The 144,179-nt window shown below is 33.8% G+C and overlaps 2 protein-coding genes and 1 long non-coding RNA gene across 4 annotated transcripts; all 3 read right to left on the bottom strand.

The window, feature by feature from the left end:
* Window positions 1-57,729: 57,729 nt before the first annotated feature.
* Window positions 57,730-104,025, bottom strand: LOC139900846 (uncharacterized). The gene is made up of 5 exons (XM_071883597.1): window positions 103,972-104,025; window positions 101,763-102,333; window positions 101,156-101,646; window positions 100,122-101,058; window positions 57,730-57,986 (listed from the first exon to the last, which is right to left on the bottom strand). The coding sequence occupies exons 1-5, from the start codon at window positions 104,023-104,025 to the stop codon at window positions 57,730-57,732; spliced, it is 2,310 nt and encodes a 769-aa protein (XP_071739698.1).
* Window positions 104,026-107,150: 3,125 nt separating this feature from the next.
* LOC139900845 (uncharacterized) lies at window positions 107,151-107,966 on the bottom strand. Its single transcript, XM_071883596.1, has one exon. It carries the CDS (start codon window positions 107,964-107,966, stop codon window positions 107,151-107,153), a length of 816 nt encoding a protein of 271 aa, XP_071739697.1.
* A 6,579-nt stretch (window positions 107,967-114,545) lies between these two features.
* LOC139897251 (uncharacterized) lies at window positions 114,546-116,355 on the bottom strand. 2 transcript variants are annotated; one of them, XR_011776490.1, is made up of 6 exons: window positions 116,276-116,355; window positions 115,618-115,801; window positions 115,129-115,493; window positions 114,996-115,046; window positions 114,756-114,859; window positions 114,546-114,676 (listed from the first exon to the last, which is right to left on the bottom strand). It is a non-coding gene; the product is annotated as an uncharacterized lncRNA (long non-coding RNA). The 2 variants fall into 2 exon arrangements; XR_011776489.1 differs by having other exon boundaries at window positions 114,548-114,859.
* Window positions 116,356-144,179: the final 27,824 nt, after the last annotated feature.

Below are 144,179 nucleotides of genomic sequence, written 5' to 3'. Positions count from 1 at the left end.
GAGAGTCAAATCTTATTAAGAAGATTTTCTTCAAATCCCTTGAAATCTGGGAATCAATCATATCTACGTCAAATGATAAGATGAATCTACACTTACTCATTTCACTCTTCTATGTTAGCTTCATTCGTACTCTTCATATAAATGGATTGTTTATCCAAATTATTCGCTGATGATAAAACTCTAATTTTCAGCCCGTATGCATCATGAAAACATACTTATTATCATTCACGACCTTTCCACTCAAATTTTGGGATGAAATTTATTTAACGGGTAGGTACTGTGACAACCCGGAAATTTCCAACCAAATTTAAACTTTAATCTTTATATGTTTCCGACACGATAAGCAATATTTTTTAAGTTAAATTTCAAGAATTTTAAACTATGTTCATACATTCATTCAACCTCGATCAAGTTCCAACGATTCACGAACCATTAAACGAATATGATTATATATGTATATGTATATATATATTATAACTTGAAACGTAAACAAAATATTAGATTAAATACTTTATATGATTGTATCTGTTTCAAAATGTTTATCAATGGAATTAGAAGATAAGATCAAATGATTGAATTATCAGATATATTGAATTATGATTACAAGTCTCTGTTGAAAGGCCCACGTTGATTTGAGAAATCTTTCCATTTTAACAATATTCGAAAAATGGTAAAGTGATTTATAAATAAGAACAAATTGTCAATCATTGAGAACTAGACAAATGATAGTGGAAGATTGAATCTCATAAAGACTCGATTGATCTATTTAGTTTCAAACGTACAAAAACATTTTCAATTTAAAAAGAACTTTATTATTAAAACGTATATAACTTTTATAAATATCTAGAACCACTTTCGACAACTCATTACTTAACTAGTATGATAAAGATAACGATATTTATATTTTATTTTATTAAATATATATAACGATTTAAATTAATATTATATATATTTATACGCGTATTATACGTACATAGTTTTATACTTTTACTATACTTAAACTTTACCTTTACTTTATTTTTTCTTTACTTTAACTTTAATAATTCACTTTAATAATTCATACTTTAATAATTCACTTTAATAATTCATACTTTAATAATTCATACTTTAATAATTCACTTTAATAATTCATACTTTAATAATTCACTTTAATAATTCATACTTTAATAATTCACTTTAATAATTCAAAAATCTATTATAAATAGAATTCAATAGGTTTTATTATTTCATAGAAACTTGAAAATATTTTTCTCTAAACTCTTTCAATCGATTTACATATATATATTTACTCCGTATTATTTCAAGATATTATTAGTATACATAAAATATTACGACGGAGTGCTGTCCGAGTGATTTCGAAATTGTTTTTCGAGTAGGATAGGATTAAGGAAATTATGGGTTATAGCTATGGAGGTGATTGAGTATGGTTCATGGGTATGCTCGTGAGGTCAATATAGTGTTTATCATTTCCGTTGCGTCTACGTACCTTTTCTGCAATATTGAATCTCAATATTGATACGTGAGTACTCATAATTTAACTTTTACATACTAATAGTGTATCCCTGACTAGTGCTCGAGTATTTAGGATTATGCATGCTTGTACTTTTGATATTGCCCTTAGACAGGTTAGGTTGAATCTTGAATTAGTTACACTTGCGGTTGAGATAAGGTATAAGATATGCATGTCCTTGGAAAGCTAGCGAAAAATTAAGAACTTTTCCTTTAGATATCGAATGGTTTCGATGAACGGATTAGAAGTTATAATCAATTGAATTTTCAATATTTTTATTAAAAATGATTATTATTATCGTCATTTTTATCGTCGTTCTAGTTTTATCTTATTATTATCATTATTATTATCTTTATCAATAAAAGGGGATTTATCATTAAAAAATGTTATTTTTTTTATTTATTACTATCGTTATTATCGTTAAAGTTATAATTAGTATTATTATTATTATCCAATTATTATTATTATTATTATTATTATTATTATTATTATTATTATTATTATTATTATTATTATTGGTATTATTATTATTATTATTATTATCATTATTAATATATATATCATTATTTAAAAATGGTTATTGTTATTGTTATTATTATTATTATTACTATATTATCATTAAGATAATTATTAGTATTATCGTTAATAATGTTATAGTAACTATCATTATTAATATTAGTGTAATTAAAACAAATATTTGTAACACCTAATTATTTTGATTACTATTATTATCATTATTATGAACACGATATAAAAGACGATTAAAAGCTATTAAACGAAACGATTCGGAAATAATGGGTAAGATTATCATGATGAAATTAAAATATTATAAGATATTGATTTAGATAAAATTATCGTTCTTATTATTTTTCACATTACTATTATTATTAAAAGTATCGTTAGTATTAAAACTATCATTTCAACAAAAATTATCATTTTAATAGAAATGTCATTGTTACTATAAAATATTATTATTATTATTATTTTAAATAGAATTATTATTTTAAAGATAATATTAAAAATTATTGTAAATATTAAGGTTATCATAATTAGAATTATCGTTTTATCATAATGTCATCTTAGTAATTATAAATATTGATATTTTTATAATAATAATTATTATTACAAAATAATACAAATTTTACTTACTAACATTATAGATATTATTTTATCAAATAAATATGTGATACAAACATATTTTACTACGTGTAATAACTTACTTTAATAATACCTATCATATTATCTTTATGATATTAAATGAACCCTATAAATTTTATTACTTAATATATATAAAAGTATATTTTATTATATAAATTTAATATAAAATTTTATTTATTAATAAATAAATTACATTATTTACTCTAATAAATCTTTTAAAAATATTTAAAAATATAAAACGATGATATTTAAACTATATATTAATCATGTATAGATTTTTGGAAATTATTTTGAGTCAAATTTACTTTTGTTGACTTTTGCATATTAGTCTCGAGCATTAGGATTGTGGTACACTATAACTTGACCTAATTTGTTAGACAAATATTGACCAACACATAAATATATATAATTAATTTAGGTTCGTGAATCCGAGGCCAACCTTGCACTTGTTCAATGACGTTATATGTATTTTTACTACGAAATACAATATGGTGAGTTTCATTTGTCCCTTTTACTCTTTATGTTTTTGGGCTGAGAATACATGCAAATGCTTTATTAACTGTTTTACAATATTTGTATGTGTGAGTTTCATTTGCTCCCTTTTTAAATGCTTTTGCAATATATATTTTTGGGACTGAGAATACATGCGCTGCTTTATAAATGTTTGACGATATAGACACAAGTAATTGAAACTACATTCTATGGTTGAATTATCGAAATCGAATATGCCCCTTTTTATTAAAGTCTGGTAATCTAAGAATTAGGGAACAGACACCCTAATTGACGCGAATCCTAAAGATAGATCTATTGGGCCTAACAAACCCCATCCAAAGTACCGGATGCTTTAGTACTTCGAAATTTATATCATGTCCGAAGGAGGATCCCGGAATGATAGGGGATATTCTTATATGTATCTAGTTAATGTCGGTTACCAGGTGTTCACCATATGAATGATTATTTTTGTCTCTATGCATGGGACTTATATTTATGAGAACTGAAAATGAAATTCTTGTGGTCTATTAAAATGATGGAAATAAATGATTATGATAAACTAATGAACTCACCAACCTTTTGGTTGACACTTTAAAGCATGTTTATTCTCAGGTGTTAAAGAAATCTTTCGCTGTGCATTTACTCATTTTAAAGATATTACTTGGAGTCTTTCATAGCATATTTCGAAGAACGTTGCATTCGAGTCATTGAGTTCATCAAAGATTATTATTAAATCAATTTATAGTTGGATAGTGGATATTATGAAATGGTATGCATGCCTGTTAATTTTCGATGTAAAGAAAGATTGTCTTTTAAAAACGAATGCAATGTTTGTAAAATGTATCATATAGAGGTCAAATACCTCGCAATGTAATCAACTATTGTGAATCATTTATAATGTATATGAATGGGTCCTTTCAAGAAGTATCTCATCTATGCCTGTTTTCTTCAGTTGATTATTAATGATGCTGCACCAAGTCTACCCAAAATTGAATCTGATATCATTCTGCTACGTCCAATGAATGTTGTGACTTTCCAAAGAATGGAGCAAACTAGAAATGATGATCTCAAACCTGAAATTGGAAGGGTACTTGTTTGTCACTTGATTAGAGAAGACTGTAGATGTCCATCTGGGAATGTGTGGAGAAATGAGGATTCTGATTCAAATTATGAGGTAACTGATGATGAAGAGGGAGAAGGTGATAATCAAAGAGCTGTTGGTGAAACACAAGAAGGTAACCAAGGTGATGATGACAACGATGATGATGATGATGATGATGAAGCTACCGAGGAAGATACTAACTTAGTTCGAAGGAAGAAAAAGGGGAAGGAACCGATGTCCTCTGAGCCACCCCAAAAGAAAGAAAGAAGAACCAAGCACCATAATGACTCACCTCAAAGATCATCTAGCGGAGGTTCTAGGCAACTAGCTCAATGCTAACCCTCCGGATTCATGAAAGATGCGAGAGCTGCCGCTACGCCATCTCAAATCATACCTTCTGAGTTTAAGACTTAACAAAATCTCTTGATGTCCTTGGTAACTAAGTTAAATAACCTCGAGAACCAAGCTATTGAAGAAAAGAAAGCAAGTGTTGCTAAGATTGAGCTGCTATAGAAAGACAATAAGAAATTGTGGAAGCGTGTGAATCGTCATAGGGAGAAGATGGAGTCTTTAAACAAACAGCTTGTGGCAGTTAAAAGCAAGCATGAGGTTAAATTGAAAACTGTGAATGATAAGCTGAAACAAATCACGTCTGGGAGAAACTTATTCCTCTGATTTGGGTGGTGACGATGAAAAAGATGATGAAGATGCTAGCGCTGGAACTAAATGACCCTCTTTTGAATATCTGTTAGTGATACCTATTCGAAGTTTCTATGGATATAGTGAGGTGTTTACTGCTAAAATTATATGAATTATTCAAATGTTTTTAATGGTGCAGAAAAGGGGGACGTTCCGCCAAGTGATTTTCCAATGGAACAGCTTGCTGCACTGGCATACGATAGTGACTACGATGCAGAGGATGTAGTTGCAGCTGAAGCTGAAAACAAGGCTCCACAAGAAGATCCAGTTGATGAAGTCTCTCCTAAATCAATCCAAAATATTGATTTAAGTGATTTTGAGAATTTATTTGAAGATGAAAAGAGTCAAAGTTCTGTTGGTGAAGGAAATGTGAAATAAGATGTGATAGTTGAGTCTGAGGATGAACTGGAAATAGAATCAGAGAATGACGAAGAAGAAGTTGAGATTGTTATACCTTCGCTCGAGCCATACTCGAATCCGTCACTCAATTCCTTAAGTGACTTCTTCAATTTGAGTAGTGAGGTGAAAACGAAGAATTTGATTGAATTATAAAAGGCGAGGAAGGTATACAAGAAGCAAATTAAGGAAGTTGATAGTTTGATGGAAAAGAACAAGAGAATCCGACATCCGAAACTGCTCGATGAGAAAGAAAAGAATGAGATTGAAAAGAAGAAGAAGAAAATCCGAGCCAAACAAGCTAAGGCAGAGGGATGGAATGAGATTAATAAATGGTTTGAATGTGATAAGGTTAAGGTGAGTAGGAACGTTGAAGCAGACGAGATTCGTCAAAGTTGGTGGAAACAGAACGTTGTGAACCCTGACCAGATCAGTAAGCCAGAACTCGAGCCAAAGTTTGTTAGTTTCTATGAGAAAGGAAAGAGAACCAAGAAGTATGCCAAGGGTAAGATTTCGAGCTGGGGTAACTTCAAGGAGATCGATTGTTTTGCTATCAAAAGGGAAGGAGGAGTAGATTTTATGGCCAGACCTAGTCACTTCAAAACTCTACCTTACTTTGAGATAATGCAACTTGTAAAGCTGAGGATGTTGAACTCTGAAGAGAGTGATCTATCAAAGTGGTTTCAGAGGAAGCTAAGGATAGAATATAAGACAGGTAAATGGGATATCTTCAAATCAACTGCAGCCAGGTTCTCCATGCGTCCAACAAAGAAAAATTTAAAGGGTGGACCGATGCGTGTTGTCAAGTTTAGCCCAGCAAAGTATATGAAACAGTCTCTCTTAATGCCCTTACCCAAGGATATCTGCAAAAACTTTAGGTGGTGGTTCTATGATGAATTGTCGGAAGAAGCAGTGATTCTTACTGCGATTGAGAAAGAAGATGGGAAGATTCAGTTAGACAATGTGAGGATTTTTGATCCGATGTGGCTGATAAACTTGTCAAGATTTGATGTGAATGTTCTTCACTGACATCACATAACCTTCAGAGAGGAGAAACGGGAGGAAGCAATGAGATATCAGTATGTCATTGATGTCTACCATGCCTACCTTACCAAAGAAAGTGATGCTCAAAGCTCGAATCAAGTTTAAGCCAACATTTGTCTAATACTGAATGTTTGTTTGTTTTGAGTTTGTATGTTGTCTATGTGAGAGAGAAAGAATTTGGGACTGTAATCTTGTTTAAGCTATTGGTACTTATGAACTTTTATGCTTTTATGGACGTTTACTTATTGTAATTGATGTTCTAGGTCCTAGGGGGAGTTGTTGATGCATTTTGTATAAGTCCCTAGACATCTACCCCACGTCCATGGCAGGTACTTCAGTTTGAGGGTTACCATGATCGCTCGTTGTTATCCTATCTATGTTTACATGCGTTTACAGGTACTGCAGGAACACGATATGGAAGTTTGACTATCGTGGACTCAGTCAGGCGTACGAGTGAAGCTTCACTCGTACAGCTGATAAAGTTCATACGCACGAGTGTGCAGAGCTGAGTCACAAACCTAATTTGTGTACACATACACGAGTGAGTGATCAACCGTACGGTTGAGTCTGTCCACTCGTACGAGTGAGACATGACTCATGCGGTTGACTCATTAGCAGGGGTATATATTGTGTTTATGTTCTTCATTTTAGGTTAAGCCTCTCGTTAGACACAATCACTCAGATCTGGTAACCTGTCCGATTCTCTCTGTTCTTCAAGACCAAATCCTTGCAAAAGGTGAATAATAGCTCTAGGTGTTAATCTAATCACACAATCATTGTTGTGGTTTGACTAAATTAATCCCGAAAGGCTTTTTCATATTCACTAGAGGGTTTAATTCACTATTCCACCATTGTGTGAGTTAAATCTCTTGATTTCGAAGTTCCTAGTCATGTTTCATTACTTTTAAAGAGATTTTTACATTATAACCATATCTCATGTGGTGGATAGATGACTAGGATATCCAAACATATGATATTATGCATAAAATTTCTTTATATCCATTGTTTTCCATACTCTAGGAAATTCCTCTCCGGTGGGCGCTGCAAGTTTGTAAGAATTGTTGTCATTTACATTTGCAATTCTTTAAGGTCATTCCTATATTGGTCATAATTTTCCTATCTTTTCTTGCCGACTTACTTCATTACTCCTCCAAACTAATTCACCTTTGTTGAATGTGAAGTGTCTTACACGCTTGTTATATTATTTTTCCATCCTTTGTTTGTTATCCGTTTACCAAATAGCGTCCATGTTAGGACCCCGAAGTTGTATAGTGTTAATGTGAATTAAGCTTAAATGAAGGTTCCTTAGAAGAGGGCTATATATGGAACCTATGTAGTCCTAATTAGATAGCCATTGTATTGTAACTGAGTTGTAGAAGCTGTGGAATTTAATTTGTACCGATTCTCTCTAGTACCGAGTCTCCTTCTTACATACCGAATCTCATTCTATCTTATCATTTCTCTCAATCTCAACTTGATCTGACCTATCATTTGGTATCAGAGCTACCAGGAAGTGATTCTACATCACTATATCGATCCAGAGATTATAGTTTACAGAATCTGAACACTCTCGGTATATTGAATCAGATTCGGTATTATCGAATTTGATAATCTGACGTTCAAATTCTTGTGATAAGTTCAGCGAAGGTGTATTAGGTCTATTAGAAATAGTTTCGATCATCATTACAGCTTTTTAATATCAATTATGGAGAATCAAGTTGATTTTTAGAGTTTGTGGCTAAAACTCTCGGTATTGCTTAATTCAAGCTTGATTCTGGTGTTTTGTGAAGATTTAAAGATTCAGTTGTATTCGTGAGGTGTTAAATCACATTTCTATCAGTTCAATTTCTTCAATTCTTCAAGTTTTGAAGATTTGATCAACATTCGGTATCGTAACTGTCATACCGAATCTGCTTCATTACTGGAAATTCATCCTAAGTGTTGCAGATTGCGGTGTGTTTGTGATTCTATCACATTCGGTTTGATCATACGTAGCTAATTGGTGTGGTTTGAGAAAGGATTCTATTATATTTCTAAGTTTTAGACTTAGACTCGGTATTGTCAACTGCTACAGTTGACATTCGGTATTCTATACATTCGGTATCTTTGATATTTTGTGTGATACTAACTAGTTTCCTTGTGCAGCAAGGTTACAGAATCTAATTCAAAGGGATTGAATTGAGTTTGAACTTCAAATTCATACAGAATCTGACTATCGAGTCAGATACAGAATCTGATTTTCTGTATCACTTAATCCATTGGTTTTAAGTATTCAAAGGCTTCAAGTTGTGTGGTTACCGAATCCATACCGAATTTGGGTGTGTTACTTGTGATTCTTATCAGTTTCTGATACAGAATCTGGTATACTGAATTGTTACCGAATCTGCTATAGTACCGAACCACTTACCGAATCTGCTACTGTACCGAATTTTTACCGAATCTGACATTCTTGTTAGATTTTATACAGAACCCTGATCATAGATTATGTGTAATACCGAATCTACCTCAATTTAAGATGTCTACTGATAATGCTAAAAATGAACATATATTTCATAGCATTATTCCTCAAGAAAGACAAGCTTTTAGTTGCAATTGTTCTATTTAAAAAGGATATTCGTTTAAATAATAAAAGATGAAGACAAAAGACAGATTCGACGAATTGAAGACGCAAAAGACCAAAAAGCTCAAAAGTACAAAAGACAATCAAAGAGGTTCCAATTATTGATAAGAAACGTCTCGAAATTACAAGAGTACAAGATTCAAAACGCAAAGTACAAGATATTAAATTGTACGCAAGGACGTTCGAAAATCCGGAACCGGGACCAGAGTCAACTCTCAACGCTCGACGCAACAGACTAAAAATTACAAGTTAACTATGTATATAAATATAATATAATATATAATTAATTATATTAATTATATATATATTATATTTATAAATAAATCGTCGGCAAGAAAGACTCCAAAAGCTGGTGAGCTGTTTTTACAAACTTCGCGACTCGCGGAGTTTGAAGGCCAAAAATGCCGCGAGTCGCGGAGCCCCAAACTCTGAAAATCCCTATAAAAGCAAACGAATTCTGATCGCAAAAATCATCTTTTTTCCTTCTTCTCTCAATATATACGTAATATATATTTATAATTTATATTTTAATTTTACTTTTAATTTTAAATCCTAATAATAAGGGTATGTTAGCGAATGTTGTAAGGGTGTAAGTCGAAATTCTGTCCGTGTAACGCTACGCTATTTTTAATCATTGTAAGTTATGTTCAACCTTTTTACATTAATGTCTCGTAGCTAAGTTATTATTATGCTTATTTAATCTGAAGTAATCATGATGTTGGGCTAATTACTAAAATTGGGTAATTGGGCTTTGCACCATAATTGGGGTTTGGATAAAAGAACGACACTTGTGGAAATTAGACTATGGGCTATTAATGGGTTTTATATTAACTAAACAATACCTTGTTAATTTAATATACAAACTTATAATTCGACGTATTTATATATAACCACATACGCTTGACTAGGTACGGTGGGCGGGATATCTATAAATATCAATAATTATTCATTTTACCGGATACGGAACTGGATTAATAGTTAATAGACTTGTTGAAACAGGGGTGAATTACATTCAAGGGTAATTGGTGTAATTGTTAACAAAGTAGTAAAACCTTGGTTTACACGCAGTCGATAACCTGGTGTATTCATTAAACAAAGTATTAAAACCTTGTTACAATTCGAATCCCCAATTAGTTGGAATATTTGACTTCGGGAATAAGAATAATTTGACGAAGGCTTTCGCTCTTTATATTTATGACTGATGGACTATTATGGACAAATCCGTATGGACATATTAAATAATCCAGGACAAAGGACAATTAACTCATGGGCTTAAAATCAACACGTCAAACATCATGATTACGGAAGTTTAAATAAGCATAATTCTTTTATTTCATATTTAATTTCCTTTATTTTATATTTAATTGCACTTCTAATTATCGCATTTTTATTGTTATTGTATTTAATTGCACTTTTAATTATCGTACTTTTTAATTATCGCAAGTTTATTTTATCGCATTTTTATTATTCGCAATTTCATTATCGTTATTTACTTTACGCTTTAATTTAAGTCTTGTATTTATTTTTAATATTTTACATTTGGTTTTAATTGCGACTAAAGTTTTAAAATCGACAAACCGGTCATTAAACGGTAAAAACCCCCCTTTATAATAATAATATTACTTATATATATTTGTATTTTTATAAAAGTAAACTAATATAGCGTTAAGCTTTGTTTAAAAAGATTCCCTGTGGAACGAACCGGACTTACTAAAAACTACACTACTGTACGATTAGGTACACTGCCTATAAGTGTTGTAGCAAGGTTTAGGTATATCCCATTTGTAAATAAATAATTAAAACTTGTGTAATTTATATCACTTTTCGTAGTAAAATATAGTACTATCACGTACCCCCACGCTACCACATCAGTTATTTTTGGCGTCGCTGCCGGGGAAACTCTTAAACGCCGGAAGCGCAACGCTAATAGAAAAAAAAAGATTTTTAGTTTACTTTTATTAAATTTCGTTTTTATAAAAATACGTTTTAAATATTCGAAAATATAAAAAGAAAAACAAAAATTTATATATTTTTAAGAGTTTGTTAAAAGTTTTATAAGTTTCTTTATTTTTATTTTATTTTATAAAAATATAAGTTTTATTTAAATATCTTTTATTTATATAAAAACAGAAAATTATAAAAAAAAACGTCAAATTTAAACTGTTCCAGAGTTGAAAACTGGAACCCCGCGACTCGCGGGGTTTGCAGCTTCGATTACCGCGACTCGCGGAGCCGTCTGACACGGGCACACAGCAACCCTAATTTGGCATTTATTACGGAATTTTAATTATTATTATTAATTAATTATTATTTAGGGTTAATTAATTTATTATTTAGTTTAAAGATTTAATTAATTTGTAATAATTATTTTTAATTAGTTTAATTAAAATATAAAATTAATAGTTTTAATAAATAAATAATATAAAAATAATATTTTTATAAAAATTGTACTTTTTACAACTTTTTGTATATTTTTATATTTTATTCCTTTTTAATCGTTTTAGCGTAATATTTGTATTTTTCGCTCATATTTAGTTTTAAACTTAGTCTTTGCCATAGTTATTTTTACTTCTAGATTTTTAGGCTTTGCCGTAGAATTCCTTAAGTGCTTTTTCTTTAGACTAAGATTTAGATGCTTTAGAATTTTGCGACGCCTTTTTAATTTTTAGTTCTTTTTAAGTTATTTCCATTTGGGATATAGTTTTTCCTGTAAGCTTTAATATTTTTAGACGACTTTTACCTATGTATCAATTATCATTCCAATTAGTAATCTCAATTTGCGATTATAATTTTAAGTTAGTTGTAGTAATAAGGTTAGGTTAGTCAAGTATTTTTAAGTTTTATAAGTTTCTTTTATTTTTTCGTCACCTTTTATTTTTCAACCATTTTTCTTTTTCGATCTTTTTCCGACAAACTCTTTTTCTTTCTTATTTCTCGCTATTCTAGTTTTAGGACATAGATTTTTATTCTACTTCTTATCTAAATTTCTTAAAATTACGAAAATTTATTTTAAGTGGTTAAATTGATAGACATCAAAATTTTCTGGTTCGTAGTAATAGTTGGATTTGTACGTGGACCGGGTTATTGGAGCCAAACAGTCCTCAATTATATTGAGACCAAACGAATCCTGCCCCTCTGCTGCATCTTTTGGCTATTCGAAACGTGGGCAAAATCAGAAAAGTCTATTGATTGGATAACTTATTATAATTTTTCTTTCCTTTTAAAAACTAATAGGATATTCAGTGAATGCACCGAGCAAGACGTTCACCACCTTTTGTACGTTCACCACCTGTAACTAGATCAAGACATTTAGAAAATATTACTGCCGTTGATTTTTCTTTAGAATCGTCATCCAGTCGACCAAGTACTTCAGTTCAAATTTCCGATAATCCATTTTTTGAACCCGACCTCACAATTGAGAATCCGGAGAATATTCAGGAACGATTCGTAGATCCTGAACCACTAAATTTTCCTCTGGAACCACCAATCATTCAAACAGAGATTGTTGAGGAATGAACCATTAAATCAGAATCCTCTAGTGATTTCGATTCAAAAATTCAATTATGGAGAATCTGGAACCTTTAAGTATGGAAGACCGAATGAGAGCTAAACGCACTGGCCAAGGTCACGCAATTACTCATCCAGACATTAATGCGCCAGATTATGAAATCAAAGGAAAAATTCTACACACGGTGACTAATCAATGCCAATTTAGTGGTGCGCCGAAGGAAGATCCAAATGAACATCTACGTACCTTTAATAGGATCTGCACACTATTTAAAATCCGAGAAGTGGAGGATGAACAGATATATCTCATGTTATTTCCCTGGACTTTAAAGGGAGAAGCCAAAGATTGGTTGGAATCGTTACCTGAAGGGGCGATTGAGACATGGGATGTTTTAGTTGAAAAATTTCTTAAACAATTCTTCCCTGCATCTAAAGCTGTAAGACTTCAAGCAGAAATTGTTACGTTTACACAGAAGCCAAATGAAACTCTATATGAGGCGTGGACAAGATATGGAAAGTTGTTAAGAGGATGTCCGCAATACCAAGGATGCGACATCACTACAAGGAAAGACATAGATATAGCAGCTGGTGGTTCTATTATGAAGAAAACCGAAACTGATGCTTACAAAATTATTGATAACACTGCTTCCCACTCACACGAGTGGCACCAAGAAAAAGATATCGTTAGATCATCTAAAGCAGCTAGAGCCGATTCTAGCCATGACTTAGATTCCATTTCCGCAAAGATAGATGCTGTGGAGAGATGAATGGAAAAGATGACTAAAGATATTCACTCAATACGAATTAGTTGTGAGCAGTGTTGAGGACCACATTTGAAAAAAGATTGTCTCAGTATTGAATTAACAATGGAACAAAGAGAGAATATTTCATACATAAACCAAAGGCCTGGAAATAATTATCAGAATAATTATCAACCGCCAAGACCGATTTACAATCAAAACCAGAATTATAACCGAAATATTCCATACAACAACCAACAAGGTCCTAGCAATCAACAAGTATCCAATAATACTTACAATCAGCAAAGACCTAATTTTCAAAAGAAACCACCACAACAAACCGGAGATAAAAAGCCGAATTTAGAAGATATGATGACGAAGCTAGTTGAAACTCAAACGCAGTTTTTCACATCTCAAAAACAAACCAATGAACAAAATGCTCAAGCATTTAGAAATCAACAAGCTTCTATTCAAAATCTGGAACAAGAAGTAAGTAACCTAGCAAGGTTAATAGGTGAAAGAAAACCGGGAAGTCTACCTAGTGATACAAATGCTAACCCCCGGAATGAAACAGCTAAAGCCATAACCACAAGAAGTGGTACAACACTTAAACAACCTGAAATACCTGTAACTTCTGATGAAGCTATTCCTACTCCACAAGAACCACAACCTGATCAAGATAAGGAAAAAGAACCGGTAGTTAAAAAGGTTAATGAAGATAACACAGTTAAGGCTAAACCTTATGTTAAACCATACCAACCACCACTTCCTTACCCGAGTAAAAAGAAGAAAGAGAAACTTGAAGCCGAGCAATCCAAATTCTTGGATATGTTTAAACAGATAAATGTAAATCTTCCTTTCATTGATGTGATTTCAGGAATGCCTAGATATGCTAAATTCTTGAAAGATCTAATCTCAAATAGAAAGAAAATGGAAGAACTCTCGGCTGTTACCATGAATGCTAATTGTTCAGCAGTGCTGTTGAATAAGATACCAGAAAAACTATCTGATCCAGGAAGTTTCACAATTCCATGTTTTCTGGGTAGTCTTAGTTCAATAGAAGCATTGGCAGATTTAGGTGCTAGTATAAATTTAATGCCGTATTCACTATACGCTAAACTAGACCTTGGAGAATTGAAACCAACCAGAATAAGCATACAACTAGCCGATAGATCAATAAAATATCCTAGAGGGATAATGGAGAACATGCTAGTTAAAGTTGGTACTTTAGTATTTCCAGTAGATTTTGTTGTTCTGGACATGGAAGAAGATTCTCAAGTTCCTCTCATATTAGGAAGACCATTCTTAAACACGGCTAAAGCAATGATAGATGTGTTCGGTAAGAAATTGACCCTAAGTATAGAGAATGAGAGTGTTACCTTTTCAGTTGATAGAGCAATGCAACAACCACAATCTGCAGATGATACATGTTATTATATTCAAACTATAGATGCACATGCAGAATTATTAGAAGAATTTCCAGAATTACAAGGAACAGGAGAATGTTCTTTAGGAGAAGGTAATGAACCAATTGATGAAGCTGAAATGTTAGCTACACTTATAGCTAATGGATATGAACCAACAACAGAAGAAATTCAAATGCTAAAAGAAGAAGACAGATATCGATACAAATCATCGATAGAAGAACCTCCGAAATTAGAGTTAAAGCCACTTCCAAACCATTTGGAATACGCTTATTTACATGGTGAATCTGAATTACCTGTAATAATATCGTCTTCTCTTACTGAAAATGAGAAATCACAACTCATTTCTGTGTTGAAAGCTCATAAACCAGCCATTGCATGGAAGATTCATGATATTAAAGGAATAAGTCCTTCGTATTGCACACATAAAATCCTTATGGAAGAAGGTCATAAAACGTATGTGCAACGCCAACGAAGACTAAATCCAAATATGCAAGATGTAGTTAAGAAAGAGATTATTAAACTGCTAGATGCAGGTTTGATATATCCAATTTCTGATAGTCCATGGGTAAGCCCAGTTCAATGCGTGCCTAAGAAGGGTGGCATGACTGTCATTACAAATGAGAAAAATGAGCTTATTCCTACTAGGACTGTAACAGGATGGCGTGTATGTATTGATTATAGAAAATTAAATGACGCCACCAGAAAAGATCACTTTCCCTTACCTTTCATTGATCAAATGTTGGAAAGATTAGCCGGAAATAGTTACTATTGTTTTCTAGATGGATTTTTCGGATATTTTCAAATTCCAATAGCACCCGAGGACCAAGAGAAAACCACATTCACGTGCCCTTATGGTACTTTTGCTTACAAACGCATGCCATTTGGACTTTGCAATGCCCCTGCAACCTTTCAAAGGTGTATGATGGCGATTTTTCACAACATGATAGAAGAATGCATGGAAGTTTTCATGGATGACTTTTCAGTCTTCGGTGATACATTTGAATCATGTCTAGTTAATCTTGAACGAATGCTTATTAGATGCGAACAATCAAATCTAGTACTTAATTGGGAGAAATGCCATTTCATGGTTAAAGAAGGCATCGTTCTTGGACATAAAATTTCAAAAGAAGGAATTGAAGTAGATAGAGCTAAAGTAGATGTAATTGCTAAACTTCCACATCCCACCAATGTTAGAGGAGTTAGGAGTTTTCTAGGGCATGCCGGTTTTTACCGACGTTTCATAAAAGATTTTTCTAAAATTGCCACTCCTATGAATAAACTCCTAGAAAAGGATGCTCCATTCATCTTTTCAGATGAATGTATCAAATCTTTTAATATTCTTAAAGAGAAACTCACTAATGCGCCGATCATGATAACACCAAATTGGAATCTACCATTTGAACTAATGTGCGATGCAAGTGATTTTGCAATGGGAGCTGTTTTAGGACAAAGGATTGAAAAACGATTTCAACCTATATATTATGCTAGTAAGACGTTACAAGGAGCACAAACGAACTATACAACTACTGAAAAAGAACTCCTTGCTATTGTCTTTGCTTTTGACAAATTTCGATCATATCTCGTTCTAGCAAAAACGGTGGTCTATACCGACCATTCTGCTCTTAGATACCTATTTTCAAAACAAGATGCTAAACCAAGATTAATCCGTTGGATCTTACTCTTACAAGAGTTTGATATTGAAATCCGAGATAAAAGAGGAGCAGAAAATCTCGCCGCTGATCATCTTTCTCGTCTTGAAAATCCCGAATTAGAAGTTCTAAATGAATCGGCCATACAAGACAACTTTCCTGATGAATATCTATTGAAGATAGATTATAATGAAATTCCATGGTTTGCAGACTATGCAAACTACTTAGTTTGTGGATTCCTTGAAAAAGGATTATCGTATCAAAGACGAAAGAAATTCTTCAGTGATATAAAACACTATTTTTGGGAAGATCCACATCTGTTTAAAAGTTGTCCCGATGGAATAATACGCCGATGTGTATTTGGAGATGAAGCTAGTAAAATATTAAACCATTGTCACACAGGACCAACAGGAGGGCATTATGGGCCTCAACTAACAGCAAGAAAAGTTTATGATGCTGGATTCTATTGGCCTACAATTTACAAAGACGCACACCTTCTTTGCAAATCCTGTGATGCTTGTCAAAGGGCCGGAAAAATAAGTCAACGTGATGAAATGCCACAAAATGTCATCCAAGTATGTGAAGTATTTGACATTTGGGGTATTGACTTTATGGGTCCATTTCCAAAATCTCATAATAATCTATATATACTCGTAGCCATTGATTATGTATCTAAATGGGCGAAAGCACAAGCTCTCCCAACTAACGATGCACGAGTTGTAGTCAATTTTTTAAAACGTCTTTTTGCAAGGTTTGGAACACCGAAAGCTTTAATAAGTGATCGGGGTACTCATTTCTGTAATAATCAACTTGAGAAAGTTCTTAAAAGATATGGAGTAACTCATAAAATCTCCACCGCATATCATCCACAAACAAGTGGACAAGTTGAAAATACCAACCGAGCTTTAAAACGTATTCTAGAGAAAACCGTAGGATCAAATCCGAAGGAATGGTCCATTAAATTGGAGGATGCACTCTGGGCTTTTAGAACAGCCTACAAAACTCCAATTGGAACCACACCTTTTAGACTTGTTTATGGAAAAGCATGTCATCTTCCAGTAGAAATTGAACACAAAGCATTTTGGGCTTTGAAAACATGTAATCTTGATTTACATGAAGCCGGACGTCTACGATTAAGTCAACTAAATGAATTAGAAGAATTAAGACATGAAGCATACGAAAATTCGTTAATCTATAAGGAAAGAACGAAGAAATGGCATGATAAAAGAATCAGAAGTTCAAAAGAATTTAAAGAAGGAGACAGAGTTCTTCTTTTCAATTCACGATTCAAGCTATTTCCTGGAAAATTGAAATCAAGATGGTCTGGACCATTCATAGTCAAAAGAGTTTTCCCATACGGAACGATAGAATTAATAAATTCAAATGGGATTGAATTTAAAGTTAATGGTCACAGAGTTAAACACTACATACATAGTCCGATGGAAGTCGACAACGAAGTTAATCACAATTTCGACACCACAGCTAACTAAGTGTGGGGAGAATCAAGTCTTTAAAGGATAATATGTATTTTTGTTAGAGTTAGATTGTCTGTTTTTGTGTAGTTCTCGAAAATGGAACCCGAATGGTCTTTCCCTAGCAGACCCTAAAGAACTAGTCTTCTCCCCCCATTCTGAATTTTTATTTTTTTTAGGAAATGAAGACTGCCTGTGAACTAAACCATGGTCTAATGCTACACGCTTTGATCACTAAACGTAATAATGACATACTACCGAGTGAAATAGTATCAGTAATCAGAGAAAGAATGGACGGAGTTAGAAAAGAATCCAGATGCGAAGATAATAAGTTACAATTTGGTAAAGGAAAATCTAAATCCACAGCGAAAAGAAGAGCACGACACCTAGAAAGATGTCACAAATGCGGAAAATGGCCACATGGAGGTAAATGTTCAAATAATCAAACCTATTCAAACACCGAATTTGTTACTTTATGCAGAGACGGGCCGTTCATATGTTTAGAAGAAAAGACACTGAATGCTCGAGGTTACGCCTATGTAGCCATGGAAAACCAATTAAACCGACTATCTTATAAATGGGATAGATCATATAACTAAGAAATCTATTTCACAGGTAAGTCTGTACAGTTTTTATTTTTATTTTTATTTTTAACCTTTTGATAATAAACGCTAATTTGTTCGCTATAAAGTATTAAATTGGTATTGAATAAAATTAGGTTTGGCGACCAAAATTATTGATATCATTCAAAAATTTATTACATCACTGCGAAATTTAACGTTTATTCTTAAGGTATAAATATCTTTAATCAATCAACCCAAAATATTTCAAAAATTCGTCATGAGTTAAATTAGGTCTTGGAACCGAAATTACTTTACCGAAAAGAGGGACGCATATTTTTGATAATATTTGATTGATTAAAGTGGGATAAAAAGCCAAAAAGATTTTTAATTTTATTTTTACCATGTTTTTAAAATTAATAAATCTTAAATTAATATTGTAAACTTTGTAAAATCAATATATTTAAAATTGTAAATATTAGAAAAATTAATATAAGTTTGGTGTGAATTTATAATATGAATTTTTAAATTAAGTTTGGTGTGAATTTTTAATTATTAAAATATGAATTTTTAATTTTATGCATTTTAAATTTTAAGTTTGGTGTGAATTTTTAATATTAATTTTGAATTTCATATTTAAGTTGTGTGAATTTAAAAACAAAAATTTACTTTATCTCATTAAGTTAAAAATATGATTTTTAAAATTCGTCGTAAGTTGAAGACTAGGTCTTTGAACCGAAATTGCTTTACCCGAGGGAGGGACGAGAACTTTTATTATCATTATTTTTAATCTTATTGAATTAAAGTATGCCAAAAACAATTAAAAAAACCAAAAATCTTAGCTTTTAAAACAATCGCTACAAAAAGACAAATTTTAAAATTTTGTCGAATGACGGAATAGGACATCGATCCGAAACGACCTCGTCCTAAATAACAAGGGAAACAAAATTTTAAAATTAATTACTTAATTGTTTTAATTAGTATAAGTTATATAAAAAAAAAATACCAAACTCCGCGCCTCGCGGAGTCTGAAGGGTAATTCAACGCGAGTCGCGGGAGGACCAAAATACAGAAAAAAAAATAAAAACGCAGAACAGCTCAGTTCACAACCCACAATACAAAACACAGCGAAAAAACTGCCGAAAAAACCCACAAAAACACCCACAAAATCACAATTTTTAACCGTTAATCATCAAATCTTTTACTAAAATCATGTTGAGAAGGATGCTATCTACGAATTACTCAAGAAAAACGGTAAATTTCTACACCTAAACACCATTTAATCCGAAATTAGTGTTCTTGAGCAATTTTTTTCCCCAATTTGATTTTGATGCTTTTTAGTGTAATTAGGCTTAAATTGTTTATGTATTATGTTCTTGTATAACCTAGATTGATGCTATTTAACATGATTAGAAGCCTTAAACTTCAAATTTTGAGTAATCTAGGGTTTGTGTTCTTGAGCAAATTTGGGGCTTTTTGATATAAACAGGTTATGGCTGATTTTTGTCATGAATTGTTGCTAAATTAAGTAGTGTAACATGTTTAGGTAGTTAAATGATCCAAATTTTGAGCCTAAACATGATTTTGAGAATTAAAGTGGACTTTTTCAAGTCTAAAATTCATGAACTTGATTTTTGAGAGATAATGCCATTTGAAACTTGTTTAATTGCAAGTAATGATTATTTTGACATGTTATTTGAGTTGAATGCTTATGAACTTGGCGAACATTTTCGTATATGCTTATTTGAAAAAGTGTAGATTTGATGAAAATATGAAAATGAGCTTAAGTTTGATATAAATTGATCATGTCATTGTAATTATTTTGATTGATGATTTTGCTGACACTAATGCATATTTGGATGCACAAAAAATTGTGTTTGATGTGTTTTGCAGACTGAAAGGGGTGAATCTTCATCCCAAGCTCGCAATGCTCCTGCTGAGAATGCGGAACAACAGGAGGTGGATAACTACTACAAGCAAGATATACCTCATCCAGTCATGACCTTTTCTGATATGCACTTGGAAGATTTGCACCCGAACCTGAGATTTGACAGACTTTGGATAGATTATCCAAAATACCAATGGGGTTTGCATACTCTTCATTCTAAGGTTGGTGAGGTACCTAGGGTCATAGAATGGGGACCATTAGAAGCTGTAGAATTGGCCGGGCCAATTAGGGAATTACTTGTACAGAGGTATGGTAATTCTACTTTTAATGACTGGGTACGTTTATTCACCATGCGTAGACCTGTATATAAAGTATGGTGTGAAGAATTGATGTGTAGTATAGAGTTGAATGATCGGGTAGCTAGTTTAACCGATCGATCTTTTATTAGATTTTTGTTAGGCGGTTCGATGCGCCACATGTCTTTACTAGACATGGCTCGGGCTTTACGTATATATACGCCTGAGGAGTTAGCATCTGCCGATTGTAGAGGGTTGATACTAATTGGTAGAAAGATAGATGAAAATTTTGATACACACGGTGTATGGAGTCAAATGACAAGCCATCACCGATTCAAAGGGAGAAATTACTCTTATTTGGATATAGATAGAGCTGAATTAAGAGTAATTCATAGGTTTTTAGCTAATTCGATTACACAAAGAGGTAAGAACAAGGAAAAGGTAAATGAACAGGATTTGTTTTACCATATGTGTATTCGAGACCCACAAAGCGCTGTAAGTATACCTTATTGTGTGGGTTATTATTTATCAGCTATGGTTAGGGGGATGAGACCGCATAGCATAATAGGAGGTGGTATTTTTATTACTTTGATTGCTGAATATCTCGGTGTGGATATAAGTCGGGGGGGATTATTAGTCGAAGAACCAGAACCCCGCGATACTATAGGTTTAAATGTATACCATGGTGCGAAAGTTTTGAAGAGGCGAAATAACGCCGCAGTACAATACCATGGTAGACATCCACAGGTTGAGAGAAACCAACAGCAAGGTAATGTAGGAGGGGGAAATGAAATGCAAGAAATGCAAAGGTTTATAGCTTCACAGGAGTACGAAAATGCTAGACAGAGAGCATTTGAAGATTGGCAAGTTCATCAAAACCAAATCATAGCTCATTTCCAACATATAGGTAGAAACTATATTCCTACACCAAAACCCATATTCCCTCCCTGGTCTATAGAGATGCAACCACCATATCCTACGTATAATCCTGCCGAAGCATTCTATAGCACCTATGGTTATGCTTGGAACCCTTATTGGTACCAGTATCATCCCTAGTCTACTTAGTTTTATTTATTTTGTAATTTGTAATGTTGATACGTTTAATACTCATGTTAATATTGTAATAGTTTTTATAATTTTCTAACTTTTATTCTTAGATTTTAATAATTTTTGAATGTGGGGTAATATACCAAACTTCAAAAATATGTATATATGTTTGCAGTTTATCTTATGTACACAACAGGGTAAAACAACGCATTTTCAAAGACTGGCATTAAGTTCAGCAAAAGCAACTAATTTTGACGACAAGATGCAAAATATATGTGAAATAACAACAAGACGGAATGAACAAATGATGTGCACCATTTATCATTCAGCAAACAAACGCCAATATGTTTGGAAACTTTGGTAAAATTTAATCATTTTCACACAAATCACCCTCAATAATTTAAATTGTTACTGATTTCTTGCAAATGAGGGCATTGCAAGATCTTAAGTGTGGGAAGGGGTTAAATTCTTTCGGATTTTAAAATTTTTACTTTATACACTTGGTTACCATTAAAAATACTAGTAAAGCAGTAGTTGTATTAGAATCTAGTGCTCTATGATAATAAAGAACAGCCCTAGTCTTATATACTGACTACCCAATTCTAGTAAAATTTTTCAAAATTTTCAATTAAATGAACTCAAAATCATGTTTATACATATTTATGAACGATAAAACTAGGTTTTAACACCGAAATTATTGTAACCTCGGAAAGGACATAAATTGAGAAACAAACCAAAATGTTAAAATTCATTTAATATGGAATAGAGGACGATAAAAAGGAAAATAAAAGCCAAGTGTGGGAAAATTTACCAAGTTATTCAAAACATATGTCACATATTTTTGTACAAATAACTGAAAATACTTTTGCTTTGGACTAAACTAAACTGCTTTACCCGATGAAAGAAAAGAAGAGATGGATCTACACGATGAATCAATTCCATCATTAAAAGGAAGTAAAGTCTTCCGAAAAAGAAACGCGCTTCTTGATTTAGGTCATGAAGTTGTCGTCCAGACCAGCTGTAGGTTGACGAAAAATCTAGAAAAGTCATCACTAAAATCAGCAGGAAATCCACGGACCTCTGCATTAAACAGGGTCGCCAAGTGGTTAGATTTATCCTAACCATGAGAAGGATTTATCTCGTAAAATGGGGGGGCACCATGCAAATTAGCTGGATAAGACTAATGAATCAGATCCCCAGAAAGGATAATCTCCTTAAAGATTAAAAATCAGCTTCTAAGACTGATATTACTCAATCCTTGAGATTGACCTTAAAGATTGAGAATTACAAACTCATGGAATTCGATGATATCTAAACTCGAGCTTAAACGAGAAAATATTTTGATCAAAATTACAAACCGATTTGTTTTCTGAAAACCCTATTTTCAATGCGTTCATTACAATTGAACGTAAAATCCTAGGAATTCACCTGGAATTCATTAGGTCACCTGAACTAAATCGGGTGTCAACCGTAAGAACGGTGGTTGCATAGCATGGTCAAACACAGGACCTTGTGCCAGACCGAAAAATTATAAGGGTGAGCTTTACTATTGCTCCTACCAAGGATAGTAATTGCGTCCGACACGTTATAGACCATAATTAAAAGCATGTCAGGGGACATTGCCTTAACAGTTACTTGTTCAACGCTTTCCTTTACAACCGGACGGTAGTTTACCGAAAGGTAATATACGGAGCAAGTATACTGGACGTGTTGCTTTCCTAATACAAGGTTAGCAAGTGGGTGACACAAAACCATAAGTTTTGAGCTAAAAGTTTCAAATCTGAAAACCACCAAACCCACAAAAATATTTTGCAAACACCGGTAAAGGGTTATTCCGGAAAACTTATCTAGGGTAAAAAACTAGATTTAATTTTAAAAAGATCAAATGTTTTCATAAAGATCCAATTTCCTTAATGGATCTAAATTTTTATAGTCATGTGGGACTGTAAACCATATCGTAACTACCATTGTTTATACCGCCATATAGAAATCACTGATGTACAAAGTGTGAAGAATAAAGAAGTGATTCTAGTATTTCAAGACGATATTGCTTGAGGACAAGCAACGCTCAAGTGTGGGAATATTTGATAATGCTAAAAACGAACATATATTTCATAGCATTATTCCTCAAGAAAGACGAGCTTTTAGTTTCAATTGTTCTATTTAAAAAGGATATTCGTTTAAATAATAAAAGGTGAAGACAAAAGACAGATTCGACGAATTGAAGACGCAAACGACCAAAAAGCTCAAAAGTACAAAAGACAATCAAAGAGGTTCCAATTATTGATAAGAAACGTCTCGAAATTACAAGAGTACAAGATTCAAAACGCAAAGTACAAGATATTAAATTGTACGCAAGGACGTTCGAAAATCCGGAACCGGGACCAGAGTCAACTCTCAACACTCGACGCAACGGACTAAAAATTACAAGTAAACTATGTATATAAATATAATATAATATATAATTAATTATATTAATTATATATATATTATATTTATAAATAAATCGTCGGCAAGAAAGACTCCAAAAGCTGGTGAGCTGTTTTTACAAACTCCGCGACTCGCGGAGTTTGAAGGCCAAAAATGTCGCGAGTCGCGGAGCCCCAAACTCTGAAAATCCCTATAAAAGCAAACGAATTCTGATCGCAAAAATCATCTTTTTTCCTTCTTCTCTCAATATATACGTAATATATATATTTATAATTTATATTTTAATTTTACTTTTAATTTTAAATCCTAATAATAAGGGTATGTTAGCGAATGTTGTAAGGGTGTAAGTCGAAATTCTGTTCGTGTAACGCTACGCTATTTTTAATCATTGTAAGTTATGTTCAACCTTTTTACATTAATGTCTCGTAGCTAAGTTATTATTATGCTTATTTAATCCGAAGTAATCATGATGTTGGGCTAATTACTAAAATTGGGTAATTGGGCTTTGCACCATAATTGGGGTTTGGATAAAAGAACGGCACTTGTGGAAATTAGACTATGGGCTATTAATGGGTTTTATATTAACTAAACAATACCTTGTTAATTTAATATACAAACTTATAATTCGACGTATTTATATATAACCACATACGCTTGACTGGGTACGGTGGGCGAGATATCTATAAATACCAATAATTATTCATTTTACCGGATACGGAACTGGATTAATAGTTAATAGACTTGTTGAAACAGGGGTGAATTACATTCAAGGGTAATTGGTGTAATTGTTAACAAAGTAGTAAAACCTTGGTTTACACGCAGTCGATAACCTGGTGTATTCATTAAACAAAGTATTAAAACCTTGTTACAATTCGAATCCCCAATTAGTTGGAATATTTGACTTCGGGAATAAGAATAATTTGACGAAGGCTTTCGCTCTTTATATTTATGACTGATGGACTATTATGGACAAATCCGTATGGACATATTAAATAATCCAGGACAAAGGACAATTAACCCATGGGCTTAAAATCAACACGTCAAACATCATGATTACGGAAGTTTAAATAAGCATAATTCTTTTATTTCATATTTAATTTCCTTTATTTTATATTTAATTGCACTTCTAATTATCGCATTTTTATTCTTATTGTATTTAATTGCACTTTTAATTATCGTACTTTTTAATTATCGCAAGTTTATTTTATCGCATTTTTATTATTCGCAATTTCATTATCGTTATTTACTTTACGCTTTAATTTAAGTCTTGTATTTATTTTTAATATTTTACATTTGGTTTTAACTGCGACTAAAGTTTTAAAATCGACAAACCGGTCATTAAACGGTAAAAACCCCCCTTTATAATAATAATATTACTTATATATATATTTGTATTTTTATAAAAGTAAACTAATATAGCGTTAAGCTTTGTTTAAAAAGATTCCCTGTGGAACGAACCGGACTTACTAAAAACTACACTACTGTACGATTAGGTACACTGCCTATAAGTGTTGTAGCAAGGTTTAGGTATATCCCATTTGTAAATAAATAATTAAAGCTTGTGTAATTTATATCGCTTTTCGTAGTAAAATATAGTACTATCACGTACCCCCACGCTACCACATCATCTACTCAAGATACTCTTATCATTGGATCAGATTCCCGACCTCCAGTGTTGTTTGATGGCAAGTACACTCAGTGGCTTCATCGTATTACTCAGTACATAGACTATAAGGGTGAGAAAGCTAAACATATTTGGGATTCTCTGAGAGATGGTCCAGTTGTTGATTTTCATCCGGATACTGGTATGCCAATTCCAGTCTATGAACTTTCTGGTGATAAACGTGAAAGAGCTCAGGGAGACATAGAGGCTAAGAATATTGTCATGCAAGCTATCCCATATGAGCTATTTGAAAATGTTGATAGCAACACTACTGCAAAAGATATATGGGATGAGATCAAACGATAACAAGAAGGTTATGACATGTCAGACGTTACTAAATTGAATAAGGCTCTGGGATTGTATGAAGATTTCAAGCAGGAACCAGAAGAGCTACTCAAGGATACCTACCGTCGTTTCAATGGTGTTCTCAATGAGTTAAAAAGGTGTAAGATTGTAAAAGTACATGCTGAAGTCAACATGAAATTCCTCAAAAAGCTCAATGCTGATTGGCTTCCTTATGGAACCATTGTTCGATCTACCAAAGAGATTGACAAGTTGACTATTCATGAGCTTGTTGGAGTTCTTATGCATTACCAACCTGAGGTGTCTAAACTTCAAGAAGGAAGGAAAGAGTCATCTCCAAGTGATCCTCTTGCTCTAATTGCCAAAAAGAAGAGCAAATCATTTTCCAAAAGCTTGTCCAAGAAAGTGCTTGTTGAAAAATCAACTGATTCTGAAGAGTTGAATCTTTCTGATGTTGATGATTCACACCTTGAATTAGTCAAGATGGCAGCCATGTTCACAAACGCCTTGAACAAACACAAGTTTAAAGGCAAATCAAGCAATCAACACAAACACTCATCATCTTCCTCGTACTACAAGAAAGCTGATCAATCCAAACAACAACGTGCTAATGATTCCAAGAAGGACGATTCAATCTGTTTCAATTGTGGCAAAGCTGGTCATTACTCTCGTGAGTGCAAAATGCCTAAGAAGAAGGACGCAGCTTACTACAAGAAGAAAATGTTGATGGCTAAGATTGTGGAAACTGGGGGAGAGCTGAAACCGGTTGATGACACTTGGTTTAACTGGACTGATGATTCAGACTCAGAGGTGGAACATGCAAATGTTTGCAAGGTGACCAAGCTCATCAAAGCTAAGGAAGCATTGGAGAATTCTGACTCAACATCTGACGATGATGAGGTACAATCAACTGAAATCTCACCTGATTTTATAAAAATACAAAATGACTTGATGAAGAATCTGGTCTCAATGTCAAAAGAAGTCAAAGGCTTAAAATCTGAAAACAAGGTTTTAAAAGACAAAATCAAACTTTCTGAGACCAAACCATCTTCATCCAAATTACAATCGGAATTGCAAAAGTTGACCGTCCAACTCAGCTCCTCAGAATCTGAGTTGGAAGATCTTAAAAAGACGATTCATCCGATTAAAGTCGAACGAACTGATTATCGTTTAAAATCTGAACGACTTGCAGAAAAAGTTCAATTCTTAGAAAAAGATCTTTCTGATTTAAAAAACCAACATGAACCCACACTTTCAAAGCTAAACAAGAAAATTATTCATTTGGAAAACGCAATAATTGAAAAAGACACTGAAATCTCTTCATTGTCAAAAGAGTCTGTTCTAATGAAAGCTCAACTTGCTCGATATGAGGATAAACTCTATCGAACAGAGCAATCCAAAGCTATCATGGATATGGAACTTTCAAAACAAACGATTTTCATGAATAGACCAAAAACGATTCATGGTGAAAAGTGGGGGTTGGGTTTTGAAGATCCTAAGATCTTAGATGGAGCTTCCAAAAAGATTCCAGGATTATATCATTCTGATTACTTTCAAGCTAGTTTACCACCGCATTTTGTGCATTCTTCTGATGCTGATTTTGGTGATATTATTGTTAATCACAAATCTAAAAAATACCATCAAATTAACTTAATGTATGAGAAAATTAATGCAAAAATGGGTAAATCAAATCCTGCTTTCTTGAAGGAACTTGTTGAAAATGAAAAGAATGTGCAATGTGCTAATTATGTGCCGACACGTAGATTGGTTTACATTCCTACACTCATGCTAGAGAAATACATTTTAATGCTTGAGAATGACGTGTTTAACAAACCTAGTTCTAGCATTGTTAAAATATATGAGGTGTTTGATGAACCAACTTTTGATGTGAAACCAGTTCTACCTGCTTTACCTGCATGTTCTGATAATGTTTTCCGTGAAGACCTAGCACATGAACTAACTGTTTTCTTTGAGATAGAATCTCTAGGTCAAAATTCTTTAGATGAAAAAGTAGAACCTCATACTGAACCGATCATTGAACCTTTGATAAATTTTGAAAGTCAACTTGATCCTTTGCACGATTATTATTTGCATTTACCTGCTGTACGGAATTTGAATCGTATAGTAGCTCAACTAGAAAAGGAGAATATTGACTTGCAACTTAAGTGCCAATCATTAGAACAAATGCTTGCCCTGTGTGATAAATTGCCTTCACTGCCTACGAAAGAATGTTCCTATGCTTTTAAGGAGAGTGAAGTGATAGTTTCTGCTGAAGAATTATGTCTTGAGATTAAAAGCTTAAAACAAAAGATAATTCAACTGAAACAGGCTAACACACTTAAGCAATCGTCTAATGTTGAAACCAATGTGCTTGAATGTATTGGTGGGATTACTAAGAAGGGAAAAGGAATGTCAACATCTAAGGATGTAAAATCTATTACTATTCTTAAAAATCCTCTCCATTCTCAATTTGGCAATCGTGGTTCAAAAGTTATTTCTACAACTCAATTTGTTATCAAAAAGGTTCATTCTCCTGATGGTTCTGTGTCAACTGAAAAGATTCCTATGATTCCAATGACAAAAACTTCAAAAGCGAGTCTTTTAACAACATCAGTTAAGTCCACACAACACATAAGTCCTAAACCTGATTTAAGTGAGTATGATGCAAAAGAACGTAAAATCAAATTGGAAATTTTGCAAAATCAATCATCTCATGTGTCAACTAAAGAGTTTGGACGTCTAACTAACAAAGGTGTTTCTCGTGTCACAGGTCATAATCCAAACTTGAATTACAAATCTGTATGGGTTCCTAAGTCCACGACTAAGAAAGTAGCAACCAAACCAATGCAATCTGCTAGTCGGCCTAGGAAATCATCTCATGTTTTTCAATTTTCGTCTGTGAACAAAACATCTACTTGGAATAAGTTGTGTGTTAAGACTTTTGATAACGATGTAAAACTTGATATTGCATATGATGCTTCATGTAATGTGGTTTTAAATGATGATTTATTGTCTAAACTGCATGATGCTTTACGTGATTATCTTGTCGTTGATCCAAAGTTTATTGTTGGTACTAACCGTAGAGGACCCAAGAAACTTTGGGTACCTAAACTCTAGGAATTCACATTTACAGGGTTTTGATGTCTATGTTTGGTATATCGATTCCGGTTGTTCTCGACACATAACGGGCGATAAATCCTTGCTTGTCAACTTCATTGACAAATTCCTAGGAACGGTTACTTTTGGAAATGATGAAATTGCAGCAATAACGGGTTACGGAGATTTTGTGCAAAATGGCATAACAATCAAACGGGTTTCATATGTTGAAGGTTTGGGGTGCAGTTTATTTAGTGTAAGTCAATTCTGCGATGGAGATCTTAAAGTTCTGTTTGAACGACAACAATGCTCGGTTTAATCCACCGAAGGAAATGATCTTCTTGTTGGTAAACGTTGTGCTTCACTATACACTATTGGCCTCAATGATGCACCTTCACATACAACCATGTGTTTGGCCACTCGTTCTACCAAAGAAAATTCATGGTTATGGCATCATCGGATGTCACACCTGAATTACAAGGGTATCAATCGACTAGTCTCCAAATACTTAGTTGATGGTATTCCTACATTTCACTATGATAAGCATCATGTGTGTTCATCATGTGCGATGGGTAAGCTGAAATGGACTAATCATCCGCTTAAGCAAAACCCCAGTACTTCATCGTCTTTGCAACTATTGCATATGGACTTATGTGGACCCATGCGTATTTCTAGCCTCGGTGGCAAGAAACATGTGCTTGTCATTGTCGATGACTATACTCGTTTTACATGGATTTTTCTTCTGCGAACTAAGTCAGAAACCCCCGCCATTATCATTGAGTTCATTAAAAAGACTCAACGCTCTTTTAACAAACATGTTAAGAGCATTCGAACTGATAATGGGACGGAATTTAAGAATGAACTGCTTGATAGTTATTTGAAAGACCAAGGCATTGAACATCGGTTCTCTACTGCTCGGACATCCCAACAGAATGGAGTAGTCAAACGACGTAATCGTAGGTTATGCGAAGCAGCTCGAACGATGCTTGCTTACTCCAAACTACCTCCAAAAATGTGGGGGGAGGCCATTTCAACTGCATGCTATACCCAAAATCATTGTATTGTTAATAAACGTTTTGATAAAACTCCATATGAGTTATTATATGGTAGATGCCCGAATGTCAAATATTTCCGTGTCTTTGGTTGTATATGCTATGTGCTTAACGATTTTGACAGCCTCAGAAAGTTTGATCCAAATGGCGATCAAGCCATATATCTAGGTTATTCTTCAAACAAAGTTGCTTATCGGGTTTATCACAAACGGACAAAAACGATTAAAGAGAGCGTCAATGTCAAGTTCGATGAATTTTCGGGAATGGATTTTGAACAACTCAGTTCAAAACCCGATCCTAACCTGGCTACTTCTTCTTCAGCGCAAAACTCAATTTTCTCGACGAAGGGTGTTCCTACGGTTACATCAGAGGAACTGGATATCTTGTTTGATAGTCTTTATGCTCCTCAACGGATTTCAAATGTTCAAACCGTACTGGTTACATCGTCACAGTCAACTACTGTGGAGACTTAATAAAGTCTTTTTGATGAAGATACAACACCAACTGATTCAACTGTTGCTTCTTCATCCTCCCTACCACCTCCTGTTACTGATAATCTTGAACCAATTCAAGATTCATCAGTTGATACAACTCCAGCTGTTTCTCCAGATACTCAGTTGAATCCATTAGATAACGTTACATCAGATCAAGCAGATCAAGGCTCAACGTCAATAATGGTTGATGTTTCAATGGATACCACTGATGCACAACCTCTTCCACATAACCGATGGACTAAAAGTCATCCAGTAGATCTTATTATTGGTGATGCATCTGCTCCAGTCTCAACTCGAAGGGCTACTTGGAATATGTGTCTATACACTGCCTTTCTTAGTAAGATTGAACCAACAACGGTTGCTCAAGCTTTACTAGATCTGAACTGGGTGGTTGCAATGCAAGAAGAGATCAATCAATTTGAACGGTTGAAAGTATTGCGATTGGTTCCAAGACCAACTGGTCATCGACCAATAAGGGTTAAGTGGATTTTTAAGAACAAGAAGGATTCTAATGGAATTGTGGTTCGGAATAAGGCATGTTTTGTGGCCAAGGGATATCGACAACAAGAGGGTTTTGATTATGACGAAACGTTTGCTCCGGTTGCTAGGATTGAGGCTATTCATCTTTTCCTTGCATTTGCTTCTCATATGAAGTTCACGGTGTTTCAAATGGACGTCAAAACTGCTTTTCTGAACGGTCATCTTCAAGAGGAAGTCTATGTCAATCAACCAGAAGGCTTTGTCGATCCCATTCATCCAAATCACGTCTACTACTTGGAGAAAGCTTTATACGGTCTGAAGCAAGCACCGCTTGCATGGTACGAGACCTTAACAAAGTACTTACTGGACAACGGCTTCTCTCGTGGAACGATTGATACAACGCTATTCATCCGTAAAAACCACGATCATATTCTCTTGGTTCAAATTTACGTTGATGACATTATTTTTGGTTCCACGTCCCCGGCCTTATGCAAAGAATTTGGTGATCTTATGGCCAACAAATTTGAAATGAGCATGCTTGACCAGTTAAATTTCTTCTTGGGGTTACAAGTAAAACAATTACCAAATGGGATTTTTCTCAGTCAAACAAAGTATATCAATGATATGCTAAAACATTTTAAAATGACTGCTTTAAAACCAATGACAACCCCAATGAGGACTTTATGGATGCTGATGCTAATGGGGAACCCTTTGATGTTACACTTTACCGAAGCATGGTTGGTTCTTTAATGTATCTGACTGCAAGTCGACCCGACATTACACTTGCTGTAACTGTCTGTGCCCGCTTTCAGTCAAACCTTAAGAAATCTCATTCCAAAGTGGTTGTTAGGATTTTTCAGTACCTTAAAGGTACACCTAACCTTGAGATCTGGTATCCTCATGGATCCGATTTCAATCTCACTGCTTACACTGATGCGGATCATGGCGGTTGTCATGTTGATAGAAAAAAGCACATCTGGATCAATTCAGATGTTGGGGAATAGGCTAGTTGGTTGGTCATCCAAAAACCAGAACTGTGTGTCTTTATCAACAGTTGAGTCTGAGTACATTGCTGCAGCTCATTGTTGTTCACAAGTTTTGTGGATGCAAACTCAACTTTTAGACTATGGCTTTAAGATTTCTAAGACCCCGATTTACTGTGATTCACAAAGTGCTATTGCAATTACAAGCAACCCTGTCCAGCATTCTAAGACTAAACACATAGATATTCGCTATCATTTCATTAAAGACCATGTAGAGAAAGGGGATGTAGAGTTATACTTTGTGCCTACCAAAGTGCAATTAGCCGACATGTTCACTAAGCCTTTAGATGAACTTAGGCTAAAATTCTTGATCAAAGAGATTGGCATGGTAGAGTATAGTGCTTGTTATTCCTTAGATCTGTTGGGACTTATTCTTGAGATCTTGTGTTTAGGGGGAGTAGATACTTTCTAGGAGGAGCAACTACTTTCATATGCTTTGGATATCATCTTTTAAGGGGGAGCCTTTAGATTTATGATAACTTCCTGGATATAATTGTTCAATGGTTACGTAAGGGGGAGGTAACTCATTGATATCATATTTCAAGGGGGAGTTAATTCATTTTCTAGGGTAATTTATCAAAATGCTGATTTACGTTCTTGTATATCACATTTTGAGGGGGAGAAAAAGGGAGAAAATGAGAAAATTACTCAAAAATATTGTTTTTTCAAAAGTGAATTCATAAATTCTTTGTTTTGTATCTGAAATAATTCACTAAGGCTTGTATACATCTCAGTATGCAACCCGTTTTAACAATTGGTATCACTGAAGATTTGTACTTTGTTCACAAAATTCATAGTTCTTTTAAGTACAAATCTTATTTTGGAAAATTCATAAAAATTGGAAAAGATAAAATCCAAAAATATTTGTTTTTTACTGGATAAAATGCTATTTTTAGCATTATACCGAATCTGACATCCAACAGTACAGATTCGGTAAGTTCAAAGTTTTCAAAATTGTCTCAGAAATATTTTTCATAAAAAGATTGAAATGAATATTGAGAGAAAAAGTCAATTTGTCAAGATTTGAAGTTAAATTGATAAAGTTTTGAAAATCGGACTGAATTCGGTATAATAGGCCCATTCTGTAAAGCTCATTCGGTATTTTACCTTCGGTATCTATAAAAGGAGGGTCAAAGTCAAACTTACTCACTTACTGTTGTTAATTACCTACCGAGTCTGCTTGATTATACCGAATCTGCCTAATCTACCGAGTCCGTCTCTCTGTATCTTCAAATTCTTCGGTAAATGTTCATTTTAATTATCATACTTATAGATCTGAGATAATTATGTGTTTATCAACCAGAAAAGATCAAAATAACTGGATTTTAACTCTCAATTTTGAAATTCTGTTGATTTTACCGAGTCTGAGTCGTATTCTATTAATCCTTGATTAAACTCAATTGATTTGGTTAATTAACATGAATTCTTGTCTAATCTGAGTTATATTGATTGATCTATCATTTGACCAAGCTTGATTACATGTTTAATTGATTGTTTGATGGATTCTGTATCTACCGAATATGTTCTATCTACTGTACCGAGTCTGTTCATACAATTAACATGTTGTTATGCTTCAATTGATTGGTTAATTGATTATGGTTGTGATTTTACATGATAGAATATGCATGTTAGAGTGTCTTTATGTTAATTTTGGAGATACCGAATCTGTTCTTCTCTTGATACCGAATCTGACTTTTGGTACCTTGAAAATTTCTGATTTTTATCTTCAAACACTTAACTTGCTTATTCTATATCTTTCTGATCTGAAAACTCAAGCTTATTTGGTTACAGATTCTCAAGTTTTCATGACTACCGAATCTGCTTGAAATGTGTTTAAAAATTGACTAAGTGTTGTTCTGATTATTTGTGTAGTATAATTGACTTTGCATGATAAATTTGTATTGTGATGAATATCATATGAATGTCATGATTGTCAATTGTTTGTTCATATTTGAGATTAAAAGATTTTTATATTTTTGAAAAACCATAAAAATCTTAAAATAGAAAAGATAAAACATATACAAAGGATTTTAAAGACAAATAAGAATAGAGATATATGCTTTTTAAATATCTTGTGGTCTTCTATTTCTTATTTGTACAGCTAAATAGTGAACAATCTCTTCATCAACTCTGAAACCAGTATTCCCTGCAACTACTGGACAGCAATTCTAGAGAGGCACACACTGTGGCCTGCTCTCAGTACTACTGCCAGTGTAGCTGTAACAGATCTGGAGTTACTTAACAGAATAGTTAGGTTTGTGGAAGCTACACAACCTACTACTGAAAATCCAGAGGGAACACAAGCTCATTTTGAATTTCAACTGAGAGGAGTTTAAGGGAGGAGGAGTATCACTAAAGTTGATTTCAGGAGGATATTCAGACTTCCTGTTGTGGAGAATGCTCCTGCTTTTCCTGCTACTCAGCAAATGATGACTTCTGTCTTTGATCTTGGTTATGTTGGAGCTACCAATGTTCCACCAGCTAAGTTTCAGAAGAAATATCTGCACTCAAGGTGGTATGTGATCTTCTCAATCATCAATAGATGCTTGCTGATGACAAGGAGTGGATCCGATAGCTTGACTGTGCCAATGCTGAAAGTATTCTACTCTTTCATAAGAGTAGAGGCTCCTGACTATGCTGAGCTTTTATGGGATCTGGTTCAAGCTCAAGTTGATAAGCCAAGGGGTTCATACATCCCTTGCGAAAGTTTTTTCTGTATATTTATCCATGATGCAATAAATGCTTGCAGAAATGCAAATATATTTGTACCAGATACACATGGATTACAGATGAAACGATTTGGGGAGCTGAAGATGAATACCCCGATGGTGTCTGATAATCAATTCACTGCACCAATTCCAAATTGGCTAGTGAGGCTAGCTGAACCCCAAGACGCTCGTATGCATTCTTATTTTGAGGCTGTAGGAATACCTCTTCCGAACCCGGTAAAACAAGAACAAGTTGAACCCACCGCGGTTCCAGCCCCAGAGGTTATAGGGGAACCTGTAGTTCAACCACCCAGGCCAGCTGATCCTCCACTTAGGGTGAACCTTAAACGATCTAGGGCAGCGCACCAAGCTCAACCCGTGAGGATCAGGGAACCTAGTCCAACTAGGATTGAACCAACCCTTTCCACAACACCCGAAGTGAGCAGTGACACCGACACTTCAGCAACAGCATCTGAATCGTCTCCTGAACATTCTCCTAAGAGAACTCGATATATACCTGATGAGATGATTCAGACTCCGCCAACCCAACGAGTAACTAGATCTAGGACTTCGACACCTATCGTCCGCCAAACAGTTACTACTACCGTTGGTGATACGGACCAAGACCTAGAACCAATTAGGTCACCCTCACCCATCTCCGTATCACATCCAATAATAACAGTAAGCCCTACGCTAAATGAAGCGCAAGTTTCGGTAGGCAAGAGATCTAAATGCACGGATGGTAAAAAGGCCACTAAGCCCATCCAATCTAAACAGGACTTAATAATAAATCCTACAAAGCAAGGTGCTTCGGCATCTAAGAAAGTAAAGTCTTCCTCTGCAGTAAAGTCTGCGTTGACTCAATCGATTGAGGAAACTCAATCATTGAAGTCCAGAATGGCCGAAGGGGAGCCGAAAAGTCTTGAAAAGGCACCCTACGTATCGGCTGGAAATCCTCCTGTGCCTCAACGTACAACAGGGTCTCGAGGTCCGGCTTATCTTGATGAGGAAGATCTGCCGCGTCCCATGGAAACGAGTCAACATGACAATCCTTCAGGATATTTATCAGACTTCCAGCAGACTGATCCCTTGATTCATGAAAGTGATTCATTGGATCAAACCACTTCTCTTCCAGATTCTGAATCTCAGGGTCTGGAGGAAGAGTCTTTAACTAAAATAGATTTACCTCCTCATGGTATATCAATGATTTCAGGAGTCGGAGATAGCAATATCTCTGCGAAAGCTAAACCGACGGGTAGTTCTGCTACTTTTTCAGAGTCCCATGAGACCAAAGTCATGGAGGTGGATGCTTCGAAAGAAACTTCACTGGTGACAACTCCGGTTGTTACCCAACCTCCATCAGAAGGGGATATCACGAATCTGACTAGTAGTATGTACAGCCCTACATATAAGAATAATACCACACAATCATCCTTACCTGCCCTCACGGTAACTCACACACTTCCATCGACATCGCCTTCAACAGATGCTGCTGATGCTGCTTTTGTTCATGGTTACACTGTTGTTTCACCAACTGGGTCACCTTCTCGGATTTCAAATAGATATGGATTACAGTATCTCTCTGACAATGAGGTGGAGGAGCTCTATCTTGCTGAGTTTGCTAAACGGACTGATCTTGATGAAATTCGCGAGACTATGATGATTTATCTTGAGCAAGCAAGGATAGTGTATCCTTTCTCTCCATGCAAGTCACCTGGACCAATTCACATGCCTGATCATGATGATTTCGATCCCGACAATCTTCATGAGGGGGAGAATAGACAAAGTGGTCATCGGTCCAGTGGTTATGAAGCTGGTACATCTAGTCAACAGAAGAATAATGATGTTGTTGATATATCTGATTCCAGAAGTGATGAAATTGAGGAAATCCAGTGTGAAAGTTTTCTAGATGAATTAGAAAGTCAGAGAGAGGGTGACTCAGGTATGTTAATGATTATGGATACAGCTGATCAATCAGAGAATAAGTCATCTCAAGAGAACAATCAAAACTTTGACAACATTGAAGATATTTTGAAGGGGTCATCAAGTGTCGCCAATGAATTTAATGATCATCAATTTGTTAACTTGATTTCTCCAACTGATGAATTTGGAATTCACTTCGAAAAGGAGATTTTCTCTAATGGCAAAGAAGATACTACAACTCCTCCTGATTTGAATGTTCCATTTCAAACTGCAGAGATTGTTCTTGAGCGTGATGCTGATTACCAACTAAGTGAGGATGAAGAGAAAAAGATTATTTGTTCACCATTCATTGAACAACAAGCGTATAGGTGATTCTGATCTCGTCCTTTCTGCATCAATGAGTGTTCTGGGTGCATGGAAATATCATAAGAAGCCTGAATATCTCAAAGCTTATCTGAGTGTTCGCAATAAATTCAAATTGAAGAATGAAGAGAAACTTCAAATTCAGCGGAATTCAGAGATCAAAAGCATAAATAAGATTTTGATGATTAATAAGGATGAAGTGAAGATGCCATTGTTTCAAGTTACAAGAATGGATAATGAGGATTATCAGTTTACAGAAGTAGATTTTGATAAACTGAAGATGGACGACATTATTTTCATTTACAATTATTTGATTAACTTGAATGAATCTGCAACAATTTATCATGCTACTGTAATGAAGGCAGTCTACAGGTTTATTCTTAATTCGATGAGATGGATGTCTGTTCATGATTTTCAAATGGGTTTGGAATCTGGACACAAAAAGCTTAGAATCAAACCGCCAAATCAAGTGATTATAGAGCTTAGATATATGTCCTTACTTGAAGTGAGCGACTGTCCATATGGTTTTGTATTTGTCAATTCTCACTATACAAAGATATTCATCAGAGTCTCAGATTTCAGAAGATACTCAGACAGAACGTTGATGTATGCTTTCAAATACATGAGGTGGAGACTGATCAATAACTGCTATTCAACTGAAGATAATGAGATTGCCAAGTACATTCTCACAAGATTGAAAAGTCGTCTCAAAACAAGAGTGAATATACGAAGATATGAGAATCTCAAGGGATTCAAATCTAAAGTTCACTTCAGAGGAACAAAGTTCCTTTAGATGTTTTGGATAGGATTATATTGTAAAGTTCACATTTAACACTAAGGGGGGGATTGTTAGGACCCCGAAGTTGTATAGTGTTAATGTGAATTAAGCTTAAATGAAAGTTCCTTAGAAGAGGGCTATATAAGAAACCTATGTAGTCCTAATTAGATCGCCATTGTATTGTAACTGAGTTCTAGAAGCTATGGAATTTAATTTGTACCGATTCTCTCTAGTACCGAGTCTCCTTCTTACATACCGAATCTCATTCTATCTTATCATTTCTCTCAATCTCAACATGATCTGACCTATCAGTCCATGAATTTATGTTCTTCCAATAGATTTAAATTTTCACACAAGATAGAAGAATTTGTTTCTATGTTAAATGCTAAAATCCGTTGTGTTTATTTCTATTAGTATGAATGCCTCTGCCCTGTATACCCAACTAAATGGTGTTTCTCCAGTACTTCCTTTGGGTGTTGTCCGATTTGCCCATAATACATTCGGTAATTCACCTACCCATCCGGTTTGACTCTCTCAGACTTGCCTTTATTCCCACAACAATTTTTTTATTTGTTACTTCTACTGGTCATTTGCTTGTGGGTGAGCTACTGATGTAAACTTTTGTTTAACATCCATTCCTTCACACCAACTTTTGAACGGATTTTCAGCAATTTGTTTTTCGTTATCACTAACAATTTTGTTTGGTAACCCATATCTACATACAATGTCATCACACATGAATTTTTTTATGTTATTTCCTGTTATTTTTGCTAGTGGTTTAGCTTCAACCCACTTCGTGAAGAAATCAATTGCTACAACTAAGAATCTTGCTCTTCCTTCTCCTCTTAGAAATGGTCCAACAATATCTATGGACCATTTACGAAATGGTTAAGCTGAGGATATTAGAATTAGATCATACTTTAGAAGACGCTGCACGGGCGCATGTTTTTGGCATATTTCACATGTTCTAATCCTTTCAGATGTATCCCTGTATATTGATTGTCAGTAATATCCTTGACGTGTGATTTTTGTAAAGACTATTCTATATCCCGAGTGATGTGTGCAAGACCCTACATGCACTTCTTGAATAACATTTATTGATTGCTTTTGCCCCAAACATCTCAAATTTGGTCCTAAAAATGTATTTATTTACAGAACTCCGTTCTCCAACACATACATTGGTGCATTAACTTTCAAATTTTTTGCTTCTATTGGATCTGCTGGTGGTGCTCTGTTTTGCAAATACTAAATACGAAGTCATCCAACATGGTTCATCTTCTTCAAATCTTGAAACTATGACCTTCCCATCAATTGACTTGAATTTTAATTCTTCGAATAACACTTTTTATTCAAATGATCAAAAGTTAATGTAGCCAATTTACTCAATACATCTGCCTTTTTATTTTATTTCTAGAAATCTGTATAACTTCCAGACTTTCAAGTTGCTTTGAAACTTTTTCTACCAAGCTTAGATATTTCTTCATGGATGCTTCTTTTGCTTCAAACGTTTAGTTTACCTACTGTTCCACTATTTGTGAGTCCACATATGCTCGTAAGTGTTTAATATTCATCTCAAACAGCTATTCCTAATCCTAATAATAACGTAGGGGTAGTCAGTATTTGGTTTAAAACCATTTAAATGAAAACCAAACCCAAATCAAAACAGATGAAACCAAACCAATTTTCAAAAATGGTTTTTGGATCGAGTACAAATGAAACCGAATTTAAATTCGGTTTTCGGTTTTGAAAATACTGATTCGGTTAAACCGAAAACGAATTCAATATTTTAAATATATTTAATTTGTATATTTATGTTTTAATGTCATTATATTTTAGGATTCAATCATCTAAGTAGGTTTTCACCCATATGACGAGTTAGTAACCCACATTATAATTATGTTACTTAAATTATTATGTTCTTTTTCTTAATAATAGAAGCAGTAAACGTCACAATTAAGTTGTAAATATTAATAAATCATCAGACTCTTGAAAATTTAATGGTAAGTCATTATTTTAGGTTGTAAATAACTAAGGCATCAATAAGTCACAATTAAACTACCACGGTTCTGAATTTAGTGTTTTGAATATTTAGAAATTTCGCTATAATGCTATTGTGATTTATAAAAATTTTGTTTTGAGTTTACAGTTCATATACATTGATATTTTCGTGATATGCGAACTTAATTTTAGTTAGTAAGTAACACTTAATAATGATTATATTTAAGTTTTATGTATCATATAATCATACATATTTCGGTAACTTTGTATGTTGAATGGTGTTTTTAATGAAATTTTAATTTTGTTTGATATATGGTTTTAACCGAAATCGAACGAAAAATTGAATTGAAAAGTCAAAACCAAACCGAAATTGAACTGAATCTAAATTCGGTTTTTGGTTTGTTTTTTGGTTTTGATTTCAAAACCGAGCTGATTAAACTGAAAATCAAACCAATGAACACCCCTTTAATAACGCTTCATATTTTGCCTCATTATTTGACGCATAGAAATTAAACTTTAATGCGTATGTATGCTCTTCTCCATCCAAATTCACGAGAACTAAACCAGCTCCTACTCCTTTTTCGCTAGATGTTCCATCTGTATATAGTTTCCATGTTCGATTGTTTCGTACAGGCTCTCTAAGCTTTTCAACTTTCTCATTTTTTCTAAGAGAAAATCATAAAATATTTGTCCTTTGATTGCATTTCTTGGGGCAAACCTAATCTCCACTGCCCATTTTTCAAGCTGTCTAGATGTTTTTGGACACTTCAGAATATGTTTGATTGGTTAATCTTTTAATACAAGTAATGGATGTCCTTGAAAATATCTTCTTAATTGTCTAGCGGTGTGAAATAATGAGTATACCAACTTTTCTATTTGGGGATAATTGACCTCACTTTACTGTAAGATTTTGCTTACAAAATATATTGGAATTTGTGTACCATTCTGTTTTGCAGTTAATACAGAACTTATTGCTTATGCAGATACTGTCATGTACAAAATGAATGTTTCTCCTGCAATTGGTGTCGTCAATGTTGGAAGTTCATTTACTAATTTCTTCACTTCCTGAAAGGCATTTTCTTCTTCTGTTGTCCCCACAAAATCTTTTTTGTTTAATCAACTTTTTAATACTTTCATGAACGGTAATGATCTTTCTGCTGCTTTTGATAAGAATTTGGTTAATGATTCTAGCCTTCCATATAAACTTCTCACTTTCTTTTTTATTTTTGGTGACACCATTTCTTCAATCGCATTTTCTTACGATTTCCTTTTATTCCTCTCTGTGTGACTACATGTCCCAAAAACTTTCCTTCCTCCACTCCAAAAATATATCGCTTTGGATTTAGCTTCTTATTGATCTTGCGTAATGACCTAAAGGTTTTTAGGATGTCTTTGATCATATGTTCTCGTGTGTTACTTTTGATAACTATATTATCGACATATGCTTCAACATTTTTGCTAATTTGATCCTTAGATGCCATATCCATAACCCGTTGATATGTAGCTCCAACATTTTTCAATCCAAAAGGCATTTTTGTGTAGCAAAAAATTCCTTCTATTGTATGAAAAATTGTTTTGTCTTCATCTCTAGTCGTCATTAAAATTTGTGATATCTTTTGTATGCATCCAAAAAACATTTATACCGAAATCCAGCTATGGATTCTACGTTCCAGTCTATCCCGGATAAAGGGTAATTATCTTTTGGACAAGCTTTATTGATGTCAGTGAAATTCACACACATTCTCCAACAGTTAACTAGTTTTCTTACCATTACTGGGTTTTCCACCCAAGTTTGATACTTCATTTCTCGTAAAAAATTTAATTCTACTAATTTCTGTAATTCTTCACTCGAGAACTTACTTCATTCTGGAGCCATACATATTCTTCTTTGACAGACCGGGGGTATGTTTTGATTGATATTTAATTTATGTTCAGTTATTTCTCTTGGTACGCCAGTCATGTCAGACACTTGCCATGGGAAAACATCTACATTTGCGGTTAAAATACTGTAAAGTTTGTCCTTAATTTTCTTTATTAATTTGTTTTCAATTATGATTTTTTATTCCGAAAATAAAGGATTCGAAGATACTGATACGTCTTCATGTATTATAGGTTTAATTATTGTGTAGTTAACTTATGTACACTTAATTGTTCTTCTCCGTGCTGCGTATAAAGTTGTTATTCTTGCTGGTGTGGGGAACTTCATCATTCCATGCACTATTGACGTTATAGCTTCGCTCATCATTGCAGAACGTCCCAATATGATATTATAATGCGAACTTGCTTTTGAAACCAAAAATTCTATGTTAGTTGCTCTTCTATAAAGTCCTTTTCCCAATACAACTTCAAATTTACACTTTCTTCTTGCCAGGATGGCTCACTTGCAAAGCTTGCCAATGGTATTAAAGATTCTTTTATCATCTCCATAACCCATTCTAGAAATTTCACAAAGCAATGTTCATACATAATGTCTGCTCCTGCCACTGTATTTGTATAAATTCCTCCCACACTACAATTTTCTATTTGTGCTTCTATAACTGCTGGAGCATCTGACGAATTAGTATTAGACATTAACGGAAAACCTATTAACTGTTGTTTCCATCCTTCTAACACTTCTGCCTTCCTGCGTTGTCCAGCTCCCTGTAAGACCATGTTTTCATTTTTAGCTAAGTGGGACGCTGTCCAAGATTCGGGACACCATCCAGCAGTGAAGCATTGGACGCCGTCCAATACTTGGGACGCCGTCCAGATGTACTGATGGGCCAGCTGTTTTATTTTGTTTTAAAAAGGGGCATTTTGGTAAATTTACTTGGGTGTCGGTTTGGAGTCCACAAAACTGATCTAGATCCATTTGTGGATCACATTTCACCCACACAAACACTCTCATCCATTCTAGAGAGAGAGGAAGAGTTTATAGAGAGAGAGCTTGATTTGGAGAAGAAAGAGTTGGATTCTCACCAAAGCTCGAGTTTTAAAGTTGTTCATCTCACTCCTAGCTACGTTTTGGTTGTTGTGGTAAGTTTTAACTCCGAATTTCATTGTTTGATTTGATATTCAAAGTTAGGGTTTGAGCTTAAATTGTTGATAAACCCATTTAAACTCATGAAGTGAGTTTAGTGATGCTAGTAATCGGGTTTTATAGTGTCGTTGGTGGATTTTGGGTTGGTTGATGTCTTGGTCAAGTTTAAGACTTGTAAAATGAGTTAATCACTAGGTTTAGTGATTATGGATGTGTCGAAACCCATGTGAGTGTATTTTGGTTGAATAATTTTGAAATGGGTCAAAATTAGGGTTTGGTGTCAAATTGGGTAAGATAAGTGTTTAACACTTATGAGTTGGGTAAATTGGTGATTTAGGGCCATTTTCACTTGTGTTAGTGATTATTGGTTAGTTTGAGCGCGGATTGTGCTCGGAAGTGCTTTTGGGTCGAATTTGCACTTATGGTGTTTTGGGCATTAGCTAGAGTGTTTAGCTTATTTGTTTGTGAATTATCTAGGTGAATCACGTTGGATGATTAGGAGCTCAAGCCGGAGTTGCCTTTCTTGTAATCGAAGTGAGTGGAATATTTATACATGTATGTATGTAGCTTATCTACTCGTGTGCGATGTGGGTCTTTGGTGCCACATCGTGAGTATTAAGTTGGTATGTGTCACAAGACGGTGACTTATTTGTTGGTATGATGGGATGAGACTATGATTCGGTAGTGTCTCGATAGGTGATTCACAAGTCAGTAACACCAAATGGTGATTCACGAGTCAGTGACACCATATGTCGGGAAGTGATCTACGAGTCGGTGACACTTCATAGTGTTTCACAAGTCGGTGACACTTAGTGGTGCTTCACAAGTCGGTGACACCACATGGCATTCACAAGTCGGTGACCCATAGGTATCGGTAGGTAGTTCACAAGTCGGTGACACCCCTTGGTGATTCACAAGTTGGTGACACCTTATGATGAGTCACAATTCGGTGACATCATACGAGTGAGACTCGACGGTATTGGTCGTCTACAAGTCGGTAGTGCCATAGCGGGAAACGGTTTGTTACGTTTATGCATTTTTATGATTTAGTATATGGTTGCGGCAATTTATATACTAACGTTGTTGCTAGTTGTACGTTTAGTGTTGCTATCTCGTTTATGCTTTTTGATTGCATGGTATTAGTAAGTGGATGCGTGTAGGTAAATTACATATGTATATGTATATGTATTGCATTCACTAAGCATTAGCTTACCCTCTTGTTGTTTACATTTTTAGGTGCGAAGGAGGATTTGGCAAGGGTATGCTCGGGATTAGATGATTTTCTTTTGATGCTTGCTTGGATTATATTTTGGATTTGGCCTAGGATTTGGGTAGTTATCCCCAAACATCATGCTCGTAGTTATTTGGAACTTAAACTCACTTGGGTCGAAACTTGCATTTTGTACGAAATTCGTAAATAGGGTCGATGTGGGCTCGGTGTTGTAGAACTCAATTTTATTGTGGAAATCTCTTAGTTTTAATTATTGTAACGTGTTATGAAAACGGTTTCGTCTAAAAGTGTCGGGAAGTGAGTTTTTCGTTCGCTTAAGTTGGGCTCCGGGGACAGCCCCTGGCAGTTCATTTGGACGCCGTCCCAATTGCTTGGACGCCGTCTAGCCCTTCACAACTGGACGCCGTCCAGATACACTGAATCAATTTTTTTTTTAAGTCGTGTTTTTGGTTGGATAACGGGTTGGGTCGTTACAAGTGGTATCAGAGCATGGTCTAAAGGATTTAGGTGACTTGAGATAGGCGCCTAGACTTAGACTTTTTGTGTGTACTATTATGCGGGACTTGTATGACTTCAGTTGGTTCGGGTTTTAGCTAGTGCCTTAGATTGTAGGTGAACTAGCTATGTATTGATTATGTTCTTACTAATCGCGTTGTTTTGTGTGAGCATCTAGCGAGATGATTGTTGTGTTCAGGAGCTCGGCATGGCATGTGAGCTTAATAATGCTTCGCGACCATTATTACGGTTGCAAGCCAAGTCAAGTAAGTGATGTACAACAAGTATTGAACTAGACGGGACGTACGAACGGTGATATATTTATATGATTGAGAATATAGATCGTGGCGGTGTATATAATTTACTTATGTTGCGTTCCTAACCGAGTTCATTTCTTAGAATGAAGACGAGGAATGGACATGATAACGAAGATCAAAGCGATGACTCCGAGTTCACGGCCAAGGTTGAGGCCATCTTTAAACGTCAAAAAGCGGAATTTCTCGAGGATGTTAGAAAGGTTTTCCAGGAATCGGTAAGTAACCGAATTAATCAACGAATGAATGAATGCCGATCGAAGAGGCACTCGAGGCTAGAAATATTCATCCTCGTGGTGAAGGGGGTGATGGTAACGGTGGACATGGAAGGCGGGACTTCCATTATAAGAACTTCAAGGATGCTCAACCTCCTATGTTTAATGGGGTGAGGGATCCGTTAAAGAGTACATGTTGGGTTTCAGACATCGAGGGGGCTTTCCGTACTAATGAATGTCCTCTCGAGAAGAAAACGAGATACGGTTCTAGTATGTTACGTGAAGAAGCCAAGATGTGGTGGGATGACAAGATTCAATTGTATAGTGAAGAACAATGTATGAGCTTGTCGTGGGAAGAGTTTAAAAAGGAGTTCTTTGATGAATACCGAACTCAATCCGATCTTAATAAAATCCGGGATGAGTTGCGCGATTTGCAACAAGGTTCGATGGATTTGGTTACTCTCAAGTCTACTTTCTTGTCAAAAACTCGTTTTTGTCCGGAGTATGTCGGTGATGACTGAATGTTGATGCAAGATTTCTATCGTACTTTAAGCGATGAGTTGAAGGGTAAGATTAGTCGGGTAATGGCAAAGTCTTTTGAAGAATTATTTGAGTTGGCTCGAGGTTTCAAACCGGAGGCCCCGAAGACAAGTGTTTCCGATGTTAGTAAGCGGAAGTTCGAAGTAACGATGTTTTCGAATAAGAAAAGTAAGAGTGCTACCGAAGGTGTCGGAAGCATAAAGATGAGTGGCACGGATGGTTCTAAATTCGCGTGTTATAATTGTGGGCAAACAGGCCATAAGTCTCGTGAATGTCTGTTGAGTAAGGTCACATGTTTTAAGTGCCGGAAAGAGGGACACCGGAAGTCGGAGTGCCCCGAGTGGAATAGTGACGGAGCGCGAAGGTCTAACAACGTTTGATTCAGGTACTATTCGATTTTAGTACTGTCTTTATGTGGGTGACTCTTGGGTAATAAGTAGGTTTATCCATGTGATTTAATGACTAGCTAGGTAGAGTTAGCTCACTGAGGTTTGATTCGCGGAGTCGGATTAATCAATTGTTACAGGTTTGACTGAGGCGGGTTAACCGGGTGAATTTGACTAACCGGGTCAGGTTAATCAATTAGATGTTAGGTGTTGACCGATACGAATTAACCAGGCAAATTTGACTAACCAGGTCGGGTTAACCTAGTGTGTTTGACTTAACCAAGTTGGGTTAATCAATTGTTGTTAGGGGTTTGGCCGAGTCGAGTTAACCTAGTGTGCTTGACTTAACCAAGTCGGGCTAATCAATTGTTGTAAGGGGTTTAACCAAGTCGGGTTGACCTAGTGTATTGGACTTAACCGAATCGGGTTAATCAATTAGATTATAGGTGTTGACCGAGACAGGTTGACCTAGTGTATTGGACTTAACCGAGTCGGGTTAATCAATTAGATGATAAGTGTTGATCGAGTCGGGTTAACTGAGCGTGTTTGACTAACCGAGTCGGGTTAATCAATTCTTGTTAACGGTTGGCCGAGGTAGGTTGACCGGGCATATTTGACTAACCAGGTCGGGTTAATCGTTTTGGTGTTGGAGGCTTAACCAAGTCGGGTGTAACCGTGATTTGATGAGAGGATTACTTGTATTTCTCTCCATAAGGGTTAGCGTAGTAATGGTATGCCGTTCGAGAGGCGTTTACATTGACCATGTATGTGTACGAGTAGAGTCACGATTGTTGACTATCTGTGATTGTGTGTAAGTAAACGTGTTAACGGTTGATACGGTGCAAGTTAGGGTGTAAGTCTTGGTGTTCCAAGCATCTCCTTGAGTTAAAAGGTAAATAGGCTAGTTGTGCGGCCTAGGTGGATAGTGACTAGCGGGTGTCACTAGAAAGTTGTGGGCGTTGAGCTGTAATGTTCGTTGGATTTGTGCGACCTCGAGTAGTCAAGTGACGTATGACACCGAGAATGGACCCCGTAAGGATCGAGCTATTGAGACTCGGTGGTAGTAATGGGAGTTGCATAACACTGCGTCAGGTGCCTCCGTATACCTGCTAGTGGAATGCTTCACTCCAGTGGTGTGATTACTTTGTACTTGGGTACCGGTGAGAAACCCGAAGGTACGATAATGGTTTATTGTGATGATTTGCGGGCGTAACGTTTGACCGATTTGAAAAGGGCGAGGTTCGAGTACCTTGTAGTAAGTCCGCGGAAGATTATTGAGTATGACCAACGTTGGTACCAGTCATGTGTGTTGTGGAATGTCGATATTCCGCGAGATATTATCATCTTGACGGTGATAGTGTGGGGTTAAAACCCTAAGTGGGGGAGTAAGTACCCGAAGGGTACGGTAGTGCCTCGGTTTGGTAGGCGTGTTTGTGTAATTTATCGGAAGTTGTCCCATTTTGTGAGGTAAACTAGGGACGTAGAGTGATGATTTTAACTATCTCGTGTAGAGATATGTTAGTATAGAGCACGTTCGAGAGTGAGTTCCTTAGAGTATTGAGGACTAGTACGTGCGAAAGATATGAAGATCATCTTTAATGGGCGATCGAAAGGATGTTCACCGTGTAATGGTGGACAAATTTTGGCAATTATGGGATTACGTGTTGGTTGGAGTTACCGAAATGTTGTGGAAAATTCCATCACCGTGTGCGTGGTGCGGATGACCTAAACTAGTTTGCAGTTGGCGAGGATACTCTGAGTTGTAAGTTAGAGTGTGCCAAGATATCATGGAGGATCGTTGCGTGGATAGAACGTTACATTCCAAAGAAGTGGGACTTATGGGATGCAATGGCGGTATCAAAAAGGGCCAAGGTTGTGTGAGAACTCGAAAGGTTGAGGAAGGTGTACCTTATTTGTTCGCGATGAGGTTTAGATCGCGAGGACGCGATCTGATTTAAGTGGGGGAGAGTTGTAAGACCCTGTTTTCACTTTCAGCTAAGTGGGACGTCGTCCAAGATTCGGGACATCGTCCAGCAGTGAAGCATTGGACGCCGTCCAATACTTGGGACGCCGTCCAGATGTACTGACGGGCCAGCTGTTTTACTTTGTTTTAAAAAGGGGCATTTTGGTAAATTCACTTGGGTGTCGGTTTGGAGTCCTCAAAACTGATCTAGATCCATTTGTGGATCACATTTCACCCACACAAACACTCTCATCCATTCTAGAGAGAGAGGAAGAGTTTATAGAGAGAGAGCTTGATTTGGAGAAAAAAGAGTTGGATTCTCACCAAAGCTCGGGTTTTAAAGTTATTCATCTCACTCCTAGCTATGTTTTAGTTGTTGTGGTTAGTTTTAACTCCGAATTTTATTGTTTGATTTGATATTCAAAGTTAGGGTTTGAGCTTAAATTGTTGATAAACCCATTTAAACTCATGAAGTGAGTTTAGTGATGCTAGTAATCGGGTTTTATAGTGTCATTGGTGGATTTTAGGTTGGTTGATGTCTTGGTCAAGTTCAAGACTTGCAAAATGAGTTAATCACTAGGTTTAGTGATTATGGATGTGTTGAAACCCATGTGAGTGTATTTTGGTTGAATAATTTTGAAATGGGTAAAAATTAGGGTTTGGTGTCAAATTAGGTAAGATAAGTGTTTAACACTTATGAGTTGGGTAAATTGGTGATTTAGGGCCATTTTCACTTGTGTTAGTGATTATTGGTTAGTTTGAGCGCGGATTGTGCTCGGAAGTGCTTTTGGGTCGAATTTGCACTTATGGTATTTTGGGCATTAGCTAGAGTGTTTAGCTTATTTGTTTGTGAATTATCTAGGTGATTCACGTTGGACGATTAGGAGCTCAAGCTGGAGTTACCTTTCTTGTAATCAAGGTGATTGGAATATTTATACATGTATGTATGTAGCTTATCTAGTCGTGTGCGATGTGGGTCTTTGGTGCCACATCGTGAGTATTATGTTGGTATGTGTCACAAGACGGTGACTTATTTGTTGGTATGATGGGATGAGAACTACGAGTCGGTAGTGTCTCGATAGGTGATTTACAAGTCGGTAACACCTAATGGTGATTCACGAGTCAGTGATACCATATGTCGGGAAGTGATCTACGAGTCGGTGACACTTCATAGTGTTTCACAAGTCGGTGACACTTAGTGGTTCTTCACAAGTCGATGACACCACATGGCATTCACAAGTCGGTGACCCATAGGTATCGGTAGGTAGTTCACAAGTCGGTGACACCCCTTGGTGATTCACAAGTCGGTGACACCTTATGATGAATCACAAGTCGGTGACATCATACGAGTGAGACTCGATGGTATTGGTCGTCTACAAGTCGGTAGTGCCATAGCGGGAAAAGGTTTGTTACGTTTATGCATTGTTATGATTTAGTATATGGTTGCGGCGATTTATATACTAAAGTTGTTGCTAGTTGTACGTTTGGTGTTGCTAGCTCGGTTATGCTTTTTGATTGCATGGTATTAGTAAGTGGATGCGTGTAGGTAAATTACATATGTATATGTATAAGTATTGCATTCACTAAGCATTAGCTTACCCTCTCGTTGTTTACATTTTTAGGTGCGAAGGCGGATTTGGCAAGGGTATGCTCGGGATTAGATGATTTCCCTTTTGATACTTGCTTGGATTATATTTTGGATTCGGCCTAGAATTTGGGTAGTTATCTCCAAACATCATGCTTGTAGTTGTTTGGAACTTAAACTCACTTGGGTCGAAACTTGCATTTTGTACGAAATTGGTAAATAGGGTCGATGTGGGCCCGGTGTTGTAAAAATCGATTTTATTGTGGAAATCTCTTAGTTTTAATTATTGTAACGTGTTGTGAAAACAGTTTCGTCTAAAAGTGTCGGGAAGCGAGTTTTTCGTTCGCTTAAGTTGGGCTCCGGGGACAGCCCCTGGCAGTTCATTTGGACGCCGTCCCAATTGATTGGACGTCATCCAGCCCTTCACAACTGGACGCCGTCCAGATAACTGGACTCAGTCCAGATACACTGAATCAGAATTTATTTTTTTTTAAGTCGTGTTTTCGGTTGGATAACGGGTTGGGTCGTTACACTCCCCAATTGTGTATCATATATGTTTCAACGGGGATAACTTTTTCTCCTTTGTCTTCTTTGTTTAACACGTTTCTGTGATTCTTTAAAATGGCTGGCGCCATATAATGATACCTATTTCCGGTTAGCGGCTAACAAGTATCAGTGCAGTGCATGTCTAGAATTACTTAACATTATGGGTACTGAATTTTTGATTGATGTTTACTCTCGGGGAAGAATCCCTGTAGATCCGGATCACGGCCAGGATGTCGTGGGGGTGGCTTTATCAATTTTCCGGAACCAAACTGGGAGTTGTCCGTGTAGCGCTCTATGTCTAAGTGTTAAGATTCTAGACTGAGATAGTACTTTGTGAGAGAAAAGGTGTGTTCTCTTCTACAAGTTACTGAATTCCTTAAAGTGATGACCCAATGTGTTTATTTATAGGCGTAAATCCTCTTTGATGTTTGAGGGACATGTGTCATATTATTATTGTTGATTTATGAAACCGACTTAATGCTTTATACTCATGTGACATGTGTACTGCTTACGCGTTAATTTTTAGGGCTTAAGCATAGAAAGCTTCCTTCGGGGCTTATGCAGTACGCTGCGCGACCTGTTTTCATGTTTTACAATTCTTTTATGAACGGAATGCACTAAACGCTTATATAATATGTAAGTAACTAGAGGGGGTGTATAGTTACTTAGTACGATTTTTAAAACTTTTTTGATTTAGAACTTGAGATTACTATAGTGTGATTTGTTTAGTTTGTTCACAAGTAAAGTAAATGCAAAGATAGGGGATAAGAGAATAAACACGAAGATTTATAGTGGTTCGGGAAGATGTTAACTAATCTTCATTAATCCACTCCTCAATTCTAACGAACTGAGAGTTAGTTTCATTATGATGCTCCAAACTCGGTGGAGTGTCTGGATACAACACTAGCTCCTCGAAAAGCCGCAACTTATTAACCCTTACGTCCCTTTGAAGAATTCACAATCACCAAATGCTCTTACCACAAGACCTTAAGGCTTCCACTAAGTGAAACCTCACCTATCTTCTAGATCCCTTTAAGAAGATAGTTTACAAGTAAACTTACAACTAAGTTTACAATCACTCTTGCCTAAATCACTCTAAATAGGTTACAATAATATTTGAATGATATCAGTAAATGTATGGAAATGTAAGTGCAAGAGGTGAGTCTTCAAGTGCTCCAAGGTCTGGCTTTTATAGGCATGAGAAATTCAAACCCGGCTGACTGCGGCTCACCTCACGGTCGACCGTGCAGACCTCTGAACTATGAATTTGTATCCATTTGAGATCTTTAACTTTGTCATTTTCCCTTATTGGATGGCTACAATTAGATGCCAAAAACATCTGAAAAGACCTGCATTACTTTTTTTATCTTAGATGTATACTTTGAGGTTGACCTTGGCTTAAAAGAGGAAATTTCCATTGTACTAGTGATGTGTCATTGATTTCCCTTTAAGGCAAATGCAGAATTTTGATCCCTTGACAACCACAAGCTTCCAAACTTCAAGTCACAAGTCTTCAAGGCTTTTATCAACATTAGTATTGCATGTATATGCATTCATTGGTTACTTGAAACCTTCCAAATTAGACCAACTTTTTTTTACAAGAAGACTTTTGGGAGTTTACACTAAACTCTTATTAAGCATGTAAGTAATGCTTAATGGTTGATCAAGTTGTGAGCATCTCTTTAATTGAGACTTTAATGAACATCTTAAATATTCCATTACTTTTAATTTAGATTTAAAAATATAACTTTTGAAAAAGAACTTTTAGCCATACTTGTGTGTTTAACATTAATTACAAGCTAAAAGTGTCATGAATACGTCATTAAGTGTGATTAACCAAGATTAGTGTTTTAGTGACCAAAACTCATTTGGATATGAAGGAGGCTGCTATTCTAAGCATGTTTAAATGAGTTTTGTAATCTATAGATGCCCCGAAGTAGTCAAACATTTTTCGATCAAAAATTCATACAGAGGAAACTGTGTTCGACCCACGGTTGACCGTGGAGTCGACCGTGCACTTTGTTTCGCAGAACCCAAGTATAGGGCATCCCATGGTCTGACCTAGGTCGACCGTGGACCCAGCCGTGCTCCTTCAGTATTTTTAAAATGACTTTTTTCACTTAACTCTTTTATGTATTGGTCGTTTGCTAGAGATTGTGTAGGCTTGTAAACTTGTGTTGTTTTATACGTTGTTTAAATACACAAGACTTGGTGTCATCATCAAAAAAAGTGGTTAAAATTTAAATATTATCATTAGATCACTAATCAACATTCTCTCCCTTTTTGATGATGACAAACCTAAGTAAGTGTGCTTAAGTGTACACTACAACATATGTGTTAACGTCACTTATCATACACTTTCTCCCCCCTTTTGTAGAAGCAAAAGGGTTAGCTTCCCCTGGAACTAAGTGTTCCCTAGAGTAATGCTCCTCCTTGAATCTTACATAGCGGTTGTTCCCCTTGAAATGTGCAATATAAGACTCATAGAGAAATTATTAGTACACACATAAGTCATAATAAGAGTACATAACACATTACACATCATAAGCATAAGTCTTAATCATAGACTAGTTATCATAGCTACCCGCCCTTAATATTATCCTAACCAACATTTTAAAGATAATTGGCATTGCTGCTGACGGCATCCGAGATTGCAGAGTCCTCATAGTTGGATGAGAAAATTGTGATAGGGGAGGCAATCCAAAAAGTAAGCAGAGTGGTTGACATGGAGCGAGGAAACTCTAGAGGAGTTATCATACCTAGGTGTCGAAAGATGCGATTGAGATGAATAGAGTAGGGAAGTGGATGGTAAGTAAGGTTACAAAGATTGCCCATTCGTTGAGTCACAATGAAGGCTAAGTTTATGGCTTCGTTGGATAGGAAGGATCATAAAATGGCTACCTCGGTTCTCGAGAGATGTTCGACGGAAGTCTCCCTACAAAAGATGTTGTGTCGGATGATGGTTAAGAGGAGTTGAAGATCATGACGGATCTCGGAATCCTGAACATGGATGCGATGATTGAGATTATGAGGTACATCCGAGTGAATGATGGTGGATAGTAACTCTTGTGTTGGGTATGTTAGGTGCAAAGATCTTAGATCCGTTCGAGGAGTGTAGAAGTTACGACCTTGGAAGGGAATCCTCATAACCGTAGCAAAGGGCGAGAGAGGTCAAGTCTGAATCTTATTATCAAGTTGAAATTTGACTTGATTTAGGTTGACAAGTTCGAAGTTGGCATAAAACTCTCGTATAAGGGGTGGATAGATGACCTCATCTAGATTTAAGAAAGAGAAACTTCTTTTTGAGTAAATGTTGTTTGAAGGTTTGGAAATTCATCATAGTGAACAACTCTTTCTTCAAGAAGGGTTCGAGTTTCCATTTTTTGTTGGTGATATGCCGCACACTGTCTTCGTGTATTGGTCATTTCCTAGGAACGTGAACATTTTAACAAGAAGGTCATGTTTGCAACATGGTTTTGAAAACTTATATGCTAAACATGTGTCGATTAATTCTTGTCCAGACGCATTTTTGAAAGCGAATAAGTTATGCCATTTTGAAAAGATAGACAAGTTTCATCATTTCAATTTATGTTTGACAAAGTTTAATAAGTATCATGAGATTGACATTTATCACAAGAGCTTGGTCAAACATTTGTATGTGCATGAGTGGTATAAAAAAAGCAACTTTTATGATTTATGCAAGAGAGAGTTCCTACATGGCACTCTATTAGTTAAAATCTTTGCAAGGAAGCTTTTACACACTTGATAAGTTATGCATCAAAACAAGTTTTCCTATTAGTATGAAAAACACCAAAAATATTCTCATGTGAGATTATGCAAATAGTAAAGGATCTCATGAGAAATTTTGAAAGTAAGCAAGGTTAAAAAGTTTGGATGCTTACCTTTGAGGACCACTAGATGTTGGAGAGAAGGGAGACAGTCAAATCTGGAATCTAGTGATTGAGGTTTAAAGAAGGAGTGGGGTTGGTGAAAAAGTGATTTAGATAATAAAAATGGTGAGGAAAAGACAAAACAACCGTAAGCTATTGTGCGGTCGAGCCCACAGTCGACCGTACGGGTTCAGTGGGATTAATTTCATTAAGGCATAAGTTCCATCATTCCCAACTCATTCCTAAGTAGAGTGAAGGTCTCCTTTTTCAGAGGCTTAGTAAAGATATCAGTAATATTTTCTAAGGAGTCCACCTTATCGATTACAATATTACCCTTTTGGACATGATCACGTAAAAAGTGGTGTATAATGTCTATGTGTTTAGTCCTAGATTGTAATGTTTGATTCTTAGATAGGTCTATAGCACTCTTATTATCACAACAAATAGGTATTTCAGAAGAGATGATACCGTAGTCGATGAAGGTTTGTTTCATCCATAGCACTTGTGCACATGCTCTTCCCGTGGCAACGTATTCCGCTTCGGTAGTAGATAGTGCAACGGATGTTTGCTTCTTAGAGAACTATGATGTTAAGCAAGCCCGATAAATGCACATACACCACTTGTGCTCTTTCGATCAATCAACGATCCTCCATGGCCGAAATCCACAAAGCACATAATATCAACACCAGTGAACTTTGGATACCATAGACCAAGATGCATGGTACCTTTCAAGTATCTAAAGATTCGTTTGACCGCTTCCAAGTGAGACATTTTGGGATTATCTTGGAATCTTGCACATAAGAACACGCTATACATAATATCGGGTCGGCTTGCCGTCAAGTATAAAAGAGATCCAATCATTCCTCTTTACTTGGTGCTATCGAATGAATCTCCTTCTCTTTCAAGAGTAAGCTTGATATTTGTGGACATAAGAGTGGCCATTGGTTTTGAGTTTTCCATTCAAAACTTTTTGAGCATATCATGAATTTATTTTTGTTAATTGATGAACATTCCATCTTCTAGTTGCTTAATTTGAAGTCTGATAAAGAACTTGAGTTCACCCATCATGCTCATTTTAAACTCATAATGCATTAACTTAGAAAACTCATTGCTAAGAGACACGTTAGTAGAAACAAATACAATATCATCAACATATATTTGAACAATAACTAAATCATTTTCACGCTTTTTGAAGAATAATGTATTATCAGTTTTTCCCATTTCATATCCATGATTAATGAGGAAGGTTCTAAGTCTCTCATACCAAGCTCTAGGAGCTTGTTTGAGTCCATATAGGGCTTTCTTAAGTTTAAACACATGATATGGTTTTTCAAAATCTTCAAAGCCCGGAGGTTGTGACACAAATACTTTTTCATTTATGATACCATTTAGAAACTCACTTTTAACATCCATTTGATATAGTTTTAAGTTTTTAGCACATGCATATGCAAGAAGTATTCTAATGGACTCTAGTCTAGCTACAGGAGCAAAGGTTTCATCATAATCGATTCCTTCTTGTTGACTATACCCTTGTGCAACCAACATAGCTTTATTTCTTACAACCTTCCCATCTTCATCTAGTTTGTTCCTATATACCCATTTTGTTCCTATGATGTTTTGCTCACTTGGTAAGGGAACCAAATCCCATACGTCACTCCTTTGGAATTGATTTAATTCCCCTTACATGGCTTCTACCCAACTTTCATCTAATAAAGCTTCCTTGACGTTTTTGGGTTCTATTTGGGAGATGAATGCAATTTGCAACTAGATTAAAGATTTGTGTTCATGTGGTTCTAGTGTTAATATCTCTTATGACTTGTTCTATTGGATGATCCTTAATATGTTTAAGGTCAATTGTGGATTCTAGATTTTTTTAGTTGAAATGAAGTTTTTAGGTTTATGACTAGCATGGACTTGTTTCCCTACTTTACATGCATCACAAAAATGACTTTCATATTTTAGCTTGGGTAAATCTCTAACCATTTCTTTAGAAGATATGTTGTGAATTTGTTTCATATTAGCATGCCCAAGTCTCCTATGCCACAAAGTGGTAGTGTCATGATTGGAAGTAAGACAAATATCTAAATGTTTAAAGTCATTTAGTTTGCACGTGTAAAGGCCCTTTTTCCTAGTTTCATTTATAACATTTTTACCATCTTTGGTTATATGTGATGATGATTTAGTGAATGTCATGTTATAACCTTTATCACATATTTTACCAACACTTAACAAATTAAAGCTTAGGTTTTTAATATGCAAGACATCATCAAGAATAATTTTATAGTTAGTGATGTTACCTTTACCGACGATTTTACCTCATACATCGCCATCAAAGATTACGTCACCACCGTTATGTTCTTTATACTTTGTGAAGAAGTCTTTGTTTCCCATCATGTGCGTTGTACATCCATTATCAATTATCCAATCTTCTTCTTGTACAATGCTATTTAGGCAAACCTATATTTTGTTAATTAATATCTTTAGTGCCCAATGTTTATTGGGTCTGGGATGATTAGCATAAAAAATTCCTACTCTAACCCATCTTTTTACGACTTTAGCATTGTAGTTTCTTTTGGGTTGTGCCCTTGTTTCAAAGATTTACTTCCTAGGATTTCTAGAGTGGTTTGTTTTACTTTATAAGGAGTTCTTCTTGAATTGTTTAATTTCTTCCTTTTGAAATGATATAATTTTTGAGGATGGGCCTGCGGTCGACTTCACGACCTTGACGTGCTTTTACCGCACGTCCTCTGTGACGTTTAGCTTTTTTGAGACTTAACAAACACTATAAGTTTTTTTTATGATTTTATTTTAAGAGAGCTCTCTTTAAAACCAAACATATGTTTGTTATTGCTTGACCGTTGAGCACCTAAAATGTCTTCTAGCACTTTTCCACTTTTATCATATATTGAAAACTTGCTTTTATTTTCAAGTAGTTTGACGGTTTTGTTAAGTGCTTTATTTTCATGCTTTAGATCATCACAAGTAAGACATTCATGTGAGTTGGTTATTCTTTCCTTTAGCCTAGACCCTTCTAACTTAAGTGAGTAATTTTCTTCTTTTAAGTTAGTATTACTAGTGCTAACTCTACTACTTAAATCACAAAGCTTAATGAAATTATTAATATCAAATTCAAAAGAATTTGGAAGAACCTCATTGTCGATTTGTCCGAATAGGCAAGCTTCATCATCTCTTTCCAAGCTTGGTGCTTCAACGGCCATGAGGCATGTTTCCTTTCCTTCTTCTTGTGTCTCATTCTCTTCATCATCTCATGCACCTCCAAGAAATGCCTCAAAAGAATTTGGAAGAACCTCATTGTCGATTTGTCCGAATAGGCAAGCTTCATCATCTCTTTCCAAGCTTGGTGCTTCAACGGCCATGAGGCATGTTTCCTTTCCTTCTTCTTGTGTCTCATTCTCTTCATCGTCCCATGCACCTCCAAGTAATGCCTCTCGTTCTTTCTTTTGGGACATTCACTTATTAAATGATTTGGATCACCACATCCAAAACATTTCCTTACTAACTTCTTCTTGGAATCAAAAGGTGCCTTCTTTGAGTCCATTGGGGGTCGGACGTGATTCCCAGGTCTTCGATAGAATTTATTGAATGATCAAACAATAAATGCAAGTTGTTCATCATCATTTAGGATATCATCTTCATCCTCTTCATATTCTCCTTCTTCACTTGCTTTGGCCTTCAAAGCAATTGACTTCTTTTCTTTCTTAACTTTATCCGCTTCTTCATCCTTGTCTAGGATGACCTCATGGAATTTGAGATTTTCAATGAACTCATCAAGAGACAATTTTTCCAAGTCCTTTGACGCATCTATTGCCGTCACTTTAGGTCTCCATTTTGAGGGTAATGCCCCTAAGAATTTCCGAACATATTACTTGTTCGTATAGATAGTACCTAGAGCTTTCAAACTTGAACAGATCGAAATTGTAAAATCTAGAATAAGCGATATCAATTTTCTCATCATTCGATATAACAAATTATTCATATTGAGCTACTAGTAGTTCAACTTTATTTTCAATGACTTGCACATTTCCTTGATGAGTAACTATTAAACTATCCCATAGTCCCTTTGCACTCTTAAGCATAAAGACCCTTTCATATTCTTTTCTAGGAAAAGCATTAAATATGACTAGTTTAACTTGATAGTTTTTTCCTACATCCGTTTTATTTTCTTTGGACCAACTATCTTCGGGTATAACTATTCTAGTTTTCCTATCCTCACTAAGTTGGAATGGAACATAATCACCCTTAGTAATGATGTTCCAAGACATAAGTTTCAAATCTTTGTTTCCAATAGCAAAATCTTTCACTCTCAAGTAGTGGAGGTCTTTTCATAGAGGAACCTTCACTATAGCTCAAGTTCTCAAATTTTTGTTCCATGATCTTTAACTCAAAAGTTTGCAAATTAATTTTTATCTTAAAAATAACAATTTTAGCAACACGTTTAGAATAACCGCTCTGACACCAATTGTAAGTAACTACTGGGGGTGTATAGTTACTTAGTACGATTTTTAAAACCTTTTTGATTTAGAGCTTGAGATTACTATAGTGTGATTTGATTAATTTGTTCACAAGTAAAGTAAATGCAAAGATAAGGGATAAGAGAACAAACACGGAGTTTTGTAGTGGTTCGGGAAGATGTTAACTAATCTTCCTTAATCCACTCCTCAATTCTAACAAATTGAGAGTTAGTTTCACTATGATGCTCCAAACTCGGTGGAGTGTCCGGATACAACACTAACTCCTCAATAAGCCGCAACTTATGAACCCTTACGTCCCTTTGAAGAATTCACAATCACCAAATGCTCTTACCACAAGACCCTAATGCTTCCACTAAGTGAAACCTCACCTATCTTCTAGATCCCTTTAAGAAGATAATTTACAAGTAAACTTACAAATAAGTTTACAATCACTCTTGCCTGAATCACTCTAAATAGATTACAATAATATTTGAATGATATCAGTAAATGTATGGAAATGTAAGTGCAAGAGGTGAGTCTTCAAGTGCTCCAAGTTGTGGCTTTTATAGGCAAGAGAAATTCAAACCCGCCTGACTGCGGCTCACCTCACGCAGGCCTCTAAATTCTGAATTTGTAGCCATTTGAGATCTTTAACTTGTCATTTTCCATTATTGGATGGCTGCAATTAGATACCAAATACATCTGAAAAGACCCACATTACCTCTTTTATCTTTGATGTATTCTTTGAGGTTAACCTTGGCTTAAAAGAGGAAAGTCCCATTGTACTAGTGGTGTGTCTTTGATTTTCCTTTAGGGCAAATGCAGAATTTTGATCCATTGACAACCACAAGCTTCCAAACTTCAAGTCACAAGTCTTCAAGACTTTTGTAAACATTAGTTTTGCAAGTATTTGCATTTATTAAACTTTAATAAATGATCGGGGTACTCATTTTTGTAACAATCAACTTGAGAAAGTTCTCAAAAGATATGAAGTAACTCATAAAATCTCAACCGCTTATCATCCACAAACAAGTGGACAAGTTGAAAATACCAACCGAGCATTAAAACGTATTCTAGAGAAAATCGTAGGATCGAATCCGAAGGAATGGTCCATAAAATTGGAGGATGCACTCTGGGCTTTTAGAACAGCCTACAAAACTCCAATTGGAACCACACCTTTTAAACTCATTTACGGAAAAGCATGCAATCTTCCAATAGAAATTGAGCATAAAGCATTTTGGGCTTTGAAGACATGTAATCTTAATTTGCATGAAGCTGGACGTCTACGATTAAGTCAACTAAACGAATTAGAAGAATTAAGACATGAAGCATATGAAAATTTGTTAATCTATAAAGAAAGAACGAAAAAATGGCATGATAAAGGAATCAGAAGTTCAAAAGAATTTAAAGAAGGAGACAGAGTTCTTCTTTTCAATTCACGATTCAAGCTATTTCCTGGAAAATTGAAATCAAGATGGTCTGGACCATTTATAGTCAAAAGAGTTTTCCCATACGGAACAGTAGAATTAATAAATTCAAATGGGATTGAATTTAAAGTAAATGGTCACAGAGTTAAACATTACATAGATAATCCAATGGAAGTTGAAAGATGACGTTAATCACAATTTCGACACCACAGCTGACTAAGTGTGGGAAGATTCGAATCTTTTTAGGGTAATATGTATTTCTGTTAGAGTTAGATTTTCTGTTTTCGTGTAGTTTTTGAGAATGGAATCCGAATGGTCTTTCCCTAGCAGACCCTAAAGAACTAGTCTTCTCCCTTAATTCTGAATTTTTATTTCTTTTAGGTTTTACGAGATGAAGAATTCCTTTGATCTGAACCATGGTCTAATGCTACACGCTATGATTACTAAACGTAATAATAACACACTTCCGAGTGAACTGGTATCATTCATAAGAGAAAAAATGGACGAAGTGAGAAAAGAACTCAGGAAAGATCATCATAAGACACATTTTGGTAAAGGAAAATCAAAATCCACAACTAAAAGAAGAGCACGACACCTTGAAAGATGTCATAAATGCGAAAAATGGTCACACGAAGGTAAATGTTCAAACAATCAAACATATTCAAATACTAAATTTGTTACTCTGTGCAGAGAAGGACCATTCATATGTTTAGAAGAAAAGTTATTGAAGAATCGAGGTTACGCTTATGTAGCTATGGAAAACCAAATCATACGACTCTCCTATGAGTCGGCTAAAGCAGGTCTCTGAGAATTCTTTCTCATAGGTAAATATGTACAGTTTTTATTTAATTTTATTGCTTTTAACCTTTTGATAATAAACGTTGAATCGTTCACTATAAAGTATTAAATTGATATTCAATAAAATTAGGTATGCGAAACCAAAATTATTGATATCATACAAAAATTTATTACATCACTGCGAAATTTACCGTTTATTCTTAAGGTATAAATATCTTTAATCAATCAATCCAAAATATTTCAGAAATTCGTCAGGAGTAAAACTAGGTAATATAGCCAAAATTACTTTACCCAAAAGAGGGGCGTATATTTTTGATAATATTTGATTGATTAAAGTAGGATAAAAGACCAAAAAGATTTTTAATTTGATTTTTACCATATTTTTAAAATTAATATATAAATATTAAATTATTATTGTAAATCTTTTTAAATCAATATATTTAAGTTTTTTATATATTTTAAAAAATTAATATTTTCAATATAAAGTTTGTAAAATTAATTTATAAAAATATTAATGATATTTGTATGAAATTTTTAATTTTATGCATTTTAAATTTAAGTTTGGTGTGAATTTAAAAATAAAAATTTACTTTATTTCATTAAATTAAAATTTTGATATTTAAAATTCGTCGTGAGTTCAAGACTAGGTCATTGAACCGAAATTGCTTTACCCGAGAGCGGGACGAGAAATTTTATTATCATTATTTTTAATCTATTAATTTAAAGTATGCCAAAAACATTTAAAAAACCCAAAAATCTTTGCTTTTAAAACAAACGCCAATATGTTTGGAAACTTTGGTAAAATTTAATCATTTTTCTACGCTAATCACCCTCAATAATTTAAATTGTTACTGATTTCTTGCAAATGAGGGCATTGCAAGATCTTAAGTGTGGGAAGAGTTTAAATTCTTTCGGATTTTTAAAATTTTAATTTAAACACTTGGTTACCATCAAAAATACTAGTAACGCAGTAGTTGTATTAGAATCTAGTGCTCTCTGATAATAAAGAACAGCCCTAGTCTTATATACTGACTACCCACTTCTAGTAAAAAAAATTTAAAAATTTTCAAATAAATGAATTCAAAATCATGTTTATACATATTTATGAACGATAAAACTAGGTGTTAACACCGAAATTATTGTTACCTCGTAAAGGACATAAATTGAGAAACAACCCAAAATGCTTGAATTCATTTAAAATGGAATAGAGGAGAATAAAAAGGCAAATAAAGGAAAAATAAAAGTCAAGTGTGAGGAAAATTTACCAAGTTATTTAGAACATATATGACATATTTTTGTATAAATAATTGTAGATACTTTTGTTTTGGACGATATTAATCAGTTTTACCCAGTTTATTGTAATATAAATGGAATTTAAAAGGAAGTAAAGTCTTCCGAGAAAAAGATACGCGCTTCTTGATTTAGGTCAGGAAGTTGTCTTCCAGACCAGTTGTAGAGTCTACGAAAAACCTTGAAAAGTTTTCTCGAAAATCAGCTGAAAATCCACGGACCTCAGCATCAAACAGGGTCGTCAAGTGGTCAGACTTATCCTAACCATGAGAGGATCTATCTCGTACAATGGGGGGCACCGTGAAAATTAGCTTATAAGACTAATGAATCAGATCCCCAGAAAAGATAATCTCCTTAAAGATCAAAAATCAGCTTTTAAGCCTGATATTACTCAATCCTTGGGATTGAACTTAAAGATTGAGAATTCAAACTCATGGAATTCAATGATATCTAAACTCGAGCTTGAACGAGAAAATATTTTGATCAAATTAAAACCGATTTGTTTTCTGAAAACCCTATTTTCAATGCGTTCATTACCATTAAACGTAAAATCCTAGGAATTCACTCGGAATTCTTTAGGTCACCTGAACCAAATTGGGTGTTAATCGTAAGAACGGTGGTTGCATAGCATGGTCGAAGACAGGACCTTGTGCCAGACTGAAAAAACTATAGGGTGATCTTTACTATTGCTCCTACAAAGGATAGTAATTGCATCCGACACGATATAGACCATAATTATCTGCATGTCACGGGACATTGCCTTAACAGTTGCTTGTTCAACACTTTCCTTTATAACCGGACGGTAGTCTACCAAAAGGTAATATACGGAGCAAGTATACTGGACGTGTTGCTTTCCCAATACAAGGTTAGCAAGTGGGTGACACAAAACCATAAGTTTTGAGCTAAAATTTTCAAATCTGAAACCCATGAAACCCACACACACAAAAAAATTGCAAACACCGGTGAAGGCTTATTCCGAAAAACTTATCTAGGATAAAAGTTAGATTGAATTTTTAAAAGATCAAATGTTTTCATAAAGATCCAATTTCCTAACGGATCTAAATTTTTATAGTCATGTGGGACTGTAAACCACATCGTTACTATCATTGTTCATACCGTCATGATGTCTTGCGAGGCGTATATGAAATAGCTTATATTTTACTAAGAAATACTATTAAATATGATACAATTTTACACAAGATATTTATTTATTTATAGAATGGGATATACCTAAACCTTGCTACAACACTATAGGCAGTGTACCTAATCGTAGTGTAGTATAGTTTTTAGTAAGTCCGGTTCGTTCCACAGGGAGCTGGCTTATTTCACACTATATTTTAATTAACTATATTTGTACAAAATATATATAATTATATATAATAATATATAAAAGGGAGGTTTACCGTTTAATGACCGGTTTGTCGATTTTATATTTTAAGCGAAGCGTAAAGTAAATAACGATATTTAACTAACAATATAAAATAAATAACAATAATTAAAATGAAAATAAATAAAAGTACGAGGAAATATGAAATAAAATATATTATTCTTATTTAAACTTCCGTAATCATGATGTTTGACGTGTTGATTTTAGTTTATTCCCATGGGTTAACTGTTCTTTGTCCTGGATTATTTAATATGTCCATCTGGTTTTTGTCCATAACAGTCCATCAGTCATAAATATAAAGTGCGAGTGTCCTCGTCAAATTATCCTTATATTCGAAGTCAAATATTCCAACTAATTGGGGACTTAAACTGTAACAAGGTCTTAATACTTTGTTTAATAATCACACCAGGATATCGACTGCGTGTAACCCAAGGTTTAATACTTTGTTAACAATTACGCCAAGTGTCCTTGTACATAATTTCACCCATGTTTTAATAAGTCCATAGACTATTAATCCATTCCCGTGTTCGGTTAAATGAACGATTATTCGTACATATAAATATCCCGCCCATCGTGTCCGATCGAGTGTATATGGTAATTTATAAGTACGTCCAATTGTAAATCTTTATATTAAAATTAACAAATTATCATTTAGTTAAACAAATATAAAGCCCATTAATAGCCCATAGTCTAATTTCCACAAGTGTCGTTCTTTTGTCCAAACCCCAATTATGATACAAAGCTCAATTACCCAATTTTAGTATTTTAGCCCAACATCATGATTACTTCGTTTTAAATAAGCATAATAATAACTTAGCTACGAGACATTAATTTAAAAAGGAGAACATAGCTTACATTGATTATTTATCGCGTAGTGTTACACGGACAGAGCTCCGACTTTAAAACCCGTAAAATAACCTTTGCATAACCCAAAACTAATCTAATATAAAACTACACTATACTATATATATATATATATATATATATATATATATATATATATATTATTATTATTACAGAGGATTATTATTATTATTATTTTTGGTCTTTTGAACTCGGCAGAAGCTCGTTGCATTTATAAGACATTTCTGATTTTTGTGCTCCGCGAGTGCGGAGGTTTAAGCCTTCACAGCTCCGCGAGTGCGGAGTTCCCAGGGCCAGCTCATCAATTTTTGGCCATTTGCTTGTCGACGTTTTATTTAAATATATATAATATATAAATAATTTATATAATTATTTAAATATTATATTATATTCTTGTGCATAGTTGACTCATAATTTTTAGTCCGTTGCATTGGGCATTGATAGTTGGCTCAGGTCCCGGTTCCGGATTTTCGAACGTCCTTTCGTATAATTTAATATCTTGTACTTTGCGTTCCGCAACTTGTACTCTTGTCATTATTAGACGTTTCTTATCAATAAATTGAACCACTTGGATTGTATCTTGTACATTTGAGCTTTTTGGACGGTTTTGTCTTCGAATCTTCATTTTCGCCTTTTGTCTTCGCACTTATTTAATTAAACGAATATTACTTGAAAATAGAACAATTGCAACTGAAAACTTTACATATTGGAAGGATATTGCTACTAAATATATGTTCATTTGGAGCACTATCAAATATCCCCACACTTGAACGTTGTTTGTCCTCAAGCAATACAGAACTTGAAATTAAATCACACGAATCACTTCTTTATTCTTCACACTTTATACATCAGTGATTTTGATACGGCGGTATAAACAATGATAGTAACGGTGTGGTTTACAGTCACATATGACTATTAAAAATTTAGATCCTTTAAGAAAATTGGATCTTTATGAAAACATTTGATCTTTTGAAAATTCAATCTAGCTTTTACCCTAGATAAGTTTTCCGGAATAACCCTTCACCAGTGTTTGCAAAATATTTTTGTGGGTTTTGTGGGTTTTAAATTTGAAAATTTTAGCTCAACACTTGCGGTTTTGTATTACCCACTTGCTAACCTTGTATTTAGGAAAGCAACACGTCCAGTTTACTTGTCCTGTATATTACCTTTCAGCAAACTACCATCCGGTTGTAAAGGAAAGCGATGAACAAGCAACTGTTAAGGTAATGTCTAATGACATGCATTTGATTATGGTCCAAAAACGTGTCGGATGCTATTACTATCCTTTGTAGGAGCAATAGTAAAGATCATCCAATGATTTTTCGGTCTGGCACAAGGTCCTGTCTTCGACCATGCTATGCAACCACCGTTCTTACGGTTGACACCCGATTTGGTTCAGATGACCTAATGAATTCCAGGTGAATTCTCAGGATTTTACTTTCAATGGTAATGAACGCATTGAAAATGGATTTTTAGAAAACAAATCGGTTTGTAATTTTGATCAAAATATTTTCTCGTTTAAGCTCGAGTTTAGATATCATCGAATTCCATGAGTTTGAATTCTCAATCTTTAAGGTCAATCTCAAGGATTGAGTAATATCAGGCATAATAGCTAATTTTTAATCTTTAAGGAGATTATCCTTTCTTGAGATCTGATTCATTAGTCTTATCAAGCTAATTTGCACGGTGCCCCCCCATTGTACGAGATAAATCCTTCTCATGGTTAGGATAAATCTGACCACTTGGCAACCCTGTTTGATGCTGAGGTCCGTGGATTTCCTGCTGATTTTAGAGATGACTTTTCTAGATTTTTCGTCAACCTACAGCTGGTCTGGACGACAACTTCTTGACCTAAATCAAGAAGCGCGTGTCTTTTTCGAAAGACTTTACTTCCTTTTAATGATGGAATTGATTCATCGTGTAGATCCATCTTTTCTTTTATCTTTATTATAATATTGCGGGTAAAACAGTCAATTTAGTCCAAAATAGAAGTACCTGCAATAACTTTACAGAAACATGTGATAGATAGTTTTTTAATTGAATAACTTGGTACATTCTCCCCACACTTGGCTTTTTCTTTGCCTTTTTATTCTCCTTTATTTCATTTTAAATGAATTCATGTGTTTTATATTGTTTCTCAATTTATGTCCTTTCCGAGGTAACAATAATTTCGGTATTATCACCTAGTTTTATTGTTCATAAATATGTATAAACATGATTTTGAATTCATTTAGTTGAAATTTTTTAAAATTTTCACAATATTTAGAAAATAAGACAAGTATAAACCCGAGAGAATTTATAACCCTTCCCCACACATGAGATCATGCAATGCCCTCATTTGCATGAAATCAGACTATATTTATAAATTCATGAGGGTGATTAAAAATACCCAATTTGTAATTACAAAGCTCGTCGAATGATAGATGGCGCGCCTCATCGTTCATTTCTTCTTGTTTTATCACACATGTTTTTCTTCAAAAACGGTTGCTTTTCTGAACTGTTATCTAATATTTGAAAATACGTCTTTACCCTAAATCATCATGCATTTTTATTAACGAGTTATGCACTAACCCGAACCCCTAATTTAACGTTAAGTGGGGTTAGACTTCCCCACACTTAGCTGACGACATTTGAAGTCGGTAGAATAAGTTCCACGAATTAAAATAGTGAGCCAGTTATTTACATCTCGGGTGGTGTATAATATATCAATGGGTTTAAAGTTTAGAATCACCCGATTGTCACTACTTAATTCTTTTTTAAGTGTAGCTTTTAGTAAATGGATATGTCTCTTTTCTGGTTCTTGGTCAAATGGATCGTTATACACCGACATACATACTATAGGGTGGACAATTCCTAATATTTCCTTCCGTTCATTCTCAGGATCAAAGGTTTCACCTTTATTACAAAATTGGGTGAAATTCGAGGTGTCAATATCTATTACAGCTCGTAGTTCATCTTCGATGGATGACTCGTCTATTGAGAATATTGGGTTGGAAGGTTGAGGAATGATGAATTTCGAAATCGAAGTAGATTCTTCTTCATTAACGGTACTGATAAGGCTAAAAAGGAACATATATTTCATAGCAATATCCCTCCTAAATAATAGGTTTTCATATGTAATTGTATTATATTTTCATTGTAATTGTTTAAATAAATAAGTGCGAAGACAAAAGGCGAAAATGAAGATTTGAAGGCACAAACGTCCAAAAAGCTCAAATGTTCAAGATACAATTCAAAAGGTTCAATTTATTGATGAAAAACGTCTAAAAATACAAGAGTACAAGTTACAAAACGCAAAGTACAAGATATTAAATTGTACGCAAAGTCGTTCGAAAATCCGGAACAAGGACATGAGTCAACTATCAACGCCCGATGCAATGGACCAAAAATTATGAGTCAACTATGCATAAGAATAAAATATAATATATAAATAATTATATAAATTATTTATATATTATAAATATATATATAATCATGTCGACAAGCTATGAGACAAAGGATCCTGAGCTGGATTTTCAAACTCCACGACTCGCGGAGTTTGAAGGCCAAAAACTCCACGACTCGCGGAGCTGTCAGAAATCAAAACGCCTATAAAAGGCCATGCATTCTGCCGAGTTTATATATAATAAATAATAATAATAATAATACTCTGTAATAAATAAATAAATATATATATATAATATATATATATATATATATATAGTATAGGGTAGTTTTATATTAGATTAGTTCGGGTTATGTAAAAGTTATTTTTACGGGTTTTTGAAGTCGAAATTCTGTCCATGTAACACTACGCGATAAATACTCAATGTAAGTTATGTTCTCCTTTTTAAATTAATGTCTCGTACTTAAGTTATTATTATGCTTATTTGAGCCAAAGTAATCATGATGTTGGACTAAATATTAAAGACGGGGTAATTGGGCTTTGTACCATAAATGGGGTTTGGACAAAAGAACGATACTTGTGGAAATTAGACTATGGGCTATTAATGGGCTTTATATTTGTTTAACTAAATGATAGTTTGTTAATTTTAATATAAAGATTTACAATTGGACGTACCTATAAATAACCACATACACTCGATCGGACACGATGGGCGGGATATTTATATGTACGAATAATCGTTCATTTAACCGGATACGGGAATGGATTAACAGTCTATGGAATTATTAAAACAGGGGTGAAATTATGTACAAGGACACTTGGCATAATTGATAACAAAGTATTAAAACCTTGGGTTACACGCAGTCGATATCCTGGTGTAATTATTAAACAAAGTATTAAAACCTTGTTACAGTTTAAGTCCCCAATTAGTTAGAATATTTAACTTCGGGTATAAGGATAATTTGACGAGGACACTCGCACTTTAAATTTATGACCGATGGACTGTTATGGACAAAAACCAGACGGACATATTAAATAATCCAGGACAAAGGACAATTAACCCATGGGTATAAAACTAAAATCAACACGTCAAACATCATGATTACGGAAGTTTAAATAAGCATAATATATTTTATTTCATTTTTCCTCGTACTTTTATTTATTGTCATTTTAATTATTGTTATTTATTTTATATTGTTAGTTAAATATCGTCATTTAATTTACGCTTCGCTTAAAATATAAAATCGACAAACCGGTCATTAAACGGTAAAACCCCCTTTTATATATTATTAATATAATATATTTTGTACGAATATAATTGTTTAAAATATAGTGTGAAATAAGCCTGCTCCCTGTGGAACGAACCGGACTTACTAAAAACTATACTACTCTATGATTAGGTACACTGCCTATAGTATTGTAGCAAGGTTTAGGTATATCCCATTTGTAAATAAATAATTAAAACTTGTGTAAAATTGTAGCATATTTAATAGTATTTCCTAGTAAAAATATAAACTATTTCGTACCCCCACGCTACGACATCAAGTTTTTGGCGCCGCTGCCGGGGAAATCGGCGAAACGCTATATTTTTAATTTATTTTTGTATAAATATATTTATATATATTTTTAGAAAAACAATATAAAATTTAAAAAAAAAACGTTTTTCAAACTCCACGACTCGCGGAGTTTGCAGGCTTAAAACTCCACGACTCGCGGAGCCGCCCTGTCAGGCCACAAAGAAACCCTAAAAAGTATTAATTACGGGGTATTATTAATTATTATTATTATTTAACCCTAATTACTTTATTATTATTATTATTTAGTTTAAGTTTTTAAATTAATTAGTTATAATTAATTATATTTAGTTTTAATATATAAAAAATTAATACTTTTATAAAATATAAAAATAAAAATATAAAAATAATATTTTTTTTTTTATAAAAATAAGTAATTTTATCACTTTTTATAATTTGTATCCTTTTATTTAGTGTAATTGTAATATTTTGTATATTTTTCGTTCGCAATTAGTTTTGAAATTAGTTTTTCCGTAGTTATTTTATATGTATAGATTCTTAGGCTTTGCCGTAAAATCCCTTAAGTGCTTTTTCTTTAGACTAAGATTTAGGTGCTTTAAAATTTTGCGTCGCCGTTTTTTATATTTTAGTACCTTTTTAAGTTATTACCATTTGGGATATAGTTTTTCTTTTAAGCTTTAATATTTTTAGACGCAACTTTTAATTCTTAGTTTTTAATTCCTTTTTAAGTTTCGACGTGCTACTTTCTTATTTTTATTTTTCGACGCCTATTATTTTTAGACATTTTTATTTTTCGACCTTTTCCGACGCGATCTTTTTCTTTCTTATTTCTCGACGCTTTAGTTATTAAGACTTAGAAATTTTCTCTATTTCTTATCTAATATCTCAAACAGAAAGAAAAATTATTTAAGTGGTTAAATTAATGGACGTTGACAATTTTCTGCTTCGTAGTAATAGTTGGATTTGTTAGTGGCTGAGTTGTGAGCTTCCGATTTAAAGGGTTCTGACTCCCTGCTGCATCTATTGGCTATTCGAAACGTGGGCAAAAGCAGAAAAGTCTATTAATTGGACAACTTATATAAGTTTTTCTATTTTTATAACTAATAGGATAATTAGTAAATGCACCATATTGTATCTAAAATTTGGCCATCGCAATAAAATGGAAAATTTTGAAAACAAGGCTATGGAAACTCTTTTTGATATCCAAAATCAATTAAATCAATACTCTCAAACGGGTGTTGATGATAATTCGTTCGGTCAATGAATGACGAAACAATAACTGGTTGTGAAATCTGTGGAGATTATCACTCAACTTGGGAATGTTATTATTACGTTCCTATGGAAAATTACGTACCCACGGAACCTGAATGGAATGATTATGAAGAATACAATTCAAATTGGGATTATTCCTAAGAATATTTCCAAACTCAACAACCAGTAGACGCGGAAAATTACGTGTCTGAAAATTTATTAGACAATATGAAAATCAAACTCGAAGAACTTGATGCTCAAAATGAACAAATGGGAGAGTTTGTAAATAGGCAAGCTGAAACTCTATCAGATTACACACCTGTTGATCTGAGGAGTCATGTGCAAGAAAATCTCATATCATCGAATTTTGATGAATTCGAGAGCTCCGAAATCACCAACTATCCCGATGATACTTTTTATTCAGTTTTACCAATTTCACAACATATCGACACATTAGCCTCTACCGACGAAATCATCGATCCATCTATGAATGAAGAAGAAGTAAGGGTGACAAATTGGTACTCTTGGAAAAACGATAACGTTGAAAATTTTACCCCCGAGACTAAAATAGTAGGACCGATAAGTACCGTTAATGAAGAAGAATCTACTTCGATCCCGAAATTCACCATTCCACAACCTTCCAACCCAATATTCTCAATAGATGAGTCATCTATCGAAGATGAACTACGAGCTGTAATAGATAATGACACCTCAGATTTCACCCAATTGGGTAATAGAGGTGAAAACTTTGATCCCGAGAATAAAAGGAAGGAAATGTTAGGAATTGTCCACCCTATAATATATATGTCGGTGTATATTGATCCATTTGACCAAGAACCAGAAAAAAGACATATCCATTTACTAAAAGCTACACTTAAAAAAGAATTAAGTAGTGACGATCGGGAGAGTCTAAACTTTAAACCCATTGATATATTATACACCACCCGAGATGTAAATAACTGGCTCACTATTCTAATTTGTGGAACTTATTCTACCGACTTTACATGTCATCAGCTAAGTGTGGGGAAGTCTAACCCCACTTAACGTTAAATTAGGGGTTCGGGTTAGTGCATAACTCGTTAATAAAAATGCATAATAAGTAAGGGTAAAAGACGCATTTTCAAATATTAGCAAACAGTTCAGAAAAGCAACCATTTTTGAAGAAAAACATGTGTGATAAAACAAAAAGGAATGACGATGAGGCGTGCCATCTATCATTCAACGAGCTTTGAAATTACAAATTGGGTATTTTCAATCACTTTTCTACACTAATCACCCTCATGAATTTATAATTATAGTCTGATTTCATGCAAATGAGGGCATTACATGATCTCAAGTGTGGAGAAGGGTTATGAATTCTCTCGGGTCTATTCTTGACTTATTTTCTAAATTTTGTGAAAATTTTTAAAAATTTTCAACTAAATGAATTCAAAATCATGTTTATACATATTTATGAACGATGAAACTAGGTGTTAATACCGAAATTATCGTTACCTCGAAAAGGACATAAATTGAGAAACAACTAAAACGCTTGAATTTATTTATTTAAGATATAAAAAGATGCATGAAAAAAGCCAAGTGTGGGGAGAATGTACCTAGTTATTCAATTAAAAACTATCTAGCACATGTTTCTGTAAAGTTTATTGCAGGTATTTTTGTTTTGGACTAAATTAACTATTTTACCCGATGAAAGAAAAGAAAAGATGGATCTACACGATGAATCAATTCCATCATTAAAAGGAAGTAAAGTCTTCCGAAAAAGACACGCGCTTCTTGATTTAGGTCAAGAAGTTGTCGTCCAGACCAGCTGTAGGTTGACGAAAAATCTAGAAAATTCATCTCTAAAATCAGCAGGAAATCCACGGACCTCAGCATCAAACAGGGTCGCCATGTGGTCAGACTTATCCTAACCATGAGAGGATCTATCTCGTAAAATGGGGAGGGCGCCGTGCAAATTAGCTTGATAAGACTAATGAATCAGACCCCCAGAAAGGATAATCTCCTTAAAGATTAAAAATCAGCTTTTAATCCTGATATTACTCAATCCTTGAGATTGACCTTAAAGATTGAGAATTACAAACTCATGGAATTCAATGATATCTAAACTCGAACTTGAACGAGAAAATATTTTGATCAAATTACAAACCGATTTGTTTTCTGAAAAACCATTTTCAATGCGTTCATTACCATTGAACGTAGAATCCTAGGAATTCACCTGGAATTCATTAGGTCACCTGAACCAAATCGGGTGTCAACCGTAAGAACGGTGGTTGCATAGCATGGTCGGAGACAGGACCTTGTGCCAGACTGAAAAATCATAGGATGATCTTTACTATTGCTCCTACAAAGGATAGTACTAGCATCCGACATGTTTATAGACCATAATCAAAAGCATGTCACGGGACATTGCCTTAACAGTTGCTTGTTCATCGCTTTCCTTTACAACTGGACAGTAGTTTACCAAAAGGTAATATACGGAGCAAGTATACTGGACGTGTTTCTTTCCTAATACAAGGTTAGCAAGTGGGTGACACAAAACCATAAGTTTTGAGCTAAAATTTTCAAATCTGAAACCCACAAAACCCACAAAAATATTTTGCAACACCGGTGAAGGGTTATTCCGGAAAACTTATATAGGGTAAAAGCTAGATTAAATTTTAATTTCCTTAAGGATCTACATTTTCATAGTCATGTGGGACTGTAAACCGCCTTTCAAATGTGCACTTTGCTTTGGAAACCGAAAGTAAATCGGCTATTTGATTGCAAGTGTCGTTGACCTAAACCCGAGGCAACTGTGGATGACACACCCACCTTTAACCATGGTTCTATCGTTACTATCATTGTTTATACCACCATATCAAAATCACTGATGTACAAAGTGTGATGAATAAAAAAGTGATTCATGTATGTTTTTATTTCAAGTTCTGTATTGCTTGAGGACAAGCAACGCTCAAGTGTGGGGATGTTTGATAAGGCTAAAAAGGAACATATATTTCATAGCAATATCCCTCCTAAATAATAGGTTTTCATATGTAATTGTATTATATTTTCATTGTAATTGTTTAAATAAATAAGTGCGAAGACAAAAGGCGAAAACGAAGATTTGAAGGCACAAACGTCCAAAAAGCTCAAATGTTCAAGATACAATTCAAAAGGTTCAATTTATTGATGAAAAACGTCTAAAAATGACAAGAGTACAAGTTACAAAACGCAAAGTATAAGATATTAAATTGTACGCAAGGGCGTTCGAAAATCCGGAACCGGGACATGAGTCAACTATCAACGCCCGACGCAATGGACCAAAAATTATGAGTCAACTATGCATAAGAATAAAATATAATATATAAATAATTATATAAATTATTTATATATTATAAATATATATATAATCATGTCGACAAGCTATGAGACAAAGGATCCTGAGCTGTATTTTCAAACTCCACGACTCGCGGAGTTTGAAGGCCAAAAACTCCACGACTCGCGGAGCTGTCAGAAATCAAAACGCCTATAAAAGGCCATGCATTCTGCCGAGTTTATATATAATAAATAATAATAATAATAATAATACTCTGTAATAAATAAATAAATAAATATATTATATATATATATATATATATATATATATATATATATATATATATATATATAGTATAGGGTAGTTTTATATTAGATTAGTTCGGGTTATGTAAAAGTTATTTTTACGGGTTTTTGAAGTCGAAATTCTGTCCATGTAACACTACGCGATAAATACTCAATGTAAGTTATGTTCTCCTTTTTAAATTAATATCTCGTACTTAAGTTATTATTATGCTTATTTGAGCCAAAGTAATCATGATGTTGGACTAAATATTAAAGACGGGGTAATTGGGCTTTGTACCATAATTGGGGTTTGGACAAAAGAACGACACTTGTGGAAATTAGACTATGGGCTATTAATGGGCTTTATATTTGTTTAACTAAATGATAGTTTGTTAATTTTAATATAAAGATTTACAATTGGACGTACCTATAAATAACCACATACACTCGATCGGACATGATGGGCGGGATATTTATATGTACGAATAATCGTTCAGTTAACCGGATACGGGAATGGATTAATAGTCTATGGAATTATTAAAACAGGGGTGAAATTATGTACAAGGACACTTGGCATAATTGATAACAAAGTATTAAAACCTTGGGTTACACGCAGTCGATATCCTGGTGTAATTATTAAACAAAGTATTAAAACCTTGTTACAGTTTAAGTCCCCAATTAGTTAGAATATTTAACTTCGGGTATAAGGATAATTTGACGAGGACACTCGCACTTTAAATTTATGACCTATGGACTGTTATGGACAAAAACCAGACGGACATATTAAATAATCCAGGACAAAGGACAATTAACCCATGGGTATAAAACTAAAATCAACACGTCAAACATCATGATTACGGAAGTTTAAATAAGCATAATATATTTTATTTCATTTTTCCTCGTACTTTTATTTATTGTCATTTTAATTATTGTTATTTATTTTATATTGTTAGTTAAATATCGTCATTTACTTTACGCTTCGCTTAAAATATAAAATCGACAAATCGGTCATTAAACGGTAAAACCCCCTTTTATATATTATTAATATAATATATTTTGTACGAATATAATTGTTTAAAATATAGTGTGAAATAAGCCAGCTCCCTGTGGAACGAACCGGACTTACTAAAAACTATACTACTCTACGATTAGGTACACTGCCTATAGTATTGTAGCAAGGTTTAGGTATATCCCATTTGTAAATAAATAATTAAAACTTGTGTAAAATTGTAGCATATTTAATAGTATTTCCTAGTAAAAATATAAACTATTTCGTACCCCCACGCTACGACATCAGGTACTTATCGGTCCCACTACTTTGGTCTCGGGGGTAAAATTTTCAACGTTATTGTTTTCCCAAGAGTACCAATTTGTCACCCTTACTTCTTCTTCATTCATTGATTGATCGATGATTTCGTCGGTAGAGGCTAATGAGTCGATATGTTATGAAATTGGTAAAGCTGAATAAAAAGTATCATCGGGATAATTGGTGATTTCGGAGCTCTCGAATTCATCAAAATTCGATGATATGAGATTTTATTGCACACGACTCCTCAGATCAACAGGTGTGTAATCTGATAGAGTTTCAGCTTGCCGATTTACAAACTCTCTCATTTGTTCATTTTGAGCATCAAGTTCTTCGAGTTTGATTTTCATATAATCTAAAGAATTTTCAGGCACATAATTTTCCTCGTCTTCTGGTTGTTGAGTTTGGATATATTCTTGGGAATAATCCCAATTTGAATTGTATTCCTCATAATCATTCCATTCAGGTTCTATGAGTGCATAATTTTCCATAGGGATGTAATAATAACATTCCCATATTGAGTGATAATCTTCACAGATTTCACAACCAGTTATTGTTTCGTCATTCGTGATCCAAGATTGACCGAACGAATTGTCATCAACACCCGTTTGAGAGTATTGATTAAATTGATTTTGGATGTCATAAAGAGTTTCCAAAATATTCTCGAGATTTTCCATAATGCGCTTATTACCAAATTTTAGCTACAATGTGGTGTATTTACTAATTATCCTATTAGTTATAAAACTAAAAATTATATAAGTTATCAAATTAATAGACTTTTCTGATTTTGCCCACATTTCGAATAGCCAATAGATGCAGCAGGGAGCCAGAACCCTTTAAATCGGAAGCTCACAACTCAGCCACTAACAAATCCAACTATTACTACGAACCAGAAAATTTGGATGTCTATCAATTTAACCGCTTAAAATAATTTTTCGTTTGGAATTTTTTTAGAGAAGAAATAGAAAATCTATGTCCTAAAAACTAACGTGTCGAGAAATAAGAAAGAAAAAGATTACGCGTCGAAAAACGTCAAAAAATAAAAATAAGAAAGTAGCGCGTCGTAACTTAAAAGGTACTAAAATTTATAAATGGCGTCACAAAATTCTAAAGCACCTGAATCTTAATCTAAAGAAAAGGCACTTAAGGAATTTTACGGCAAAGCCTAAAAATCTAGAAATATAAAATAACTACGGCAAGAACTAAGTTTTAAACTAATTACAAATGATAAATATACAAATTACGAATTAAACGATAAAAAAAATACAATTTATAAAAAGAAACTAAAAATGGCAAAATTACAATTTTAATAAAAATATTATTTTTATATTATTGTTATATATTATATAAAATTATTAATCTATAATAATAATGCTTAAAATTACAAATTAATATAACTAGATATAAAAATATATTATTAAATAAAACCCTAATTAGGTTTAAGTAATAATAATATATTAATTAACCCTAATTGTGTAATTATTACGTACAAGGTTGCAGCTGTCAGAGCAGCTCCGCGAGTGCGGATACCTACAGCCCAAAAAGCTCCACGAGTGCGGATTAATGCAGGCTCAAACTGATTCGTTTTTTTTTTTTACTTTTATATTGTTTTTCTAAAAATTATATATAAATATATTTATAAAAATAAAAATTAAAAATATAGCGTTTCGCCGAGTTCCCAGGCAGCGGCGCCAAAAACTTGATGTCTTGCGAGGCGTATATAAAATAGCTTATATTTTACTAGGAAATACTATTAAATATGATACAATTTTACACAAGATATTTATTTATTTATAGAATGGGATATACCTAAATCTTGCTACAACACTATAGGCAGTGTACCTAATCGTAGTGTAGTATAGTTTTTAGTAAGTCCGGTTCGTTCCACAGGGAGCTGGCTTATTTCACACTATATTTTAATTAACTATATTTGTACAAAATATATATAATTATATATAATAATATATAAAAGGGAGGTTTATCGTTTAATGACCGGTTTGTCGATTTTATATTTTAAGCGAAGCGTAAAGTAAATGATGATATTTAACTAACAATATAAAATAAATAACAATAATTAAAATGACGATAAATAAAAGTACGAGGAAATATGAAATAAAATATATTATGCCTATTTAACTTCCGTAATCTTGATGTTTGACGTGTTGATTTTAGTTTATTCTCATTGGTTAATTGTTCTTTGTCCTCGATTATTTAATATGTCCGTCTGGTTTTTGTCCATAACAGTCCATCAGTCACAAATATAAAGTGCGAGTGTCCTCGTCAAATTATCCTTATATCCGAAGTCAAATATTTCAACTAATTGGGGACTTAAACTGTAACAAGGTCTTAATACTTTGTTTAATAATTACACCAGGATATCGACTGCGTGTAACCCAAGGTTTAATAATTTGTTAACAATTACGCCAAGTGTCCTTGTACATAATTTCACCCATGTTTGAATAAGTCCATAGACTATTAATCCATTCCCGTGTCCGGTTAAATGAACGATTATTCGTACATATAAATATCCCGCCCATCGTGTCCGATCGAGTGTATATGGTTATTTATAAGTACGTCTAATTGTAAATCTTTATATTAAAATTAACAAATTATCATTTAGTTAAACAAATATAAAGCCCATTAATAGCCCATAGTCTAATTTCCACAAGTGTCGTTCTTTTGTCCAAACCCCAATTATGATACAAAGCCCAATTACCCAATTTTAGTATTTTAGCCCAACATCATAATTACTTCGTTTTAAATAAGCATAATAATAACTTAGCTACGAGACATTAATTTAAAAAGGAGAACATAGCTTACATTGATTATTTATCGCGTAGTGTTACACAGACAGAGCTCCGACTTTAAAACTCGTAAAATAACCTTTGCATAACCCAAAACTAATCTAATATAAAACTACACTATACTATATATATATATATATATATATATATATATATATATATATATATATATATATATATATATATATATATATATATATATTATTATTATTACAGAGGAGTATTATTATTATTATTTTTGGTCTTTTGAACTCGGCAGAAGCTCGTTGCATTTATAGGACATTTTTGATTTTTGCTGCTCCGCGAGTGCGGAGGTTTAAGCGTTCACAGCTCCGCGAGTGCGGAGTTCCCTGGGCCAGCTCACCAATTTTTGGCCATTTGCTTGTCGACGTTTTATTTAAATATATATAATATATAAATAATTTATATAATTATTTAAATATTATATTATATTCTTGTGCATAGTTGACTCATAATTTTTAGTCCGTTGCGTCGGGCATTGATAGTTGGCTCAGGTCCCGGTTCCGGATTTTTGAACGTCCTTTCGTATAATTTAATATCTTGTACTTTGCATTCCGCAACTTGTACTCTTGTCATTTTTAGACGTTTCTTATCAATAAATTGAACCACTTGGATTGTATCTTGTACATTTGAGCTTTTTGGACGGTTTTGTCTTCGAATCTTCGTTTTCGCCTTTTGTCTTCGCACTTATTTAATTAAACGAATATTACTTGAAAATAGAACAATTGCAACTGAAAACGTTACATATTGGAAGGATATTGCTACTAAATATATGTTCATTTGGAGCACTATCACGCCATATTAAAATCACTGATGTACAAAGTGTGAAGAATAAAGAAGTGATTCTAGTAAAGTTATATTCAAGTTATATATTGTTTGAGGACAAGCAACGCTCAAGTGTGGGAATATTTGATAATGCTAAAAACGAACATATATTTCATAGCACTATCCTTCAAGAAAGACAAGATTCGACGAATTGAAGAAGCAAATGACCAAAAAGCTAAAAAGTTCAAAGTATAATCCAAGTGGTTCAAATTATTGATGAGAAACGTCTAAAAATTACAAAGAGTACAAGCAGTGAAACACAAAGTTCAAGATATTAAATTGTACGAAAAGGCGTTCGAAAATTCAGAACCGAGACATGAATCAACTTTCAGCGCTCGACGCAACGGACCAAAATTTACAAGTCAACTATGCACAAGAATATAATATTATATATAATTAATTATATATATATATATATATATATATATATATATATATTATATATTATTTTAATCAAAGCAGCCCACGTTGAATTCATTTGGTGAGCTGGATTCCAGACCTCCGCACTCGCGGAGCTTTTATGAAGGAAACATCCGCACTCGCGGAGATCTACAGTGAAATGTGGGGCTATAAAAGGTCGCGCATTCTGATCAATTTTATTCGCTCTTTTTCAATCTCTCTCTCACGATATATATATATATATATATATATATATATATATATATATATATATATATATATATATATATATATATATATATATATATAATTTATAATTTTAATTTTAATTTAAGTTTAATAATAATAAGGTTATAGTGGCGAATGTTGTAAGTGTGTAAGTCGAAATTCTGTCCGTGTAACGCTACGCTATTATTAATCATTGTAAGTTATGTTCAACCTTTTTAAATTAATGTCTCGTAGCTAAGTTATTATTATGCTTATTTAAATCGAAGTAATCGTGATGTTGGGATAAATATTAAAGACGGGGTAATTGGGCTTTGTATCATAATTGGGGTTTGGACAAAAGAATGACACTTGTGGAAATTAGACTATGGGCTATTAATGGACTTTATATTTGTTTAATTGAATGATAGTTCGTTAATTTAATATAAAGATTTACAATTGGACGTAATTATAAATAACCACATACACTTGATCGGACACGATGGGCGGGATATTTATAAGTACTAATAATTATTCATTTAACCGAACACGGGAATGGATTAATAGTTAATTGACTCATTAAAACAGGAGTGAATTATGTACAAGGACACTTGGCGTAATTATTAACAAAGTATTAAAACCTTGTTAAAGTTTAAGTCCCCAATTAGTTGGAATATTTGACTTCGGATATAAGGATAATTTGACGAGGACACTCGCACTTTATATTTATGACTGATGGACTGTTATGGACAAAAACCAGATGGACATATCGAATAATTCAGGACAAAGGACAATTAACCCATGGTAATAAACTAAAATCAATACGTCAAACATCATGATTACGGAAGTTTAAATAAGCATAATTTCTTTATTTCATATTTTATCGCATTTTTATTTACTGTCATTTTATTTATTGCACTTTTAATTTTTGTACTTTTTAATTATCGCAATTTTATTTATCGCACTTTAATTATTGTCATTTACTTTACGATTTAAATTAAGTTATATTTATTTTTAATATTTTACATTAGGTTTTAACTGCGACTAAAGTTTTAAAATCGACAAACCGGTCATTAAACGGTAAAAACCCCCTTTTATAATAATAATACTACTTATATATGTATTTATATATTTTCAAATATAGTTTTAAAAATATAGCGTTAAACTTTGCTAGCTCCCTGTGGAACGAACCGGACTTACTAAAAACTACACTACTGTACGATTAGGTACACTGCCTATAAGTGTTGTAGCAAGGTTTAGGTATATCCACTCTTTAAATAAATAAATAACTTGTGTAAAATTGTATCGTATTTAATAGTATTTCGTAGTAAAAATTAATAGTATTTTGTACCCCTTCGCTTTAACATCAAGTATTTTTGGCGCCGCTGCCGGGGATCTTCATAAACGCCGAAAGCGAAACGCTATATAAAAAATTTTTTATTAAGTTTTAATTTATTTTTGTAAAAATATAAGTTTTTAAATATTAAAAACAAAAACATAAAAAAAGTTTATTTTTTTTTAGTTACAATAAACTAATAAGTATTTGAAAAAATATAAGTTTTGTTTAAATTATATTTTCTATAAAATAAAAACAGAAAATTAAAAACAAAGTAAAAAAGTAAAAAAAAAAAAAACAACTGAACCTGTACGAATTCGACCTGCACCTCAGCTGAATCTGTATCATCCGCACTCGCGGAGCTTTTTGCCAGCTGGGATCCGCACTCGCGGAGATCTCTGACAGGTCAAACATTGGACAGCATTAATTACGAAATTAGGGTTAAAATTAATTATTATTAATTAAAATTAGGGTTTTAATTTAATATAATTAGTGTAAGTTTAGTTTTAATTAATTTTAAGTTTTAATTAGTTTTATTAATAATAAAACTAATATTTTTATAAAATAAAATTATAAAAATAATATTTTATAAAAATTGTATTTTTATAACTTTAAGTTTTATCTTTATATTTTGTATCTTTTTATTCGTAATTGTATATTTTTCGCTCATAATTAGTTTTAAGTTATAGTTTTTGCCGTAGTTATTTATATTTCTAGATTTTTAAGATTTGCCGTAAAATCCCTTAAGTGCTTTTTCTTTAGACTAAGATTTAGGTGCTTTAGAATTTTACGATGTTGTTTATCGCTTTAGTTTTTAATATATTTTAGTACCTTTTTAAGTTATTGCCGTTTTGGATATAGAATTTCTCTAAGCTTTAATACCTTTAGACGTAAGTTTTAATATTTAGTTTTTAGATTTTTAAGTTTCGACGCGCTATTTTCGCTTATTTTCTTATTTTTCGACCTTTTATTTTTCGACATTTTTTGACGCGCTCTTTTTATTTCTTATTTCTCGACGCTCTAGTTTTTTAGGACATAGAATTTTCTATTTCTTCTCTAAAATTTCTTTAAACTTCGAAAAAAAAAATTATTTTAAGTGGTTAAATTGATAGACATCCAAAATTTTCTGGTTCGTAGTAATAGTTGGATTTGTTAGTGGAGAGTTGTGGGCTTCCGATTTAAAGGGTCCAGGCTACCTGCTGCATCTATTGGCTATTCGAAACGTGGACAAAATCAGAAAAGTCTATTAATTTGATAACTTATATAATTTTTATCTTTTATAACTAATAGGATATTCAGTGAATGCACCGAGCAAAACGTTCACCACCTGTAACTCGATCAAGACATCTAGCCAATATTGTCGCCGTTGATTTTTCTTTAGAATCATCATCTAGTCGACCAAGTACTCCAATTCAAATTTCCGATAATCCATTTTTTGAACCCGACCTCACAATTGAGAATTCGGAGGATATTCAGGGACAATTCAGAGATCCTGAACCACTAATCATTCCTCCTGAACCACAAATCACTCATCCAGAGATTGTCGAGGAAGGAACCATTAAATCAGAATCCTCTAGAGATTCAGATTCAACAAATTCAATCATGGAGTATCTGGAACCTCTAAGTATGGAAGACCGAATGAGAGCTAAACGCACTGGCCAAGGTCATGCAATTACTCAACCAGACATTAATGCGCCAGATTATGAAATAAAAGGACAAATCCTACACATGGTAACTAATCAATGCCAATTTAGTGGTGCACCGAATGAAGATCCAAACGAACATCTTCGTACCTTTAACAGGATCTGTACTCTATTTAAAATTAGAGAAGTGGAGGATGAACAGATATATCTCATGTTATTTCCCTGGACTTTAAAGGGAGAAGCCAAAGATTGGTTAGAATCGTTACCTGAAGGGGTGATTGATACATGGGATGTCTTAGTTGAAAATTTTCTTAAACAATTTTTTCCGGCATCTAAAGCCGTGAGACTTCAAGGAGAAATTGTTACGTTCACGCAAAAGCCAAATGAAACTCTATATGAGGCGTGGACAAGATTTGGAAAATTGTTAAGAGGATGTCCGCAACATGGTTTATACACTTATCAAATAGTACAAATATTCTACAAAGGATGCGACATCACAACAAGAAAAGACATTGACATAGCAGCTAGTGGTTCCATTATGAAGAAAACCGCAACTGAAGCTTACAAAATTATTGATAACACTGCTTCCCACTCACATGAGTGGCACCAAGAAAAAGACATCGTTAGATCATCTAAAGCGGCTAGAGCCGATTCTAGCCATGACTTTGATTCCATTTCTGCAAAGATAGATGCTGTCGAGAGACGAATGGAAAAGATGACTAAAGATATTCACTCAATATGAATTAGTTGTGAGCAGTGTGGAGGACCACATTTGACAAAAGATTGTCTCAGTATTGAACAAACAATGGATCAAAGAGAGAATGTTTCATACATTAACCAAAGGTCTGGAAATAACTATCAGAATAATTATCAACCGTCAAGGCCAATCTACAATTAAAACCAGAATTATAACCGAAATGTTCCATACAACAACCAACAAGGTCCTAGCAATCAACAAGTATTCAACAATACTTACAATCAGCAAAGACCTATTTTTCAAAATAAACCACCACAAACCGATGATAAAAAGCCAAATTTAGAAGATATGATGTCGAAGCTAGCTGAATCTCAAACTCAATTTTTCACATCTCAGAAATAAACAAATGAACAAAATACTCAAGCATTTAGAAATCAACAAGCTTCTATTCAAAATCTGGAACACGATGTAAGCAACCTAGCATGGTTGATAGGTGAAAGAAAATCGGAGAGTCTACCTAGTGATACAAATGCTAACCCCCGGAATGAAACGGCTAAAGCCATTACCACAAGAAGCGGTATTACACTTAAACCACCTGAAATGCCTGTAATTTCTGATGACTCTATTCCCACTCCACAAGAACCACAACCTGAGCAAGATAAGGAAACAGAACCTGTAGTTGAAAAGGTTAATAAAGATAACACAGTTAAGGCTAAACCTTATGTTAAACCATACCAACCACCACTTCCTTACCCGAGTAAAATGAGAAAAGAGAGACTTGAAGCCGAGCAATCCAAATTTTTGGATATGTTTAAACAAATAAATGTAAATCTTCCTTTCATCGATGTGATATCAGAAATACCCAGATATGCTAAATTCTTGAAAGATCTAATCACAAATAGAAAGAAAATGGAAGAACTCTCGGCTGTTATAATGAATGCTAATTGTTCTGCAGTACTATTGAATAAGATACCAGAAAAATTATCAGATCCAGGAAATTTCACAATTCCATGTTTTCTGGGTAGTCTTAGTTCAATAGAAGCATTGGCAGATTTAGGTGCTAGTATAAATCTAATGTCGTATTCATTATACGCTAAACTAGACCTCGGAGAATTGAAACCAACACGAATAAGCATACAACTAGCAGATCGATCAGTAAAATATCCTAGAGGGATAATGGAGAACATGCTAGTTAAAGTTGGTACTTTTGTATTTCCAGTAGATTTTGTTATTCTGGACATGGAAGAAGATTATCGAGTTCCTCTCATATTAGGAAGACCATTCTTAAATACGGCTAAAGCAATAATAGACGTGTTTGGTAAGAAACTGACCCTAAGTATAGAGGACGAGAGTGTTACCTTTTCTAGTGGATAGATCTATGCAACAACCGCAATTTGCAGATGATACATGTTATTATATTCAAACTATAGATTCACATGCAGAATTGTTAGAAGAATTACAAGGAATGGGAGAATGTTCTTTAGGAGAAGGAACTGAACCAATTGATGAAGCTGAAATGTTAGCTACACTTATGGCTAATGGATATGAACCAACAACAGAAGAAATTCAAATGCTAAAAGAGGAAGACAGATATCGATACAAATCATCGATAGAAGAACCACCGACATTAGAGTTAAAGCCATTTCCAACCCATTTGGAATACGCTTATTTACATGGTGAATCTGAATTACCTGTAATAATATCGTCTTCTCTTACAGAAAATGAAAAATCTCAACTCATTTCTGTGCTAAAAGCTCATAAACCAGCTATTGCATGAAAAATTCATGACATTAAAGGAATAAGTCCTTCGTATTGCACACATAAAATCCTTATGAAAGAAGGCCATAAAACCTATGTGCAACGCCAACGAAGACTAAATCCTAATATGCAAGATGTTGTTAAGAAAGAAATTATTAAACTGCTAGATGCAGGTCTAATTTATCCAATTTCTGATAGTCCATGGGTAAGTCCAGTTCAATGCGTACCTAAGAAGGGTGGCATGACTGTCATCACAAATGAAAAAAAAATAAGCTTATTCCTACTAGGACTGTAACAGGATGGTGAGTTTGTATTGATTATAGAAAATTAAATGACGCCACCAGAAAAGATCACTTTCCCTTACCTTTCATTGATCAAATGTTGGAAAGATTAGCCGGAAATAGTTACTATTGTTTTCTTGACGGTTTTTCCGAATATTTTCAAATTCCAATAGCACCCGAGGATCAAGAGAAAACCACGTTCACGTGCCCTTATGATACTTTTGCTTACAAACGCATGCCATTTGGACTTTGCAACGCCCCTGCAACCTTTCAAAGGTGCATGATGGCGATTTTTTAAGACATGATAGAAGAATGCATGGAAGTTTTCATGGATGACTTTTCAGTCTTCGGTGATACTTTTGAAACATGTCTAGTTAATCTTGAACGAATGCTTATTAGATGCGAGCAATCAAATCTAGTTCTTAATTGGGAGAAATGTCATTTCATGGTTAAAGAAGGCATCGTTCTTGGTCATAAAATTTCAAAGGAAGGAATTGAAGTGGATAGAGCTAAAGTAGATGTAATTGCTAAACTTCCACATCCCACCAATGTTAGTGGAGTTAGGAGTTTTCTAGGGCATGCCGGTTTTTACCGACGTTTCATAAAAGTTTTTTCTAAAATTGCCACTCCTATGAATAAACTCTTAGAAAAGGATGCTCCATTCATCTTTTCAGATGAGTGCATCAAATCTTTTAATATTCTTAAAGAAAAACTCACTAATGCGCCGATCATGACAACTCCAAATTGGAATCTACCATTTGAACTCATGTGCGATGCAAGTGATTTTGCAATGGGAGCCATTTTAGGACAAAGGATTGAAAAACGATTTCAACCTATTTATTACGCTAGTAAGACGTTACAAGGAGCATAAACGAATTACACAACTACTGAAAAAGAACTCCTTGCTATTGTCTTTGCTTTTGACAAATTTCGTTCATATCTCGTTCTAGCAAAAACGGTGGTCTATACCGACCATTCTGCTCTTAGATACCTATTTTCAAAACAAGATGCTAAACCACGATTAATCAGTTGGATCTTACTCTTACAATAGTTCGATATTGAAATCCGAGATAAAAAGGGAACAGAAAATCTCACCGCTGATCATCTTTCTCGTCTTGAAAATCCTGAATTAGAAGTTCTAAATGAATCGACTATACAAGATAACTTTCCTGATGAATATCTATTGAAGATAGATTATAATGAAATTCCATGGTTTGCAGACTATGCAAACTACTTAGTATGTGGATTCCTTGAAAAAGGGTTATCGTACCAAAAACGAAAGAAATTCTTTAGTGATATAAAACACTATTTTTGGGAAGATCCACATTTATTTAAAAGTTGTCCCGATGAAATAATACGCCGATGCGTATTCGAAAATGAAGCTAGTCAAATCTTAAACCATTGTCATACAGGACCAACAGGAGGGCATTATGGGCCTCAACTCACAGCAAGAAAAGTTTACGATGCTGGATTCTATTGGCCTACAATTTTCAAAGACACACACCTTCTTTGTAAATCCTGTGATGCTTGTCAAAGGGCCGGAAAAATAAGTCAACGTGATGAAATGCCACAAAATGTCATTCAAGTATGTGAAGTATTTGATGTTTGGGGTATTGACTTTATGGGTCCATTTCCAAAATCTCATAATAATCTCTACATTCTCGTTGCCATTGATTATGTATCTAAATGGGCGGAAGCACAAGCTCTCCCAACTAACGATGCACGAGTTGTAGTCAACTTCTTAAAACGTCTTTTTGCTAGGTTCGGAACACCGAAAGCTTTAATAAGTTATCGGGGTACTCATTTTTGTAACAATCAACTTGAGAAAGTTCTCAAAAGATATGGAGTAACTCATAAAATCTCAACCGCTTATCATCCACAAACAAGTGGACAAGTTAAAAATACCAACCGAGCATTAAAACATATTCTAGAGAAAACCGTAGGATCGAATCCGAAGGAATGATCCATTAAATTGGAGGATGCACTCTGGGCTTTTAGAACAGCCTACAAAACTCCAATTGGAACCACACCTTTTAAACTCGTTTACGGAAAAGCATGTCATCTTCCAGTAGAAATTGAGCACAAAGCATTTTGGGCTTTGAAGACATGTAATCTTGATTTGCATGAAGCTGGACGTCTACGATTAAGTCAACTAAACGAATTAGAAGAATTAAGACATGAAACATATGAAAATTCGTTAATCTATAAAGAAAGAACGGAAAAATGGCATGATAAAAGAATCAGAAGTTCAAAAGAATTTAAAGAAGGAGACAGAGTTCTTCTTTTTAATTCACGATTCAAGCTATTTCCTGAAAAATTGAAATCAAGATGGTCTGGACCATTTATAGTCAAAAAAAATTTCCCATACGGAACAGTAGAATTAATAAATTCAAATGGGATTGAATTTAAAGTAAATGGTCACAGAGTTAAACATTACATAGATAATCCAATGGAAGTTGAAAGATGAAGTTAATCACAATTTCGACACCACAGCTAACTAAGTGTGGGAAGATTCGAATCTTTTTAGGGTAATATGTATTTCTGTTAGAGTTAGATTTTCTGTTTTCGTGTAGTTTTCGAGAATGGAATCCGAATGGTCTTTCCCTAGCAGACCCTAAAGAACTAGTCTTCTCCCTCCATTCTAAATTTTAATTTCTTTTAGGTTTTACAAGATGAAGAATTCCTTTGATCTAAACCATGGTCTAATGCTACACGCTATGATTACTAAACGTAATAATGACACACTTCCGAGTGAACTGGTATCATTCAAAAGAGAAAAAATGGACGAAGTGAGAAAAGAACTCAGGAAAGATCATCATAAGACACATTTTGGTAAAGGAAAATCAAAATCCGCTACAAAAAGAAGAGCACGACACCTTGAAAGATGTCATAAATGCGGAAAATGGTCACACGAAGGTAAATGTTCAAACAATCAAACATATTCAAATACCGAATTTGTTACTCTATGCAGAGAAGGACCATTCATATGTTTAGAAGAAAAGTTATTGAAGAATCGAGGTTACGCTTATGTAGCTATGGAAAACCAAATCATACGACTCTCCTATGAGTCGGCTAAAGCAGGTCTCTGAGAATTCTTTCTCATAGGTAAGTATGTACAGTTTTTATTTAATTTTATTGCTTTTCCCCTTTTGATAATAAATGATGAATCGTTCGCTATAAAGTATTAAATTGATATTCAATAAAATTAGGTATGCGAAATTGAAATTATTGATATCATACAAAAATTTATTACATCACTGCGAAATTTACCGTTTATTCTTAAGGTATAAATATCTTTAATCAATCAATCCAAAATATTTCAGAAATTCGTCAAGAGTAAAACTAGGTAATGTAGCCGAAATTACTTTACCCAAAAGAGGGGCGTATATTTTTGATAATATTTGATTGATTAAAGTAGGATAAAAGACCAAAAATATTTTTAATTTGATTTTTATCATATTTTTAAAATTAATATATAAATATTAAATTATTATTGTAAATCTTTTTAAATCAATATACTTAAGTTTTTTATATATTTTAAAAAATTAATATTTTCAATATAAAGTTTGTAAAATTAATGTATAAAAATATTAATGATATTTGTATGAAATTTTTAATTTTATGCATTTTAAATTTAAGTTTGGTGTGAATTTAAAAACAAAAATTTACTTTATTTCATTAAGTTAAAAATTTGATATTTAAAATTCGTCGTGAATTGAAGACTAGGTCATTGAACCGAAATTGCTTTACCCGAGGGCGGGACGAGAAATTTTATTATCATTATTTTTAATCTTATTGATTTAAAGTATGCCAAAAACATTTAAAAACTCAAAAATCTTTGCTTTTAAAACAAACGCCAATATGTTTGGAAACTTTGGTAAAATTTAATCATTTTTCTACGCTAATCACCCTCAATAATTTAAATTGTTACTGATTTCTTGAAAATGAGGGCATTGCAAGATCTTAAGTGTGGGAAGGGTTTAAATTCTTTCGGATTTTTAAAATTTTAATTTAAACACTTGGTTACCATCAAAAATACTAGTAACGCATTAGTTATATTAGAATCTAGTGCTCTCTGGTAATAAAGAACAGCCCTAGTCTTATATACTGACTACCCACTTCTAGTAAAAAAAATTTAAAAATTTTCAAATAAATGAATTCAAAATCATGTTTATACATATTTATGAACGATAAAACTAGGTGTTAACACCGAAATTATTGTTACCTCGTAAAGGACATAAATTGAGAAATAACCCAAAATGTTTGAATTCATTTAAAATGGAATAGAGGAGAATAAAAAGGCAAAGAAAGGAAAATAAAAGCCAAGTGTGAGGAAAATTTACCAAGTTATTTAGAACATATATCACATATTTTTGTATAAATAATTGTAGATACTTTTGTTTTGGACGATATTAATCAATTTTACCCAGTTTATTGTAATATAAATGGAATTTAAAAGGAAGTAAAGTCTTCCGAGAAAAAGACACGCGCTTCTTGATTTAGGTCAGGAAGTTGTCGTCCAGACCAGTTGTAGAGTCTACGAAAAACCTTGAAAAGTTTTCTCGAAAATCAGCTGGAAATCCACGGACCTCAGCATCAAACAGGGTCGCCAAGTGGTCAGACTTATCCTAACCATGAGAGGATCTATCTCGTACAATGGGGGGCACCGTGCAAATTAGCTTATAAGACTAATGAATCAGATCCCCAGAAAGGATAATCGCCTTAAAGATCAAAAATTAGCTTTAAAAATTAGCTTATATTACTCAATCCTTGGGATTGACCTTAAAGATTGAGAATTCAAACTCATGGAATTCAATGATATCTAAACTCGAGCTTGAACGAGAAAATATTTTGATCAAATTAAAACCGATTTGTTTTCTGAAAACCCTATTTTAAATGCGTTCATTACCATTGAACGTAAAATCCTAGGAATTCACTCGGAATTCAATAGGTCACCTGAACCAAATCGGGTGTCACCCGTAAGAACGGTGGTTGCATAGCATGGTCGAAGACAGGACCTTGTGCCAGACCAAAAAAACTATAGGGTGATCTTTACTATTGCTCCTAAAAAGGATAGTAATTGCATCCGACACGATATAGACCATAATTATCTGCATGTCACGGGACATTGCCTTAACAGTTGCTTGTTCAACGCTTTCCTTTATAACCGGACGGTAGTTTACCAAAAGGTAATATATGGAGCAAGTATACTGGACGTGTTACTTTCCCAATACAAGGTTAGCAAGTGGTTGACACAAAACCATAAGTTTTGAGCTAAAATTTTCAAATATGAAACCCACGAAACCCACAAAAAAAAAAAATTTGCAAACACCGGTGAAGGGTTATTCCGAAAAACTTATCTAGGATAAAAGATAGATTGAATTTTTAAAAGATCAAATGTTTTCATAAAGATCTAATTTCCTTACGGATCTAAATTTTTATAGTCATGTGGGACTGTAAACCACATCGTTACTATCATTGTTCATACCGCCATATTAAAATCACTGATGTACAAAGTGTGAAGAATAAAAAAGTGATTCTAGTAAAGTTATATTCAAGTTCTATATTGCTTGAGGACAAGCAACGCTCAAGTGTGGGAATATTTGATAATGCTAAAAACGAACATATATTTCATAGCATTATCCTTCAAGAAAGACAAGGTTCGACGAATTGAAGACGCAAATGACCAAAAAGCTAAAAAGTACAAAGTATAATTCAAGTGGTTCAAATTATTGATGAGAAACGTCTAAAATTTACAAAGAGTACAAGCCGTGAAACACAAAGTACAAGATATTAAATTGTACGAAAAGGCGTTCGAAAATCCGGAACCGAGACATGAATCAACTTTCAGCGCTCGACGCAACGGACCAAAATTTACAAGCCAACTATGCACAAGAATATAATATTATATATAATTAATTATATATATATATATATATATTATATATTATTTTAATCAAAGCAGCCCACATTGAATTCATTTGGTGAGCTGGATTCCAGACCTCCGCACTCGCGGAGCTTTTATGAAGGAAACATCCACACTCGCGGAGATCTACAGTGAAATGTGGGGCTATAAAAGGTCGCGCATTCTGATCGATTTTATTCGCTCTTTTTCAATCTCTCTCTCACGATATATATATATATATATATATATATATATATATATATATATATATATATATATATATATATAAAATTTATAATTTTAATTTTAATTTAAGTTTAATAATAATAAGGTTATAGTGGCGAATGTTGTAAGTGTGTAAGTCGAAATTCTGTCCGTGTAACGCTACGCTATTATTAATCATTGTAAGTTATGTTCAACCTTTTTAAATTAATGTCTCGTAGCTAAGTTATTATTATGCTTATTTAAATCGAAGTAATCGTGATGTTGGGCTAAATATTAAAGACGGGGTAATTGGGCTTTGTACCATAATTGGGGTTTGGACAAAAGAACGACACTTGTGGAAATTAGACTATGGGCTATTAATGGACTTTATATTTGTTTAATTGAATGATAGTTCGTTAATTTAATATAAAGATTTACAATTGAAAGTAATTATAAATAACCACATACACTCGATCGGACACGATGGACGGGATATTTATAAGTACTAATAATTGTTCATTTAACCGAACACGGAAATGGATTAATAGTTAATGGACTCATTAAAACAGGAGTGAATTATGTACAAGGACACTTGGCGTAATTATTAACAAAGTATTAAAACCTTGTTAAAGTTTAAGTCCCCAATTAGTTGGAATATTTGACTTCAGATATAAGGATAATTTGACGAGGACACTCGCACTTTATATTTATGACTGATGGACTGTTATGGACAAAACCAGATGGACATATCGAATAATCCAGGATAAAGGACAATTAACTCATGGTAATAAACTAAAATCAATACGTCAAACATCATGATTACGGAAGTTTAAATAAGCATAATTTCTTTATTTCATATTTTATCGCATTTTTATTTACTGTCATTTTATTTATTGCACTTTTAATTATTGTACTTTTTAATTATCGCAATTTTATTTATCGCACTTTAATTATTGTCATTTACTTTACGCTTTAAATTAAGTTATATTTATTTTTAATATTTTACATTAGGTTTTAACTGCGACTAAAGTTTTAAAATCGACAAACCGGTCATTAAATGGTAAAAACCCACTTTTATAATAATAATACTACTTATATATATGTATTTATATATTTACAAATATAGTTTTAAAAATATAGCGTTAAACTTGGCTAGCTCCCTGTGGAACGAACCGGACTTACTAAAAACTACACTACTGTACGATTAGGTACACTGCCTATAAGTGTTGTAACAAGGTTTAGGTATATCCACTCTTTAAATAAATAAATAACTTGTGTAAAATTGTATCGTATTTAATAGTATTTCGTAGTAAAAATTAATAGTATTTTGTGCCCCTTCGCTTTAACATCAAACTTTTAGCCATACTTGTGTGTTAACATTAATCACAAGCTAAAGTGTCATTAAGGCGTCATTACGTGTAATTAACCAAGATTGGTGTTTTAGTGATCAAAACTCATTTGGATATGAAAGAGGCATCTATTCTAAGCATGTTTAAATGAGTTTTGAAAATTATAGATGCCCCAAAGTAGTCAAACATTTTTTGATCAAAAATTCAGACAGAGGAAACCGCGGTCGACCCATGGTTGAGCGTGGATCGGCCATGCACCTTGTTTCGTAGAACCAAGGTACATGGCATCCCACAGTCTGACCTGCGGTCGACCGTGGACCCATCCGTGCTCCTTCAGTGTTTTTCAAATGACTCTTTTGGCTTAACTATTTTGTGTATTGGTCATTTGCTAGAGATTTAGTAGGCTAGTGAACTTGTGTTGTTTTATACGTTGTTTAAGCACACAAGACTTGATGTTATCATAAAAACAAATTGGTTAACATTTAAATATTATCATGGGATCACTAACAAACATAATAATAATAAAAAATGAATGCTATGTTTATGCCTTTTAGGTGACTTTTTCAGCTTATATTAAACTTTTCATGAGTGCAAAGCATAGAGCGAACCATTAAGTATATTGTTTTAAGAAATTAATTTGGTTTTTATTAATGTTCTTTTTTTTAATGTATAAAATTGAATTACGGAGTTTTTTTTATTTTATTTATGATTGGATTTATTGAATTTGAGGAATTTGGTTAGATTAGAGTTTCTTGTTTGCGGTGAAGATCGAGATGAGGATTGGTGCGTAAAAAGAAGAAAAAGGTAAAAGGACAAAATTGCCCTCACATGTTTGGAACATGCTTAAGCTTAACATAAAAAACTAACAAATGTGATGAAATTGGATTATCCGTGTAAAAGGTGCAAACTTCAAGACTATTTAGTTGAAAAAATAAAGTTTTGACTATCTGTGTAATTTTGTCCCGTATTAATAATCCAAAGTTTATACTCCATGGATTATTGGAACAAATTTATTTTGTAATTACAGCTTGAAAAAAGTTTATATTTATATTTATATTTAAATATTTATTTATATTTCTATTTATATTTATATTTATATTTATATTTATATTTATATTTATATTTATATTTATATTTATATTTATAGCTGTATTTATATATATAATTGTATGTCTGTTTACATTTGTATTTTTTTCTTTGTATTTATATTTATATTTATATCTATCGTTAAGTTTACACTTTACGCTTTTCGACCAAAAAATTTCTATCTCCGCCACTAATCGTACAATAGTACAAAAGATTATACTTGAATTGTTAAGGTTAAAGAAAGAGCTTGAAGCTAAATAGGAGATCGCATAAAGTTAAGAAAGATAAAACTAATATAAAATTGTAGTTGGGTAGCATTTGTCTTATTTGTCTTCATCTTCATTCAAGTTAAAATATAGTTGATGTAGTAGGTGATGAATTCGGTTGTGTAATTCTTACGAAAAGGTAATTAAAAGGTTAAGTTATTTTTAGTTGATGATTAAGGTTAAAGAACGGGTAAGTCATTAGAACGTTACATTTCACCGTCACATTCAACGAACACATCATTTCACCCTTATGTTCTACAGTTACATTAAATCACCACATTTAATTATCACATTACCGTCACTTCTCACCGTCAATTAAATCCACCATAATAGTTAATTAATCAAATAAATATTATAATAAATTAATCAATATTACCATCCTATATATTAGTGAAAGGTTGAAATGTAGTTTTGAGTTTTAAAATGGAGTTTTAGAGGGAATGTTTCAAAATGTGGGCCTAAGTTAAGGGTAGTAATAAAAGATAAATTGAGGGGGGTGTAAAGGGTAATTTTTTAAGAGTATAAAATGTAATTGTTCAATTAAATACAAAACCCATGAAATAAAATTCACTAAAAAATTTTGACAGGATTTTGTCTTGCTCTTCGTTGTGAGTTAGGTTTCACTACCATCACCATTGAACTTGAAATGATTTTCTGAACTAAATGCAACAAATTATATTCGAAACGGAGCTTCGATGTGCTACGAATGAAGTTTCGTTTTTTAACAATAAGCATGAAGTGATTAAATTTTATAGTTTAGATCCCTAGAATATTTATGAATACACAAATATAATTATCATAATATTAACCCAAAGTACCCAATAACTAATAAATTCTCCAAAATCAAACTTCAAGATTAAAAATGTTGCTTAAATGGAATTTCTATTTTTTTGTACAGCCCGACAACTGATAACAATATAACGGCATGTTACTTTAATGAAAATACACCGTTTTTGAAAAATATGATTGTTGGTCATCTTGAACCCGCGCTTAACATACTCTTTAAGTACCTATGGGCTCCAAATGATTTGTAAATGTAAGCAAGCAAAAATGTTGCTTAAGTGGAATTTCTATTTTTTAGTACACCCCGACAACAGATAACAATATAACGGCATGTTACTTTGATGAAACTACACCGTTTTTGAAAAACATGATTGTTGGCCATCTTCAACCTGCGCTTAACATACTCTTTAAGTACCTATGGACTCCAAATGATTTGTAAATGTAAGCAAGCATATCATGTAGCAACTACCTATCACAACACATTCCCGTCAATAACAAAAGTGATAAAGACGCAGCGTAGCGCGTGGAGCTTATTTCTCGTTCAAAATAAGTGACGAAAGGCTAAACTGGAAATTTTAATAAAGTACATTATCATTATCATTATCAATTATCAATTACCATAGCATTATCATTATCAATTATCATTATCATTATCAATTATCATTATCATTATCATTATCATTATCAATATATACTAAACGCTATGAGGCGAGCTACTATTCACCACGATATTTTTGTAAACACCCTCAATTTTAGTCAATATATACTAAAAACCATGAGGTAAGCTACTATTCACCAAGATATTTTTGTAAATATCTTCAATTTTAGAGGTAGTTTGATAAAAGTTTTTACTTTCTTATTGTTATTTTTAACTACTTTTTCCAAATTATTTTTTCACACTCTTTTTCATTTTTTTTACTTTCTAAACGTTCACTAAACAATCGTTAACCATTTTTTTAACCAATCATCAGCCGTTTAACCGTTCAATTTTCACTTACTTTTTCCACATTTCATGAAGTGAGCTACTATTCACCAAGATATTTTTGTAAATACCCACAATTTTAGAGGTAGTTTGATTATTTTTTTTTTACTTTCTTATTGTTATTTTTAACTACTTTTCTCAAGTTATTTTTTCACACTCTTTTTCATCTTTTTTTTACTTTCTAAACGTTCACTAAACAATCGTTAACCATTTTTTAACCAACCATCAGCCGTTTAACCGTTCAATTTTCACTTCCTTTTTTCACTTTCCTTTTCACTCCTTTATTTTAAACGTTCAATTAACCAACCATTAATCAATATATGCTAAAAGCCATGAGGTAGCCTACTGTTCAACATATTATTTTTGTAATTACCCTCAATTTCGGAGGTAATTTGATATAAAAAAAAAAATTACTTTCTTATTGTTATTTTTAACTACTTTTTCCCAGTTATTTTCACCTTCCTTTTTTCATTTTTTTTAAACGTTCAACTAACAAACCGTTAACCGTTTTTCTAACCAACCGTCAACCGTTCAATTTTCACTTCCTTTTTTCACATTCCTTTTCATTCCTTTATTTTAAACGTTCATTTAATCAACCGTAATCATTTTCTTTTAGACTTCAATTAACTGACCCTTAATCTACCAAAAGCATCCCACAACCAAGCGCGAGTTTTTTTATCCTCGTATTCAATTGCTCATAAACAACAATAGTTAAAATTAAGCGGGAATTTTTTGCGGGTAATTTTAAACAGGAATCTTTGGCAGGAATTTTTGGCGCCAATTCCATCTATCTAATCCTCCTAACCATACCCCACTTCTTTCGAACGTCTGTCTCTTCTACACTCAATACACATCTTACTAAATCTGCTACAACACTGTGATTTCTAATGATGAACTTCCAATCTTGTTGTGAACGTATAATTGTTTGAACGTCCTGAACAAATCTAAATCCACATTGGATTTTGAGTTGGCTAAGTAACGGTACAGTAAAACCTTCTTACCTAATACTTTAGTTAGTGGACAAATTACAAAATTGATGTGGTTTTATATTCGTAGTTGTGCAGTATCAGCTTTATAGGTTGGTATGATTCATTCATGTGTGATAGGGTAAAAAGCATAATACCTGACTTTTAAGGTCTAAGAACGAGCTAGATGCAAAACTCATACCCGCACAAAGGCAAAGGAAGAAAAATGAAATTGTTCTTAATTTATAGTTGGTAGTGTTTGTGTTGTATTTCTTTTTAAATATAAACATTGGCATATGCATGTTTGATATAGTAACTCATAAACCGCTTTTTTTGTAATTTGTGCGTCAAGTTAATGAAATGATTAAATTATTTTCAATTGATGATTCAAATTTAAGAAAGAGTAAGTCATTCGTGAATAAGCGCTGCACATTTCGTTAATTGGTCAAATTCCTTTTGTTAGATAATAAGTTAAGCCCAAGTTCAATTTGTGAGCTTGAGTCCGTTATGTTTTCTAGGGTTAGCTACTCTATTAAGCATAAATTTTTATTCTTAATGTATTGTTACGATTCTTGTTTGTTTGATATATAGTTTTAGGTTTGCTTATCTTTTGTATTGTGGGCGCTCTTTTGGTTGTATTTGAGCTCTTATTGCCCTTGTGTTTGGTTATAGATGGTCTTCTAGTTAGTTTGTTTGCTCGTTGCCTGCTTTCTACTTGCGATCCTTGCCGTTTTTGTAATGTCGTTGCGGGCTCATTCATTTTTTTGATGAAAGTCCCAAGTTTATATACGTTAGTTATTTACGAAAAGAAAACTAAATCACCATCAATATAATTGTACTGATCACAGAACATTTAACATTCATCTTTATTATACACAAGAATCGTCTTTCATATTATAATATCATCAAAAAAAAAATGGAACTTATCGTCGATGTATATCTAGGCCTTCAACATAACACAACATAAATGATTCAAGAAAATTAATAGAAACAGTAAAAACCTGAACAGATGTCGATATTAACGTGCTCTTCAAGCATCGTATCGTTTTAGATGGTGCAAATATCCCGAATCACTTTTAATGTTCCTTTTACATCTAGTTATGTATCTTGGTTACCATGACTAAAAGCATGGCCACTACATGACATGGGTTCGGTCATAGGGCTGGACGTGCTTCTTGGGTTCGTCCTCCCATCGAACCGACAAGCCAACGACCAGAAGCCCTTGAGCACATATACATATACGTCATCAACCAAAAGATCCAAGGTGAACCGATGAAGAGTAATGCAGCGACTGCAAACCATGGGTGAGTAGCATGAGGATCAAACACATAAAGAACAAGAAAAACGCCACCAATAATTACGAAAATACAAAATAAAGAAGAGATTATAGGCACTCTTAAGTCTTCTTCTTGCTTCCCTTCTCCCATTGTTTTGCTATAGTTTTTGTTTTTGTTTTCTTTAGTTGTGATTGTTTGTTTATTTGTCTATCTCCTTAGGAATTCTTCTCTTTTCTACATGTTTTCGCTTTTTCTTACATCCCTTTCTTTTAGGCATTGTTAATGTTTGTTATGATTTACACATTTCCCACCTTGTATGTCGAAAGATTGTATGGTCTAATATCGTCATAAAGATTAAAGACCAAGTCACATACTCGTAATATTCAAGTTTTATTTAGCAACTTTTAGTTTTGTGTTTTGATGAATATACTACATTTTAAAATGACATTTGTATTTACAACGTTAACTTCACTCTTTTAGGAATTTGTATTTATGGATTATCACTTTAATGCCTATTTATTTATTTATTTTTATTTTTGCCTCATCACCCATAAACTTTTTTTTTTTTTTTTTTTTTTGAAAATTTGCCCGCGCAAGACGCAAGAACACAAGGTGCCACTTTGCGACTTTGCTCCCTGGTGGAAAGGACACAAGGTGCCTCTTGCGACCTTGCTTCCCGGTGGAAGCAAAGACGCTAGGTGCTTCTTGCTCCTGCCTATATATCATAATCAATGTTTTTTTTTAGACATTTCATTAAACACCTTACGTGCACCTTAGGTGCTTAATGGCATTGTCGAACCATTTACATAAAAATGACCCGATTTTAATTTTGTTTTTGTTTTTGCACGTGTTAGATCCAAAAAGATATGTTAAATGGGTTGAAAGTCGCTCGGGATATATTCTCAATACAATAGGAAATAGTGCTTCAAAAGTTTGAAATAGTGCACGTAAGGTGTTTGATGAAATGTCTTAAAGTAAACATTGATTATGATATGTAGGCAGGAGCCAGAGGCACCTTGCGTCCTTGCTCCCCGGTGGAATCAAGGTCGCAAAGTGCACCTTGCGTCCTTGCGTCCACCGGGAGCAAGGTCACAATGAAGGCACCTTGCGCCCTTGCGCCTTGCACGGACAAAGTGTCAACTCTTTTTTTTATGGGTTCTGAGACAAAAATAGTAGAAAAAATGGGCATTTAGGTGACAATCTCTTGTATTTATTACATTTTCTATCTCACACCGACGTGTGGGCTATGGAGGTTATGGTAAAGTCGTGATCTTGAATAGTACTATGCAGAGTGTTTTTAAGGTTACATGCTTTTGATCGTTAAGTATAATTCATAAACTTACCGAAAGAGCATCGTATAGCACATATTACAATTAAAATTAGTGGTTCACTAGGTTAGGAGCCCGCGCGTTGATGTGGTTTTTGGCGAACGGAAAGAATTACACATTTATCGCATATATACATAGTTGTTCGTTATAACATGATTACAAAAGGAGTACTTGAGTACATAGTACTAATTGCGAAGTACTTGGGTTTTTTTTTTTTTTTTTTTTTGTTTTTGTTTTTTTTTTGTTTTTGGCGAAAAACAGAATTGCGTATATTGAAGGATCTTCATCAAAACAATGTAGATTAAAACAAATTACAAGGACGGAGTAAACACTCGGTCTAAACAAGAAACATACAAATTGAACGGAAAAGACTAATAGCATAATAAAGACGGGTTATGCTCCCAAATGTAGAATTGTGACCCGTTGCAAAGCTTGAGATTTGTAACCCAAAGAAAAGTCTTGAGTTTGATATTGCGAACCAATGCCGAACGACAAATAAACTTCCGATTGAAAATAAAATCATTTCTAGCCAACCATATCGCCCAACACGTTGCGGGTCCTATCAATTTCCAAAACTTGGACGCTTTTATACCTATACCATGGAACCAATCAAAGGAGAAAGCTTCAATAGAACCCGGGATGACCCAAACAAAATTCCACCATCTAAAGAGGTTGGACCAAATCTTAAAAGACCACTTGCAAAGAAACAAAAGATGATTGACCGTTTCGACTTCCTCTAAACACCAAATGCACAAGTTGGAATGTGACGAGGGTAAAATATGTCTTTTAATAAGGATGTCATATACCGGAATACTATTTTGAATCGCAAGCCAATGAAATAACATAACTTTAGACGGGATATTGTTACTCCAAACAACTTTAGTCCAAATAGGGGGAGTAACTTGACTTGATTGGACCATAATTCGAATAGCATTGGAGACCGAGTACTCCCCATCCGTAGAAGACGACCAACACAGCTTGTCATCAACCAAAACATTCAAAGAAACACAAGCCAACAGTGAGCCCAATTCTTGGGCCTTATACGAATTATACAAAGACAGAGGGCAATTAAAAGCCAAATTTCCTTCACTATATTGAGGCACTGAATAAGCATTGCAAAGGAAACATTGACTAACCGTGATAAGCGGGGAGCGGCTTGACTCGAACAAAGTAGGAAAACGGTCTTTTAACGAAACGTTATCAAGCCAAATATCGTGCCAAAATAAAATTTTGACACCATTACCAACCTTCCATTTCCACACATTTGAGCCAACAATGCCTTGAGAAAGTGGGTCTTGTTGTAACCGAATCAAATCTTTCCAAATAGGCGAAGCTTGAGACACATGAGACGAGAAAACACTATGTGCTAAGTTATTACCAAATGAAGATCCAAAAGATGACGTAACAATGGATTTCCAAAGACAAGGTTTGTTATTATTAAACTTACCCCACCATTTTGCAAGCATTGCGAGATTTTTTATTCGAAGCGGAGTAATACCTAAACCACCCAATTCTTTCGGAAGGCATGCCTTGTCCCATTTAACTAAACATGTTTTTTTCTTGAGACACTCCCCCCCCCCCCAAAAAAAGAAAGTTTCTCCGGTAACGTTTGAGTTGTTTTATAACCTCCACTGGGGCTTTATAAATTGACATATAATGAATGGGTAGGTTCGAGATAACCGCGTTAACAATAACCAACCGGCCATCAAAAGAAAGGCATCTACCTTTCCACCCGGCTAGCTTTTTTTTGAACTTATTAACAATGGGATCCCACATATCGATACGGTTAGAAGAAAAGCCAATAGGAATACCAAGATATTCCAAGGGAAAAGACCCGACTTTACATTCGAAAATGGACGAGAAATTGATCATGTCTTCTTTAGAAACATGAATACCATATAAAGTAGTCTTAATGGCATTCATATGGAGCCCGGATAATTGGAAGAACAAGCCCATAATATATTTGATACGGTTGAGCTCACGAGAATTGGGTTGCGCAAAACTAATTGTATCATCCGCAAATTGCGAATGATTAATAGTCAAATCGGACCCAAACTTTACATCTTCCAAGAAACCATTAGCCAAATCCCTTGAGAGAAGTTTACTCAAGATTTCGGCTATAATAATGAACAAAAACGTAGACAAAGGGTCACCTTAACGGAGGCCGCGATGCATCACTCCTCTCAGGAGGGAGATCCATTCAAGAGAACCGAAAAATGGATATTTGAAATACACGTAGCAATCCAAGAGATAAATCTAGAGCCAAAACCCATTTTTTGTAAAACCAAAAGTAAAAACTCATGAGAAACGCAATCATACGCTTTTGAAAAGTCAATTTTAATTAAAACAATGGGTTTCTTCTTGGATTTTGCCATATGAACAACCTCATTTACTACCATTACACCATCCATTAAAAGTCTTGTAGGAACAAACCCGTTTTGATTCTCGCTAATGATAGACGGGATTGCAAGTTTCATTCGATTAGCAATTGTTTTAGCTAAAATCTTGTACGGAGCATTTATCAAGCTAATTGGGCGCATTTGATCCATGATTCTTGCGGAGTTTGATTTTGGGATCAAGACAATAAAAGACGAGTTGAAGCCTTTCGGAAAAGACGGGTTGTCATGGAATTGATGAAACATATCCATAACATTTTCTTCCAAAAAGTGCCATCCTTTCTTAAAAAATAATAACGAGAATCCATCCGGCCCGAGGGTTTTATTCCCATCAAAACCTTTAATCACCGAAGCAACCTCATCTAGAGTAAACTGCTCTTTAATAGCAGACGCAACAGAAGCAGGAACCTGGGCCAGGCCAAAAGAGGCCCAGTCCTATAACGACCCGTCCTAATCCATCTGGACGAATACATTACATTTGGTTACATCGCGAGGTATTTGACCTCTATATGATACATTTTACAAATATTGCATTCGTTTTTAAAAGACAAACTTTCATTACATCGAAAGTTGACGGCATGCATACCATTTCATAATATGTCCAACTATAATTGACTTAATAATAATCTTGATGAACTCAACAACTCGAATGCAACGTCTTTTGAAATATGCCATGAATGACTCCAAGTAATATCTTTAAAATGAGCAAATGTACAGCAGAAGATTTCTTTAATATCTGAGAATAAACATACTTTAAAGTGTCAACCAAAAGGTTGGTGAGTTCATTAGTTTATCGTAATCCATCATTTCCATAATTTTAATAGACCACAAGATTTCATTTATTCAATAATCATATACTCATAAGTGTTAAAAATTCATTCATATGGATTGAACACCTGGTAACCGACATTAACAAAATGCATCTAGAATATCCCCAAACATATAAACATCGAAGTACTAAAGCAGTTCAAATTCTCTGACTGGGGCGTGTCAAAGCTCATAGATCTATCTTTAGGATTCGCGTCAATTGGTGGCAATTATAATAAACATCAATTCTTAGGCTACCAAGTTCAACAAGGGCGATATCCGGTATAACAATTCAACCATAGAATGTAGTTTCGTTTACTTGTGTCTATTTCGTAAAACATTTATAAAAGTAGCGCATGTATTCTCAGTCCCAAAAATATATATTGAAAAAGCATTTAAATAGGGAGCAAATGAAACTCACTATCCAATATTTTGTAGTAAAAATATTCATATGACGGAACTGAACAATTCAGGGTTGGCCTTGGATTCACGAACATATATCAAGTATATATATTAACACCTCTAATTAACATGTAATAGTAATCAAACCAGTTTATATATATATATATATATATATATATATATATATATATATATATATATATATATATATATATATATATATATATATAATATTACTTATTTAAAATAGTAATGTATTTATTATTTCAAATGTTATGTATATCTATATATGTTATAGTAACTTTAGGTTTACTTATGATATATGTAATATTTAAATCTTTACATAATTATCTTTTGTTACAAAAAATGTTAATAATACTAATAATAATAATAATAATATTTAAAAATAATATTAATAGTGATAATAATAATAATAATAATAATAATAATAGTTATACTAATAATATTTATAATAATAATCTTTAGTAATGATAATGATTAGGTTTAATAATGAATATGATAATAATAGTTTTGATAAAAAAAAAATGATAATTTTTCTAATAATGATAATAGTAATAAAAATGATACTTTAATAAAAAGGCTAGTTTTTAATAAACATGATACTAGTAATAATATTAATATTAATAATTATAATAATAAAAATGATAATAATAACAATAATAATAATAATAATAATAATAATAATAATAAATATAATAATAATAATAGAAAACTACCTCAAAGAAGTAACCCTTAAAAAAAAATGCCCAAGTCCGGGTTCGAACCCGCGACGTCCCGCTAACCCGATAATATCCTTAACCATTCTTCTAATTCTACTTTCCTCATCATCCTCAACATATCATCAATCTTATCATCATTATCATAAGCCATCGTGATTATCATCATCATTATCATCAATATCATATCATTTAACCTCATTAACATATTAACTCATCTTCATTACGTACATCATCATTTTCATCCTAACTTATATCATCATCTAACCTTCATCATTATGTTCTTCACATCATCATCGACATGATAATCATCATCATAATATTTCATCACCATTAATCATCAGTTTGACATGATCTTATACTTAACCTTATTCCGTAATCCTCATCTATCAATATCATTTTCATTACCCGTTAAAAGCCCAAAGGAGAAAGAAATACATTGGCCCAACTAACTATCTAAATAATCTGTCCAACAGCAAACCGAAGATCATGGCCCAAGTCAGTGTTTTGATCTCAATTAAATAGAATAAGGAGCTGTAAAAGAAACTCGTTCGCTTTGGATTCCAATTCACGTCCCCATCCTTACCCCCATGTCACGATCCATTATCATTATTATATTAGATGTATAACAGCTGGAAAGGAAAAGAACGAGCACTCATTGCTGCTATTTTGATATTATAAATATATACATCGATGGTTCTTGTTGACAATCAATCAGGAAAAAAAATTTACATGTGGGTGATGGATTCATGAAACGAAACAGTATCGTATAATGATAATAGAAGCATATGAGCATAAAAACTGTTGCTCGAATGGCAGGAAAAGAAAACAGAAGTTTAAGTAGGTGCAGTCATTATTCATCATCTTCTTCAATGGTTTTCGATTGGGCGGACAGGAACGACAATACAGCAGCACTTTGGGTGGTGGTTTGGGTTTACTAGCAGTAAGAAACAGCAATAGGAAACGAGCACTATCACATATGATTTTAAGTTGGATTTTGGTGATACTTTAGGAGTAAACGATTAAAAGAAAATAATGATAATAGTGTACGTTGTGGCCGAACAGTCACAAGAGAAAGAAACAGTACCAAACGAGAAAAGTTCGAGTAAGGGTGATGGTTATGTCGAGTTGCTACAGCCCACAACCGAATGGTTTAGTTATGGATTAAAGTTGTAGATAGTGATAGTGGGTGGTTTTGTGAATGGTGATTCAATGATGGTGGTTCAATGTCTCCGAATGTATATGTGTATATATATAAAGATGAAGGTGTGGTGATTTACCTTGGTGATGGATGGTGGTTTAATCTTGCTCTACAACAGTGAGGGTGATGATCGATCACAGGAGGAAAAATAGCATAAACAAGAACAAGAGAATGATGATGGAATTTCGTGTAGTAGTAGTGAAGGACTACGGATAGTGTTTGTAGTAATGAAGAAGAAGATATGAGAGATTGAATGAATTGTATATCATCTTGAGTTCATCGACTGCTATAAAGAAGAGTTATGGTGTCATCATTCATTTACAGACAAACAAGGACAGAAAAGAAGAAAAAAATAAAAAGCTGAAAGCAATTGCTAACAGAATTCGTTCGTATTGTAAATAAATTGGTACTTTCAATCAATCACATACAGTTGTTTTGACAAATTGAATCTGATTTGGATCCTATAATTAACTACGTATTTATCTGTATAAAAAATGTATAAACTATTTTTATATAAATATAACTATGTATATGAATTTGATTATAAACTTAACTGTATTTTGCATATGTATATGTATATGTATATGTAGCTGATTATATTCTGTAATATTAAATATATACATCTATTAATACTAATAACAATTATATAAATTTTATAATAATGATAATAATATCAATATTTCTAATAATTAATAATTAATAATTAAATAAGTTAATAGTAATACTAATAATATTGATAATAATTTTATTATTAATAATAACAAATAAATAATAATAATACAGACAATAATAATTACTAATGATAATGTTCATAGTAATATTGATAATAACATTGATAATGTTATTAATAAATTACTAATACAAATATTACTAATAATAGAATACATATAATGTCTAATAATAATATTAATATTAATCATAATAACTAACATTACCACTTTACTACTAGTCATAATAATGATGATAATAATAATAATAATAATAATAATAATAATAATAATAATAATAATAATAATAATAATAATAATAATAATAATAATAATAAATCAAATGTATCAACTTTTATATCTATATATAATATATCAAAATAATAACATTTATAATACTGATATTATTATTATTATTATTATTATTATTATTATTATTATTATTATTATTATTAATATTTATGTTAATAGTAACAGAGGTTATAATAACTATGTTTTATCATGTAATTACATATATTGAAACAAATAAACTCAAAACATAATATTTATTAGCTTGTTAATATTGACAATTTATATACATTCAATTTACTTTTCTCTTTTTAAATAACAGTTTTAAATACATGTTTAAGTTTTCTTCATAATAACCAAATCACATAATATTTCATTAATATATTAAATTTATAATATAAAATTATTTACATGTATATATATATATATATATATATATATATATATATATATATATATATATATATATATATATTCATTTCTATTTACTATTAAAGGTTCGTGAATCGTCGGGGATAGTTACAGTATAATTTAATATATGATAATATTTCAAAAACTTTGAGACTCAACATTACAGACTTTGCTTATTGCGTCGAAATCATGTAAGAATAGAGTTTAAATTTGATCAGAAATTTTCGGGTCCTCACAAGTCCACATCTAAGACGGCAGCAACAGAGGGTTGAAAAGCAAATAAATATTCAAAAAAAGAAACAGAGTGCTCTTTAACCAACTCTGGAACGTCGACCGAATTACCATTAATTTGCATACCTGCAACGTAAGAAGCTTGTTGATGGATGCGAGAGACAAGATGGAAAAATCTTGAATTTTTGTCCCCGAGCTTTAACCAATGAAAACGAGATTGCAACCTCCTTTTTGATTCAATACAAATAGAGATACGTTTTTTGTTTCATTTTAAGGAAGCTAACTCACTGATTTCTGCTTGAGAGAGGTCACGAATTTTGTAGCAGTCTTTCAGTCTTTTGATGTCAAATTCAATTGCCTTAAGTTTCTAACAATCAGAGTCTTGATTCGACAGACTCCAAACTTTAAGATTCGATTTTAACAATCTCAATTTCTTTGAGATCACGAAAGCAGCCCAACCATAAACATTATATTCTTCCCACTTATCTTGACAGAACAGGAAGAATTTTTTGTTTTCACACCACCTGTTGTTAAAACGAAAGGGTTTTGGCCCCAAAATAAGAGTTTCTTGGCCCAAATAATAGGCTTGTGATCGGATCGGTCCGGGTGGTCAGTTTGAAGAATAGCATCGGGCCACAACAAAGCCCACTTATCATTAATAAAAACTCTGTCGATACGAGAAAATTTGCCAAAAGGCCCTTCCCTCGTAAACTCGTCATTAGATAAATGTTGATCAATAATATTAGCTTGACTAATAAAAGCATTAAAAGAAGCAATACTATTGAGATCAATAACTTCCCGAAGTCTTTCTTCCGGATGACAAATCGAGTTAAAATCCCCCAAGAAACAAAGGAGACCCGGCCAATTATTTGCAATGGTAATTAATTGTGACCAAACAAATTTCTTCCTTTGTTCAACATGAGGAGCATAAACATTAACAATAAGCACAATTTGATTATTTGGTATATACCTTAAAATGGTGGCGATCCAATGTTTCCGAGACCAAGATTGAAGGAGCGTGAAAAAATCTACTCTCCACATGGAGAGTAGCCCTCCCGATCGACCACAAGCTTCCATTTGAATTGAATCGAACGCATAATTTTTCCAAATCTCATTTAACGTGGGTTGAGCTACTACCTTTACCATAGTTTCTTGTATAGCTAAAAATTGGATTTGAAACCGATTGACCATCGTACCCGCCATACGACCTCTTGCTTTGTTCCAGAGGCCCCGGGTGTTCCATGAGGTGATCCTCATGGATTTACTTTGTTGGGAGGAGTGTAATCGGCCATATTTTGCATAATAACACCAAAATTGGCCAACTCATCTTTAAAAGATAATTTTTTTCCCCCAAACCTATTGCAATTGTTCTTTCCCTCATTCCCGGCTTTGACAACACCGACAATAGAGTTTATCTCATTTTCGGTATCAAAAGCATTAGAAAGATTGTTAATTTGACAAACCCATTCATTAGCAAGATTTTTACCTTTTTCTTTTGACAAAACCCCACTAGGAACTTCAACAGACGGTTTGGAGGAGAAACCCGGATTGCATCTAGCCTTTAACTTTTCACATGAATCTTTACACCCCAAATTAAGGCAAAACAGACGGTTTGCGGAGTACTTAGTAGTAATATGGCTTGTTTATTACTACATAGGTATACAAAAAGGTAGCACATTGCTGCATGCCTGCATCTGCTTCTACATAACTGGTTTCAAAAGGATCACTGCATTAATACACATTACTACATATTATGTTAAAAAGGATAGTGTATTGCTGCATGTGGTTGCACATAATTGGGTCTGTGATTCTCTATAGTTCTCTTTCCTCTTGGGTTGGTGTTCGTCTAACAAAATGTTGGAAGGAATCATTTATATGTAGCAAATCTCCCCACGTAAATTCAAAAATAAACTAAATGAGTGAGTGAGTTAAGTATTTACCATAACCCATCAAGCCGATGTTTAATGATCTTCCCTTGTACTGGCACATGAGCAAATGTATGCAAAGAATTGAATAAACGACCTGAAAGTGTGAACTTTGAATGCAAGTTTCACAAATGATGTGAGTTTATAGTGATGTGATACAAACTTTTGTTTTAAAATCATACCTTTATCTTCTAATGTTTCGGGTTTATCGATCTAAGAATCAGGATCTAGATCATCATTTGATCCTTTCCATAAAGTTCTAACCAAAAGTGCGACTCTTTCCGAATGTATAAAGAGTCGTATTCCGCTGAGATGGCCCTCTTTTTTGTTTTGTTTGTTCACCGCGGCACGAAATCATGAAAAAGCTGGAATAACTCAGAAAGAGAGTGGCGCCTAGCCGTTGAGAGCGTCTGTTGTCATAACTAAAAAACTAAAAACGTCATGATTTATATGTATACTAGCCTTTAAGAGCCCGTGCGTTGCACGGCGTCAACGCTTATTCAAAAAAACTGAACGTATATATTATATCATTCTAAAATATAGTATTAGAAAACGTTATTATTGATACTGATTAGTTGTGCGATACAATTAGAACGACGAAACCCTTCAATATTGATAATATTTATATTGATAGCAAAATATTTTGATACAATTAAAACTGGCCTATTATCATGTTGTGTGGCTCAAAAATAACATTATACATGAGTTGTACAAAACACTTTTCATCAAATATGTTACCTCAATTTGATCAGCTTCACATGTACCCATTGAAACTTACATACACATTAGCATGTATTTCAATGACCAATTATGATTACAAAAACTATATTCTTATATTAATAATCAAAATCTCTAAAAATTTAGAAGGTTTCCTTGAATCCAAAATAGTAAGGAATTTCTCTACCACATGTAACAAACAACATTTAAAATCGAAAAAGAAAAAAAATCAAGTCGGATTAAAACAAACTAAAAAAAGCGGTCAGAATGGAGGAAAGAGATACAATCTGGTAGCATACTCTGAAGGTTCATCAACGTTACAGATCTACATACCTGCATATTTTTAACAGCCCGATGAATTCATAAGATATAGCCAAAGCCGCTACAACAACCCTAATAAAAAAGAAAAAAAATTAAGTAGACACGTAAATTCATAATAATCGTAATCATAATAGACTGTTGTGATCATAAAAAATGTAATTAGTGTTACCACTACATGCATATTGTTTCCCCATTGGTGTTCAACTCTTTCATTAGATTTTAAGAGCCCGTGTATTGCACGACAGCTCTAAAAAATAGTTTTCGTAACTTTCCATCATCTTATAAGAAAATAATACAATACATTAATGAGAATCTAAGTTCTATATATACACAAATTCTTAAAATAGTTACTTCTGTTTACAACAAATTCCACAACCCATATCAGTTCTATAAACCTTTATACATATACATTCAGCAACATAACTTCGTTCTAACACGTGAATTTCAGTACTAAACACAATTAGCAGCAAAAAATATATAAAGAGCCTAGCAAATTAAACATAACCTTATGTGCATGTATCTTTTCTCATTTTTCAACTGAATTTCAAAACTGAACAGTAACGACTAAACTAACCCGATGCAACCTTATTTGAGCAACTTCTAGTAAACCTACAATGAGGAGATAGACTTACATTTTCATATAAGCTTTGCACAACTTACTTCTTCAACTAAATGCTATTAGTCTAGGAAACAAATTTCGGTATAATTATCTTTACTCGGTTATATACTATCTCAACTGAGTGAAGATAGAGAAATTAGGTAAAAGAAACATAGCAAATGGGACAAATTATAATGTATAATGTATACTAAAACGTTGTACTCACAAAATTATTACATTGACTTATGATTCTGTTCTAAAGATAGATCATTAACTTACTATAAAAATCACACAAGTTTCATGATCAAATCTAACCATTACAACTTGTAAAAAATCTGTAAGGTATGGGCAAAATGAGTTTACTTCAACCTGAACCAATAACACACCCGTACCACAAGCTACCCTTTTAACCTACCTAACCTACAACCGACCCGCTCATTATGACACCCCAGGTGTGACGCCCCGTACAAAATTAACGTGTACAGATCATCAACAACAGGATCATTACAAGGTCAAACACTATATGCTGTTTGAAAACCAGTTTTGCATTCATGAAAAGATAATGTTTTACAAAAGATCACGTGCTTCCTATGAATTGAAGCATTAACATAAGTATGTGACCCAAAGGTCGTTACAAAACCATTATTTGAAAATAACGTAAGTTGCGAATGCAAAAATCAAAGTTCCATGATTGGGACATCTTTAAGTAATGCAGCGGAAGTCTAACACAGCAAGTTTGTAACACTAAGGCAGCAAGTCTAACAGCGGAAGCAACGTCGTCTAAGCACCTGAGAAATACATGCTTAAAATGTCAACACGAATGTTGGTGAGCTATAGTTTGTCTGAAATCAGTAATGTAATGTAGGCCACGAGATTTTCAGTGCTTCAATTAGCAGTTTAAATCAGTATTTCAAATCAGTAAGATAAAGTATATGTTCAACCGTGGGCACTTGGTAACTAACTTAACGTAAATATCACCCCTTAATAGTACACTTGGCGAGTGCGTATGTTTAAGAAGTATTAAACACCCATTAAATGCTAGCGCGACTAGCCCGAGTGGGGATGTCAAACCCTACGGATCCATATCTAAGATTCGCGTTCACCGGTTCAAAGACCAATGACTAAACGTTACCGAGCTAAGGGGAAAGTTTATGTCATTGTATAACCCACACATATAATAAGTTTAAGTACCCGTGCCTAGTATGCAAAACGTAAAACGCGCATGTATTCTCAGTTCCCAAAATAGTTAAAGTAAAAAGGAATGCTATAACTCACAGTGAAAAGTAGTTAAGTTGATACGAGATAAGTTTGCAAGTAGTTGGTCCGAAAGGTCCTCAACCTAAGTCAAAAGTTACTAAGTCAGTAAATCGTTCCCAAAGGTTTAAAAGTATGTAAATTAGGTCTTAATTATCATCATCATTCATCATAAGTCAAAAAGGGTAAAGTAAGTTTCACTTAAGAATAGAGATCGAAACAAAGGCTAACTTTGATCAGCTGTTACGACCTCTACGTAAATCGAAAAGACGCGTAATCAGTGGCTATGGCTCCGTATGTGAGTCCACTAGTTGCTGACCAAAATTCAGAACCAAACTCATCTTCGTTTGACCGTGACGACGGTTTAAGTGCGAGTAGGTCAGAAATTTCAGCACAACGTTACAAAGGTGTAGTGACTTTCGGAAGGCTATAAATCCTAAACCGTAAATCGGATTAAGACGAGTCTTAAACGAAAAGTCATATAATCGAACCGAACGATCTGGAAATTAACTTTTCCAGTAGCCCAGGTTACTGATCAGTTCCAGAAAACAGTAGGTAAAGTGCTCCGGTGGGTTCTTGGTGCTTGATGCTCATCACGGTTCTCATCCTTGATGCTTGTAGCTTCAAGTGTACAACTCGTTGATGGGTTTGCATTATCTTTACCAAGTTTTGACCATCATAACACTAGTGTATGCCTAAGATATGTAGCACAACTCATTTAAGTGTTGTAAGTAGTTTGATGAACCAAAGTTACATCAAGATCTTAGATCCGACACATACATGAGTTCTAATAGTAATATAAAGCTATAAACTTGAAATTAAACTAAATAAACAAGATCTTAAGTTGTAGAACCTTGATCTTAGTTAGATCTTAAAGTTCCTAGACTAGAAAGTCTAGATCTAGTGTTCTTAAGTTAGATCCTAAGCTATAAGACTTGGATCCTTACTTTAATAAAACCATAAGTTATGAAACTTAGATTTTAATCTTGTAAAATGTATATAAGCTTATAAGCTCTTGTTTACAACAAAATTGGAAGACCATAAGCTATAGAAACTTAGATCTAACATAAGTGTATGAAGTTATAACTAGAAAGTTATACTTCCATGTTCTTGAAATTATAAAGTTTAACTTTAGTTTCAAGAAATATGAGATCAAGTTTAACTAGTAATACTTGACCAAATTAACAACATCACAACTTTAAATAAATAAAATGAAGAAATAAACTAAAGTTACAAGTATTATGTTCATGTTTGTTTCATACTTGAGAAGATTCAAATCAAAGTTTGGATCTTAAGGAAATAAACTTCAAGTCTACAAAACATGAACACAAGTAAGCTCTCAAGGCTTATGAGTTTTAGATCTTTAAAACATTTAAGTGTAGAACCATAAGTTATAGAAACTTAGATCCTTGTTCTTGGTTCTTCATCAAACAAAGATGGAAGTAACAAGATTACATGAAGATACAAGCTAGATAACTTGATCTTTAACAACAACAAACAACAAGTAACAAATAAAATGATGATGAACTTGATGATTTTTAAAGGAAAAAGAAGAAAGAAAAGTAATGTTTCTTACTTACAAAGTAGAGAGAAAAGATGAGAGAAAAGAGTAGTGCAAGTATGTGTGTGTGGAAAATGAAATGATACTTGCAAATAAGTAACAAAATTGAAAAAAAAGAACTCCCTCCCCATGCTTGAAAGCCTACGGTTTTGGGGGGTTAAAGAGGGAAGTCAAAAGCCAACTTTCAAGTATTGGGAGATGGTGTAAGCTTAAAATGGATTAAAGTTAAATGTATGGGAAAGAGGTCTTGCATGCTTGAAACATTTTTGTCTCCAACTTAGCTTAATGAATCTAGTTTAGTCTTAATAAATTACTAGCATAAAAGTGAGCTCCTAATAGTCTATTAAGAAAAGTAAGGTGGGCTTCCAAGTCCAAAAATAATAAGGGCCCAAGTAAGTAAGCAACAAATTAATAAAAGCCCAAGTAATTAACTACTTACATTAGTTAATTAAAAATGATTAATAAAAATTAATCATGAACGTAAATAATATTCGAAATATTATTCGTAAAAGGCGTGTGCCACAAAGACAAGTCGGGCCATGAAAAGTCAATTACGGTGTTAAGTCCATTAAGGTAACTAGTAAGCATTAGTGAACACTAAGCTTAATTAAATAAGCCCTTAAGCCAAGTAATTGTTATAATAAATAACAATCAAGTTTACGCAGTCATAATATTCCAATTACGACAAAAGTTTAACGTGTACCAAGTACGTATCTCGTTTAAAACGATAAGTGACACCAACAGTCGTAAAAGCATTCGAGGATCAAGTTAAGTGATTACACACTTAATAGCACGTAGTAAGATATTAATGAGTAATTAATCATGATAAAAGATCCCAGAGCATAAGCTAGCTCAGTACGCACAAATACGCAGTTTCGTGAAAGCACAAAGCACAAAAGCAAGTCGAAAAAGTCGGGTCATAAAAAAGGTTACAAACTATTCCAATACTTGTAAAATATTGAATAGTGATTCAAGACTTATACTTGCAAAGTGCTAAATAACAAATTGTCCAAAGATATGGATGTCAAAATGTAGATAAAAGTTTAATCTTGCAAAGTGCTTAGCATTTTGTGTTCGTTTGATTGTTATACACTTAACATATTCTTTTATTGCTGCAATCAGTAAGACCCACGCGATAAAACGAAGTAACAGCAGTTTCAAGTATGTTTTCGTTAGTTTTGTTGGATAATGGTAATACGCTACAAAATTAAAAACTGATTTAGAACAATCACAGAAATTCAGTTTATGTTGATCACCCATATAAGCATTAATACATTTAAAGTTCTATTTAAAATGTGAATAATTAGAAATATAGCTGATGATAATGAACAAAAAAAACATTTGTACATAGTTCAATATGGTACACATTAACTTTAAAAAACATGTCTATTACCAGTGGCGGAGGATAGTGGAGGCAGGGCGGGGCACCTGCCCCAGCTGGATTTGTTTTTAAAAAATTTTACACTAAAAAAAAATTTTACTAAAAAACAAGGTTTTTATTAGTGTTTGCCCCAGCTGTAATGAAAAATTTAATAAGTTTTTACATCCGCCCCATCTGTGGTCGGGTTCAAGTTCCGCCCCTGTCTATTACCTAATGTACTTGAATTTCATCACAAAGTCCAACATTAACATAAGAAACCAATATAAATTAGAAATATAGTCAAACTAACCTGTTTCAGGTCGTATGAGTATGAAAATCGATGAACAGTATTAGCTCGAGAAACAGATTCTGAAGCGTGGTCTCTATTTGAAGCACTCATTGATGAAAGCATAACTGGTCAAATAACGACAACATAACGTTAATAGCCGTTGTAACATAAAATCATTTAAAATTTGTAATAATAATGTAAAGAAGCAATTTCACTGACAATTCTCTTTTTCTTTGTGGCATTATATAAGTAGAAGCATACCGCTACGTGGAGACGTATGTTAAATCCACCAGCCGGAGACACTGGTTGGAACTAAAAAAGGAAGCACAACAAAGAATCTAAACGTAAAACATCGTCTAAAGTAAAAAAAAAAAAAGGTAACAAATTAGTGTACCTTTTACGCGTGTCAAAGTGGGCGGGTCAGACAAATTAAAGCTCACCAGGTCAGGTTGGAATGTTGGACAGACCCAAAATGAATTAGTACTGATGAGAAATAGATAAATATGGTTAAAAATAATTTGTAATTTCTCGAGTGCTTCACGAAACTTTAGCTACAGTGGGTGGATCCTTTCTCCCATAGTTCTCATGTTTAAAAATTAAAAACATGTTAGGGGTACATAACAGTGGATCTAAATTGGAATATAAGACGACGCTCAGAGTTGTGCTTACGTGCAGAAGTTTATTTTGTTCCTCATTAGCCAGTTCTACTGCTTTCACAACCAACCAGGAACACTTAAAGTCTTCAATATCTGTTCCAGTCTGTTATAATCAATAATATCAGCAAGAGTCAAAGTTTATTAATCAATAATTGACCAACATATGTAAGTAACTCAAATATGTGAAATGAACATAACTCAAATATGAAGCCAAACTACAAACTTACTTGAACAAAATAGCCCGTTAAAAAAACACCAAAAGGACTGCACACGGGTCAACCACATATTGAAGATGCATGAACAGATTATGCAGTTGTCATCGTCTAAAATGATACGAATATACGTACATCGTGTCATGTATTAATATGAGCTTCATGAATTGTTCATGCATTCTTAATTAATTCGACCAGCCTACAACAAACAACAAAACAACTTAACATTAAACCTGCCTCCTAAACCCCAAACACAACAAAGAAAAATCATTAATTCTGAGCCTTAAGTTTCATCCACACATTTTGTTGAACAAATGGTCTACATGAATACCCCCATTTCAGTTTGATCCTAAATTCGAATAAAGATCAATTTTTTGAAGAATTAATCAAAAGGGTAACAGAATTTGCAATCAAACTAACAAATATCAATCACGCGAATTTATATATTTTTAATTATTGATTTTATCAAAAGATATCCACAAAAATATCAAAAATTAATAATAGTAACTAATAATTTCGAGGAAAAAATTAATCATAAAAAAGATTAACAATCTCCGTTAGGTTACATTCCGTTAGGTTACATGTTCTTCATTATAATCCAAAAACTGAATCAAAAATATCATGATGAAGTTTTTAAAAAAAATATCTAGATACAAATTCATTAAAAACTCACTTTTTTAAATCAATTCGTTCGATTGATTCGAATTAAAATCAACTGATTGATCTGGTTAGATATGCTTAGATCTGAAAAGATCAAGAATCAGCCATTGTCAAAATTACAAAATTGAACCAATTCAAAATCAATCAAAGTAAACCTTTTAATCAATCATACCTGGAATGAAATAGATAGATGGAACTGATGCGATGATTTTCTGTAAATAGATGATGATGAAACCCTAAAATTAAGCCGATGTAGGAGAAATCAAATTAACGGACTATATTACATTAGAGTGATACCGTTATGTGTACAAAATGGTGACGGATAATTTATGGGTAACGTCGGCCTCTAATTCGTTGGTCATCGACGATAATCGCCGGATATAATGGTTTGGGGTTTTCTTTCCTTTTTGAAGGTTTAGGGATTTGAGAGATGAACGGTTGCCCTAATAGGGATTGGAGGAGAATAGATTTTTTATATTTGGTAATTTAAAAAAAATAAAAATAAAGAAAATCATATAGGGTGGACACGTGGTGTGCTGTAAATTGAGAGAACGTGAGTCTGACACATTGGATCGGGACCTCATGAGGAAAGGAAAGGATTTAACTACACGTACTAATACCATTTGTTTAAAAATCCTTTTTTCTGTAAATTAGAGGAAATGATTTCAACAAGGAAAATGATATACAAGAAGTTAGCATGTTAATTTTATGAATTAAATTCTTACAATTTCCAAAATTGTTTGAACCTTATTACAGTTGTATTACGTCTAGATTGTCAAAGTTGTATCATGTCATAGTTTTCAACACAATAATATGTAAGTATCACCTAAAAAAGAGACCAACTGAAACTAAAAACTTGGATAAAGTTGTTTCTGTTTATACAATCAACCCTTCAGATAATACTAAAATTACTATTGCTATGCAAATCATATAAATTTCAGAATTTGTGGTAAATACTTAAAAAAGAAAAAGAAAACAAAAACAGTACATCACACAAATGAGAGATTTTATAAAAGTTATGTAAATATCTACCCGAGAACGCATAGCATGTACCTCCTCAAGGATTTGTAATTGCAGATAGTGTTAGATATTAGGACCCAAAACAACGCAAGTGACTCTACAAGATCACTTGTCGAGTAGTGATTCCAACAAGATCACTCAAACCCACTTAATGAATGAAAGATAATAAATACGAAAATGTAAAGAACGACACAAGATATAACGTCGTTATATGCAATCGTTGTGATTGCTTTAGTCCACGGTCCAACTAGAGAATGTATTTCAGCAATTTTGTTGTGTGTGTTACAATGATACAATGAGTTCAATTTATAGGAGAACAAGAACACTATGTAACTAGCTAGGAATCTTCATCATGCTTCAAGTAATCATCTTGTTTACCAACTAGCTTGCTTTCCACCAACTAATAGCATGTTCATAGCCATATTTTTAGGTGTAAAGTATCACACTTTGCACCTAAAGTGAAAGGTAGACCAAACTTGTTCGAATCCCATTTGAAAAAGTTGACAGCTTGCTGCCAGACACCAGATGCGCCGCATCTGATGAGTGATGCGCCGCATCACTTGCTTTGCTGTGACAGATTGGATTCCACGATTGCAGATTCAATCCCCAGACCACGATGTGCCGCATCTTGATAGTGATGCGCCTCATCTCTCAGTTTTTATGCGCCATATCAGCTCAATGCCCCGCATCCAAAACCTTCGGCATAAAACGTTGCATGAATGCGCCGCATCCATGTCAAGATGCGCCGCATCGATCACCTGGACATGTTTTCTTGTTGTTTAAATGTCTCCACACTCCAACAATCTCCCACTTGGAGACTTTGAACAAAACTCCACTCATATCAATGATCTTAACCAAGAACATTAAACCACCTTCGATTACCGCCAAATACCATTTGGGACACGCACGCTCAACACATTCTTCGGATGAGTAGAATTTTGATAAAAGGTCTTCAATACTACTTGTCAAACTTGTAACACCATTCAAATCTCTAGTTGGGGTCTTCTCTCATCAAGTCATGAGAAGACCAATTGAGGTAATGCAAAACCTCAATTTCTTCGTCGTAACCACCTTAGTAAACATATCGGCAGAATTCTTTGTACCAAGGATTTTCTCTAAGAATAAAATGCCATCATTTATATGTTGTCGAATAAAATGATACCTTATCATGATGTGTTTCGTACGACTATGAAACACCAGATTCTTTCCAAGATGAACCGCACTTTAATTATCACAATACAAGATGCAGTAGTCTTGTCTTTTACCCAACTCGCCTAACAAGTTCTTCAACCACACTAGCTCTTTAGAAGCTTCTGCAATAGCCATGTATTCGGCTTCAGTGGTTGACAAAGAAACACTCTTTTGCAATCGAGATAACCAACTAATCGCCGTCTTCTCCATTGTGAAAACATAACCCGTAGTGCTTTTCCCCGAATCATCACATCCACCAAAATTAGCATCCGCATAACCTCTAAGTATGAGATTGTTTTTGGAGAAACACAATCCCATATTAGAAGTACCTTTCAAATAACGAAGCAACCATTTGACTGCTTCCCAATGCTCTTTCCCCGGATTAGACATATAACGACTTACAACTCCTACTGCTTGAGCAATATCGGGTCTTGTACAAACCATGGCATACATAATACTACCCACGGCCGATGCATATGGAACCTTTTCCATATCCGTTTTGTCTTTTACCATTTTTGGTGATTGATTTTTCGATAACTTAATCGTGCTGCTCAAAGGCATAGAACGAGCCTTTGAATTCTCCATATTGAACCTCTCTACTACTTTCTCAATATATTTGGATTGAGACAATTATAGAGTACCCTTTACACGATCACGCACAATACTCATGCCAAGTATTTGCTTAGCACCACCAAGATCTTTCATCTCGAATTCGCGGGAAAGTAATCCATTCAACTTGTTAATTTCGGACATGTTAGAACCTGCAAGCAACATGTCATCAACATACAATAATAAGATTATGTAAGAAGACTTGAATTTACTCAAGTAGCAACAGTGATCCGCTTCACATCTTAAGAAACCAATCTTCTTCATAAACTCGTCAAACTTCAAGTACCATTGTCGAGGTGCTTGCTTCAATCCATACAAACTTTTCTTTAGCTTGCAAACCCACTTCTCTTTACCCTTTACCTCAAAGCCCTCGGGTTACCTCATGTAGATCTCTTTAACAAGATCACCATGTAAGAATGCAGTTTTTACATCTAGTTGCTCAAGATGTAAGTCTTCGGATGCAACCATAGAAAGTACCAAATGGATAGTAGTCATTTTAACTACTTGTGAAAATATCTCTTTGTAGTCAACCCCTTCCTTTTGTTGAAAGCCTTTGACTACCAAACGAGCCTTGTACCTTCTCTTGCCATCTAACTCATTCTTGATTCTATACACCCATTTTCTTTGCAATGCCCTTTTATCATGAGGTAACTTCACTAGTGACCAAGTCTTGTTCTTCTCAAGTGATCACATCTCTTCTTTCATGGCAAGCTCCCATTGTATGGATTCTTTTATTTTTCTTGCCTCAAAGTAACTTTCGGGTTCACCATTCTCGGTATAGAGCAAGTAGTTTGCTGATGGAGAATACCTAGGATTAGGTTTGGGCACTCTAGTCGAGCGTCTTGGTGTAGGAGTAACCAGAATGGTTGGACCGGTTTCATTTATGTCATCCTCATCACTAGAACTCGCACTATGTTCGGAATCATCACCACTTTCCGAATCATCCCCATCATTAGCATTTTCTGACGCCTCACCGTTTGTTGGCAATTCATTGTTTCCCATACTCCCACTAGAACCTGCAAGATCATCAATAGAAACATCGTCAAAAGTAACATGACCCGGTTTAGGACTCCCCGTTTCCGGTTTGCCATAGACCGAAACATCATCAAAAGTAACATCGCGAGAACGAATTACTTTTCTAGCCTCATTATCCCAACAACGATAACCCATTTCATCTGACCCGTAGCCTATGAAAATACACTTCTTTGACTTAGCTTCAAGCTTGTCTCTATCCGCATCTTTGGTCTTCACATATGCATTACACCCAAAGATCCTAAGATGACCATAGCTCACCTTCTTACCTTGCCATTCTTCCTCGGGAATTCGGAAACTCAACGGTGTTGAGGGTCCCCTATTTATCAAATAAGCTGCCGTATTAACCGCATCCGCCCAAAACATCTTAGGTAAACCGGCATGTAGTCTCATACTCTTAGCCCTTTCATTTAACGTACGATTCATACGTTCGGCGACCCCATTGTGTTGCGGTGTTTCCGGTACCGTTTTCAACATTCTAATACCGAGCTTTGCACAATGGTCTTTAAACTCAAGACTACCATATTCCCCTCCATTATCCGACTTCAAGCACTTGACTTTCAAATTAGTCTCATTTTCTACCATAGCTTTCCACTTCACAAAAGTACTAAATACATCGGATTTAGCTTTAAGAAAATAAACACATACCTTTCGAGTGGAGTCGTCAATGAAGGTGACATAATAGCGAGAACCTCCATGTGATTCTACATTTGTTGGACCAAACACATCCGTATGAACTAGCTCCAATTTCTCCAACTTTGGTGCATTCCCCGATTTCCCAAAAGTCACCTTGTTTTGCTACCCATAAACACATGGTTCGCAAAACCCAAGTTCTACTTTCTTCAAATCAGGAATCCTCCCACTCGAAACAAGCATCTTCGTACCCTTCTCACTCATATGCCCGAGTCTTCGGTGCCATAGAGTTGATTCGGACTCAACATTAACCGTAGCAACCACCGTGTCTTCATCAAACACTTCAACCATATAAAGAGTTCCCTTTTTATGTCCACGAGCCAGTACACAACTACCCTTAACCACCTTCCATTGGCAGTTTTCAAAAGTAACTGCGTTATTTTTATCATCTAATTGACCAACCGAGATAAGCTTCCTTTTTAACTTAGGAATGTACCTCACGTCCTTCAAAGTCCAATTAGAACCAAGAGTAGTCTTCAATACAACATCTCCAATGCCTTCTATATTGAGTTGTTTGTTGTCGGCTAATCTCACCTTGCTTTGATATGATCGAAAATTCTTCATCATGCTTTTGACATGAGTAGCATGAAACGAAGCTCCCGAATCCAAAATCCAAGACTCTATAGAATTTTCAACACTACATAAAAGTGCATCATCACTTTCTTCTTCGGTCAAGTTCACACCTTTCGCCAGACCATTTTTACAATTCCTTTGAAAGTGCCCTTTTTGATTGCAACCCCAACAAACGACTTCACTTCTATCTTTCGATGGATACTGATGTTTTAGCAGAGTAGTATATAAAATAGCTTATATTTTTACAGAAAATACTATTAAATACGATACAATTTTACACAAGATATTTATTTATTTATAGAATGGATATACTTAAACCTTGCTACAACACTTATAGGCAGTGTACCTAATCGTACAGTAGTGTAGTTTTTAGTAAGTCCGGTTCGTTCCACAGGGAATCTTTTTAAACAAAGCTTAACGCTATATTAGTTTACTTTTATAAAAATACAAATATATATATATAAGTAATATTATTATTATAAAGGGGGTTTTTACCGTTTAATGACCAGTTTGTCGATTTTAAAACTTTAGTCGCAGTTAAAACCAAATGTAAAATATTAAAAATAAATACAAGACTTAAATTAAAGCATAAAGTAAATAACGATAATGAAATTGCGAATAATAAAAGTGCGATAAAATAAACTTGCGATAATTAAAAAGTACGATAATTAAAAATGCAATTAAATAAAATAACAATAAAAATGCGATAATTAGAAGTGCAATTAAATATAAAATAAAGGAAATTAAATATGAAATAAAAGAATTATGCTTATTTAAACTTCCGTAATCATGATATTTGACGTGTTGATTTTAGTTTTATGCCCATGGGTTAATTGTCCTTTGTCCTGGATTATTTAATATGTCCGTCTGGTTTTTGTCCATAACAGTCCATCAGTCATAAATATAAAGTGCGAGTGTCCTCGTTAAATTATCCTTATACCCGAAGTTAAATATTCCAACTAATTGGGGACTTAAACTGTAACAAGATTTTAATACTTTGTTTAATAATTACACCAGGATGTCGACTGAGTGTAACCCAAGGTTTTAATATTTTGTTATCAATTAATGCTAAGTGTCCTTGTACATAATTTCACCCCTGTTTTAATTATTCTAGTGGCTATTAATCCATTCCCGTGTCCGGTAAAATGAACGATTATTCGTACATATAAATACCCCGCCCATCGTCTCCGATTGAGTGTATATGGTAAATTATAGGGACGCCCAATTGTAAATCTTTATATTAACATTAACAAACTATCATTTAGTTAAACAAATATAAAGCCCATTAATAGCTCATAGTCTAATTTCCACAAGTGTCGTTCTTTTGTCCAAACCCCAATTATGGTACAAAGCCCAATTACCCAATTTTAGTAATTAGCCTAACATCATGATTACTTCGGATTAAATAAGCATAATAATAACTTAGCTACGAGACATTAATGTAAAAAGGTTGAACATAACTTACAATGATTAAAAATAGCGTAGCGTTACACGGACAGAATTTCGACTTACACCCTTACAACATTCGCTAACATACCCTTATTATTAGAATTATAATTAAAATTAAAATTAAAATATAAATTATATATATATATTTTACGTATATATGAGAGAAGAGAAAGATAGATTATGATTTTTGATGCACCAAAGCTCGATTTTTATAGGCATGTGGGCTGGAACTGGGGCTCATGCGATCGCATGGATTTATGCCTTTCAGGCCATTCGATCGCATGGCCAGCTGGGGAGGCTCATTTTTGGTTGTTTTCTTCTGCCGACGGTTTTATAAATAATATAATATATTAAATAATTATAAGAATTATTTAAATATTATATTATATTTATGTGCATAGTTGACTTGTAATTTTTAGTCCGTTGCGTCGAGCGTTGAGAGTTGACTCATGTCCCGGTTCTGGATTTTCGAACGTCCTTGCGTATAATTTAATATCTTGTACTTTGCGTTTTGAATCTTGTACTCTCGTAATTTCGAGACGTTTCTTATCAATAATTAGAACCTCTTTGATTGTATTTTGTACTTTTGAGCTTTTTGGTCGTTTGCGTCTTCAATTCGTCGAATCTGTCTTTTGTCTTCACCTTTTATTATTTAAACGATAATTACTTGAATTTAGAACAATTGTAACTAAAAGCTTGTCTTTCTTGAAGAATAATGCTATGAAATATATGTTCGTTTTTAGCATTATCAAATATTCCTACACTTAAGCGTTGCTTGTCCTCAAGCAATATCGTCTTGAAATACTAGAATCACTTCTTTATTCTTCACTATTAATGCATCAGTGATTTCTATACGGCGGTATAAACAATGATAGTAACGATAGAACCATGGTTAAAGGTGGGTGTGTCATCCACAGTTGCCTCGGGTTTAGGTCAACGACACTTGCAATCAAATAGCCGATTTACTTTCAGTTTCCAAAGCAAAGTGCACATTTGAAAGGCGGTTTACAGTCCCACATGACTATGAAAATGTAGATCCTTAAAGAAATTGGATCTTTATGAAAATATTTGATCTTTTGAAAATTCAATCTAGCTTTTACCCTAGATAAGTTTTTTCCGGAATAACCCTTCACCGGTGTTTGCAAAATATTTTTGTGGGTTTGGTGGGTTTCAGATTTGAAAATTTTAGCTCAAAACTTGCGGTTTTGTGTCACCCACTTGCTAACCTTGTATTTGGAAAGCAACACGTCCAGTTTACTTATCCCGTATATTACTTTTCGATAAACTACCGTCCGGTTGTAAAGGAAAGCGTTGAACAAGCAACTGTTAAGGCAATGTCCCCTGATATGCTTTTAATTATGGTCTATAACGTTTCGGATGCAATTACTATCCTTGGTAGGAGCAATAGTAAAGCTCACCCTTATGATTTTTCGGTCTGGCACAAGGTCCTGTCTTTGACCACTATGCAACCACCGTTCTTACGGTTGACACCCGATTTGGTTCAGGTGACCTAATGAATTCCAGGTGAATTCCTAGGATTTTACGTTCAATGGTAATGAACGCATTGAAAATGGGTTTTCAGAAAACAAATCGGTTTTAATTTGATCAAAAACATTTTCTCGTTCAAGCTCGAGTTTAGATATCATCGAATTCCATGAGTTTGTAATTCTCAATCTTTAAAGTCAATCTCAAGGATTGAGTAATATCAGTCTTAAAAGCTGATTTTTGATCTTTTAAGGAGATTATCCTTTCTGGAGATCTGATTCATTAGTCTTATCAAGCTAATTTGCACGGTGCCCCCCCCCATTGTACGAGATAAATCCTTCTCATGGTTAGGATAAATCTGACCACTTGGCGACCCTGTTTGATGCTGAGGTCCGTGGATTTCCTGCTGATTTTAGAGATGACTTTTCTAGATTTTTCGTCAACCTACAGCTGGTCTAGACGACAACTTCTTGACCTAAATCAAGAAGCGCGTGTCTTTTTCAGAAGACTTTACTTCCTTTTAATGATGGAATTGATTCATCGTGTAGATCTATCTCTTCTTTTCTTTCATCGGGTAAAATGGTTTAGTTTAGTCCAAAGCAAAAGTATTTTCAGTTATTTGTTACAGATATATGTGACATATGTTTAAGATAACTTGGTAAATTTTCCCACACTTGGCTTTTATTTTCCTTTTTATCGTCCTCTATTCCATTTTAAATGAATTTCAACATTTTGGTTTGTTTCTCAATTTATGTCCTTTCCGAGGTTACAATAATTTCGGTGTTAACACCTAGTTTTATCGTTCATAAATATGTATAAACATGATTTTGAGTTCATTTAATTAAAAATTTTGAAATTTTTTACTAGAATTGGGTAGTCAGTATATAAGACTAGGGCTGTTCTTTTTTATCAGAGAGCACTAGATTCTAATACAGCTACTACGTTACTAGTATTTTTAATGGTAACCAAGTGTATAAAGATAAAAATTTTAAAAATCCGAAAGAATTTAACCCCTTCCCACACTTAAGATCTTGCAATGCCCTCATTTGCAAGAATTCAGTACAATTTAAATTATTGAGGGTGATTAGCGTAGAAATGATTAAATTTTACCAAAGTTTCCAAATATATTGGCGTTTGTTTGTTGAATGATAAATGGTGCATAGCATTTGTTCATTTCGTCTGTTGTTACATCACATTTATTTGTCATCTTGTCGTCAAAATTAGTAGCTTTTGCTGAACTTAATGCCAGTCTTTGAAAATGCGTTGTTTTACCCTGTTTTGAACAATCGACAATATACATACATACAAGTATAATCATGCATGGCAATTTGAAATGGGACTTAATATCCCACTTTCAAATTCTAAATATGAAATATTAGTACACAATAATAATAAAATAATAAAAATTACACAAATTTATCCAATAACATAAGTTTAAACATGAAAAAGTCAAAAGATAAAAACATAATAATCATAAAAATAACCAAATGGAACTAAATCAGTCTGGATAGGGGTTCCAGTTCATCTCATCGGGTGGGTCCATTGTTGGTTATAGGTGTTCTGATAGGCTTGGTCATAGTCATACCGGTTAAAGGGTGGTCGGATATCGGGGCTATTTGGCGGAAAATGAGCAGGTCGAGTAGGTACATAGTTATTTGGTACCTGATATGATAGCTGGCTCATGATTTGGTGCTGGTGAACTAACCAGTTATCGTGTTGGCGTCGCCTATAATCCTCGTATACTCGCTCGGAGTTCCACTGCTCATACATACTATGTCTTGCCGCGTTCGTCATTGCTTCCTCATCTATACGAACGTGGACGTCAAGAATAGCATCTCGAAAGACATCCCTAATGTCTTCCGCCTCCTCCATTTCCTCGTCTGAGCCTCTCTCTACCTGAGGATGAGATCCCTCATAGGGTACTGCCTGGTTACGTCTACTTTTCAATACCTTAGCACCCACATAAACTTTCAATCCTAAGGGCTCAACCTGTTCTCTACAAATATGTAATGGACCCCCTTGGTTCCTATCAACACCTAAATACTTGATAAGGCTAAAAAGGAACATATATTTCATAGCAAAATCCCCCAAGAAAGACAAGATTTTAGTTGCAATTGTTCCATTTTCGAGTAATATTCGTTTATTTTAAATAAGTACGAAGACAAAAGGCGAAAACGAAGATTTGAAGACGCAAAGGTCCAAAAAGCTCAAATATACAAGATACAAATAAAAAGGTTCAAATTATTGATGAAGAACGTCTAAAAATGACAAGAGTACAAGTTGCGGAACGCAAAGTACACGATATAAAATAGTACGAAAGGACGTCCGAAAATCCGGAACCGGGACCCGAGCCAAGAAGAAACGCCCGACGCAATGGACCAAAAATATCTAGTCTACTATGCACATAAATATAATATAATATATAAATAATTATTAAAATTATTTATATTTTATATATATTTAATAAATATGTCGACGAACAAGAAGACAAAAGATATGTGAGCTGTCCAGCGTGGCCATGCGAGTCGCATGGCAAATAGGCATAAACCCATGCGAGTCGCATGGCAGTAAAAATCTGGCCAAATGCCTATAAAAAGGCAGTTTATGCACGAACTCAAACACATCTTTTTCTTTTCCTTCTCTGTAAACATATAACATAAATAAATAATTATAATTTTAATTATAATTTTAATAATTATGATTTAGTTTAGTATTGTAACAAATGATTTACGGGTTTTAAGTCAAGACTCTGCCCGTGTAATACTACGATATTAATACCCACTGTAAGTTATGTCTTTCCTTTTTAATTTAATGTCTCGTAGCTAAGTCGTTATTATGCTTATTTAAAATGAAGTACTCATGATGTTGGGCTAATTACTAAAATTGGGTTATTGAACTTTGGACCATAATTAAGGTTTGGGCAAAAGACCGACACTTGTGGAAATTGGATTATTGACTATTAATAGATGGGGGGTATTGTCTAATTGAGTGACACCTCATTGGAGTCTGTCGAACCTATCTTCAAATTAATTAACCTAATAATTAATAATGATTATGGTTGTCCTATTTAGTGACGTTCATATGGAATCTGTTATAATCATTTAATTAATCAATTGGGTTGGGTAATTGATTATTCATTCTGATCAAGTGGATGAATTAATATTCATAAACTAATTAAAACAGGGGTGGATTACATACAGTGATAACTGGTGTAATTGTTGACAGAAGTGATAACTGCGTCACAGTTTAAATCCTTAATCAGTTGGAATATTTGACTTCGGGTATAAGGGTAATTTGACGAGGATACTCGCACTTTATATTTATGACCGATGGACTATTATGGACAAAAACCAGATAGACGTATCAAATAAACCAGGACAAAGGACAATTAACCCATGGTAATAAATTAAAATCAACACGTCAAACATCATGATTACGAAAGTTTAAATAAGCATAATTCTTTTATTGTATTTCTCATCGTATCTTTATTTACTGTCATTTTATTACTCGCAATTTTATTTACTGTCATTTTATTTATTGTCATTATTTTACGCACTTTAATTATCATCATTTATTTTTACGCTTTAGTTAAAATCGACAAACCGGTCACTAAACGGTAAAACCTCCCTTTTATAATAATACTACTACTATATATATATATTTTTATATTTTTATATTTTTATATTTTTGTGTGCGTTTTACTTCACTGCGTCCCTGTGGAACGAACCGGACTTACTAAAAACTATACTATAATACGATTAGGTACACTGCCTATACGTGTTGTAGCAAGGTTTAAGTATATCCACTCGATAAATAAATAATAAAACTTGTGTAATTTGTATCGCTTTTCGTAATAAAAATAATACTATTTCGTACACCCCGCTGCACACATCACCAAGTTTTTGGCGCCGCTGCCGGGGAACACCGAAGCGAAACGCCACTACTAAAAAAAAAAAAAAAATTTATTAAATTTTAATTAGTTTTTGTAAAAGATATATATTTTTATATTAAAATTAAAAAAAAATTAAAAATCTATTAAAACCGGAAAAAAAAAATTTATATTAAAATCTATTTTTAAGTTTTTTTTTTATATATAGTTATAAAATTATAAAGTGTTTTTATTTTATTTTAGTTTTTTTTTTAAAAATTAAGTTTTTATTTAAATTATATATTTATAAATATCTTATTTATAGAAAACAGAAAATAAAAAAATAAATAATTAAATTATTACGTGAACCTGTCAATTTGACCTGTCATCTGAACTGAACCAGCAGGTCATGCGACTCGCATGACCTTTTCGCTTGACCCCATGCGACTCGCATGAGTGTCACAGACAGGCCACATAATTGACCTAAATTTGCATTAATTACGGAATATATATATTATTATTATTAATCTAAACCCTAGTTTATTATTAATTATTATATTTAGTTTTTAATTTAATTAGTTATATTTACTTATTATTAGTTTTAAATTAATACTTTTATTATATAAAATATAAAAATAATATTTTTATAAAAACTAATTTTTTTTTTTTTTTTACTTTTTATTTATTTTATATTTTGTATCTTTTAGTCATTTTAAGCGTAATTTTTGTATTTTTATCATTCGTGCTTAGTTTTAAGTCTAGTTTTTTGCCGTAATTTTATTTTTATTTCTAGAATTTTTAGGATTGCCGTAAAATCCCTTAAGTGCTTATTCCTTAGACTAAGATTTAGGTGCTTTAGAATTTTGCGACGCCATTTTTCGTGCTACTTTCTTATTTTTGTTTTTCGACGCCTATTTTTCTACCCTTTTTATTTTTCAACATTTTTCGACGCGCAATCTATTTCTTTCTTATTTCTCGCCATTCTAGTTTTTAGGACTTAGAATTTTTTCTACTTCTTCTCTAAATTTCTTAAAATTACGAAAATTTATTTTAAGTGGTTAAATTGATAGACATCAAAATTTTCTGGTTCGTAGTAATAGTTGGATTTGTACGTGGACCGGGTTATTGGAGCCAAACAGTACTCAATTATATTGAGACCAAACGAATCCTGCCCCTCTGCTGCATCTTTTGGCTATTCGAAACGTGGGCAAAATCAGAAAAGTCTATTAATTGGATAACTTATTATAATTTTTCTTTCCTTTTTAAAAACTAATAGGATATTCAGTGAATGCACCGAGCAAGACGTTCGCCGCCGGTCATACGTTCACCACCTGTAACTCGATCAAGACATCTAGCAAATATTGTCGCCGTTGATTTTTCTTTAGAATCGTCATCTAGTCGAACAAGAACTCCAACTCAAATTTCCGATAATCCATCTTTTGAACCCGACTTCACAATTAAGAACCCGGAGCATATTCAAGGACAATTCCAAGATCTTGAACCACTAATTATTCCTCCTGAGCCACAAACCATTAAATTAGAATCCTCTAGTGATTCGTATTTAACAAATTCAATTATGGAAGTAACGGAACCTCTAAGTATGGAAGATCGAATGAGAGCCACACGCACGGGCCAAGGTCACGCCATTATTAAGCCAGAAGTTAATGCGTCAGATTATGAAATCAAAGGACAAATCCTACATATGGTAACTAACCAATGCCAATTCAGTGGTGCACCGAATGAAGATCCTAACGAACACCTTCGTACGTTTAATAGAATTTGTACACTATTCAAAATCCGAGAAGTGGAAGATGAGCAGATCTATCTCATGTTGTTTCCCTGGACTTTAAAGGGAGAAGCCAAAGATTGGTTGGAATCGTTACCTGAAGGGGCGATTGACACATGGGATGTTTTAGTTGAAAAATTTCTTAAACAATTCTTTCCGGCATCCAAAGCCGTGAGACTTCAAGGAGAAATTGTTACGTTCGCGCAAAATCCAAATGAAACATTATATGAGGCGTGGACAAGATTCGGAAGGATGTTGAGAGGATGTCCTCAACACGGATTAGATACTTTTCAAATAGTACAAATCTTCTATAAAGGCGTAGACATCGCCACACGAAAAGACATCGACATAACCGCTGGTGGTTCCATTATGAAGAAAACCGCAACTGAAGCTTACAAAATTATTGATAATACAGCATCCCACTCACATGAGTGGCACCAAGAAAAAGATATCGTTAGATCATCTAAAGCGGCTAGAGCCGATTCTAGCCATAACTTTGATTCTGTTTCCGCAAAAATAGATGCTTTCGAAAGACGAATGGAAACGATGAATAAAGATATTCACGCAATACGAATCAGTTGTGAGCAATGCGGTGGACCACACTTATTGAAAGATTGTTACATTGAACCAACGATGGAACAACGAGAGAATGTTTCTTATATGAACCAAAGGCCGGGAAATGATTACCAGAATAATTATCAACCGCCAAGGCCAAACTTTAATCGAAATCAATACATTCTTTACAATCCAAAAGGACCCGACAATAACTCGTACAACCAACAAGGTCCGAATAACCAACCGACTCAAAACAACACTTTCAATCAACAAAGACCTAGCTTGTATAAACCACCACAACAAACCGAAGAGAAAAAGCCAAATCTAGAAGAAATGATGGTAAAGCTAGTGGAATCTCAAACACAATTTATTACATCTCAAACTCAAACGAATGAGAGGGTTGATCAGTCACTTAGAACTCAACAAGCTTCCATTTTGAATCTAGAAAAACAAGTAGGTACTGTTGTTAGATTAATAAGTGAAAGGGAACAAGGAAAGCTACCGAGTAATACTGAAGTAAATCTTAGGAATGAGAATGTTAACATGGTATCAACAAATTCTAAAAAACCAGCTCCAGAAGATGGGGAGGTTTTAGATGAGAATAACAATGAAGAAGTTACACCATCACCACCACCCGAGTATGTAAAGCCAGTGGTGGCACCATACAAACCACAAATCCCATTTCCAAGAAAAGGAGTTGAGTATGAGCAAGTGATAGGTAATAAAGATTATGATACCTCTGGAAAGAAGAAGAAGAAAAAGAATAAGAAAGTGCAAGAAACAAAAGCCGTAAATATAAACCCGGTGAAGACAGTTCCACCAAAACCTCCTCCTAGGATAGGTGATCCGGGTGAATTTATTGTTCCTTGTCTACTTAGTGATTGTGTTATGTATGATGCACTAGCAGATTTAGGTGCAAGTGTAAGTGTTATGCATCTTTCCTTATATAAGAGATTAGGTGTAGGTGAGTTAAGTCTAACAGATATGAGTGTTCGACTCTTTGATCAAACCATTAAGCACCCAGTTGGAATCGCTGACAACCTACCCATTCAAGTAGGCAATTTAACCTTTCTAGTCGAATTCATTGTCATTGACATAGAAGAGGACCCAAACATTCCTCTAATTTTAGGTCGACCATTCTTAGCGTCCACCGGGGCGTTATTTGATGTAGGAAATGGAAGAATGACACTTAAAAGTGGTGACAAATCGATCACCTTTATGATTCGAAAGTCTAAATCTCCACCAACCAAAACCGTTGAACCGGTAAAAACGATTGGTAATAACCATGTTGTTTTACCAACTCCAACGGCAGTGCTTAGTAATAATGAAACGCCTAAGTGTGGGAAAAATGAAGTAACACCTAATGATAACCCAATAACAAAGGACCCCGTTGTTTATACGAAATTAGATGACCCCGTTATTAACAGTTCAATGAAGAAACTTTTTAAACGGGCTATTGATGCTAGAAGTAAGGGGAACTTTAAGTTATGTAACCGGTTAGTATCCAATCTGTCGCCTAAAGAAAGGGCGAAGCTAGTTGAATTATGGGATATTACGGAAGAAGCCGGGCACTGGCTTAAAGAAAAAGTCACAGATAGGCAAGTTGATTATGGACCAAGAGAAATTGACGATAAAGTTAATCACAATTTCGACACCACAGCTACCTAAGTGTGGGGAGATTCAAGTGTTTTAAAAAGAGAATGCTATCTAGAGTTAGTTGTTCTATTCTCGTGTAGTTCCGAGAATGGAATCCGATTGGTCTTTTCCGCTAGCAGACACTAAAGAACTAGTTTTCTCCCTCCATTCTGAATTTTTGTTTTGTAGGTCTTATATGAAATTAATATGCTTTTAAGTTTTGTGTGATATTTAAAAACAAAGTTTACTTTAATTCATTAAGTTTAAAAAATGATTTCTAAAATTCGTCGTAAGTTGAACACTAGGTCATTGAACCGAAATTGCTTTACTCGAGGGCGGGGCGACAAATTTTGTTATCATTATTTTTAATTTTATTGATCTAAAGGATGCCAAAAATATTATATATTATAAATTTTTGAACGTGGGGTTATGTACCAAACTTCAAAAATATGTATATATATGTTTGTATTTTATGTTATGTACACAACAGGGTAAAACAGCGCACTTTCAAAGACTGTCATTAAGTTCAACAAAAAGCTACTAATTTTGATGACAAGGCGCAAAATATCAAATGTGATGTAAAATAATATGCTTACAAACTGGGTATTTTTAATCACTTTTCTACACTAATCACCCTCATGAATTTATAATTATAGTCTGATTTCATGCAAATGAGGGCATTGCATGATCTCAAGTGTGGGGAAGGGTTATAAATTCTCTCGGGTTTACACTTAGTTTATTTGCCAAATTTTGTGAAAATTTGAAAAATTTTCAATTAAATGAACTCAAAATCATGTTTATACATATTTATGAACGGTGAAAACTAGGTGTTAATACCGAAATTATCGTTACCTCGGAAAGGGCATAAATTGAGAAACAACCTAAAACGCTTGAATTCATTTAAAATGGAATAAAGGAGAATAAAAAGGCAAAGAAAGAAACTAAGTGTGGGGAGAATGTACCAAGTTATTCAATTAAAAACTATCTATCACATGTTTCTGTAAAGTTATTGCAGGTGTTTTTGTTTTGGACTAAATTAACTGTTTTACCCGATTTATTAAAGAAAGATGGATCTACACGATGAATCAATTCCATCATTAAAAGGAAGTAAAGTCTTCCGAAAAAGACACGCGCTTCTTTATTTAGGTCATGAAGTTGTCGTCCAGACCAGCTGTAGGTTGACGAAAAATCTAGAAAAGTCATCTTTAAAATCAGCAGGAAATCCACGGACCTCAGCATCAAACAGGGTCGCCATGTGGTCAGATTTATCCTAACCATGAGAAGGATTTATCTCGTACAATGGGGAGGCACCGTGCAAATTAGCTTGATAAGACTAATGAATCAGATCCCCAGAAAGGATAATCTCCTTAAAGATTAAAAATCAGCTTTTAAGCCTGATATTACTCAATCCTTGAGATTGACTTTAAAGATTGAGAATTACAAACTCATGGAATTCAATGATATCTAAACTCGAGCTTGAACGAGAAAATATTTTGATCAAAAATACAAACCGATTTGTTTTCTGAAAACCCATTTTCAATGCGTTCATTACCATTGAACGTAAAATCCTAGGAATTCACCTGGAATTCATTAGGTCACCTGAACCAAATCGGGTGTCAACCGTAAGAACGGTGGTTGCATAGCATGGTCGAAGACAGGACCTTGTGCCAGACCGAAAAATCAAAGGATGATCTTTACTATTGCTCCTACCAAGGATAGTTCTAGCATCCGACACGTTAATTAGACCATGAACAAATGCATGTCATTAGACATTGCCTTAACAGTTTCTTGTTCATCGCTTTCCTTTACAACCGGACGGTAGTTTACCGAAAGGTAATATACGGAACAAGTAAACTGGATGTGTGCTTCTGATACCAGGATAGCAGTGGATTACACGAACCTAAAAGTTTTAAGCCAAAATATTGATCCACAAATATATTTTGCAACACCGATGATGGATCAAATCAGAAAACTTGTCTAGGGTAAAATCTAGCTTGAATTTTTAAAAGATCAAATGTTTTCATAAAGATCCAATTTCCTTAAGGATCTACATTTTTATAGTCATGTGGGACTGTAAACCACCTTTCAAATGTGCACTTTGCTTTGAAAACCGAAAGTAAATCGGCTATTTGATTGCAAGTGTCGTTGACCTAAACCCAAGGCAACTGTGGATGACACACCCACCTTTAACCATGGTTCTATTGTTAATATCATTGTTTATACCGCTCTATCAAAATCACTGATGTACAAAGTGTGAAGAATAAAGAAGTGATTCGTGTGATGTATTATATTATTTCAAGACTGTATTGCTTGAGGACAAGCAACGCTCAAGTGTGGGGATATTGATAAGGCTAAAAAGGAACATATATTTCATAGCAAAATCCCCCAAGAAAGACAAGATTTTAGTTGCAATTGTTCCATTTTCGAGTAATATTCGTTTATTTTAAATAAGTACGAAGACAAAAGGCGAAAACGAAGATTTGAAGACGCAAAGGTCCAAAAAGCTCAAATATACAAGATACAAATAAAAAGGTTCAAATTATTGATGAAGAACGTCTAAAAATGACAAGAGTACAAGTTGCGGAACGCAAAGTACACGATATAAAATAGTACGAAAGGACGTCCGAAAATCCGGAACCGGGACCCGAGCCAAGAAGAAACGCCCGACGCAATGGACCAAAAATATCTAGTCTACTATGCACATAAATATAATATAATATATAAATAATTATTAAAATTATTTATATTTTATATATATTTAATAAATATGTCGACGAAAAAGAAGACAAAAGATATGTGAGCTGTCCAGCGTGGCCATGCGAGTCGCATGGCAAATAGGCATAAACCCATGCGAGTCGCATGGCAGTAAAAATCTGGCCAAATGCCTATAAAAAGGCAGTTTATGCACGAACTCAAACACATCTTTTTCTTTTCCTTCTCTGTAAACATATAACATAAATAAATAATTATAATTTTAATTATAATTTTAATAATTATGATTTAGTTTAGTATTGTAACAAATGATTTACGGGTTTTAAGTCAAGACTCTGCCCGTGTAATACTACGATATTAATACCCACTGTAAGTTATGTCTTTCCTTTTTAATTTAATGTCTCGTAGCTAAGTCGTTATTATGCTTATTTAAAATGAAGTACTCATGATGTTGGGCTAATTACTAAAATTGGGTTATTGAACTTTGGACCATAATTAAGGTTTGGGCAAAAGACCGACACTTGTGGAAATTGGATTATTGACTATTAATAGATGGGGGGTATTGTCTAATTGAGTGACAACTCATTGGAGTCTGTCGAACCTATCTTCAAATTAATTAACCTAATAATTAATAATGATTATGGTTGTCCTATTTAGTGACGTTCATATGGAATCTGTTATAATCATTTAATTAATCAATTGGGTTGGGTAATTGATTATTCATTCTGATCAAGTGGATGAATTAATATTCATAAACTAATTAAAACAGGGGTGGATTACATACAGTGATAACTGGTGTAATTGTTGACAGAAGTGATAACTGCGTCACAGTTTAAATCCTTAATCAGTTGGAATATTTGACTTCGGGTATAAGGGTAATTTGACGAGGATACTCGCACTTTATATTTATGACCGATGGACTATTATGGACAAAAACCAGATAGACGTATCAAATAAACCAGGACAAAGGACAATTAACCCATGGTAATAAATTAAAATCAACACGTCAAACATCATGATTACGGAAGTTTAAATAAGCATAATTCTTTTATTGTATTTCTCATCGTATCTTTATTTACTGTCATTTTATTACTCGCAATTTTATTTACTGTCATTTTATTTATTGTCATTATTTTACGCACTTTAATTATCATCATTTATTTTTACGCTTTAGTTAAAATCGACAAACCGGTCACTAAACGGTAAAACCCCCCTTTTATAATAATACTACTACTATATATATATATTTTTATATTTTTATATTTTTGTGTGCGTTTTACTTCACTGCGTCCCTGTGGAACGAACCGGACTTACTAAAAACTATACTATAATACGATTAGGTACACTGCCTATACGTGTTGTAGCAAGGTTTAAGTATATCCACTCGATAAATAAATAATAAAACTTGTGTAATTTGTATCGCTTTTCGTAATAAAAATAATACTATTTCGTACCCTCACGCTACATCACCAATACTCTCCAATGAGAGTAACAAAAATACCTCCTCCTATTATACTCCCGTCCTGCATTCCCTCTACCATTTTAGATAAATAAAAAGCAACACAGTAAGGGATATTGACAAAGCTTCTAGGATCCCGAATACACTTTAGGTAGAATAAATCATATAAGGTAATTTTTTCTTTATTATGACCTCTTTGTGTAATCGAGTTAGCCAAAAATCTATGAATAATACGAAGCTCGGCTCTGTCAATATGTGTATAGGAGTGTCCTCCTGCTCGTGTAAAAACATCAAAATGTGACATACGCCTCCAAATGGCGTCAGCGTCAGCGTCAAAGTTACTATCTACCCGTTCACCATAATGAATCAAGTTTGTACAATCGGGTAATAGCAACTCACCAGGAGTATATATCTGTAAGGCCCTGGCCATGTCCAGCATGGACATTCTGTACATCCTACCGCCAAGGATAAACCTAAGAAATCTTCTATCATCTATCCTAACTATATTTGTATCAAGTGATACAGTACTCATCAACTCAACACACCATTCCTTATATACAGGTCTACGAATGGTGAAAAGACGTTCCCAATCTGTAAAAGAAGAACTGCCATACCTTTGAACTAAAAGCTGTCTAACACGGTCAGCTAGATTGACCGTTTCCAAAGGGGCCCAATCAATTACCCTTGGCACCTCTACATTTTTTGTTACTAATTTGAATTTGTTCCTTTGATATGTCTCGTAATCTCTCCATCTTCTATCAAATCTCAGATTAGGATGTAGAGTGTGCTCAGGAATCGTTGGGAATTCTACTGGCGGCCTCATTGGGAATACTATGAATTCATCAACAAACTGTACCGGATCATAATAAGGTATGTGCTGATCAGGCTGTTGTTGTTCCTGTTGCGGCTCTTGTTCGTGTTGCATTTCTGGTTCTGGTTCTGGTGCTGGTGCTGGTCGTCTAGATGATGATGCTCCTGAACCTCCAGTATCGGCTCTCTGTAAAACACATTAAACACAAAAATTGTGCATCCAAATATGCATTAGTGTTAGCAAAATAACAACTTAAAACAATCACTATAACATGTTAAATCAAAATTAAACTTATACACATTTTCACAATTTTTCACAATTCTACACTTTTCAAATAAGCACATATGAAAATGTATACAAAAATCATAAGCATTTAACTCAAATAACATGTCAAAATATTCATTACTAATAATTAAACAAGTCTCAAATGGCAAATATATCAAATTAATCAAGTTCATGAATTTTAGACTTAAAAAGTCCACTTTAATCTCCAAAAATCATGTTTAGGATCATTGTTTGGATCATTTAACTATCTAAACATGTTATACTACTCAATTTAGCAATAATTCATGACAAAAATCGGCCATAACCTGTTTATATCAAAAAGCCCCAAATTGCTCAAGAACACAAACCCTAGATTTCTAAAATTTTTGAAGTTTTTGGCTTCAAATCATGTTAAATAGCATCAATCTAGGTTATACATGCATAAAATACTAACAATTTAACGCTAATTACACTAGAAATTAACAAAATTGCATTAGGTAAAAAATTGGTAATTATCACAAAAACTAGGAATTTATAGAGTTTAGGGGTGTAATTTTTACCAATTTGCTGAAGAATGAGAATCTAGGCATGATTAGAGCAAGAAAAATGACGAATTACGGTGGAAAAATGGCGAAAATTGGTGAATTTTTGGAGTTGGTTCGGGTGTATGTGTGTGTGTTGTGGTGAGGAAGACAGACTCGCTGCTGTTATTTGTTTCTGACCTGCATTTGGTCCCCATGCGATCGCATGGGTTCCAAGTGCAAACCCCATGCGATCGCATGGGGTGCCGGCTACAGTGTTTTCAGTTTTTTTTTTTTTTTTTTTTTTATATAAAACCTTATGCTTTATAAAACTTATAATTAATTAAATTTTAAAAATTTTGTTTTCCTTTAGGAGCGAGGGCGTTTCGGATCGTTGTCCTAGTCTGTCCCTCGACAAAATTTTAAAATTTGTCAAATCAAAGCGCGATTTTTAAAAGTAAAGATTTTTGGGTTTTTTTAATGTTTTTGGCATACTTTAATTCAATAAGATTAAAAATAATGATAATAAAAGTTCTCGTCCCTTCCTCGCGTAAAGCAATTTCGGTTCAAAGACCTAGTCCTCAACTTACGAAGAATTTTTAAAAATCATATTTTTAACTTAATGAGATAAAGTAAATTTTTGTTTTTAAATTCACACAACTTAAATATAAAATTCAAAATTAATATTAAAAATTCACACCAAACTTAAAATTTGAAATGCATAAAATTAAAAATTCATATTTTAAAAATTAAAAATTCACACCAAACTTATATTAATTTTTCAAATATTTATATTTTTAAAAATATTGTTTTTACAAAGTTTACAATATTAATTTAAGATTTAAATATTAATTTTAAAAACATGGTAAAAATAAAATTAAAAATCTTTTTGGCTTTTTATCCCACTTTAATTAATCAAATATTATCAAAAATATGCACCCCTCTTTTCGGTAAAGTAATTTCGGTTCCAAGACCTAATTTAACTCATGACGAATTTTTGAAATATTTTGGGTTGATTGATTAAAGATATTTATACCTTAAGAATAAACGTTAAATTTCGCAGTGATGTAATAAATTTTTGAATGATACCAATAATTTCGGTCGCCAAACCTAATTTTATTCAATACCAATTTAATACTTTATAGCGAACAAATTAGCGTTTATTATCAAAAGGTTAAAAATAAAAATAAAAATAAAAATAAAAACTGTACAGACATACCTGTGAAATAGATTTCTTAGTTATATGATCCATCCCATTCATAAGATAGTCGGTTTAATTGGTTTTCCATAGCTACATAGGCGTAACCTCGAGCATTCAGTGTCTTTTCTTCTAAACATATGAACGGTCCGTCTCTGCATAAAGTAACAAATTCGGTATTTGAATAGGTTTGATTATTTGAACATTTACCTCCATGTGACCATTTTCCGCATTTGTGACATCTTTCTAGGTGTCGTGCTCTTCTTTTCGCTGCGGATTTTGATTTTCCTTTACCAAATTGTAATTTATTATCTTCGCATCTGGATTCTTTTCTAACTCCGTCCATTCTTTCTCTGATTACTGATACTAATTCACTCGGTAGTATGTCATTATTACGTTTAGTGATCAAAGTGTGTAGCATTAGACCATGGTTTAGTTCACAGGCAGTCTTCATTTCGTAAAAACCTAAAAAAATAAAAATTCAGAATGGGGGGAGAAGACTAGTTCTTTAGGGTCTGCTAGGGAAAGACCATTCGGGTTCCATTTTCGAGAACTACACGAAAACAGACAATCTAACTCTAACAGAAATACATATTATCCTTTAAAGACTTGATTCTCCCCACACTTAGTTAGCTGTGGTGTCGAAATTGTGATTAACTTCGTTGTCGACTTCCATCGGACCATGTATGTAATGTTTAACTCTGTGACCATTAACTTTAAATTCAATCCCATTTGAATTTATTAATTCTATCGTTCCGTATGGGAAAACTCTTTTGACTATGAATGGTCCAGACCATCTTGATTTCAATTTTCCAGGAAATAGCTTGAATCGTGAATTAAAAAGAAGAACTCTGTCTCCTTCCTTAAATTCTTTCGAACTTCTGATTCTTTTATCATGCCATTTCTTCGTTCTTTCTTTATAGATTAACGAATTATCGTATGCTTCATGTCTTAATTCTTCTAATTCGTTTAGTTGACTTAATCGTAGACGTCCGGCTTCATGTAAATCAAGATTACATGTTTTCAAAGCCCAAAATGCTTTGTGTTCAATTTCTACTGGAAGATGACATACTTTTCCATAAACAAGTCTAAAAGGTGTAGTTCCAATTGGAGTTTTGTAGGCTGTTCTAAAAGCCCAGAGTGCATCCTCCAATTTAATGGACCATTCCTTTGGATTTGATCCTACGGTTTTCTCTAGAATACGTTTTAAAGCTCGATTGGTATTTTCAACTTGTCCACTTGTTTGTGGATGATATGCGGTGGAGATTTTATGAGTTACTCCATATCTTTTAAGAACTTTCTCAAGTTGATTATTACAGAAATGAGTACCCCGATCACTTATCAAAGCTTTCGGTGTTCCAAACCTTGCAAAAAGACGTTTTAAAAAGTTGACTACAACTCGTGCATCATTAGTTGGGAGAGCTTGTGCTTCCACCCATTTAGATACATAATCAATGGCTACGAGTATATATAGATTATTATGAGATTTTGGAAATGGACCCATAAAGTCAATACCCCAAATGTCAAATACTTCACATACTTGGATGACATTTTGTGGCATTTCATCACGTTGACTTATTTTTCCGGCCCTTTGACAAGCATCACAGGATTTGCAAAGAAGGTGTGCGTCTTTGTAAATTGTAGGCCAATAGAATCCAGCATCATAAACTTTTCTTGCTGTTAGTTGAGGCCCATAATGCCCTCCTGTTGGTCCTGTGTGACAATGGTTTAATATTTTACTAGCTTCATCTCCAAATACACATCGACGTATTATTCCATCGGGACAACTTTTAAACAGATGTGAATCTTCCCAAAAATAGTGTTTTATATCACTGAAGAATTTCTTTCGTCTTTGGTACGATAATCCTTTTTCAAGGAATCCACAAACTAAGTAGTTTGCATAGTCTGCAAACCATGGAATTTCTTTATAATCTATCTTTAATAGATATTCATCAGGAAAGTTGTCTTGTATGGCCGATTCATTTAGAACTTCTAATTCGGGATTTTCAAGACGAGAAAGATGATCAGCGGCGAGATTTTCTGCTCCTCTTTTATCTCGGATTTCAATATCAAACTCTTGTAAGAGTAAGATCCAACGGATTAATCTTGGTTTAGCATCTTGTTTTGAAAATAAGTATCTAAGAGCAGAATGGTCGGTATAGACCACCGTTTTTGCTAGAACGAGATATGATCGAAATTTGTCAAAAGCAAAGACAATAGCAAGGAGTTCTTTTTCAGTAGTTGTATAGTTTGTTTGTGCTCCTTGTAACGTCTTACTAGCATAATATATAGGTTGAAATCGTTTTTCAATCCTTTGTCCTAAAACGGCTCCCATTGCAAAATCACTTGCATCGCACATTAGTTCAAATGGTAGATTCCAATTTGGTGTTATCATGATCGGTGCATTAGTGAGTTTCTCTTTAAGAATATTAAAAGATTTGATACACTCATCTGAAAAGATGAATGGAGCATCCTTTTCTAGGAGTTTATTCATAGGAGTGGCAATTTTAGAAAAATCTTTTATGAAACGTCGGTAAAAACTGGCATGCCCTAGAAAACTCCTAACTCCTCTAACATTGGTGGGATGTGGAAGTTTAGCAATTACATCTACTTTAGCTCTATCCACTTCAATTCCTTCTTTTGAAATTTTATGTCCAAGAACGATGCCTTCTTTAACCATGAAATGGCATTTCTCCCAATTAAGTACTAGATTTGATTTTTCGCATCTAATTAGCATTCGTTCAAGATTAACTAGACATAATTCAAATGTATCACCGAAGACTGAAAAGTCATCCATGAATACTTCCCTGCATTCTTCTATCATGTCGTGAAAAATCGCCATCATACACCTTTGAAAGGTTGCAGGGGCGTTGCAAAGTCCAAATGGCATGCGTTTGTAAGCAAAAGTACCATAAGGGCATGTGAATGTGGTTTTCTCTTGATCTTCAGGTGCTATTGGAATTTGAAAATATCCGGAAAATCCATCTAGAAAACAATAGTAACTATTTCCGGCTAATCTTTCCAACATTTGATCTATGAAGGGTAAGGGAAAGTGATCTTTTCTGGTGGCGTCATTTAATTTTCTATAATCAATACATACACGCCATCCTATTACAGTCCTAGTAGGAATAAGCTCATTTTTCTCATTTGTAATGACAGTCATGCCACCCTTCTTAGGTACGCATTGAACTGGGCTTACCCATGGACTATCAGAGATTGGATAAATTAGACATGCATCTAGCAGTTTAATAATCTCTTTCTTAACTACATCTTGCATATTAGGATTTAGTCTTCGTTGGCGTTGCACATACGTTTTATGACCTTCTTCCATAAGGATTTTATGTGTGCAATACGAAGGACTTATTCCTTTAATATCATGAATCTTCCATGCAATGGCTGGTTTATGAGCTTTCAACACAGAAATGAGTTGTGATTTCTCATTTTCAGTAAGAGAAGACGATATTATTACAGGTAATTCAGATTCACTATGTAAATAAGCGTATTCCAAATGGTTTGGAAGTGGCTTTAACTCTAATTTCGGTGGTTCTTCTATCGATGATTTGTATCGATATCTGTCTTCTTCTTTTAGCATTTGAATTTCTTCTGTTGTTGGTTCATATCCATTAGCTATAAGTGTAGCTAACATTTCAGCTTCATCAATTGGTTCATTACCTTCTCCTAAAGAACATTCTCCTGTTCCTTGTAATTCTGAAAATTCTTCTAATAATTCTGCATGTGCATCTATAGTTTGAATATAATAACATGTATCATCTGCAGATTGCGGTTGTTGCATTGCTCTATCAACTGAAAAGGTAACACTCTCATCCTCTATACTTAGGGTCAATTTCTTACCGAACACGTCTATCATTGCTTTAGCCGTGTTTAAGAATGGTCTTCCTAATATGAGAGGAACTTGAGAATCTTCTTCCACGTCCAGAACAACAAAATCTACTGGAAATACTAAAGTACCAACTTTAACTAGCATGTTCTCCATTATCCCTCTAGGATATTTTATTGATCTATCGGCTAGTTGTATGCTTATTCTGGTTGGTTTCAATTCTCCAAGGTCTAGTTTAGCATATAGTGAATACGGCATTAGATTTATACTAGCACCTAAGTCTGCCAATGCTTCTATTGAACTAAGACTTCCCAGAAAACATGGAATTGTGAAACTTACTGGATCAGATAGTTTTTCTGGTATCTTATTCAACAGCACTGCTGAACAATTAGCATTCATAGTAACAGCCGAGAGTTCTTCCATTTTCTTTCTATTTGAAATTAGATCTTTCAAGAATTTAGCATATCTAGGCATTCCTGAAATCACATCAATGAAAGGAAGATTTACATTTATCTGTTTAAACATATCCAAAAATTTGGATTGCTCGGCTTCAAGTTTTTCTTTCTTCATTTTACTCGGGTAAGGAAGTGGTGGTTGGTATGGTTTAACATAAGGTTTATCCTTAACCGTGTTATCTTCATTAACCTTTTCAACTACCGGTTCTTTTTCCTTATCTTGATCAGGTTGTGGTTCTTGTGGAGTAGGAATAGCTTCATCAGAAGTTACAGGTATTTCAGGTGGTTTAAGTATTGTACCACTTCTTGTGGTAATGGCTTTAGCTGTTTCATTCCGGGGGTTAGCATTTGTATCACTAGGTAGACTTCCCGGTTTTCTTTCACCTATTAACCTTGCTAGGTTACTTACTTCTTGTTCCAGATTTTGAATAGAAGCTTGTTGATTTCTAAATGCTTGAGCATTTTGTTCATTGGTTTGTTTTTGAGATGTGAAAAACTGCGTTTGAGTTTCAACTAGCTTAGTCATCATATCTTCTAAATTCGGTTTTTTATCATCGGTTTGTTGTGGTGGTTTGTTTTGAAAATTAGGTCTTTGCTGGTTGTAAGTATTTTTGGATACTTGTTGATTGCTAGGACCTTGTTGGTTGTTGTATGGAATATTTCGGTTATAATTCTGGTTCTGATTGTAAATCGGTCTTGGCGGTTGATAATTATTCTGATAATTATTTCCAGGCCTTTGGTTTATGTATGAAATATTCTCTCT

The sequence above is a fragment of the Rutidosis leptorrhynchoides genome, chromosome 3 (assembly GCF_046630445.1).
Source record: "Rutidosis leptorrhynchoides isolate AG116_Rl617_1_P2 chromosome 3, CSIRO_AGI_Rlap_v1, whole genome shotgun sequence".
NCBI lineage: Eukaryota > Viridiplantae > Streptophyta > Magnoliopsida > Asterales > Asteraceae > Rutidosis > Rutidosis leptorrhynchoides.
This window is presented reverse-complemented; position numbering and strand designations above follow the sequence as displayed.

Bases quoted from the DNA above. Each gene is read 5' to 3' on its own strand.
- LOC139900846 (XM_071883597.1), bottom strand. From the start codon at position 104,025: ATGGCTTATGATAATGATGATAAGATTGATGATATGTTGAGGATGATG. The intron at 101,059-101,155 runs GTTATAAAACAA...AAATGGGACAAG, and splicing joins TTTATAAAGCCCCAGTGGAG to GCATGCCTTCCGAAAGAATT. The intron at 57,987-100,121 runs GTATAAAAGCGT...GGAAATTCTTAG, and splicing joins TGATTGGTTCCATGGTATAG to GGGCATTACCCTCAAAATGG.
- LOC139900845 (XM_071883596.1), bottom strand. From the start codon at position 107,966: ATGAGGATCACCTCATGGAACACCCGGGGCCTCTGGAACAAAGCAAGA.